The sequence below is a fragment of the Salmo salar genome, chromosome ssa14, assembly GCF_905237065.1.
Source record: "Salmo salar chromosome ssa14, Ssal_v3.1, whole genome shotgun sequence".
Taxonomy (NCBI): Eukaryota; Metazoa; Chordata; class Actinopteri; order Salmoniformes; family Salmonidae; genus Salmo; species Salmo salar.
In genome coordinates, this window is record NC_059455.1 from 37,264,496 (window position 1) to 37,390,979 (window position 126,484).

At 43.9% G+C, this 126,484-nt stretch overlaps 5 protein-coding genes across 16 annotated transcripts; 2 read left to right on the forward strand and 3 right to left on the reverse strand.

Annotated features, from left to right (window-relative positions):
* The first annotated feature begins 4,960 nt into the window (after positions 1 to 4,960).
* slc25a12 (solute carrier family 25 member 12) lies at positions 4,961 to 45,593 on the forward strand. Its single transcript, XM_014140890.2, has 18 exons — positions 4,961 to 5,207; positions 5,980 to 6,033; positions 9,314 to 9,459; positions 26,516 to 26,631; positions 27,117 to 27,256; positions 27,364 to 27,510; positions 27,610 to 27,748; positions 30,072 to 30,165; positions 30,306 to 30,390; positions 36,218 to 36,302; positions 36,954 to 37,112; positions 39,169 to 39,221; positions 39,375 to 39,455; positions 44,230 to 44,370; positions 44,472 to 44,610; positions 44,724 to 44,882; positions 44,974 to 45,064; positions 45,163 to 45,593. Exons 1-18 carry the CDS (start codon positions 5,196 to 5,198, stop codon positions 45,377 to 45,379), a joined length of 2,058 nt encoding a protein of 685 aa, XP_013996365.1. The 5' UTR covers positions 4,961 to 5,195; the 3' UTR covers positions 45,380 to 45,593.
* A 2,588-nt stretch (positions 45,594 to 48,181) lies between these two features.
* On the reverse strand, positions 48,182 to 60,842 carry LOC106569495 (dynein, cytoplasmic 1, intermediate chain 2a). 9 transcript variants are annotated; one of them, XM_014140894.2, is made up of 17 exons: positions 60,705 to 60,842; positions 57,422 to 57,542; positions 57,084 to 57,213; positions 56,498 to 56,552; positions 55,129 to 55,191; positions 53,400 to 53,524; positions 53,147 to 53,242; positions 52,874 to 53,036; positions 52,573 to 52,672; positions 51,838 to 51,963; positions 51,453 to 51,599; positions 51,062 to 51,175; positions 50,795 to 50,928; positions 50,563 to 50,707; positions 50,341 to 50,481; positions 49,985 to 50,110; positions 48,182 to 49,868 (listed from the first exon to the last, which is right to left on the reverse strand). In XM_014140894.2, the coding sequence occupies exons 2-17, from the start codon at positions 57,539 to 57,541 to the stop codon at positions 49,755 to 49,757; spliced, it is 1,899 nt and encodes a 632-aa protein (XP_013996369.2). In that variant the 5' UTR covers position 57,542; positions 60,705 to 60,842; the 3' UTR covers positions 48,182 to 49,754. The 9 variants fall into 9 exon arrangements, with proteins under 9 accessions (XP_013996369.2, XP_045550271.1, XP_013996366.2 ...); XM_045694315.1 differs by having other exon boundaries at positions 53,147 to 53,239; positions 56,498 to 56,627; XM_014140891.2 differs by having other exon boundaries at positions 56,498 to 56,627.
* Positions 60,843 to 64,161: 3,319 nt separating this feature from the next.
* On the forward strand, positions 64,162 to 95,217 carry LOC106569493 (serine/threonine-protein kinase tousled-like 1-B). 3 transcript variants are annotated; one of them, XM_045694321.1, is made up of 22 exons: positions 64,162 to 64,412; positions 67,436 to 67,551; positions 67,713 to 67,781; positions 68,127 to 68,165; positions 68,294 to 68,369; positions 71,309 to 71,352; positions 72,976 to 73,077; positions 73,174 to 73,260; positions 73,366 to 73,458; positions 73,807 to 73,917; positions 74,014 to 74,150; positions 74,404 to 74,598; positions 74,725 to 74,791; positions 74,897 to 74,994; positions 75,373 to 75,454; positions 75,564 to 75,655; positions 75,750 to 75,839; positions 88,268 to 88,437; positions 90,305 to 90,440; positions 90,546 to 90,657; positions 92,870 to 92,977; positions 93,119 to 95,217. In XM_045694321.1, exons 2-22 carry the CDS (start codon positions 67,441 to 67,443, stop codon positions 93,266 to 93,268), a joined length of 2,169 nt encoding a protein of 722 aa, XP_045550277.1. In that variant the 5' UTR covers positions 64,162 to 64,412; positions 67,436 to 67,440; the 3' UTR covers positions 93,269 to 95,217. The 3 variants fall into 3 exon arrangements, with proteins under 3 accessions (XP_045550277.1, XP_045550276.1, XP_045550275.1); XM_045694319.1 differs by having other exon boundaries at positions 64,282 to 64,739; XM_045694320.1 differs by lacking the exon at positions 68,127 to 68,165 and having other exon boundaries at positions 64,281 to 64,739.
* Positions 94,812 to 105,681, reverse strand: LOC106569505 (uncharacterized). 2 transcript variants are annotated; one of them, XM_045694322.1, is made up of 9 exons: positions 105,377 to 105,681; positions 104,898 to 105,033; positions 104,408 to 104,720; positions 104,099 to 104,324; positions 103,881 to 103,951; positions 103,606 to 103,769; positions 103,313 to 103,464; positions 97,817 to 97,908; positions 94,812 to 96,067 (listed from the first exon to the last, which is right to left on the reverse strand). In XM_045694322.1, the coding sequence occupies exons 1-9, from the start codon at positions 105,450 to 105,452 to the stop codon at positions 95,837 to 95,839; spliced, it is 1,461 nt and encodes a 486-aa protein (XP_045550278.1). In that variant the 5' UTR covers positions 105,453 to 105,681; the 3' UTR covers positions 94,812 to 95,836. The 2 variants fall into 2 exon arrangements, with proteins under 2 accessions (XP_045550278.1, XP_013996387.1); XM_014140912.2 differs by lacking the exon at positions 105,377 to 105,681 and having other exon boundaries at positions 104,898 to 105,363.
* A 120-nt stretch (positions 105,682 to 105,801) lies between these two features.
* gorasp2 (golgi reassembly stacking protein 2) lies at positions 105,802 to 113,990 on the reverse strand. Its single transcript, XM_014140915.2, has 10 exons — positions 113,734 to 113,990; positions 112,871 to 112,951; positions 112,506 to 112,709; positions 112,099 to 112,185; positions 111,839 to 111,969; positions 111,618 to 111,753; positions 110,398 to 110,521; positions 107,189 to 107,275; positions 106,980 to 107,075; positions 105,802 to 106,817 (listed from the first exon to the last, which is right to left on the reverse strand). Exons 1-10 carry the CDS (start codon positions 113,794 to 113,796, stop codon positions 106,555 to 106,557), a joined length of 1,272 nt encoding a protein of 423 aa, XP_013996390.1. The 5' UTR covers positions 113,797 to 113,990; the 3' UTR covers positions 105,802 to 106,554.
* Positions 113,991 to 126,484: the final 12,494 nt, after the last annotated feature.

A 126,484-nucleotide genomic window follows, 5' to 3' on the forward strand; every position in this document is an offset into this window, starting at 1 on the left:
GCCCTTTGTGGTTGTGAGGTCTGAGGTCTGCTCACCAACCAAGAATGAACAAAATGGGACAAACACCAAATTGAGACTCTGTATGTAGAATTCTGCAAAAATGTCCTCTGTGTACAACGTAAAACACCAAATAATGCATGCAGAGCAGAATTAGGCTGATACCCACTAATTAGCAAAATCCATTAAAGACTGTTAAATTCTACAACCACCTAAAAGGAAGCTATTCCCAAACCTTCCATAACAAAGCTATCACGTACAGAGTAAAGAACCTGGAGAATAGCCCCCTAAGAGAGCTGGTCCTGGGGTTTAAAAAAATATATATATATATTTCACCTTTATTTAACCAAGTAGGCTAGTTAGAACAAGTTCTCATTTGCAACTGCAACCTGGCTAAGATAAAGCAAAGCAGTTCGACACATACAACAACACAGAGTTACACATGGAATAAACAAACATACAATCAATAATACTGTAGAAAAATCTATATACAGCATGTGCAAATGAGGTAGGATAAGAGAGGTAAGGCAATAAATAGGCCATGGTGGCAAAGTAATTACAATATAGCAATGAAACACTGGAATGGTAGGATGTGCAGAAGATGAATGTGCAAGTAGAGATACTGGGGTGCAAAGGAGCAAGATAAATAAATAAATATATAAATAAATACAGAATGGGGATGTGGAAGATTGGATGGGCTATTTACAGATGAGCTATGAACTGGTGCAGTGATCTGTGAGCTGCTCTGACAGCTGGTGCTTAAAGCTAGTGAGGGAGGTAACAGTCTGCAGCTTCAGAGATTTTTGCAGTTCGTTACAGTTATTGGCAGCAGAGAACTGGAAGGAGAGGTGGCCAAAGGAAGAATTGGCTTTGGGGGTGACCAGTGAGATATACCTGCTGGAGCACGTGCTACGGGTGGGTGCTGCTATGGTGACCAGTGAGCTGAGATAAGGCGGGGCTTTACCTAGCAGAGACTTGTAGATGACCTGGAGCCAGTGGGTTTGGCAACGAATATGAAGTGAGGGCCAGCCAACGAGATCAGACAGGTCGCAGTCGTGGGTAGTATATGGGGCTTTGGTGACAAAACAGATGGCACTGTGATAGACTGCATGCATCCAATTTTCTGAGTAGAGTGTTGGAGGCTATTTTGTAAAAGACATCGCCGAAGTCAAGGATCGGTAGGATGGTCAGTTTTACGAGGGTATGTTTGGCAGCATGAGTGAAGAATGCTTTGTTGCGAAATAGGAAGCCGATTCTAGATTTAATGTTGGATTGGAGATGTTTAATGTGAGTCTGGAAGGAGAGTTTACAGTCTAACCAGACACCTAGGTATTTGTAGTTGTCCACATATTCTAAGTCGGAACCGTCCAGAGTAGTGATGCTGGACGGGCGGGCAGGTGTGGGCAGCGATCGGTTGAAGAGCATGCATTTAGTTTTACTTGCATTTAAGAGCAGTTGGAGGCCACGGAAGGAGAGTTGTATGGCACTGACGCTCCTCTGGAGGTTAGTTAACACAGTGTCCAATGAAGGGCCAGAGGTATACAGAATGGTATCGTCTGCATAGAGGTGGATCAAAGAATCACCAGCAGCGAGAGCGACATCATTGATATATACAGAGAAGGGAGTCGGCCAGAGAATTGAACCCTGTGGCACCCCCATAGAGACTGCCAGAGGTCCGGACAACAGGCCCTCCGATTTGACACACTGAACTCTATCGGATAAGTAGTTGGTGAACCAAGTGAGGCAATCATTTGAGAATCCAAGGCTGTTGAGTCTGCCAATAAGAATGTTGTGATTGACAGAGTCAAAAGCCTTAGCCAGGTCGATGAATATGGCTGCACAGTAATGTCTCTTATCGATGGCGGTTATGATATCATTTAGGACCTTGAGCGTGGCTGAGGTGCACCCATGACCAGCTCTGAAACCAGATTGCATTGCGGAGAAGGTACGGTGAGATACGAAATGGTCGGTAATCTGTTTGTTAACTTGGTTTTCAAAGACCCTAGAAAGGCAGGATAGAATAGATATAGGTCTGTAGCAGTTTGGGTCTAGAGTGTCTCCCCCTTCGAAGAGGAGGATGACCGCGGCAGCTTTCCAATCTATGGGAATCTCAGACGATACGAAAGAGAGGTTGAACTGGCTAGTAATAGGGGTTGCAATAATTTCGGCAGATAATTTTTGAAAGAGAGGGTCCAGATTGTCTAGCCCGGCTGATTTGTAGATGTCCAGATTTTGCAGCTCTTTCAGAACATCAGCTATCTGGATTTGGGTGAATGAGAAGTGGGGGAGGTTTGAGAGCACCTGGGGAGTAGGAGTGGAGCTAGGCACTGCAGGTCTGGATTAACCTCTACATCACCAGAGGAACAGAGGAGAAGTAGGATAAGGGTACGGCTAAAGGCTATAAGAACTGGCCGTCTAGCACGTTCGGAACAGAGAGTAAAGGGAGTAGGTTTCTGCGCACGATAGCATAGATTCAAGGCATAACGTACAGGCAAAGGTATGGTAGGAAGAGAGTACATTGCTGGTAAACCTAGGCATTGAGTAATGAAGAGAGACGTTTAAACCAGGTGATGTCATCGCATATGTTGGAGGTGGAACAACATGGTTAGTTAAGGCATATTGAGCAGGGCTATAGTTAAATAAGACAGTAATCACTAACCAGGACAGTAATGGACAAGGCATATTGATATTAGGGAGAGGCATGCGTAGCCAAGTGATCGTATGGGTCCAGTGAGTGGTTGGGCTAGCTGGGGACAAGGTGATTCAGACAGTTAGCAGGCCGGGGCTAGCAAGCTAGCAGTTAGCAGGCCGGGGCTAGCAAGCTAGCATAAGGGCCTTAGAGGGATGTCGCGATGGGGGAAAGTCTGTTTTTGCCTCCTCGTGCGGTGATGTCGATAGACCATTCGTGGAATTAGTAGGGTTCCAAGTAGCAGAGGGGTCCAAGTCCAATTGGCAAAATGGGCATAGTGGTCCAAGAAACTGGCCGGTGGATCAGATAACAGTCCAATATGCTATAGATAGCTAGCAGGCCGCGGTTAGCAGAATGGGCCTTCAGGGTACGTCGCCCCCGAGGGGCCTGTTGGGATCCTCGGGCAGATTATGTCGGTATTCCAGTCATGAAGGATCGGCAGGGTTCCGTGCCCCATACCGGCAGTAGAAGGGGTCCGGATATTGTAGCCGAGGAGTGGGCTTTAGGAGTAGCCCAGGAGCCCTAGCCGGGAGATGGGTCTAGCATGGGCTAGCCCCAGGCCTGTTGGTGCTTGCTCCGGGACAGAAACGTTAGCCATGAGTAGTCAACCCGGGTTGCGGTTAGCTAGCTGCCATGATCCAGATGAAAGGGTTCAGAGTTTGCGGTAGGAATCCGGTGATATGGACAAACACAAACAGAACCCACAGAGCCCAAGGACAGCAACACAATTAGACCCAACCAAATCATGACAAAACAAAAAGAAAATTACTTGACACATTGGAAAGAATTTACAAAAAAATAGAGCTAACTACAATGCTATTTGGCCCTAAACAGAGAGTACACGGTGGCAGAAAACCTGACCACTGTGACTGACCCAAAATTAAGGAAATCTTTGACTATGTACAGACTCAGTGAGCATAGCCTTGCTATTGAGGAAGGCTGTCGAAGGGAAGACCTTGCTCTTAAGAGAAGACAGGCTATGTGCATACTGCCAGCAGAATGAGGTGGAAACTGAGCTGCACTTCCTAACCTCCTGCCAAATGTATGACCATATTAGAGACACATATTTCCCTCAGATTACACAGACCTACAAATACATTTTGATAAACTCCCATATCTATTGGGTGAAATACCACAGTGTGCAACCACAGCAGCAAGATTGGTGACCTGTTGCCACAAGAAAAGGGCAACCAGCGAAGAACAAACACCATTATAAATACAACCTATATTTATGTTTATTTATTTTCCCTTTTGTACTTTAACTATTTATCATTTCAACACTGTATATAGACACAATGACATTTGAAATATTTTGGAACTTTTGTTAGTGTAATGTTTACTGTTTTTATTGTTAATTTGACTTTTGTTTATTATCTATTTCACTTTCTGTGCCACTGTAAACATATGTTTCCCCTCAAATTGAAATTGAATTGAGAGAGAGAAAAACAGGACAGAGCAGATAGTGTCCCAGTTGGCTATTCTCCTCTTTCCTCCTCTTTCCTCGTTACACATGAGACAGTTCCCATTAAAGCCCTCTGCACTTAACTGGATTACAGCAGAGTTATGGCACACATATCATATGGTGAATGCACCAATTTGTAAGTCGCTCTGGATAAGAGCGTCTGCTAAATGACTTAAATGTAAATGTAATACTCTGTGTTCTGGCCTGGGCTTGGCAAATGGGTGTCAGCTTTAAACTGATTTCAGATCTTCGAAAAGGGGGGAAGTTTACACACATTGCTTATAGGTTTGGTTTCCAATTTCTATTTCAACCTGGGGAACAATGGGATAGGAAAACGTACCATTTGAATTCAGGCCCTATCAATAAACTAGTCAACATAACCTTTAGTTGAAATGGTTTTCACAGTTAGGCATAACATAACATTACAAGATGTGTGTTATTGGTTTAGGCTCCTGCTTCATGGTTTTTTCTGGTCAATCAGGTTGAGTTAGTTTCAGTCTCTGAGAGACCCTACAGGTCATTCAATGGTTGAATGATGTGTAGCATATTGGTATATGCAACATAGGAAGTAGTTTGCAGGAGAATTAAAGGCTCAGTGCAAAAATCTTAATAATATTTTTTTTATAATGATTTTTCAGGGGGTGCTGCAGCACCCTCAGTACCTCTATTTCCCACGGTTATGCTATGCAATATTTGTTCTCCCACAAATAGGCAACTGTATTTTTGTGGCCAGGTTAATTATTCGATTGGTCTGAATAGCTAGCAGTCTGTTTTCACTTTTCACTCAGGCTTAGACACTGTGCAATAGAAACGTGTCTTTACATCACCCTTGGAATGCTCGAACCACGACCGCTACAGCTGAAGAGACACACACACACACACCCACCCACGTTTAGAACAGAGTCAGAAGGACACGCACGAGACTAGACTAGTGGGGTTGATGCAATCGTCTCAGATTAGACCGGACTTTGCTTTTCATTTTATTTATTTGGAATTCTGCAGTGAAAGCGCCTGCGCTAGCTAACTGTACGTGACGTCAAAACCAACATGGCGGTCAAGGTGACTTCGGCATCGCTTGCTTTACGTTTCAGAAATCGCTTTTAATGTTGTCTGCATGTTTTATCTGTTTTGTATTGGGTATATGACTATATCGTTTAAGGGATTATTTGAGTCTGTTTTTGGCGGGTGTAGGGCATTCATTGCTCCTTGCATCACTGCGGTAACGCCCGGTCTCTGGCCTTGAATGAACATCCACAAGGCGGAGTTAGCGATAAGGCTAGCGTCTACATCTGATTAACATTGCGATACTAGCTATCTACTAACTCGCAAGATTGTGCAATAATGACAACCACATCACTCAACTACCATTGTGTGTCTAAATACCCTCTTATCCGCTCTGCTCTTTGCTGTTTTAAACCTAACGAGTCATTTGAAGAAGGGTTTGTGTCTTCGTCTTTTGAGTAACGTTACTGTAGCTAACTAGCCAGTAGCTAGCTAGTTAGCAGTAGCAGGATTTCCTGGTCAACTCACCTGCAGTAACAGTTGGTGTGATACTTTGCATTAGCATTCGTTTTGACAATAATTATATGTCTTGTAGGATAGCAGTCTTTCAAGTCCTCTGTTTGCTTTTGGAATCTTTTCATTTGTAATTTCCAATTGCAAGGAGACACACTTTATCTCAGTGTCAGCTAGCTAGTATTGATTACAAAACCAAACAGCTAGTTAGTTAACAGTTTACATTATGTAAATGTCACTAGACGCTGTGTATTTGTTTTTGCTGCAGAACGGGTCATTACCTTAACATTTTTATCTTTATCATATTGCTTGGCAGGTGCAGTCCACCAAACGGGCAGACCCGAGCGAGTTGAAGGTTATCTTTCAGAAGGTAAGAACAACTCTTTGGCCTTCAACTTTAGCCAGCCTCAAATGATCACTATGCACATGCACAGTTTATATACAAAGTGACTCACATTCACAGCTTGGAATCAGCTACCCTCCCTAAATCCTAACCATCACCATCAGGAAGATGATGCGAAATGGACTATAGTTCAGTTCCTTGGGGAAACAACTGAAGTCATGATTTAGCTTGAGGGAATCTTGTGGGGAGCTGTCTCACTATGCTCTTTAAAGACCAACCCACACACTTTATGTTGTTCTGTCCTTGAGCTGTTCTTGTCTATTAATGTTCAGTATTATTAAATGTTTTGTGTGGACCTTAAGAAGAGTAGCTGCAGCTTTTGCAACAGCTAATAGGAATCCTAATAAAATACCAAAATACACACAACATACACAGTAATGGTGAATGGTGTATCTCAATAGTGTTTCCTCTTCATCTGTTCTACATGGAGAAGAGGCTATAGAGTAGAATGCACCCTATGCATTAAATCACTGAGAAGGGCAGGCTGTTTCATGTATGGGCATGGCATGGGTGCCCGGCTGGCAGCAAACGTCAGTGTCAGTTAACCTTGCCACAAGAAATCCCTCTGCCATAGCTTGAGTCATGTGACATTTGCCTGTGTTTGAATGTGGCAGGCATTCTGTGATGGAGTAAGCAAGCATCTATCGGCTGAATTACAAAGCTAAATGCCTGTGTGTTCACACTTTGTCATCGTCGGTATTGAGTCATGGGAGGGCTGTCAGTTCTGCCTGTTGTTTCCCTCCCTGGCAGGGCACCTATGCACTGTGTGTACAAAACATTAGGAACACCTTCCTAATATTGAGTTGCACCCACTTTGCCCTCAGAACAGGCTCAATTCATTGGGGCATGGACTCTACAAGGTGTCAAAAGAATTCCACAGGGATACTGGCACATCTTGACTCATTTAACATTTTTAACATTTAAGTCATTTAGCAGACGCTCTTATCCAGAGCGACTTACAAATGGTCTCCAGTGGTACCCATAGTTGTGTCAACTTGGCTGGATGTCCTTTGTGTGGTGAACCATTCTTGATACACACGGGAAACTGTTGACTGTGAAAAACCCAGTAGCATTGCAATTCTTGACACACACAAACCATTGCGCCTGGCACCTACTACCATACCCTGTTCAAAGGCACTTAAATATTTTGTCTTGCCCATTCACCTTCTGAATGGCACACATACACAATGTCTTAAGGCTTACAAATCCTTCTTTAACCTGTCTCCTCTCCTTCATCTACACTGATTGAAGTGGATTTAACAAGTGACATCAATAAGAAATCATAGCTTTCACCTGGTCAGTCAGCAGATGGTACATTAGGCTATACAAAGGGGGGTTATACACATTTTACATACTGTATGTCATGTAAGAGTTTAGAGGTCATGTATTAGTCAAAACATTGTTGAAAGATTGTACAGTATTCAGCATTTCTCAGAACCCGCTGAAGCTGTGAGTTCCATGTTGAACATAAATAAGGGCTCTTCTAAAGTGTATTCACAATTGCACACTGTTGTGCTTGATCATTCATGGCTCTGTGGATGAAACAGCAGTCAGTGCCTCGTATGGGCTAATAGAGCTACTGAAAACATAACATAAAGCCTAAGATGGCTTAGCTCACAAAGCTGGGGCAACAGCTAGTCCGAGCCAACTAGATGAAAAATTGGTCAGTGTGCCCTTGAGCTAGGTTTTAACCCTAATTGCTCCTGTAAGTCGCTCTGGATAAGAGTGTCTGCTAAATTACTAAAATGAAAGGTTAGGTAAAGAGACCTTACACAAAATACTTTCTGCAAAGTTCTTATTCCTCTAAGGAATCGGAATCCTTGTAAATAGGCTAGTTCACCTTTTAGTTGTCAGTCGGACATGTCAAGTCATATGCATAACTGCGGGTAGGTGTGCTGAGGGTGCTGAAGCACCCCCTGAAAAATCAGAATAAAAAAAATTAGCTGTATTAAAAAAGTGGTGCACTGGACCTTTACTAGTATTAGCGGACCAATATAGATATCTGTTGCGCGGCAAAAAATCATTCAATCTCCGCTTTGGCAAAAAGGTGGTTGTATAATGAAGAACAGTAACTTACAGGATTCAATAGTTGGAATTGTAAGAGTTGTTGCTATGTCCCTTTCTCTGTGATTCTGTCATTCTAATGGAATCCAGAAAACCCTGTCCTCAAACATTTATATCAAATGAAATATTCTTGATCAAATAACATGAAAAACAACCACTTTGTACAGTATTAATTTACCCTCCTTCCAAACCACTTAATGTAAATGAATATTACTGTATTGTACATAGGCAGGTCATCTAGGTTTGTACCTGTAGACTTTTCATCACCATGATGGAAAAACATTTAGTACATTGAGACATCAAGTGGTTTGTGGTGATGTGGCTCAGTTGGTTGAGCATAGCGCTTGCAATGCTAGGGTTGTGGGTTCGATTCCAATGGGGGGCCAGTATGAAAATGTATACACTCACTACTGTTATTTGCTCTGGATAAGAGCATCTACTAAAATGTAAAAGAAACTGAAATGGTCATTTTCATGTAGAAAAAGTTGCATTTGCAAAGTATTTCAAGAGACTGGAAAACATTTCAAGGAAGTATTTTTATATTCCACAAGTATTTTCATATTAACTGTTTTGTACAGATAATTATCAAACTCAAGTCACATGCTGGTAAACACTCACATTTAGTTTAAATTATTTTCACAAAAGTAGTGCACTGGGCCTTTACTAGTCCTGTGTTAGTGGTCTGATATAGACAGGGGCAAGAAAAAATCGCAGCACCCACAAACTACTTCCTGTGTCTATTGTCATACGTAGTTATATTTGGAGAGTGATGCTCATTGATTGAGCATATCTTATGTATATAGGCTTTCCAGTTGTTCACACAGTGTCTACACACAGTGCACAGGTTATACTGCAAGAGTGTGAGGCCTTAACAAAATCAATGCCCTTATCGTGTGTGTCTACCCGGGAAGAAGTAAGAGCCACATTATAGTCACATTTAGAACCACCTTAGCGTGCCAGTGTGGTGGATAAGAGTCAGGAACCCAAACTCCACCTGTATGCATCCTGTCCTAACCCCCCTCAACATGTCAGTGTTTAGCAGGAAACTCAAAATGACGTGATGTGGGATTCTGTCGTAACCCTTCTAAGCATGACAGAGGAGTTGATAATTCTCAGGGTTATGATTGTTATAACAGTACAAGGAAGGAACCCAGTGGGACTCTGTCTGTCATAACCCCTCCAGCATGCCAGTGTGGTGGATGCAGATGGCGAGAAGTTGATGACCCCGGGGGACTTTGTGCAGAAATACCTGGGCCTGCACACACAGATCCACCACAACCCCAAAACTGTCCAGCTCATCGCAGGTGTAGCTGATACCACCAAGGACGGGTAAGGAGCTGCCAACATTCACCCTCTCTCTGTTGTCCTCCTCTTTGTTATCTTCGCACACCCTCTCTTCACCAAAAGATGGGTAAAGAGCTGCCTCCCTTCTCTCTCTGTTATCTCTCTTTTTCTGTGGAACAGTTGTTCAAGCTTCCTGCCTTGTCTCCTTCCTTTTCTATTTCTCTCTCTCCTGTGTCTCATTTCAATTCAAATGGCTTTATTTGCATTTATTTACAAATGTTTACATTGCCAAAGCAAATGAAATAGATAATAAGCAATAAAAAATGTATAGTAAACATTACACTCACAGAAGTACCAAAGGTATAGAGACATTTCAAACGTCATATTATGGCTATATGCAGTGTTGTAACAATGTGCAATGTGTTAAAGTACAAAAGGGAAATGCATATGGGTTGTATTTACAATGGCATTTGTTCTTCACTGGTTGCCCTTTTCTTGTGGCAACAGGTCACGAATCTTGAATCTGTCTTGTCTTGAGAGCCAGGTCTGCCTACAGCGGCCTCTCAATAACAAAGGCTATGCTCACTGAGTCTGTACACTGAGTCTGTGTACTCTCTGTTTATGGCCAAATAGCATTGTAGTTTACGCAGGTTTTTTTGTTAATTTTTTCCCAATGTGTCAAGTAATTATTTGGCAGCGATTACAGCCTCGAGACGCTTCAAGCTTGGCACACCTGTATTTGGGGAGTTTCTCCCATTCTTCTCTGCAGATCCTCTCAAGCTCTGTCAGGTTGGATGAGGAATGTCACTGCACTGCTATTTTCAGGTCTCTCCAGAGATGTTTGATCGGGTTCAAGTACGGGCTCTGGCTGGGCCACTCAAGGACATTCAAAGACTTGTCCCAAAGCCGCTCATGTGTTGTCTTGACTGTGTGCTTAGGGTCGTTGTCCTGTTGGAAGGTGAACCTTCACCCCAGTCTGAGGTCCTGAGCGCTCTGGAGAAGGTTTTCATTAAGGATCTCAATGTACATTGCTCCATTCATCTTTCCCTCAATCCTGACTAGTCTCCCAGTCCCTGCCTCTGAAATAGATCCCCACAGCATGATGCTGCCACCATCCGTAGGGATGGCATTGAAATCTAATTTTATTTGTCACATGCGCCGAATATAACAGGTGTAGACCTTACAGTGAAATGCTGAATATAACAGGTGTAGACCTTACAGTGAAATACTTACTTACAAGCCCTTAACCAACAATGCAGTTAATAAAAACCTTTAAAAAAGCATTAAAGAGCAGCAATAAATAACAATTGCGGGGCTATATACAGGGGTACCGGTACAATGTGTCAATGTGCGGGGGCACCAGTGTCGAGGTAATTATGTACATGTAGGTAGAGTCATCAAAATGTCTAAGCATAGATAATAACAGACAGTAGTAGTAGCAGCAGCGTGGGGGAGGGGAAATGCAAATAGTCTGGGTAGCCATTTGATTAGCTGTTCAGGAGTCTTGTGGCTTGGGGGTAGAAGCTGTTTAGAAGCCTCTTAGACCTAGACTTGGCGCTCCGGTACCGCTTGCCATGCGGTTGCAGAGAGAACAGTCTGACTAGGGTGGTTGTGGTCTTTGACAATTTTTAGGGCCTTTCTCTGACACCGCCTGGTATGGAAGTCCTGGATGGCAGAAAGCTTGGTGATGTACTGGGCCGTACGCACTACCCTCTGTAGTGCCTTGCGGTCGGAGGCTGAGCAGTTGCCATTCCAGGCAGTGATGCAACCTGTCAGGATGCTCTCGATGGTGCAGCTGTTAAACCTTTTGAGGATGCCATGCCAAATCTTTTCAGTCTCCTGAGGGGGAATAGGTTTTGTCGTGCCCTCTAAACGACTGTCTTGGTGTGCTTGGACCATGTTAGTTTGATGATGTGGACGCCAAGGAACTTGAAGCTCTCAACCTGCTCCACTACAGCCCTGTCGATGAGAATGGGGGCGTACTCGTTCCTCCTTTTCCTGTAGTCCACAATCATCTCCTTTGTCTTGATCACGTTGAAGGAGAGTTTGTTTTCCTTGCACCACATGGTCAGGTCTGACCACCTCCCTATAGGCTGTCTCGTCGGTGATTAGGCCTACCACTGTTGTCATCGGCAAACTTAATGATGGTGTTGGAGTTGTGCCTGGCCGTACAGTCATGAGTGAACAGGGAGTACAGGAGGGGACTGAGCACGCACCCCTGAGGGGCCCCTGTGTTGAGGATCAGCGTGGCAGATGTGTTGTTACCTACCTTCACCACCTGGGGGCGGCCAGTCAGGAAGTCCAGGATCCAGTTGCAGAGGGAGGTGTTTAGTCCCAGGGTCCTTAGCTTAACTTCTTGGGGCTATGTGGGACGCTAGCGTGCCACCCGTGGTGCACCCTATCAACAGCAGGTGCATTTCAAGAGCGGCAAATTTGAAACCAAATAAATGTCCAAATTCAAATTTTTCAAACATACAACTATCTTACACCCTTTGAAAGATAAACATCTCCTTAATCTAACCACGTTGTCCGATTTCAAAAAGGTTTTACGGCGAAAGCATAAAGTTAGATTATGTTAGGAGAGTACATTGACAATAGCTGTGTGTAATGTTTTGTCAATTCAAAGACAGGGTCACCAAAACCATAAAACCAGCTAAAATGATGCACTAACCTTTTACAATCTCCATCAGATGACACTCCTAGGACATTATGTTAGACAATGCATTTTTAGTTCTATCAAGTTCATATTTATATCCAAAAACAGCATTTTACTATGGCATTGATGTTGAGGAAATCGTTTCCCTCCAATAACCGGCAGTCAAGTCAGCACCACAAATTAAATAATTAAAATTAGAAAACATTGGTAAAATATTATATTGTCATTTAAAGAATTATAGATTTACATCTCTTGAACGCAATCAACTTGCCAGATTTAAAAATAACCTTACTGGGAAATCACACTTTGCAATAATCTGAGCACTGCGCCCAGAAAAATACGCTTTGCTATACAGACAAACGGCCATGTTGGAGAGACTAAAATCGAAAATACTATGTAAATAATCCATTACCTTTGATTCTCTTCATCAGATGTCACTTCCCGGAGTCCCAGGTCCATAACGAATGTAGTTTTGTTCAAAAAAGCTCATCATTTATATCCAAAAAGATCCGTGTTGTTAGCACATGATCTAAGCCAGCCGGACTTTCGTCATGAACGAGGGGAAAAAATATATTTACGTTCGTTCAAACATGTCAAACGTTGTATAGCATAAATCATTAGTGCCTTTTTTAACCAGAACATGAATAATATTCAAGGTGGATGAATGCATTCTCTTTTATAACGTATTGGAACGAGGGTACCCAACATGAACTCGCGCGCCAGAGTCTAATCGGCCATCACCGTTCCATGGCTCTTGTTCGGTCAGATCTCACAGTAAAAGACTCAAAACACTTTGTAAAGGCTGGTGACATCTAGTGGAAGCAATAGGAAGTGCCAAAACATTAATCAACCCCTGTGTGTTTCAATGGTATAGGCTTAAAGGTAATTCAACACATCAGGTATCCACTTCCTGTCAGAAAATGTCTCAGGGTTTTGCCTGCCAAATGAGTTCTGTTATACTCACAGACACCATTCAAACAGTTTTAGAAACATTAGGGTGTTTTCTATCCATATATAATAAGTATATGCATATTCTAGTTACTGGGTAGGATTAGTAACCAGATTAAATCGGGTACGTTTTTTTATCCAGCCGTGAAAATACTGCCCCCTAGCCCCAACAGGTTATTGTGCTTTGAGGGCACTATGTTGTTGAACGCTCAGCTGTAGTCAATGAATATCATTCTTACATAGGTGTTCCTTTTGTCCAGGTGGGAAAGGGCAGTGTGGAGTGCAATAGAGATTGCATCATCTGGGGATTTGCGGTATGCAAATTGGAGTGGGTCTAGGGCTTCTGGGATGATGGTGTTGATGTGAGCCATGACCAGCTTTTCAAAGCACTTCATTGCTACAGACGTGAGTGCTACGGGTCGGTAGTCATTTAGGCAGGTTACCTTAGTGTTCTTGGGCACAGGGACTATGGTGGTCTGCTTGAAACGTGTTGGTATTACAGACTCGGAGAGAGGTTGAAAATGTCAGTGAAGACACTTGCCAGTTGGTCAGCGCATGCTCTGAGTACACGTCCTGGTAATCCGTCTGTGAAATTTGACCTGTTTAAAGGTCTTACATCGGCTGTGGAGAGCGTGATCACACAGTCGTCCGGAACAGCTGATGCTCTCATGCATATTTCGTTGTTACTTGTTTAGCTTGTCTGGTAGGCTCGTGTCACTGCTCTTTTGAAAGCGGCAGCTCTAACCTTTTGCTCAGTGCGGATGCTGCCTGTAATCCATGGCTTCTGTTTGGGGTGTGTACGTACAGTCATTGTGGGGATGACGTCCTTGATGCGCTCATTGATGAAGCCAGTGACTGATGTGTTTTACTCCTCAATGCCATCGGAAGCATCTCGGAGCATATTCCAGTCTGTGCTAGCAAAACAGTCCTGTAGCTTAGCATCTGCTTCATCTGACCACTTTTTTTGTTGACCGAGTCACTGGTGCTTCCTGCTTTAATTTTTGCTTATAAGCAGGAATCAGGAGGATAGAGTTATGGTCAGATTTGCCAAATGGAGGGCAAAGGAGGGCTTTCTACGTGTCTGTGTGTGGAGTAAAGGTGGTCTAGAATTGTTTTTCCTCTGGGTGTACATTTTAACATGCTGATAGAAATGAGGTGAAACTGATTTAAGTTTCCCTGCATTAAAGTCTCCATCCACTAGCAGCGCCGCCTCTGCATTAGCATTTTCCTGTTTGCTTATGGCGGAATACAGCTCATTGAGTGCAGTTTTAGCGCCAGCCTCGGTCTGTGGTGGTATGTAGACATCTACGAAAAATACCAATGAACTCTCTAGGTAGATAGTGTGGTCTTCAGCTTATCATGAGATACTCTACCTCAGGCGAGCAAAACTTTGAGACTTCCGTGCACCAGCTGTTGTTTACATAAACGCATAGGCCCCCGCCTGTGTCTTCCCGGAGGCTGCTGTTCTCTCCTGCTGATAATGTATAACCCGCCAGCTGTATGTTCTTAATGTCGTCGTTCAGCCACGACTCGGTGAAACATAAGATAATACCGTTTTAATGTACTGTTGGTAGGATATACGTGCTTTCAGTTAGTCTCATTTATTTTCCAATGATTGAAGGTTAGCTTACAGAAGGCAAGGGCAGATTAGCCACTGGTCACATGATCCGCGAAATCTGTTTCCTTTTCCAGCGAATCATGGGGATCTGGGCCTGGTCGGGGGTCCATACTATATCCCTCGCGTCTCACTCATTGACGAACTCCTCGTCCAACTTGAGGTGCGTAATCCAAGTTCTGATGTCTAGAAGTTATTTTTGGTCATAAGAGACGGTAGCAGCAACATTATGTACAAAACAAGTTACGAACAACGCGAAAAGAAAGAAAATAACATGGTTGGTTGAGAGCCGATACGACGGCAGCCCTACCCTCCGACTGCCATCTTTCAGGAGATGAGCGGTGCCTGGTTTTCTCCAGACCTGACTCTTGGAGTTCAGGCCAAAGATTTTAATCTTGGTTTCATGAGACCAGAGAATCTTGTTTTCCATAATCTGAGAGTTCTTTAGGTGCCTTTTGGCAAACTCCAAGCGGGCTGTTGTGCTTTTTACAGAGTGGTTTCCATCTGGCCTGATTTGTGAAGCACTACGGAGATGGTTGTCCTTCAAGAAAAGGTATTCCCAAACTGGGGGTACGCGCAATGCCGTCAGGGGTACACCAAATAAAAATGTGATTCACATAATAAAAAAAATCTAATCTAATTTTCAAACGGGGGTATACATTTGGGTGAGGTTTTTTTCTTGCCTGAGTAGCCTCGTTTCACTGCCAAAAATACAATTAAACCATCCTGTTCAGCGAAATAACACAATGTCAAATACAGGTAGCATGGTCAAAAAATTAAATAATCCAATCACATTAACTATTACTCTCTCGTGGGAATTCCACTAATGGTCTGTATGTAGCCAAACGTAGCTGCTGCTCATGTTGGTATCTGTACTGAAGATGCAAAAGCCATGACAGGGAGACATAGTGGAGTGGTAATGCGCGTGCAAGCAGTTGCTCCCGACGCCACTTGTGTACACTGCAGCAACCACCGAGAGGCTCTTGCTGTCAAGGGAATGCCTGACTACTTGAAAGACTTTATGGACACTTACAGTAAAAATTGTTAACTTTGTTAATCTTACGACAACGATCCCGTAACCAGGACTGAGTTTGACAACAGCCAGTGAAAAATCAGAGCGCCAGATACAAAACCACAAATCTAATCATTTCAATTTCTCAAACATAGGACTATTTCACACCATTTTATAGATACACTTCTCCTGAATCAAACCGCGTTGTCCGATTTCAAAAAGGCTTTACAGCGAAAGCAAAACATTAGATTATGTTAGGAGAGTACATAGAATCAAATAACCACACAGCCATTTCCAAGCAACTAGCATGCATCACAAATACCCAAAACACAGCTAAATGAAGCACTAACCTTTGACGATCTTTATCAGATGACACTCCTAGGACATCATGTTACACTACATGCATTTTTTGTTCGATAAAGTTCATATTTATATCTAAAAACAGCATTTTACATTGGCGCGTGACGTTCAGAAAATATTTTCCCTCAAATACTGCCGGTGAATCAGCACTACAATTTACAAAAATACTCGTCATAAACGTTGATAAAATAATATACTGTCATTCGAAGAATTATAGATGAACATCTCCTTTATGTAACCGCATTGACAGATTTCAAAATAACTTTACTGGGAAAGCACACTTTACAATAATCTGAGTACTGCGCTCAGAAAAATACACTAGGCAATACAGAGAGCCGCCATTTTGGAGTTATCTAAAATATTAAATGGCATTAGAAATATTCACTTACCTTTAATAATCTTCATCAGAAGGCACTTCCAGGAATCCCAGGTCCACAATAAATGTTGTTTTGTTTGATAAATTATGGAGTTTATGTCCAAATAGCTCCTTGTTATTCACGCGTTCAGTTCAGCTACTCCAAATGTAGGAAGCGCGCCCAAAAGTTCACGATGAAAAGTAAAAAATCTATTTAGGTTCGTTCAAACATGTCAAACGTTGTAAAGCATCAATCTTTAGGGCCTTTAGAATGTGAAAATTCAGTAATATTCCAACCGGACGGTTCCAGTGTCTTGAAAAACGTTTTGGAACACAGCTACCCCTCGCATGAATGCGCGCCAATGAACTGATGTCCTTCCCTGGGTCTACAACTTCCCAGCCGCCTTGTTCCGTCTCTGTTCATCGTAGACGCCTCAAAGAACTTTCTAAAGACTGTTGACATCTAGTGGTTGCCTTAGGAAGTGCACAATGATTACTACGTCACTTTGTGTTAGATAGGCAATGACTTGAAAAGAGCCCACGCATCAGAACTCCACTTCCTGGTAGGATTTTTCGTCAGGTTTTTGCCTGCCATATGAGTTCTGTTATACTCAGACATCATTCAAACAGTTTTAGAAACTTCAGAGTGTTTTCTATCCAAATCCACTAATAATATGCAAATATTTGACTCTGGGCCCGAGTATTAGGCAGTTTACTCTGGGCACGCTTTTCATCCGAAAATGAAAATAATAATAATAATATCCATATCCTAGCTTCTGAGTTTGAGTAGGAGGCAGTTTAATATGGGCACGTATTTTTTCCGAAAGTGACAATACTGCCCCCTATGCGATTGTTGTTTTAATGCAAGGTCCTTGAACTCTTGTGTATTTTCTGCGCTATGCAATGATATGGGCAGCGACCATGTAACGCTTTTACAACATACAGAAGTGTGCTGGTTATCAAGGGGCAGAGTATTGACTGATTTTTTTGAATTGAGAGACGAGCTAGATTTTCTTTACTGACCATAATTTTCACTTGTCTTACCGCTTGCATGATGATACGTTTCTCACACGACTGGCCTATCTGGGGGATGTTTTTTCTCTCCTGAATGATCTGAATCTAGGATTACAGGGACAGCTATATTCAATGTGTCGGACAAAATTGAGGCTATGATTAAGAAGTTGGTGCTCTTCTGTCTGCATTAACAAGGACACAGGTCTTTCCATCATTGTATGATTTCTTTTTTTGTGTGCAAATGAACTCAAGCTTACGGACAATGTCAAATGTGATATAGTGAAGCACCTGAGTGAGTTGGGTGCGCAATTACGCAGGTACTTTCCTGAAATGGATGACACAAACAACTAGATTCGTTATCCCTTTCATGCCCTGCTTCCAGTTCACTTACCGATATCTGAACAAGAGAGCCTTATCGAAATTGCAACAAGCGGTTCTGTGAATTTTATTTAATCAGAAGCCACTGACAGATTTCTGGATTGGGTTGCGCTCAGAGTATCTTGCCTTGGCAAATCTTGCTGTTAAGACACTGATGCCCTTTACAACCACGTACCTATGTGAGAGTGGATTCTTGGCCCTCACTAGCATGACAACTAAATACAGGCACAGATTGTGTGTGGAAAATTATTTAAGACTCAGACTCTCTCCAATACAACCTAACATTGCAGAGTTATGTGCATCCGTTCAAGCACACACTTCTCATTAACCCGTGGTGAGTTATTCACCATTTTTGATGAACAAATAAGGTTTTATATGTAAGATGGCTAAATAAAGAGAAATTATTGATTATTAGTATATTGTTATTTGTGCCCTGGTTCTGTAAGAGCTCTTTGTCACTTCCCATGAGCTGGGTTGTGACAACTCACACTCATTTTTATGTTTAATAAATGTATTGTATAGTGTGTGTGTGTGTGTGTGTGTGTGTGTGTGTGTGTGTGGCAGGCTTACAATGATGTCAAAAAAACATTATTTGAGAGTGCGCTGACCCTGGTGTTAGAGGGGGTACGCAGCTGGAGGTTGAATGTTTGAAGGGGTATGGGACTATAAGAAGTTTGGGAACCACTGTTCAAGAACGTTCTCCCATTTCCACAGAGGAACTCTGGAGCTCTGTCATTGACCTTTGGGTTCTTGGTCACATCCCTGACCAAGGCCCTTATCCACTGATTGCTCAGTTTGGTCGGGCAGCCAGCCACTGTTCTTGGGGACCTTCAATGCTGCAACATTTTTTGGTACCCTTCACCAGATTTGTGCCTCGACTTAATCCTATCTCGGAGCTCTACGGACAATTCCTTCGACCTCTTGGCTTAGTTTTTGCTCTGACATTCACTGTCAACTTTGGGACCTTATATAGAAAGGTGTGTACCTTTCCAAATCATGTCCAATCAATTGAATTTACCACAGTTGGACTCCCAAGTTGTAGAAACATCTCAAGGATGATCAATGGAAACAGGATGCAGCTGAGCTCAATTTGTTGTCTCATAGCAAAGGGTCTGAATACTTATGTAAATGTATTTGTTTATTTTTAATAAATGTGCAAAAATGTCAAACCGGTTTTTGCTTTGTTATAATGGAGTATTGTGTGTGTGTGTGTGTGTGTAGATTTAATCAATTTTAGAATACAGCTGTAACGTGAGAAAGAGAAGGGGCTGAATACTTTCCGAATGCACTGTAATTGTATTGCTGTTTTGGGGGTCTGTTTGTGAACAGAGCCCCAGGACCAGCTTGCTTTGGGGACTTCTCTCCAGTTTCATCTCTGTAGGGATGGCTTTGTTATGGAAGGTTAGGGAATTGCTTCCTTTTAGGTGGTTGTAGAATTTATCTACTCTTATTTTTTTTATCTGCCTAATTCTGCTCTGCATACATTATTTGGTGTTTTTATGTTGTACAAGGAGGATGTTTTTTGCAGAATTCTGTGTGCAGCCTCAATTTGGTGTTTGTCCCATTTTTGTGAATTCTTGGTTGGTGAGCGGACCCCAGATATCACAACCATTAAAGTGCAACGGGTTCTATAACTGATTCAAGTATTTTAAGCCAGATCCTATTTTAAGCCAGATCCTAATTGGTATGTCATTTTGTTGCTTTTGATGGCGTATAAGGCTCTTCTTGCCTTGTCTCTCAGATCGTCCACAGCTTTTTGTGGTCCTGGAAACTGGACCTTTTTTGGAACACCATTATTTTTCTCTTGACGTTACCCTAGGATAGGGGGCGCCACAGCGCATTTTGGAAAAAATTTGTGCCCATTTTCAACGGCCTACTAATCAAACTCAGAAGCTAGGATATGCATATAATTAATACCTGTGGATAGAAAACACCCTAAAGTTTCTAAAACGGTTTGAATGGTGTCTGTGAGTATAACAGAACTCATATGGCAGTCAAAACCCCGAGACCGATTGAAACAGGAAGTGGAATTCTGAATTGTGGACTCAACTTCACGTCGTTGCCTATTAATCACACCGTGAGCTATCGTTCATTGAGCACTTCCTATTGCTTCCACAAGGTGTCGCCAGTCTTTACAAAGTGTTTTGAGCCTTCTACTGTCAACTCAGTGAATGAGACGCGTTGGAAATTGGTCACAGGGGGAGGGCCATCACCATTATGACGCTGGCGGCCCTGTCTACCCCCACCTTTGGAAACGTTTTGAAACACAATACAATCGTCCCCCTCGAATCTTATTGGCTCTCTTGTTGAAACAGGCCCTGAAGATTTATGTTATACAACGTTTGACATGTTTGAACGAACCTAAATGGGAAAAAAAAAATATATTTCGAAACGGCTGTCCCGCGACCGGCAGAGCATTTGGATACAGCATTCAGACGCGCTAACAACAGCAAGCTAATGGAACATAAAGGATGACTTTTTCGACCGAAAATACATCTGTTGTGGACCTGGGATTCCTGGAAGTGCTTTCTGATGAAGACAACTAAAGGTAAGCGATTATTGACAATATTATACAAGATTAGATGTGATATGCGATTGTTCCAAGATGGCGCCGAGCTCGGTTTACTAGCTAATTTTCTGAGTATCGCATCCCCTTTTATCGCTAAGTGTGATTACCCAGTAAAGTTATTTTTAAATCTGGTATGACAGGTGCTTTCAAGAGATACTCATCTATAAATCTTAGAATGACAATATTACATTTTTTAAAATGTTTTCGAATAGTAATTCAGTAAATTGTAGCACTGTTTCCCTGGATGCATTTGACGGGAAAATAGTTAGTCAACGTCAGACGCCGATGTAAAATGCTGTTTTCATATATAAATATGAACTTTATTGAACAAAAGATTGCATGCATTGTGTAACATGATGTCCTAGGTGTGTCATCTGATGAAGTTTGTAAAAGGTTAGTGCTGCATTTAGCTGTTTTTTGGTTATTTGTGATGCATGTGGTTGGTCGGAAAATGGCTATGTTGCTGCTTTTACGATGGACTCCTCTAACATAATCTAATGATTTGCTTTTCCTGTAAAACCTTTTTGAAATCGGACGACGTGGGTCGATTTAGGAGAGGTGTATCTATAAAACGATATGAGACAGTCCTATATTTGAAAAAATATATATATTAAATTTCGTTATGCTAATGTCGCTAGGAGTTTTCCCTGGATTTTGATCCCGCAGACGGGACGGGACGCTGGAGAGGTTAATGAGATTTACCATCAGGGCCCAGGTCTGACAGAATATGTGCAGAAGATCTAGGTGCTGCTGTAGGCCCTCCTTGGTTGTGGACAGAAACACCAGATCATCAGTAGACATTTGACTTCAGATTCTAGTTAGGGCGATCAAGTTTTTTTTAATATATTTACATAAAAAAATAAAAATAAAAAAATCATATATTTAACCAGGTAGGCTAGTTGAGAACAAGTTCTCATTTACAACTGCAACCTGGCCAAGATAAAGCAAAGCAGTGCGACACAAACAACAACACATGGAATAAACAAACATACAGTCAATAACACAATAGAGAAACTGTCTATATATGGTGTGTGCAAATGAGGTAAGGCAATAAATAGGCCATAGTGGCGAAATAATTACAATTTAGCAATTAAACACTGGAGTGATAGATGTGCAGAAGATGAATGTGCAAGTAGAGATACTGTGGTGCAAAGGAGCAAAAAAATTATAACAATAACAGTATGGGGATGGGGTGGTTGGATGGCCTATTTACAGATGGGCTATATACAGGTGCAGTGATCTGTGAGCTGCTCTGACAGCTGGTTCTTAAAGTTGTTTTATTTTTTCAATTCGTTCCAGTCATTGCCAGCAGAGAACTGGAAGTAAAGGTGGCCAAAGGAGGAATTGGCTTTGGGGGTGACCAGTGAAATATACCTGCTGGAGCGCGTGCTACGGGTGGGTGCTGCTATGGTGACCAGTGAGCTGAGATAAGGCGGTGCTTTACCTAGCAAAGACTTATAGATGACCTGGAGCCAGTGGGTTTGGCAACGAATATGAAGCGAGGGCCAGCCAACGAGAGCATACAGGTTGCAGTGGTGGGTAGTATATGGGGCTTTGGTTACAAAACGGATGGCACTGTGATAGACTGCATCCAATTTGCTGAGTAGAGTTTTGGAGGCTATTTTGTAAATGACATAGCCAAAGTCACGGATCGGTAGGATAGTCAGACTTTCGAAGGTATTTTTGGCAACATGAGTGAAGGATGCTTTGTTGCGAAATAGGAAGCCGATTCTAGATTTAACTTTGGATTGGAGATGCTTAATGTGGGTCTGGAAGGAGAGTTTACAGTCTAACCAGACACCTAGGTATTTGTAGTTGTCCACATATTCTAAGTCGGAACCGTCCAGAGTAGTGACGCTAGACGGGCGGGCAGGTGTGGGCAGCGATCGGTTGAAGAGCATGCATTTAGTTTTACTTGCATTTAAGAGCAGTTGGAGGCCACGGAAGGAGTGTTGTATGGCATTGAAGCTCGTCTGGAGGTTAGTTAACACAGTGTCCAACGAAGGGCCAGAAGTATACAGAATGGTGTCGTCTGCGTAGAGGTGGATCAGAGAAACACCAGCAGCAAGAGCGACATCATTGATGTATACAGAGAAAAGAGTCGGCCCGAGAATTGAACCCTGTGGCACCCCCATAGAGACTGCCAGAGGTCCGGACAACAGGCCCTCTGATTTGACACGCTGAACTCTGTGAAGTATTTGATATATTCAAGTTTGTTTTAGTGCGATATGAAAAATGCCTGTATCGCATGAATCCAGGTTTTGTTGTAACGTTTTACAAATGCAGAATCTCACTCTCTTCTCTGTCAGCCCAAAGTCTAATCATGTCCCAATTGCCTGACAACATGTGCACAGAGGTTATCCACCAATCACAATCCTAGACAGCCTTTCACAAATTGTAACCACACCGGAGAAGTGTAGTGGCGGTAAGAGTTCCACCAAAATGGAAAGTGAGGAAGCCAGCTCAGCCTCTTGTGAGGATGAAATCATCCCAAGAAGGGCAGGAATGTTTTTTTCAGAAATATGGAAATGTTTCGGGTTTAAGAGGTCTGATGTTCACCAAACGAATGTCCTGTGCAAAATGTGTCAAAAGACAATTGCTACGAAAAGCAGCAGTACAACCAACCGCTTCCATCACCTGCAACTGAAGCACGCGGTGGAATGGGAGGAATGCGTGGAACTGCCGATTCCAGTCGCCCGATTCCCAAAACGTCTGCTAAAAGACAAACTACCATACCCAAATTATTTTCAAATGTAATCCCTTATGACAACAAAAGTTTGAAGGAACGGATGCAGTGACCCATTACATAGCGAAAGATATGGTTCCAATCTTTACATTAGAAAAGCCAGGCTTTAAAAAGCTGCTAGGTACAATTGACCACAAATATCAGCTACCAAGCCGCAAGTATTTCACGGAGGCCGGGTGCTGCAGACTGTTCTAGTGCCCTCGCCAATTCATTGATATGTTGAAGAGGGTGGGGCTTAAGCTGCATCCCTGTCTCACCCCACGGCCCTGTGGGAAGAAATGTGTGTTTGTGTACATGGATTTTATAATGTCATATGTTTTTCCCCCAAAACCAGTTTCCATAAATTTTGAATAGCAGATCCTCATGCCAAATTGAGTTAAAAGCATTTTTTAAATCAAAGCATGAGAAGACTTTGCCTTTGTTTTGGTTTGTTTGTCAATTAGGGTGTGCAGGGTGAATATTTGTTCTCTCGTACAGTAATTTGGTTAAAAGCCAATTTGACATTTGCTCAGGACATTGTTTTCACTGAAGAAATGTAAAAGTCTGCTGTTAATGATAATGCAGAGGATTTTCCCAAGGTTGCTGTTGACACACATCCCACGGTAGTTATTGGGGTCAAATTTGTCTCCACTTTTGTGGCTTGGGGTGATCAGTCCTTGGTTCCAAATATTGGAGAATATGCCAGAGCCGAGGATGATGTTAGAGTTTAAGTACAGCCAATTGGAATTTGGGGGGTGTATATTTTATAATTTCATTTAGGATACCATCAACACCACAGGCCCTTTGGGGTTGGAGGGTTTGTCTCTCGCTTCCCCCCCACTTCTCCACCGTGAGGCAATACAGAATATTGCAAATCCTCTGTTGATGACTGGGTTCTTTCTTGTCAATTGTTTCTATGAAGTTTTGTTTAAATTGCTCTGCCATTATTATTGTATGCGGTATTATTGGTTGGGGTACTCCTGGGCTGTGACATGTGTCTTAGCCAGTGGGGAGAGAAGATATCTGGCAAGCAGGCTACCGTCTCTTCGGCTGATGGAGTACTGCTACCAGACACACATCTATCCTATTTTTTTCCTTTCCGCAGGGTTAATACCTGCCTAATCTTTATCTTTACCCCTCTCTAACAATACCGCTACACAGACGCAAGCAGTTTCCAGGTAGCCTAGCGTCAGGTAGCCTAGCGTCAGGTAGCCTAGCGTCAGGTAGCCTAGCGTCAGGTAGCCTAGCGTCAGGTAGCCTAGCGGTTAGTGTTGGGTCAGTAACCAAAATGTTGCTGGTTCGAATACCAAAGCCAACAAGGTGAAACATCTGCCTGTGCCCTTGAGCAAAGCACTTTACCCTAATATTCTCCAGGGGGCACACTACTACGGCTGACCCTGTAAAACAACACATTTCACTGCACCTATCTGATGTAAAGTAGTTCCAGTCAAAAGTTTGGACACACCAGCTCTTTCAAGGGTTTTTCTTAATTTTTACTATTTTCTACATTGTAGAATAGAGGTTGACCGATTTTATGATTTTTCAACGCCGATACCGATTATTGGAGGACCCCAAAAAAAAGCCAATGACGATTTTTATATACGTATTTGTAATAATGACAATTACAACAATACTGAATGAACACTTGTTTTAATATAATAAATCAATAATCAATTTAGTCTCAAATAAATTCTGAAACATGTTCAATTTGGTTTAAATAATGCAAAAACAAAATGTTGGAGAAGAAAGTAAAAGTGCAATATGTGCCATGTAAAAAAGCTAACGTTTAAGTTCTTTGCTCAGAACATATGAAACCAGGTGATTCCTTTTTAACATGAGTCTTCAATATTCCCAGGTAAGAAGTTTTAGGTTCTAGTTATTATAGGACTAATTCTCTCTACCATTTTGGATTTCATATACCTTTGACTATTGGAATTTCTAATAGGTACTTTAGTATTGCCAGCCTAATCTCGGGAGTTGATAGGCTTGAAGTCATAAACAGCGCAATGCTTGAAGCACAGCGAAGAGCTGCTGGCAAATGCAGGAAAGTGCTGTTTGAATGAATGCTTACGAGCATGCTGCTGCCTACCACCATTCAGTCTGACTGCTCTATCAAATCATAGACTTAATATATTAACACACAGAAATATGAGCCTTAGGTCATTAATATGGTCGAATCCGGAAACTATCATTTCGAAAACAAACGTTTATTCTTTCAGTGAAATACGGAACCGTTCCGTATTTTATCTAACGGGTGGCATCCCTAAGTCTAAATATTGCTGTTTCATTGCACAACCTTCAATGTTATGTCATAATTATGTACATTTCTGGCAAATTAATTATGGTCTTTGTTAGGAAGAAATGGTCTTCACACAGTTCGCAACGAGCCAGGTGACCCAAACTGCTGTATATACCCTGACTCTGCTTACACAGAACGCAAGAGAAGTGCCACAATTTCCAAAGAAATTAATGTTAGCAGGCAATATTAACTAAATATGCAGGTTTAAAAATATATACTAGTGTATTGATTTTTAAGAAAGGCATTGATGTTTATGGTTAGGTACACATTGGTGCAAAGACAGTGCTTTTTTTCGCGAATGCTCTTGTTAAATCACCCGTTTGGCGAAGTAGGCTATGATTCAATGAAAACTGAACAGGCACCGCATCGATTATATGCAACGCAGGACAAGCTAGATAAACTAGTAATATCATCAACCATGTGTAGTTAACTAGTGATTGTTAAGATTGATTGTTTTTTATAAGATAAGTTTAATGCTAGCTAGCACCTTACCTTGGCTCCTTGCTGCACTCGCATAACAGGTAGTCAGCCTACCACGCAGTCTCCTCGTGGAGTGCAATGTAATCGGCCATAATCGGTGCCCAAAAATGCCGATAACCGACTGTTATGAAAACTTGAAATCGGCCCTAATTAATCGGCCATTCCGATTAATCGGTCGACCTCTATTGTAGAATAATAGTGAAGACATCAAAACTATGAAACAACACATATGGAATCATGTAACCAAAAAAGTTTTAAACATATCTAAATATATTTTTTGTATTCTTCAAAATAGCCGACCTTTGCCTTGATGACAGCTTTGCACACGCTTGGCATTCTCTTGCAGGGTGCAGAACCACACTTTTAATCAGCTCTGAATGACACAGATGTAATGACCTACAAGCAGCCAATCCCCAAGGAATCTTCTAATTTTAGTTCAGTCTAGAGAAATGAACTGAAATCATGACAATTGGTTAACAGTATTTTAAATACATGGGGTATTTTTAGAAATACTGCATGGCCTAATCTCACCCTACATCATTGTTGACATTTTTCTATTGTTTCAGCGAAAGCTGAGCCTTTCTCCTTCTGATTGGATGTTGTGTAACTGAAGCTTTGTCCTGCATGGCTTCATGTGTGTAATGTGTTTTAATGTTGCCTCTTTCTCTCTTTCCACAAAACACAACACAGGCTGATCTCGTTCCAGGAGTTCTTAGCGTTTGAGTCAGTGCTGTGTGTTCCGGATGCCCTCTTCATCGTAGCCTTCCAGCTGTTTGACAAGACTGGCACTGGAGACATCTCTTTTGGTACGTTACTGTGTGGACATGCTTTCGTCAACTGTTCCCATGGTTTCAGCCCAGAAAATGTTGCAATCATTTAATTGTTAATAGGATTACGATTTAGCACACTATTACGTTCTCTCTAAATCACTCTCACACACACGTTTTAGTGCTTGAGAGGGGGTGGGTGGGTGTGTGTGTGCTTGGCATGCCTAATAATCAAAGGGAACCAATTCTGGTTTGTTAGTATACTCACTCAGCCTAAAGGTTACTGTAATACTAAATCTGATGAATGTGGGCTATTAATGGTCTGGCATAGAATTAGAATGAGTAGAACAGATGGTCCCTGTATTCACAGAAGGAAACAGAATTCTGAGATGTGAAGACATTTTAAAATGCTACACCCAATATGGCTGCCTTTCCTCCCAACACAACATTGCAATGAATGGCCAGCCCATTCTACTCATTCCAATTCTATGGTTCTCTCTCACTTTATCCTCCCCTTTTAACAGAGAATGTGCGGGACATCTTCAGCCAGACCACAGTGCACCACCACATCCCCTTTAACTGGGACTGTGAGTTCATCCGCCTGCACTTTGGTCACGACCGCAAAAAACGCCTTAGCTACCTCGAGTTCACCCAGTTCCTACAGGTATTCACACACACCACACACACACAACATATATATATATACACACACACACACACACACACACACACACACACACACACACACGCACACACTGTCTTTGTGTACAGGAGTTACAGTTGGAACATGCGCGCCAGGCCTTTGCCCAGAAGGACAAGAACAAAAGCGGCACCATCTCTGCCATGGACTTCAGTGACATCATGGCCACCATCCGACACCACGTGCTCACACCGTTCGTGGAGGAAAACCTGGTTTCGGTAAGAGCGTGTGTGTACTGTAAATGTGATGGTGTGTTGGGGAGGAGGTCAGGGGAGGCCTGGCTGTTGTAACCCCCCTCTGTGTGATTGTTCTCCCAGGCTGCAGGGGGCAGCACCTCTCACATGGTCAGCTTCTCCTACTTCAACGCATTTAACTCTCTCCTCAACAACATGGAGCTGATCCGCAAGATCTACAGCACACTGGCCGGTACCCGCAAGGACACACTGGTCACTAAAGGTAACACACTGGTCACTAAAGGAAACGCATGTATTCCCATCCATACCTATCGTATACCCTTCCACACGCACTGTACTGTACCGACACACCAGGGTTCTCCCCAAAGAATGTAAGAGGCACTGCTCCACCTTTGTGGACTGGCTGCTCCACTATGTAATAAAACAAATTAAAATGAACTACATTTATTTAATATTTGCTTTTTTGTTGCGTTCTCAAGGCATTTTTTTGCTCTAGATTGCGGGAAATGGCAGTTACAGGTGTTAAAAAACGCCCAAATCGCTGAGTCCAAAGGGGGGCACTACCACCCTCTGGGTCTCCTCCCCGACCGTACTCAGCTAGGTGCCGCGGTACACACTATCAACAGCCAGTGAAATAGCATGGCGCGAAATACAAAACAGCAAAAATCTCATAATTTCATTTTCTCAAACAATCAACTATTTTACACCATTTTAAAAGACTTCTCGTTAATCTAACCACATTGTCCGATTTCAAAAAGGCTTTACGGCGAAAGCATAACATTTGATTATGTTAGGACATAAACTTCACAAGAAAAACCACACAGCCATTTTCCAAGCAAGGACATGCATCACAAAAACCAAAAATACAGCCAAAATATTCACTAATCTTTGATCTTCATCAGATGGCACTCATAGGACTTCATGTTGCACAATACATGTATGTTTTGCTTGATAAAGTTCATATTTATATGCAAAAAACCCATTTTACATTGGCGCGTGATGTTCAGAAAATGTATTCCCACCAAAACATCCGGTGAATGAGCACATCAATTTACAAAAATACTCATCATAAACGTTGATAAAATTTACAACAGTTATTGAAAGAATTATAGATATACTTCTCCTTAATGCAAACGCTGTGTCAGATTTTAAAATAGCTTTACGGAGAAAGCACATTTTTCAATATCAAATCAAATGTATTTATTATAGCCCTTCGTACATCAGCTGATATCTCAAAGTGCTGTACAGAAACCCAGCCTAAAACCCCAAACAGCAAGCAATGCATGTGAAAGAAGCACGGTGGCTAGGAAAAACTCCCTAGGAAAAACTCCCTAGAAAGGCCAAAAACCTAGGAAGAAACCTAGAGAGGAACCAGGCTATGAGGGGTGGCCAGTCCTCTTCTGGCTGTGCCGGGTGGATATTATAACAGAACATGGTCAAGATGTTAAAATGTTCAATAATAATAATAATTAATAATAATAATAATAATAATAGTAGTTGTCGAGGGTGCAACAAGCACGTCCGGTGAACAGGTCAGGGTTCCATAGCCGCAGGCAGAACAGTTGAAACTGGAGCAGCAGCACGGCCAGGTGGACTGGGGAGAGCAAGGAGTCATCATGCCAGGTAGTCCTGAGGCATGGTCCTAGGGCTCAGGTCCTCCGAGAGAAAGAGAGAAAGAGAGAATTAGAGAGAGCATATTTAAATTCACACAGGATTCACACACAGCTCAACCATCAAAGCAAGCTATACAGATACCCGCCAAGTTCTGGGGTCAACTAAACTCAGAATTAGTATTATAAATATTCTCTTACCTTTGCTAATCTTTGTCAGAATGCACTCCCAGGACTCCTACTTCCACAAGAAATGTTATTTTTGTTCGAAATACTCCATATTTATGTCCAAATACCTCCGTTTTGTTCGTGCGTTCAGATCACTATCCAAAGGCATAACGCGCGAGCGTAAATCCAGACACGAAAAGTCAAATAGTTCCATTACCGTTCGTAGAAACATAAAAGACGTTGTTTACAATCAATCCTTAGGGTCTTTTTAACATAAAACGTCGATAATATTCCAACCGGACAATAGCGTATTCATTACAGAGGAAAAAGGAGCGGCGCGCCAAACAACTCACTGGTCCCAGGCCGTCCACTCATTGACTGAGCTCCTATTTTCTGGCCAGTAACAGGAGAAGGATGAAACACGTTTCTAAAGGCTGTTGACATCCAATGGAAGCCTTAGGAAGTGCAACGTGACCCCACAGACACTGTAGTTTCGGTAGGGATTCAAAAGAACTACAATGCTCAGATTTCCCACTTCCTGGTTGGATTTTTCTCAAGTTTTTGCCTGCCATATGAGTTCTGTTATACTCACAGACATCATTGAAACTTCAGTGTTTTCTATCCAAATCTACTAATAATATGCAAATATTTGACTCTGGGCCCGAGTATTAGGCAGTTTACTCTGGGCACGCTTTTCATCCGAAAATGAAAATACTGCCCCCTATACCTTAAAAAGTTAACATCTCTTTTTCTTTATCACACTGTTTCTCTTCCCCTCTTCCTCCCTCTTGATCTCCCTGTCTCTAGAGGAGTTTATCTTTGCTGCTAACAAGTTTGGCCAGATCTCTCCCATGGAGATCGACATCCTGTACCAGTTATCAGGCCTTCACTCCCACTCTGGGTAAACACATGCATGAGTATTGCTCTCCAGCCTTGCACTGTATGCATAATATATGTGTTCCTTACACAAACATACCTGTTCAGAATGCTGGGGCAAGCTTATTGAATATTGTGTGGTAATGGTGCTGTGTTTTGTCTCAGACGTCTGAACGTTTCTGACATTGAGAGAATAGCCCCACTGGAGGAGGGAGCGCTGCCCTATCACCTGGCTGAGATACAGAAACAGGTAAGATACCTGTGTGCTTGTGGGTGCTAGTGGGTCTGGGTGCTAGTGGGTGTGGGTGCTAGTGGGTGCGGGTGGGTGCTAGTGGGTGCGGGTGGGTGCTAGTGGGTGCGGGTGGGTGCTAGTGGGTGCGGGTGGGTGCTAGTGGGTGCGGGTGGGTGCTAGTGGGTGCGGGTGGGTGCTAGTGGGTGCGGGTGCTAGTGGGTGCGGGTGCTAGTGGGTGCGGGTGCTAGTGGGTGCGGGTGCTAGTGGGTGCGGGTGCTAGTGGGTGCGGGTGCTAGTGGGTGCGCTGGTGTGTGCGCGTGTGCGCGCTAGTGTTTGTGCGCGCTAGTGTGTGCGTGCGCTTGTGTGTGTGTGTGCTTCTAGTTCGGACAGTGCAGAAATATCTAACAATTTCACAACTACCTTATACACACAAGTGTTAAGGAATGAATAAGAATATGTACATAAAAATATATGAATGAGCGATGGCCGAACGCCATAGGCAAAATGCAGTAGATGGTATAGAGTACAGTATATACATATGAGATGAGTAATGTGGGGTATGTAAAAATTATATAAAGTGGCATTGTTTAACCGCTTACATCTAGATGTTCCGCTAGCGAAACACCGCTCCAATATCCAATGATGGGGCGTGGCGCGAAATACAAACTCCTCGAAAATCCGAAACTTCAATTTTTCAAACATATGACTATTTTACACCATTTTAAAGACAAGACTCCTTTATCTAACCACACTGTCCGATTTCAAAAAGGCTTTACAACGAAAGCAAAACATTAGATTATGTCAGGAGAGTACCCAGCCAGAAATAATCAGACACCCATTTTTCAAGCTAGCATATAATGTCACAGCTAAATGCAGCACTAACCTTTGATCTTCATCAGGTGACACTCCTAGGACATTGTTATACAATACATGCATGTTTTGTTCAATCAAGTTCATATTTATATCAAAAACCTGCTTTTTACATTAGCATGTGACGTTCAGAACTAGCATTCCCACCGAACACTTCCGGTGAATTGACTAAATTACTCACGATAAACGTTCACAAAAAACATAATTATTTTAAGAATTATAGATACAGCACTCCTTTATGCAATCGCGGTGTCCGATTTTAAAATAGCTTTTCGGTGAAAGCACATTTAGCAATATTCTGAGTAGATAGCCCGGCCATCACAGGCTAGCTATTTTGACACCCACCAAGTTTGGTACTCACCAAACTCAGATTTACTATAAGACAAATTGGATTACCTTTGCTGTTCTTCGTCAGAATGCACTCCCAGGACTTCTACTTCAACAACAAATGTTGGTTTGGTTCCAAATAATCCATAGTTATATCCAAATATGGGTGTTTTGTTTGTGCGTTCAAGACACGTAACGAAGGGTGACAAAAAAATTCTAAATATTCCATTACCGTACTTCGAAGCATGTCAAACGCTGTTTAAAATCAATTTTTATGCGACTTTTCTCGTAAAATAGCAATAATATTCCGACCGGGAGACGTCGTTTTCGTTCAAAGACTGAAAATGTAAAATGGACTCTTCACGTGCACGCGTGCACCCGTCTCATTGTTCTCAGATCGACCACTATCCAAATGCGCTACTGTTTTTCAGCCAGAGACTGCAGAGTCATCATTCAACGTTCTGGCGCCTTCTGAGAGCCTATGGGAGCCTTAGAAAGTGTCACGTTACAGCAGAGATCCTCTGTTTTGGATAGAGATGACAAAGAAGGCCAAGAAATGGTCAGACAGGGTACTTCCTGTACAGAATCTTCTCAGGTTTTGGCCTGCCATTTGAGTTCTGTTATACTCAGAGACACCATTCAAATAGTTTTAGAAACTTTAGGGTGTTTTCTATCCAAATCAAACAATTATGTGCATATTCTAGTTTCTGGGCAGGAGTAATAAACAGATTAAATCGGGTGCGTTTTTTTATCCGGCCGTGAAAATACTGCCCCCTATCCATAACAGGTTAAAGTGACTAGTGATACATTTATTACATCCAATTTGTAATTATTAAAGTGGCTAGATATTTAAGTCCGTATGTTGGCAGCAGCCACTCATGTTAGTGATGGCTGTTTAACAGTCAGATGGCCTTGAGATGGAAGCTGTTTTTCAGTCTCTCGGTCCCAGCTTTGATGCACTTGCACTGACCTCGCCTTCTTGATGATAGCGGCGTGAACAGGCAGTGGCTCGGGTGGTTGTTATCCTTGATGATCTTTTTTGGCCTTCCTGTGACATCGGGTGGTGTAGATGTCCTGTAGGGCAGGTAGTTTTCCTCCGGTGATGCGTTGTGCAGACCTCACTACCCTCTGGAGAGCCTTACGGTTGTGGGCGGAGCAGTTGCCGTACCAGGCGGCGATACTGCCCGACAGGATGCTCTCAATTGTGCATCTGTGAAAGTTTGAGTGTTTTTCGTGACAAGCCAAATTTCTTCAGCCTCCTGAGGTTGAAGAGGCGCAGTTGAGTGTTGAGGATCAGCGGGTTGGCGATTTTGTTTCCTACCCTCACCACCTGGGGGTGTCCTGTCAGAAAGTCCAGGACCTAGTTGCGCAGAGCTTAATGGCGAGTTTGGTGTTAAATGCTGAGCTGTAGTCGATGAACAGCATTCTTACATAGGTATTCCTCTTGTCCAGATGGGTTAGGGCAGTGTGATTGCGATTGCGTCGTCTGTGGACCTATTTGGGCGGTAAGCAAATTGGAGTGGGTTTAGGGGGTAGGGTAAGGTGGAGGTGATATGATCCTTGACTGGTCTCTCAAAGCACTTCATGATGACTGAAGTGAGTGCTACGGGGCGATAGTCATTTAGCTCAGTTACCTTAGCTTTCTTGAGAACAGGAACAATGGTGGCTTGAAGCATGTTGGAACAGCAGACTGGGATATGGATTGATTATGTCCATAAACATGCCAGCCAGCTGGTCTGCGCATGCTCTGAGGACGCGGCTAGGGATGCCGTCTGGGCCGGCAGCTTTGCGAGGGTTAACTCGTTTAAATGTTTTACTCAAGTTAGCTGTGGTGAAGGAGAGCCCGCAGGTTTTGGTAGCGGGCTCTGTCAGTGGCACTGTATTGTCCTCCAAGCGAGCAAAGAAGTTGTTTAGTTTGTCTGGGAGCAAGACATCGGTGTCTGCGACGGGGCTGGTTTTATTTTTGTAGTCCGTGATTGACTGTAGACCCTGCCACATACCTCTTGTGTCTGAGCCGTTAAAATGCAACTTTGTCTCTATACTGAAGCTTAGCTTGTTTGATTGCTTTGCGGAGGGAATAGCTACACTGTTTGTATTCGGTCATGTTTCCTGTCGCCTTGCCCTGATTAAAAGCAGTGGTTTGCGCTTTCAGTTTTGTTCGGTGTGTGTGTTAGTGGGTGTGTGTGGGAGTGGGTGCTTGTGAGTGTGTGCTGGTGTGGGTGGGTGTGTGTGCTAGTGGGTGTGTGTGCTAGAGGTCGACCGATTATTATTTTTCAACGCCGATACCGATTGGAGGACCAAAAAAGCTGATACCGATTAATCATCCGATTTTTAAAAAAAACAAAAATTCTTTGTAATAATGACAATTACAACAATACTGAATGAACACTTATTTTAACTTAATATAATACATTATTAAATCTATTTAGCCTCAAATAAATAATGAAACATGTTCAATTTGGTTTAAATAATGCAAAAACAAAGTGTTGGAGAAGAAAGTAAAAGTGCAATATGTGCCATGTAAAAAAAGCTAACGTTTAAGTTCCTTGCTTAGAACACGAGAACATATGAAAGCTGGTGGTTCCTTTTAACATGAGTCTTCAATATTCCCAGGTAATAAGTTTTAGGTTGTAGTTATTATAGGAATTATAGTACTATTTCTCTCTATACGATTTGTATTTCATATACCTTTGACTATTGGATGTTCTTATAGGCACTTTAGTATTGCCAGTGTAACAGTATAGCTTCCGTCCCTCTCCTCGCTCCTACCTGGGCTCGAACCAGGAACACATCGACAACAGCCACCCTCGAAGCAGCGTTACCCATGTAGAGCAAGGGGAACAACCACTCCCAAGTCTCAGAGCGAGTGACGTTTGAAACGCTATTAGCGCGCACCCCGCTAACTAGCTAGCCATTTCACATCGGTTACACCAGCCTAATCTCAGGTGTTGATAGGCTTGAAGTCATAAACAGCGCAATGCTTGAAGAATTGCGAAGAGCTGCTGGCAAACGCACGAAGGTGCTGTTTGAATGAATGCTTACGAGCCTGCTGCTGCCTACCATCGCTCAGTCAGACTGCTCTATCAAATCATAGCATTAATTATACCATAATAACACACAGAAATACGAGCCTTTGGTCATTAATATGGTCGAATCCGGAAACTATAATTTCGAAAATGAAACGTTTATTATTTCAGTGAAATACGGAACCGTTCCGTATTTTATCTAACGGGTGGCATCCCTAAGTCTAAATATTCCTGTTACATTGCACAACCTTCAATGTTATGTCATAATTATGTACAATTCTGGCAAATTAATTATGGTCTTTGTTAGGAAGAAATGGTCTTCACACAGTTCGCAATGAGCCAGGCGGCCCAAACTGCTGTATATACCCTGACTGCTTCCACGGAACGCAAGAGAAGTGACACAACTTCCCTAGTTATAAGAAATTCATGTTAGCAGGCAATATTAACTAAATATGCAGGTTTAAAAATATATACTTGTGTATTGATTTTAAAGAAAGGCATTGATGTTTATGGTTAGGTACATTGGTGCAACGACAGTGCTTTTTTCGCAAATTCGCTTGTTAAATCATCACCCGTTTGTCGAAGTAGACTGTGATTCGATGAGAAATTAACAGGCACCGCATCGATTATATGCAACGCAGGACAAGTTAGATAACTACACATGGTTGATGATATTACTAGTTTAACTAGTGATTATGTTAAGATAGTCTTTTATAACATAAGTTTAATGCTAGCTAGCAACTTACCTTGGCTTCTTGCTGCCCTCGCGTAACAGGTAGTCAGCCTGCCACGCAGGCTCCTCGTGGAGTGCAATGTAAGACAGGTGGTTAGAGCGTTGGACTAGTAACCGGAAGGTTGCAAAAACGAATCCCCAAGGTGACAAGGTAAATATCTGTTGTTCTGCCCCTGAACAAGGCAGTTAACCCCCGTTCCTAGGCCGTCATTGAAAATAAGAATGTGTTCTTAATCTGACTTGCCTAGTTAAATAAAGGTGTAAAAAAAATCAAAGATATTCGGCAAATTGGTGTCCAAAAATACCGATTGCCGATTGTTATGAAAACTTGAAATCGGCCCTAATTAATCGGCCATTCCGATTAATCGGGCGAACTCTAGTGGGTGGGTGTGTGTGCTAGTGGGTGGGTGTGTGTGCTAGTGGGTGGGTGTGTGTGCTAGTGGGTGGGTGTGTGTGCTAGTGGGTGGGTGGGTGTGCTAGTGGGTGGGTGGGTGGGTGTGCTAGTGGGTGGGTGGGTGTGCTAGTGGGTGGGTGGGTGTGCTAGTGGGTGGGTGGGTGGGTGTGCTAGTGTGTGGGTGGGTGGGTGTGCTAGTGTGTGGGTGGGTGGGTGTGCTAGTGTGTGGGTGGGTGGGTGTGCTAGTGGGTGGGTGGGTGGGTGTGCTAGTGTGTGTGTGCTGGTGTGGGTGGGTGTGCTAGTGTGGGTGTGCTAGTGGGTGGGTGTGTGTGGGTTTGTGTGCTAGTGTGGGTGGGTGTGCTAGTGTGGGTGGGTGTGCTTGTTTGTGGGTGTGCTGGTGTGTGTGTGTGGGTGGGTGTGCTAGTGTGGGTGTGTGTGTGCGCTCAAGTAAATGAGCATGCATGTGTGACTCTGTCTCTCTCTGTCCCTCTGTAGCAGAGCCAGGGTGATGGTTCCAGGTCAGTGTTGCTGCAGGTTGCAGAGTCAGCCTACCGTTTCAGCTTGGGCTCAATTGCTGGAGGTAAGGGACTGGGGAAGGGGTGATGCGGTAAGGGACTCGGGCTGAGGTAAGGGACTGTGTGAGGTAAGGGATGGGGGTGAGGTTTATGGTAAGGGATGGTACATTTTAAATATTTCCAGTTTCAATAGCACACTTAGAAGCTCATATTGAGATGGTTCAAATCTTCTGTGTATGTCGACGGACATGTTTTACTATAGAATAATTTAACTATAGCATATTAAATGGAACAGAAGTTCTACCAACTGGGGTTTAAATTAGTGGGCCTCTCGAGTGGTGCAGTGGTCTAAGGCACTGCAAAGTAGTGCTAGGTGCGTCACTACAGACCCGTGTTCGATCACGGGCTGTATCACAACCGGACGTGATCGGGAGTCCCATAGGGCAGCATACAATTGGCCCAGCTTCATATGGGTTAGGCGAGGGTTTTGCCGGGGGGCTTTACTTGGCTCATCGCGCTCTTGTGGCAGGCCGGCAATGAGACGAGATCGAAAAAGGGGGTAAAATACAACAACCAAAAATAAAAACAATTAGGCTTGCTTGTTGAAGGTTAGGTTTAGGGTTAAGGTTAGGTTTTGGGGTTAGCGAAAATAGGATTTTGAATAGGAATCAACTGTGTCCCCACAAGGTTAGTAAAACAAGACTGTGTGTGTGTAGCTACGGGAGCCACGGCGGTGTATCCTATAGACCTGGTCAAGACCAGGATGCAGAACCAGAGGAGTACAGGCTCGTTCGTAGGAGAACTGATGTACAAGAACAGCTTTGACTGTGCCAAGAAGGTGCTGCGCTATGAAGGCTTCTTTGGCTTCTACAGAGGTACGGACAGACACCTCTTCCCCTCATGGCTGCTCTCCTGATCGCTCTTCTTCCCCTCATGGCTGCTCTCCTGATCGCTCTTCTTCCCCTCATGGCTGCTCTCCTGATCGCTCTTCTTCCCCTCATGGCTGCTCTCCTGATCGCTCTTCTTCCCCTCATGGCTGCTCTCCTGATCGCTCTTCTTCCCCTCATGGCTGCTCTCCTGATCGCTCTTCTTCCCTTCTTGGCTGCTGTTTTCCCCACTATCCATTCTGCTCTTTATCTCTATTTCCATCCCTGTCTCCTCCACTCTTTTCTCCTGGTCCACATTTTTTTCATATCCTGCTCTTCTTTTACCTAAACTCTGCAGAAAAAAAAACGTCCTCTCACTGTCAACTGCATTTATTTTCAGCAAACTTAACATGTGTAAATATTTGTATGAACACCACAAGATTCAACAACTGAGACATAAACTGAACAAGTTCCACAGACATGTGACTAACAGAAATTGAATAATGTGTCCCTGAACAAAGGGAAAAAAATCAAAATCAAAAGTAACAGTCAGTATCTGGCCACCAGCTGCATTAAGTACTGCAGTGCATCTCCTCATGGACTGCACCAGATTTGCCAGTTCTTGCTGTGAGATGCTACCCCACTCTTCCACCAAGGCACCTGCGAGTTCCCGGACATTTCTGGGGGGAATGGCCCTAGTCCTCACCCTCCGATCCAACAGGTCCCAGACGTGCTCAATGGGATTGAGATCCGGGCTCTTCGCTGGCCATGGCAGAATACTGACATTACTGTCTTGCAGGAAATCACGCACAGAACGTGCAGTATGGCTGGTGGCATTGTCATGCTGGAAGGTCATGTCAGGATGAGCCTGCAGGAAGGGTACCACATGAGGGAGGAGGATGTCTTCCCTGTAACGCACAGCATTGAGATTGCCTGCAATGACAACAAGCTTAGTCCGATGATGCTGTGACACACTGCCCCAGACCATGACGGACCCTCCACCTCCAAATTGATCCCGCTCCAGAGTATAGGCCTCGGTGTAACACTCATTACTTCGATGATAAACGCGAATCCGACCATCACCCCTGGTGAGTCAAAACTGCGACTCGTCAGTGAAGAGCACTTTTTGCCAGTCCTGTCTGGTCCAGCGACGGTGGGTTTGTGCCCATAGGCGACATTGTTTCCTGTGATGTTGTAAGGCACGTCCTGACCAGACAGGCCTACAAGCCCTCAGTCCAGCCTCTCTCAGCCTATTGCGGACAGTCTGAGCACTGATTGTGTGTTCCTGGTGTAACTCGGGCAGTTGTTGTTGCCATCCTGTACCTGTCCCGCAGGTGTGATGTTCGAATGTACCGATCCTGTGTAGGTGTTGCTACATGTAATCTGCCACTGCGAGGACGATCAGCTGTCCGTTCTGTCTCCCTGTGGCGCTGTCTTAGGCGTCTCACAGTACGGACATTGCAATTTATTGCCCAACCACATCTGCAGTCCTCATGCCTCCTTGCAGCATGCCTAAGGCACGTTCACGCAGATGAGCAGGGACCCTGGGCATATTTCTTTTGGTGTTTTTCCAGAGTCAGTAGAAAGGCCTCTTTAGTGTCCTAAGTTTTCATAACTGTGACCTCAGTGTCTTAATGACCGTTCCACAGGTGCATGTTCATTAATTGTTTATGGTTCATTGAACAAGCATGGGAAAGTGTTTAAACCCATAACAATGAAGATCTGTGAAGTTATTTGGATTTTTACAAATTATCTTTGAAAGACAGGGTCCTGAAAAAGGGACGTTTCTTTTTTTGCTGAGTTTATATTTACTGCTTTCCTCCTCCTGCTCTCTCTTCTGTTGGTGGGAAAAGGACTGAAGGCTCCCATCTAGTGTTGGCTCACCCACACTGCAACACTAAACCTGCATCCGTCCATTCACTTCTTCCTTTGTCCTTTTAATTTTCCCCTTCATTCTCATCCCTGCACTCTTCTCCTCCCTTCTCTCCTTCTACCCTGAGAAACTAGTCATCGTGAGATGTGGTTCATGTCATATGTGGACTCAGTCTCCCATGGTGCTCTCCAGGTCTTCTTCCCCAGCTCATAGGCGTGGCTCCAGAGAAGGCCATCAAACTCACAGTGAGTCAAACTCCTCCCCCTCCAGTTCACTCAGCCAATCACTATGGAGGTGAATCCTTAATTAACACTAAATTCTTTCTAAGACGTTCCTGGCTATTCCCTCTGTAGTATCTCTGCTGATTCCCGCTCTCTCTGTACCCCCTCTCCCTGTAGGTGAATGACTTTGTGAGAGATAAGTTCACCGGTAAAGGCGACACCATTCCCTTTGCTGCTGAGGTGCTGGCTGGAGCCTGTGTGAGTAAGACTGGTCAATCAATCAATCAAATGTATTTATAAAGCCCTTTTTACATCTGCCGATGTCACACAAGTGCTGTACAGAAACCCAGCCTTAAACCCCAAACAGCAAGCAATGCAGAAGCACGGTGGCTAGGGAAAATCTCCCTAGAAAGGCCAGAACCTAGAGAGGAACCAGGCTATGAGTGGTGGCCAGTCCTCTGCTGGCTGTGACGGGTGGAGATTGAACATCTTGGCCATGTTCTGTTATAAACGTTCATAGATGACCAGCAGGGTCAGATGAGATGATGATGATGATGATAATAATAATCACAGTGGCTGTAGAGGGTGCAACAGGTCAGCACCTCAGGAGTAAATGTCAGTTGGCTTTTCATAGCCGATCATTCAGAATTAGAGACAGCAGGTGCGGTAGAGAGTCCAAAACAGCAGGTCCGGGACAAGGTGGCACGTCCAGTGAACAGGTCAGGGTTCCATAGCCGCAGGCAGAACAGTTGAAACTGGAGCAGCAGTATGACCAGGTGGACTGGGGACAGCAAGGAGTCTTCAGGCCAGGTAGTCCTGAGGCATGGTCCTAGGGCTCAGGTCCTCCGAGAGGAGAGAGAGAATTAGAGGGAGCATAGTTAAATTCACACAGGACACCGGATAAGACAGGAGAAATACACCAGCTATAACAGACTGACCCTAGCCCCCCAACGCAAACTATTGCAGCATAAATACTGGAGGTTGAGACAGGAGTGGTCGGGAGACACTGTGGCCCTGTCCGACAATACCCCCCGGACAGGGCCAAACAGGCAGGATATAAACCCACTTACTTTGCCAAAGTACAGCCCCCACACCACTAGAGGGATATCTTCAACCACCAACCTACTACCCTGAGACAAGGCCGAGTATAGCCCACGAAGATCTCCCCCACATTCTAGGGACAGTAAGGAGGCCTGCATCTTGTAACCGTAGAGTACGTGTAGGTATGTACGGCAGGACCAAATCGGAGAGATAGGTAGGAGCAAGCCCATGTAATGCTTTGTAGGTTAGCAGTAAAACCTTGAAATCAGCCCTAGCCTTAACAGGAAGCCAGTGTAGAGAGGCTAGCACTGGAGTAATATGATCAAATTTGTTGGTTCTAGTCAAGATTCTAGCAGCCGTGTTTAGCACTAACTGAAGTTTATTTAGTGCTTTATCCGGGTAGCCTGAAAGTAGAGCATTGCAGTAGTCTAATCTAGAAGTGACAAAAGCATGGATACATTTTCTGCATAATTTTTGGACAGAAACTTTCAGATTTTTGCAATGTTACGAAGATGGGGAAAAAAAGCTATCCTTGAAATATTCTTGATATGTTCGTCAAAAGAGAGATCAGGGTCCAGAGTAACGCGGAGGTCCTTCAGTTTTATTTGAGATGACTGTACAACCATCAAGATTGTCAGATCCAACAGAAGATCTCTTTGTTTCTTGGGACCTAGAACTAGTATCTCTGTTTTGTCTGAGTTGAAAAGTAAACAATGTGCTGCCACCCACTTCCTTCTGTCTGAAACACAGGCTTCCAGGAGGGCAATTTTGGGGCTTCACCATGTTTCATCGAAATGTACAGCTATGTATCGTCCCCATAGCAGTGAAAGTTAACACTATGTTTCCGAATGACATCACCAAGAGGTAAAATATATAGTGAAAACAATAGCGGTCCTAAAACGGAACCTTGAGGAACACTGAAAATTACAGTTGATTTGTCAGAAGACAAACCATCCACAGAGACAAACTGATATCTTTCCAACAGATAAGATCTAACCAGGCCAGAACTTGTCCGTGTAGACCATTCTCCAAAAGAATGTGGTGATCGATGGTATCAAAAGCAGCACTAAGGTTAAGGTGCACAAGGACAGATGCAGAGCCTTGGTCTGACGCCATTAAAAGGTAATTTACCACCTTCACGAGTGCAGTCTCAGTGCTATGATGGGGTCTAAAACCAGACTGAAGTGTTTCGTATACATTGTTTGTTTTCAGGAAGGCAGTGAGTTGCTGAGCAACAGCTTCTTTTTTTTTTATTTTTTATTGAGAGGAATGGGAGATTTGATATAGGCTGATTTTTAGTTTTTTGTTTCTTCTGGGTCAAGGTTGGGCTTTTTCAAGCGGTTTTATTTCTGCCATTTTCATTTTTTGTGAGTTTGGCACACATCCGGTGGATAGGGAGCTGTTCATTATATAAAAATAGGAGGGCCAAGCACAGGAAGCAGCTCTCAGTAATTTAGGGTCCAGTATGCAGCTTTAAGGTTTAGAGGCCAAGACTATTTTCATCAATGTGTCAAGAATTACAAAACTTGAGTGTCTCCCTTGATCCTAGGTCCTGGCAGTGTTGTGCAGACTCTGGACAACTGAGCTTTGGAGAAATAAGCAAATTTAAAGAGGAGTCCGTAATTTGCTTTCTAATGATCATGATCTTTTCGTCAAAGTTCATGAATTTATTATCACTGCTGAAGTGAAAGCCATCCTCTCTTGGGGAATGCTGCTTTTTAGTTAGCTTTGCGACAGTATCAAAAATACAATTTGGATTGTTCTTATTCTCCTCAATTAAGTTGGAAAAAAGGATGATCGAGCAGCAGTGAGGGCTCTTCGATACTGCACGGTACTGTCTTTCCAAGCTAGTCGGAAGACTTCCAGTTTGGTGTAGCGCCATTTCCATTCCAATTTTCTAGGAGCTTGCTTCAGGTCTCGGGTATTTTCTGTATACCAGGGAGCTAGTTTCTTATGACAAATGTTTTTTGTTTTTAGGGGTGCGACTGCATCTAGGGTATTAAGCATGGTTCAATTTAGTTCCTCAATTAGGTGGTTAACCGATTTTTATACTCTGACGTCCTTGGGTAGGGAGAGGGAGTCTCGAAGGGCATCTAGGAATATTTTTGGTTGTCTGTGAATTTATAGCACGGCTTTTGATGATCCTTGGTTGGGGTCTAAGCAGATTATATGTTGCGGTTGCAAACGTAATAAAATAGTGGTCCGATAGTCCAGGATTATGAGGAAAAACATTAAGATCCACAATATTTATTCCACGGGACAAAACTAGGTCCAGAGTACGACTGTGGCAGTGAGTAGGTCCGGAGACATGTTGGACAAAACCCACTGAGTCAATGAAGGCTCCGAAATCCTTTTGGAGTGGGTCTGTGGACTTTTCCATGTGAATATTAAAGTCACCAAAAATGTGAATATTATCTGCCATGACTACAAGGTCCGATAGGAATTCAGGGAACTCAGTGAAGAACACTGTATGAGGCCTGTAAACAGTGGCTATAAAAAGTGATTGAGTAGGCTGCATAGATTTCATGACTAGAAGCTCAAAAGATGAAAACCCAGTCATTTTTGGGGGGGAAATTTAAATTTGCTATCGTAAATGTTATTAACACCTCTGCCTTTTGTGGGATGTGCGGTGGATATGGTCACTAGTGTAACCAGGAGGAGAGGCCTCATTTAACAGTAAATTCATCAGGCTTAAGCCATGTTTCAGTCAGGCCAATCACATCAAGATTATGATCATTGACTATTTCCTTGGAAGTTAGGGATCTAACATTAAGTAGCCCTATTTTGAGATGTGAGATATCACAAAGGTCTTTATTCCAGTGAGATTGCTAAGGCGAACACCTCCATGTTTAGTTTGGCCCAACCTAGATCACAGACACGGTCTCAGTGGGCATAGCTGAGCTGACTACACTGACTGTGCTAGTGGCAGATTCCACTAAGCTGGCAGGGTGGCTAACAACCTGCTGCCTGGCCTGCACCCTATTTCATTGTGGAGCTAGAGGAGTTAGAGCTCTCTCTATGTTCATAGATAAGATGAGAGCCCCCCCCCCCCCAGCTAGGGAGGAGTGGACTTGGTCCTGATTGTGGGTGAGTCCCAGAAAGAGGGCCAATTATCTAAAAATTCTATCTTTTGGGAGGGGCAGAAAAGTTTTCAACCAGCAATTGAGTTGAGAGACTGCTGTAGAGCTCATCACTCCCCCTAACTGGGAGGGGGCCAGAGACAATTACTCGATGCCGACACATGTTTCTAGCTGATTTACACGCTGAAGCTGTGTTGTGCTTGGTGACCTCTGACTATTTCACCCTAACATCGTTGGTGCCGACGTGGATAATAATATTCCTATACTCTCTACACTCGTCAGTTTTAGCCTTAGCCAGCACCATCTTCAGATTATCCTTGGCGTCGGTAGCCCTGCCTCCTGGTAAACAGTGTATGATCGCTGGATGATTCTTTTTAAGTCCAATACTGCGGGTAATGGAGTCACCAATGACTAGGGTTTTCAATTTGTCAGAGCTAATGGTGGGAGGCTTCGGCGTCTCAGACCCTGTAACGGATGGAGGAGAGACCAGAGAAGACTCTGACTCGTTGCTTAATGGGGAGAACCGGTTGAACGTTTCTGTTGGCTGAATGAGCGACACCGGTTGAGCATTCCTAAAGCATTTCCCTCCAGAAGCCATGAGGAAGTTGTCTGGCTGTGGGGACTGTGTGAGGGGATATATACTACTATCTGTACTTACTGGTGGCACAGACGCTGTTTCATCCTTTCCTACACTTAACTTACCCTTGTCTAACGATTGCGTCTGAAGCTGGGCTTGCAGCACCAAACGTTAGCAACAAACCGCACAGCGGCACGTTAACAAGTCTGTTCCATCTCACTCAAACTTCCCAACCCTAAACCCCACCCATTCTATTCCACCTAATCCTACTTAAATGGGAGGCTGTGGTAGCAACCCTCCCTTCCTCATGTCCCCTATGTCTCTCTCTCTGCAGGCAGGGGGTTCCCAGGTGGTCTTTACTAACCCGCTGGAGATAGTTAAGATCAGATTGCAGGTGGCAGGAGAGATCACCACAGGACCCAGAATCAGCGCCCTCAGTGTCATCCGAGACCTCGGCTTGTTCGGCCTCTACAAGGTGTGTGTTTGACCATTACGTCTGGTGGCATTGTGCTTGTATTTTGGGAAACAAGGGCCTTGTGATTGAAAATGTCTGTCACTTACCCTTTGTGTGTGTAGGGTGCTAAAGCGTGTTTCTTGAGAGACATCCCTTTCTCAGCCATCTTCTTCCCAGTGTACGCCCACACCAAGGCTCAGTTCGCCGACGAACAGGGAAGACTGGGCGCATTACAGCTGTTAGCTGCTGGAGCCATCGGCGGTACACACGCACTACACACACACCTACCCAGAGATACAATTCAATTCCATTTTATTTGACTGTCAAACACAGTCATAGCCACAGGTGATACCCTTTCTGACTCCATTTCCCAGGTATCCCTGCTGCCTCCCTGGTTACGCCTGCTGATGTCATCAAGACGCGCCTGCAGGTAGCAGCGAGGGCGGGACAGACCACCTACACTGGAGTCACGGACTGCTTCAGGAAAATCATGCATGAGGAGGGATTCAGAGCACTGTGGAAGGGAGCTGGAGGTGTGTGTGTGTGTGTGTGTGTGTGTGTGTGTGTGTGTGTGTGTGTGTGTGTAGAAATGGGAATTTGCTTACTCTCTGTCTATCTCCCCAGCTCGTATGTGTCGATCCTCTCCTCAGTTTGGGGTGACTCTGGTGACCTATGAGCTCCTACAGAGGTGGTTAAATGTGGACTTCGGAGGGCAGTAAGTACACACACACACACACACGCACACACACTCCCCACTGTTATAACGCAAGTTATTATACAATGTCTCCCATTTGTCTATCTTTCTCTCTCCAGTCGTCCGTCAGGGTCTGAGCCCACTCCTAAGTCTCGTATCTCGGAGCTTCCTCCGGTCAGTGCTGACCACGTGGGCGGTTACCGTCTGGCTACGGCCACCTTCGCTGGCGTGGAGAACAAGTTTGGCCTCCACCTGCCCAAGTTCAAGTCCTCTGGAGTGGTCTCCATTCACCATGATACCCCTTCTGCCTCCCCTCAAGAGGCTGCTGCCCCCTAAAGACTGGGCCTCTAACTACCTGCCCACTCCACTAGGGAGTATACACTTAGACACACACTCCCAGGGGCCATGCAACAGAAATACATACTAATACACGCACACTGTTTGTAAGGCCATGTAGCCAGACATACACACACACACACACTCCCAGGGTCCATGTAACCAGACATACACACACACACACTCCCAGGGTCCATGTAACCAGACATACACACAGACGTACACACTGCCCCCCACTCCTCCCAGGGACTAATTCAGTGCTCTCTCTCCCTGGTCCTGGAGAGCTGACTGTAGGTCAGTAACCTGAACACTGCACTGTGTTGTATCTCCAGTGGCTGCATGCTCCTCTTTACTTCTCTCATCCCTCTTTTCATCTGAAACATGTATTTGAAAAGGAGCCTCGTCTCTCCCCCACATTCCGGTGGCTCTCCCCCACATTCCGGTGGCTCTCCCCCACATTCCGGTGGCTCGGCTCTCCCCCACTCTCGCTCTTTCTCCCAAGCTGCGCTCTCCCTCTCTCTCTCCCACGCTCCGCTCTCGCTCTCTCCCACGCTCCCTCTCTCCCACGCTCCGCTCTCGCTCCCTCTCTCTCGCGCGCCTCTCTCTCTCTCTCGCTCTCCCGCGAGCCTCTCTCTCGCGCGCCTCTCTCTCGCTCTCCCGCGCGCCTCTCTCTCTCGCGCTCCGCTCTCTCCCGCGCTCTCTCTCGCTCTCCCGCGCTCTCTCTCGCTCTCCCGCGCTCTCTCTCGCTCTCCCGCGCTCTCTCTCGCTCTCCCGCGCTCCTCTCGCTCTCCCGCGCTCCTCTCGCTCTCCCGCGCTCCTCTCGCTCTCCCGCGCTCCTCTCGCTCTCCCGCGCTCCTCTCGCTCTCTCGCGCTCCGCTCTCTCTCTCTCCGCTCTCCCGCGCTCCGCTCTCTCTCTCGCTTCGCTCTCCTGCGCTCCGCTCTCGCTCTCCCGTGCTCCGCTCTCCCGCGCTCCGCTCTCGCTCCGCTCCCGCTCCGCTCCCCTGCGCTCCGCTCTCGCTTCCTCGCTTCCGCTCTCCTGCGCTTCCGCTCTCTCTCGCTTCCGCTTCTCTCGCTTCCGCTCTCTCTCGCTTCCGCTCTCTCTCGCTTCCGCTCTCTCGCTTCCGCTCTCTCGCTCCGCTCTCTCTCGCTCCGCTCTCTCTCGCCCCGCTCTCTCGCTCTCTCTCGCCCCGCTCTCTCGCTCTCTCTCGCCCCGCTCTCTCGCTCTCTCTCGCCCCGCTCTCTCTCTCGCTCTCTCCCACGCCCCTCTCTCGCTCTCTCCCACGCCCCGCTCTCTCCCACGCCCCGCTCTCTCTCTCCCACGCCCCGCTCTCTCTCTCCCACGCCCCGCTCTCTCTCTCCCACGCCCCGCTCTCTCTCTCCCACGCCCCGCTCTCTCTCTCCCACGCCCCGCTCTCTCTCTCCCACGCCCCGCTCTCTCTCTCCCACGCCCCGCTCTCTCTCTCCCACGCTCCGCTCTCTCTGGTGGCTCCTCTCTTCTCATTAATAACTGATTTAGATTTTCTAGTTTTTCTTTCTGATGCACATTGTGTAAGGCTACTTTGATTGGACAGTGTGTAGGGGATATTTGCTTGGACAGCGTGTGTAAGGCTTTACTCTGATTGGGCCTGGCACAGGAAGTTACTGTACATATTGTAGATCTTCTGTACAGAGACGTGACACTGCTGGAAAGGAATTGTTACTGTAAGGTTGGACAACAATTGTATGGTAACGTTAGAGCAACACCATGAGGATAATGAAACATTTTGGTTACAGAAGTGTTGCAGTAATGTTAGAAAGCAACATGACTAACGTCACTGTTATGTTAGAATGACGTTGGGACTCTGTCTCCTTGTGAATCACTGATGTACAGACCTTTTCAACATAAGTGTTTGAGGAGAATCATGAGCAAAGGATTAGATAACTTAAATCCATTTCAATTCATTGTGTATTTTATTGAAATAAAGCATATGTATGGTTTTAATTCTAGAGGTTAAAGTGTTTATTTCAAGGGGAGTAAACAGCAAAACCTTACCAGGAGTTTTGGTGTAATACTAGACTTGGTCACTTCATGTTATACTGATACAATTTTACAAAATGTTCTATCATATCAAATCCATTAAATAAGGAGCATGGAGTGCATTCTGAAAGTATTCAGACCCCTTCCCTTTTCCCACATGTTATTACGTTACAGCCTTATTCTAAAATGGATTAAACATTTTCCTTATTAATACACCATAATAACAAAGCAAAAAAAATGTTTTGTGTGCCCAAAAAATACAAAATACCTTATTTACGTTTTACGTATTCAGACTCTTTGCTATGTGACTCGAAATGGAGCTCAGGTGCATCCTGTTTCCATTGATCATCCTTAATGTTTCTACAACTAAATTGATTGGACATGATTAGGAAAGGCACACACCTGTCTAAGGTCCATCAGTTGACAGTGCATGTCGGAGCAAAAAACAAGCCATGAGGTGGAAGGAATTGTCCGTAGAGCTCTGAGACAGGATTGTGGCGGCACAGATCTGGGGAAGGGTACCAAAAAATGTCTGCAGTATTGAAGGTCCCTAGAACACAGTGGCCTCCATTCTTAAATGGAAAACGTTTTGAACCACCAAGTCTCTTCCAAGGCCGCCCAGCCAAACTGAGCAATCGGGGGAGAAAGGCCTTGGTCAGGGAAGTGACTCTGACAGAGCTCCAGAGTTCCTCTGTGGAGATGGGAGAACCTTCTAGAAGGACAACCATCTCTGCAGCACTCCACCAATCAGGCCTTTATGGTAGAGTGGCCAGACGGAAGCCACTTTTCAGGAAAAGGCGCACAAGAGCCCGCTTGGAGTTTGCCAAAAGGCACCTAAAGGACGCAGACCATGAGAAACAAGATTCTCTGGTCTGATGAAGCCAAGATTGCACTCTGGCCTGAATGCCAAGCCTCATGTCTGGAGGAAACCTGGCACCATCCCTGTGGTGACAGCATTATGTTGTGGGGATGTTTAAGCGGTAGCGACTGGGAGATTAGTCAGGATCGAGTGAAAGGTGAATGGAGCGAAGAACTGAAAGATCCTTGATGAAAACCTGCTCCAGAGCGCTCAGGACCTCAGACTGGGGTGAAGGTTCACCTTCCAACAGGACAACAACCCTAAGCACACAGACAAGACAACGCAGGAGTGGCTTCGGGATAAGTCTCAATGTCCTTGAGTGGCCCAGACAGACCCAGACTTGAACCCAGTCGAATATCCTCTGGAGACCTGAAAATAGCTGTGCAGCGACACTCCCCGTCCAACCTGACAGACCTTGAGAGGATCTGCAGAGAAGAATGGGAGAAACTCCCCAAATACAGGTGTGCCAAGCTTATAGCGTCATACCCAAGAAGACTTGAGGCTGTAATCACTGCCAAAGGGGCTTCAACAAAGTACTGAATAAAGGGTCTGAATACTTATGTAAATGTGATATTTCAGTTATGCATTTTTTATACAATTTGCTAACATTTCTAAAAACCTGTTTTTACTTTGTCATTATGGGATATTGTGTATGGGGGGGGCTATTTCATCCATTTTAGCATAAGGCTGTAACGTAACAATGTGGAAAAAGTCAAGGGGTCTGAATCCTTCATCTATACAGAGTTTGGCAAACTCCTTCCAACAGAGAATTGTGTAATGTACAATGTTCCAACAAAAGTCTAGTTGAAATGCTAATTAGAATGTGGTGCATTTGGTGCCAACATGGTGGATAGTTGGCCAAACTCTGTATGCATCTATGGCTCCACTTAGGTCCACATCTCATGAGGAAATACTTCATTAACATCCTTTCAGGAAGGAGAGACACACTGGCTTTCTATTAAGAGACCTACGGGTACAGTACATTTTTAAACGGATAAAGTAATTAACTTTGGTTTATTCAAAAACCACTAACAAACATATTCAGTCAAGGCAAGTAAAGTTAATTTAAAAAGCACTTTTTGTCTTGTAGTGGTATGAGCTTAGGTGTAGTGCTAATGTAAAGGGATATACTGGTAAAGCTATCCGCAGACATGTTTAAATATGTGCAACCGCATATGATAAATAAGAGCATGGATAAATAAAATTGAAGCTAAAATCTAAGGACATTGCTGCCCTTGTCTACAAAGGTTGGAATGGGCATGGGTCATCCTATTTCTGTTGTTCACCATTAAATCCACATGGTCAGCCTTTAGGGAATACACATACGCCTCCAATACATACAAATACAGGAGATGCAAAGTGGTAAAAAGGTACAAAGTTTTGCATATTTAGGGAAGAGCTGTGGACAGAACACTCAAATGTTCTAGAACCTGAGAGGATAAACATCACACCTGTTCCAACTGGAGGGAGGATTTGGAAGCAAGTGGTTACCATGGTGATCAGGCGACTAGGCGCTGCGCGGCCAGCTCCTCTCCTTCGTCACGGTTCTCGTTGATCTCCACCAGCGTGTGCACCAAACGGGTCCACTCATCTGCCTTGGGCACACAGATTTGCTGTGGAAACACACACAGGTTAAACAAATTGCAGGTATGACACTTGTGATTTATTTCAGTGCAGCAATATAAAGGTTTTCTAGATGAAGGAATGGGTGAAGGGACAGATCTCTCACCTCCCCTACGTCATAGACCAGCACCTGTCCGTCTGAGTCTCCTGTAGCGATCTCTCTCCCTGAGTGAGCCCAGCGCACACGATTCAGAGCAGGAGACCCATTCACACACACACTGGCACTGGGCACCTAGGACACACAGTGTTTAAGTTGCATTGTATGTCTGTTGTTGATACTATGTGTATAAATGTGTGTGGGGGAGGAGCTATAAGAGGACGGGCTCATTATAATGTCTGGAATGGAACGTTTGGAACGGAGTCAGATGAGGTTTCCATTTGTTTAATACCGTTCCATTACAGCCATTACAATGAGCCCGTCCTCCTATAGCTCCTCCCACCAGCCTCCTCTGATGTGTGTACCTCTGTGTCGTTGTTGAGGTTCCACAGGTCCAGGCGTGCAGATCCGTCCACACAGGCGAAGAGGGCGGGGTGTGTGGGAGACCACATGACATCATACACATAGTCACAGCTGTCCTCAAATGAATACAGAGGACGGGTACTCTACACAGAGAGAGAGAGGGCACTGTTAGAGAATGAGGTAGGGTTGATGTTTCTCTGTGTGTGTGTGTGTGTGCGCGTTACCTTGGTGGTCCACAGCTTGACGGTCCAGTCGAAGGAGGCAGAGATGAACAGATGGGAGAAATCCACGGGACCCCCAGCACTGTGACAGCTCAACCCAGTGACCGGACCATGATGTCCCTCAAACACATCACTGATACCTGCTTTACTGTAACACAGACCATGTGCACAAAGCAATCGTTACTCCCCATCGCTAAATAAAATCACACACACACACACACACACACTGACACACCTCCCGTGGCGGCAGGCAGTGTAGACTGATCCATCTTCACTCCCGACCACAAAGTTGTTGACGTCACCCAGAGGAAAAGCCATGGATGTCACTGCTACTGCCTTTGACTGCTTAAACACCAGCTCCAGACTGTCCTGTATACACACACACACACACACACACACACACACACACACACACACACACACACACACAGCATTAAGACTGACAAAACACTAGCTCTACGATGTCCTAGAACTCACACACACATACACGCTGCAGTAGTACCTGTGGTTGAGACAGCATGTCCAGGCTCCAGGAGCACATCTTTCCGTCAGTCGAGATGCTGATGAGGTTGTGAGCATTCTGGGTCCCCACTACGTTCACACAGTACACTGGGTGCTGAACATCACAGGACACACACACAGTTCAGTCTCTATGGGCGGCAGGTAGCCTAGTGGTTAAGAGCGTTTGGCCAGTAACCGGAAGGTTGATGGTTCGAATACCTGAGCCGCCTAGGTAAAATGATTTGCTGATGTGCCCTTGAGCAAGGCACTTAACCCTAGTGGCTCCTGTTAAGAGCGTATGACAAATGTCAGTAGCTAACAGTAGCTTGTAAGCTAATATAAGGTAAACAACTTCACAATTTGAACACTATTGAGCACTCTGCGTGTGTTACCGTGTGAGCGGATGCAGAAAGAGGAGTTCTCTGTACAGGTGTTCTCTTGTTGCTCCTGTTGTCCCATAGGACGATCTGGCCTGAGTAAGTCCCGCCCACGACCAGGTTAGGATGGAACCTGGCGAACGCTGCTGACATCACTGCAGACTGGAGAACAGGCAGAAGAAAAGGATTTTCACAGTGTTTGTGTGTGGTGGCACCTTAATTGGGGAGGATGGGTTTGTGGTAATGACTGGAGTGGAATTGTATCAAATACATCAAACACAGGGTTTCCAGGTGTTTGATGCCGTTCCATTTACTCCATTCCAGACATTATTATGAGCCGCCCTTCCCTTAGCAGCCTCCACTGGTGTGTCTGTATGCGCACGTTCATGCGTTTGTGTACCTGGCAGTGGAAGGTGTATTCGGGTGTTGTCTTCTTATACTTCATGTTCCAGACCAAAGCCACTCCGTCAGGCTCATGAGGAGCCTCCTCGTTGTTGTTGTAGGAGGCCACCAGCAGCTCAGGGTACTGAATCAAACAGGAGTCGAACACGAGATTAATATGAATTAGTTAGTTACATACAGTGTATATACACTGAGTGTACAAAACATTAGAAACACCTTCCTTTTGCCCTCAGAACAGCCTCAATTCGTCAGGGCATGGACTCTACAAGGTGTTGAAAGCGTTCCTCAGGGATGCTGGTCCATGTTGACTCCAATGCTTCCCACAGTTGGGTCAAGTTGGCTGGATGTCTTTTGGGTGGTGGACCATTCTTGATTCACACGGGAAACTGTTGAGCACGAAAAACCCAGCAGCGTTGCAGTTCTTGACACACTCAAACCGGTGAGCCAGGCACCTACTACCATACCCTGTTCAAAGGCACTTCAATCTTTTGTCTTGCCCATTCACCCTCTGAAGGGCACACATACACAATCCTTGTCTCAATTGTCTCAAGGCTTAAAAATCCTTCCTTAACCTGTCTCCTCCCCTTCATCTACACTGATTGAAGTGGATTTAACAAGTGACATCAATAAAGGATCATATCTTTCACCTGGATTCACCTGGCCAGTCCATGTCATGGAAAGAGCAGGTTTTGTACACTCAGTGTATATTTACAATCATTACGCACTGTCTTACCTGAGGAGACCAGTCCAGACAGGTGACCACTCTGTTCTTGGACCAATGTTCGTCAGAGAACACCCTGTTCAGAGACATCTTAGTCCCCGCCTGCATCTCACTGGAAAAAAAGAACGAGAGAGAGAGAAGGGAGAGGAGAGAGGAGGGGAGAGGAGGTGTTTGTTGTTATTATTGATATTAATTATTGTACTACAATGTTGAGGGAGCTAGCATACAAGCATTTCGCTACACCTTTTATACCTGCTGGGAAGTGTGTATATGACCAATAATAATAATCATTTTACAGTTTGGGGTGTCTCACCCCTCCTTGTCTTCCAGGTCTCGGCCGCTGTAGTCAAAGCAGACGTCCACTCGTTCAGACAGAGCCCGCTCCACAATCCTGCTCCCTCGATCAAAGAACGTCATGAATTCCTCAGAGTGGAGAAGCTGCATCTTCTCCTCTTCACTCAGATCTTTGGGAGGGACTACACACACACACACACCCCCCCACACACACACACACAAATATCAGCTGTGGTGTAGGCAGGGCTAGCCAACTTACAGGTCACAGGTAAGAGGGTAAAGTCAGTCTCACCTTCTTCCTGCTTCTCCTCCTGATCAGCTTTCTCCTCCTGGGACTCCTCTGCTGGCTTGGGCTCGGACATCTCCTCCTCCTCTTCCTCCTCCTCTGCTACACACACACACACACACACACACACACACACACACACACACACACACACACACACACACACACACACACACACAGGTTCAATATCATGCTCACAACAACACAACATACTTAAAAGTCTGTAAATTGCTGGTAACACATAAAACACAAGGACTACCTGGTTTGGCCTGTGTGTGTGTTTGTGTACAGGTGGGGGTCTGTGTCTCCTTGGAGTAGGACACAGACTGTTTGGGTGGGAAATCCACCTGGGTCACCTTTGCCATGCCAAGCCTCAAACCACGCCTGGAGACACATACATAGTCAGGGAGACACATACAAACCTGAAAACACAGCCACAAGATTATACAGACTCTCTCATGCACGCACACACAAGGTCAGAGACTTCCACATCCAAACACACCATCAGAAAGACAAACACTCTACGTGCGCTAGCAGACAGCAATGTGCATGAAACAAACATGTCCACCAAGGAAAAGACCAGGAGGAACAGAAGAGAGGAGCAGTACCCCAGCCAAGTAGAGAATGTGTCTTAGATAGTAAGAGAGAGAGAGGAGCAGTACCCCAGCCAAGTAGAGAATGTGTCTTAGATAGTAAGAGAGAGAGAGGAGCAGTACCCCAGCCAAGTAGAGAATGTGTCTTAGATAGAGAGAGAGGAGCAGTACCCCAGCCAAGTAGGGAATGTGTCTTAGATAGTAAGAGAGAGAGGAGCAGTACCCCAGCCAAGTAGGGAATGTGTCTTAGATAGTAAGAGAGAGAGAGGAGCAGTACCCCAGCCAAGTAGAGAATGTGTCTTAGATAGTAAGAGAGAAAGAGGAGCAGTACCCCAGCCAAGTAGAGAATGTGTCTTAGATAGTAAGAGAGAAAGAGGAGCAGTACCCCAGCCAAGTAGGGAATGTGTCTTAGATAGTAAGAGAGAGAGAGGAGCAGTACCCCAGCCAAGTAGGGAATGTGTCTTAGATAGTAAGAGAGAGAGAGGAGCAGTACCCCAGCCAAGTAGAGAATGTGTCTTAGATAGTAAGAGAGAGAGAGGAGCAGTACCCCAGCCAAGTAGAGAATGTGTCTTAGATAGTAAGAGAGAGGAGCAGTACCCCAGCCAAGTAGAGAATGTGTCTTAGATAGTAAGAGAGAGAGAGGAGCAGTACCCCAGCCAAGTAGAGAATGTGTCTTAGATAGTAAAAGAGAGAGAGGAGCAGTACCCCAGCCAAGTAGGGAATGTGTCTTAGATAGTAAGAGAGAGAGAGGAGCAGTACCCCAGCCAAGTAGAGAATGTGTCTTAGATAGTAAGAGAGAAAGAGGAGCAGTACCCCAGCCAAGTAGGGAATGTGTCTTAGATAGTAAGAGAGAGAGAGGAGCAGTACCCCAGCCAAGTAGGGAATGTGTCTTAGATAGTAAGAGAGAAAGAGGAGCAGTACCCCAGCCAAGTAGGGAATGTGTCTTAGATAGTAAGAGAGAGAGGAGCAGTACCCCAGCCAAGTAGGGAATGTGTCTTAGATAGTAAGAGAGAGAGAGGAGCAGTACTCCAGCCAAGTAGGGAATGTGTCTTAGATAGTAAGAGAGAGAGGAGCAGTACCCCAGCCAAGTAGGGAATGTGTCTTAGATAGTAAGAGAGAGAGAGGAGCAGTACTCCAGCCAAGTAGGGAATGTGTCTTAGATAGTAAGAGACAGAGGAGCAGTACCCCAGCCAAGTAGGGAATGTGTCTTAGATAGTAAGAGAGAGAGGAGCAGTACCCCAGCCAAGTAGGGAATGTGTCTTAGATAGTAAGAGAGAGAGAGGAGCAGTACCCCAGCCAAGTAGGGAATGTGTCTTAGATAGTAAGAGAGAGAGGAGCAGTACCCCAGCCAAGTAGGGAATGTGTCTTAGATAGTAAGAGAGAGAGGAGCAGTACCCCAGTAGTTGGGAGTCAGAGTGCAGCTGCAGAGTAGAGGGGTCAGGATCCCAGTGTAACGTCCTGATACAGCCACAATGCACCACCAGGGAGAAGCAGAGAGCAGGAGAGAAAAGTTAGATGAGAGAGAAGTAGACAGAGGAGAGAGAGAGGAGTTAGGAGCGGAGTGGGAGAGAGAGAGATGGAGAGAGAAAAAGAGAAAACAGGGAGTGAGAGGGGTGGAGTGGGAAGTGAAAGAGAGAAAGCAGACAAGTCAGAATTTACAGACCTGTTGTTAATAAATACTGAGCCAGGAAGTACACTGAACTAAAATATAAACGCAACATGCAACAATTTCAAAGATTTTACTGAGTTACAGTTCATATAAGGAAATCAGTCAATTGAAATAAATTCATTAGGCTCTAATCTATGGATTTCACATGACTGGGAATCCAGATATGCATCTGTTGGTCAGAGATATATTTAATAAAAGTAGGGGTGTGGATCAGAAAACCAGTCAGTATCTGGTGTGACCACCATTTGCCTCACGCAGCGCGACTCATCTCATCCACAATGTTGACATCAGCATAATGCTCGCCCACATGGAGCCATACGTGCTTTCTGCCATCTGCCCGGCACAGTTGAATCCAGGATTTATTTGTGAATAGCACACTTTTCCATTGTGCCAGTGGCCATCGAAGGTGAGCATTTGCCCACTGAAGTCGGTGACGACGCTGAACTGCAGTCAGGTCAAGACCCTGGTGAGAATGACCAGCACGCGTCCCTGACCTTTCTGACAGTTTGTGCAGAAATTCTTTGGTTGTGCAAACCAACAGTTTCATCAGCTGTCTGGGTGGCTGGTCTCAGATGATCCCGCAGGTGAAGAAGCCAGATGTGGAGGTCCTGGGCTGGCATGGTTACACGTGGTCTGTGGTTGTAAGGCTGGTTGGATGTACTGCCAAATTCTCAAAAAATGACTATGGAGGCAGCTTATGGTAGAGAAATTAACATTAAATTATCAAGCGACAGCTCTGGTGGACATTCTTGCCATCAACATGCCAACTGCATGTGTTGTGTGACAAGACTGCACATTTTTGAGTGGCCTTTTATTGTCCCCAGCACAAGGTGCACCTGTGTAATGATCATGATGTTTAATCATCTTCTTGATATGCCACACCTGTCAAGTGGAGGGATTATCTTGGCAAATGAGAAATGCTCACTAACAGGGATGTAAACACATTTTTTGCACAACATTTGAGAGAAATAAGCTTTTTGTGCATATGGAACATTTCTGGGATATTTTATTTCAGCTCATGAAACATGGGACCGACACTTTACATGTTGCGTTTATATTTTTGTTCAGTGTAGTTAATCACATAGACACACATACCTAGAGTTTCCATCTCCAGAGTCCTGGCTTCCTGTCTCGCTGCACATTGATTTGGCTGAGGGAGACATAGGGGCGGGGACTAGATAGTGAAACAAACACGTATCCTCTGTTATTACTCTCAGAGGCTGGGCTGTTGAGGGTGAGTGAGTGAGTGAGTGAGTGAGTGAGTGAGTGAGTGAGTGAGTGAGTGAGTGAGTGAGTGAGTGAGTGAGTGAGTGAGTGAGTGAGTGAGTGAGTGAGTGAGTGAGTGAGTGAGTGAGTGAGTGAGTTGGTTAGTCATAAAATAAAAAAGGGGGAAGATACAAAAAAGCAAAAGAAATAAAAGGAGAAGAGAGAGAAAAAGTAGCTGTAAGTGACATGCTGAGGCTTCATGCTGAGGCTTCATGCAGAAAGGCTTATTCAAAACCAGAAGAGAAAACAAGAATTGAAGAATTCAATTGAAGAATTGTTTAACAATTCAATTGAAGAATTCTTTAACAATTCAACAAAACCAAGACAGGACCAGGAAATTATATTGGTGTTACACTCAAATGTTAATCACAGACGATGAACGTTAAATCAGAATACAAACTGTGTGTGTCCTTACCATTGGTTATATCAGGGGCGATCCCCATGCTCTGCAATAGAGCTTCAGCCTCTCTCCTCTTCTTCTCCAGGTCAGACGAGTCTGGTGCCCCAGCTGCACCCCCCTCCCCTCCCCGCTTAGAGTCAGACCCCTACAGGTAAGAGAGGGGAAGTAGGGAGCGGGTGAGGTACAGTGAGGGGATTTGTTGAATGGCAGGGACAGGGAGACAGTAATATAATAAATACTGCATGTTGGCTATAACATGATACTGTAATAATCATATACTGATAGCCCCCACTCCTCTGCATCAAGCCTGCAGTCAGCAGGTTCAAAATCATTCTTCTATTCTCTCTACTCACATCCTTCTTCTTGTTCTTCTCCTCCTCCTTTCTCTTCTTTTCCTCTCTGATTTGGGCCAGGCGTTGTTTCTTCCTCTCCAGCTCCGCCTTCAGCTCACTCTTATCCTGTTTATCTGCCATGCTATAAGAGAGAGGGAGAGAGAGAACAAGTCAATATGTTACAGTTACAGATCCATACAGCTATTACCTTACTGTAGCAGTTACAGATCCATACAGCTACGAACCTTACTGTAGCAGTTACAGATCCATACAGCTATGTCCTTACTGTAGCAGTTACAGATCTATAAAGCTATGACCTTACTGTAGCAGTTACAGATCCATACAGCTATGTCCTTACTGTAGCAGTTACAGATCTATAAAGCTATGACCTTACTGTAGCAGTTACAGATCTATACAGCTATGACCTTACTGTAGCAGTTACAGATCCATACAGCTACGACCCTTACTGTAGCAGTTACAGATCCATACAGCTATGACCTTACTGTAGCAGTTACAGATCTATACAGCTATGACCTTACTGTAGCAGTTACAGATCCATACAGCTATGACCCTTACTGTAGCAGTTACAGATCCATACAGCTATGACCTTACTGTAGCAGTTACAGATCTATACAGCTATGACCTTACTGTAGCAGTTACAGATCCATACAGCTATGACCTTACTGTAGCAGTTACAGATCCATACAGCTATGACCTTACTGTAGCAGTTTCAGATCTATACAGCTATGACCTTACTGTAGCAGTTACAGATCCATACAGCTACAACCCTTACTGTAGCAGTTACAGATCCATACAGGTATGGGTCCTTATTGTAGCAGTTACAGATCCATACAGGAATGGGTGCCTCGTTCCGACGAAAATACACTTCCGCTACACTTCCCGAGTTATGTTTACACACAGATGTTCGCAGAAAGATAGCTAATGCGCACATATGGTCACCTCTTGTCTTTTGTCTGTTTTCCGTAAACAACAAGCGCTGTAACATGGAGATATGGCTGTGTGGAAACACTAAGCATAAACCTATCAAGGTGTATATTAATATAACCTTATCAACTAATCATCAAGCCCTCAGTGAGTTGAATCAGGTGCTTGTCCAGGGCTACAACTAAAATGTGTACTGTTGGGGGTACTGGAGGACTGGAGTTGGGGAACACTGGCCTATGGCCTCACGCTGCTAGCCCTAACTGTTTTATTATTTTTTTAAATGTAGGTACTCAGTCGGGGTCTCAACTTACTGTTGAGAGTAAAATAGTATAATACACAAGGTGCAAGTTCAAAATTTGGTTGTGTATCAGCAATTTTTCTCTTGTTATGTCAGTCAAATCATATCAAATCAAATGTTATTTGTCACATACACATGGTTAGCAGATGTTAATGCGAGTGTAGCGAAATGCTTGTGCTTCTAGTTCCGACCATGAGGTAATATCTAACAAGTAATCTAACAATTTCACAACTACCTTATACACACAAGTGTAAAGGAATGAATGAGAATATGTACATAAAAATATATGAATGAGCGATGGCCAAATGACATAGGCAAGATGCAGTAGATGGTATAGAATACAGTATATACATATGAGATGAGTAATGTAGGGTATGCAAACATTATATAAAGTGGCATTGTTTAAAGTGGCTAGTGATACATTTAATACATCAATTTTTCATTGTTAAAGTGGCTAGAGATTTAAGTCAGTATGTTGGCAGCAGCCACTCCATGTTAGTGATGGCTGTTTAACAGTCTGATGGCCTTGAGATAGAAGCTGTTTTTCAGTCTCTCGGTCCGAGCTTTGATGCCCTGGATGATAGCGGATGATAGCGGGGTGAACAGGCAGTGGCTCGGGTGGTTGTTGTCCTTGATGATCTGACTCAATTAGCCAGGTCAGCTAACAATTTATAGATTGGTAAATTAGTCTAGCCAGCTATCTAAACTTGTAGTTATCATGGCCGAATGCCGACTGGTCACACAGGGCACGTGCCCAGGGGACCCCCTTTGATTTTGTTAGTCACTCTCACTCAGATATCATTAACATGGCATAAGTCATGGCAAAATGGGTAGAATTGCAGGAAATTAGTTGTAAAACAGGGGGGAAATTATCTCGGCCCTATGGCAAAATTAGTAGAACTGCATGAAATGTGTTAAAAATGTTATTTCCCATATGGCAAAATGTGTAGAATTGCAGAAAATGTGCTTTAAAACTGCAACATTTTTATCACGTTTTACAGCCTCAGGCTGCTAGGGGGACCCCAAACCTAACTGTTTTATTATTTTTTAAATGTAGGTACTCAGTCAGGGTCTCAATTTACTGTTGAGAGTTAGAATAGTAGAATACACAAGGTGCAAGTTCGAAATTTGGTTGCATATCAGCAATTTTTCGATTGTTATGTCAGTCACTGACAGTCACTGAATTAGCCATTGTCATCTGACAATTTATAGATTGGTAAATTAGCCAAATCTCACTTTGGGCCTCTGTTCAGACCGAGTGTCAGGGATTTTAACAAAATTCCCACTACAGAAGACACCGTTGTCCAATGACTTACGTGTAATGTAATGGAACTGAGTCATGATCAAGGTCTATGTTAATATATTTTGATCAAAACGAATTCGGGTCAGATCTTATTATGGGCGGGCGAGATAGAAAATGTAGGCCTATTTCTTGTCTGTTGATTCATGACGTAGATACAATCATGAGATTACAACATTAACCAAAAATGTTGTTATTAATACCAAATTAATTTGATGGTTGATTGGAAAGGTCAAACGGGTTAAGTGGGACATGGCTGATTGGCCACATCCCAGTTTCATCTGATTCTGTGATGGAGCAGTAGCTCGCTCGCCCGCTGGCCAACAGTCTACGCCATCTGTGTGCTGGCAGTCAACGTCATCGGTGTTGGCAGTCAACGTCATCGGTGTCCCGGGAGTCAACGTCATCCGTGTCCTGCTCGATCTTTTTTTTAGAGTCTATGTGCTCGATGCCAAGCTAGCCAGCTAACGGAGCACACATTGACTGAAGAGAAGTCCGCAACCCTTCATTTAAACTCGCTTAATTGTACAATGGTAATCTGATTATCCACATGTAGATTTACTTTTGACAATAATCTCCTAGCCATTCTTGCAAGACAAGGACGTTAGCTAGCTAGCTAGCCGGCGATAAGCCTGACAGTGACAGCTAAATTAGCTAATTTAACTATCCTGCTACACGGTGACCGACTCGGACATGATCAAATCCCGTATCACGGTTTTAAAATACTAAAACATGAAAGTAGCTAGTATATTTGCACTTACTTGATATAATGCTTTAAATGAAATCCAATTTGTATGGAGTTACAGTAGTTAACGTTACAGTACTAGGTCGGTGATGGAACTGACAGCACCACAAACAATGATGAGTGGATGATGTCATACCGAGTAAGGAATCATTTCCCCCAGACGCTGATCTAAGGTCAGTTGAGTGTTTATTCCCTCCTGGTTAAGGTTGGAATTCGGGGTGGATAATCTGATCCTAGGTCTGTGAATACGAGCAATTTCCAGACATATTTTCTACATGGATGGGACCTGAGGAAGGACAAAATTGTTAACGTGCATTTCAATCGTGTTCCTTCAAGTCCTTGCGAGCATTTGGCGCTAGATGGCGCCAACGGTTCATTCAAAGATATCAGCTTGACCCTGGCTCAATCTCTTGCACTCATCAAGGAGTTAGGCTAGAGAGTCATCCCTTGTAAACCCTTGTAAAGCTCTCATCAACATTAAAGTCTGGGCTAGACATGATATTTCAAGGTAGATCAGGTTTCAGGCATCTGTACTTTGGGGTCATTATGTCCCCTTTCTGATGTAACATGTCTTTAAGTTTGTAAACCTGTGTCCATAACACATGATTAATAGCTATATGAAATAAGAGATTAGTGGATTCACATAAGACCTTCAACTGTTGCTCAGTTTATTGCATTGTACATCTACTAAAAAGGATAAACTATTATATCAACAGAACTATTGAGCAAGTATATTTGTTAAGGGTCATGGGTTGGGGTAAAAGTTAATGGTTTAAATTATGTTGGTTTGAAAGCATTGTACTTTGATCTTCCTCTTGAGCATGGCCAGATACTGATGACCCCATGTTCCTTATCCACTGGCTCATTGCAACTGCTTTTCAAAATGGCTGCCACCTTTCCCTATCTGCCTTTCTTATAGACCGGCAGACATGTAAAGCTCTTGGAATGCCCTGGCTCTGGTTCTTATTACATGGCAGTATGCAGTAGTCTATTCTCTCTCTCCCCCTCTCTCTCCATTAATTAACTACATTTCTATAGGGAATGGGTTATTTAAGAAATAAGGCCTGAGGGGATGTGGTATATGGCCAATATACCCCGACTACTGTTTTATATTTTGTTTTATGTGTGATATAAGTGCCTTATTGCGTTTGGAACCCAGGAATAGTAGCTGCTGCTTTGGCAAAAGCCCCCGAGGTGACTTATTGCTATTATAAACTGGTTACCAACGTAATTAGAAGACTAAAAAGAAATGTAATAAATCAAATGTAATAAGTCACCTCTGGGGTTTGTGGTCTATTGTCAATACAACATGGCTAAGGGCTGTATCCAGGCAATCTGCATTGCGTCATGCACAAGAACAGCCCTTAGCCGTGGTATATTGGCCATATACCACAAACCCTTGAGGTGAGTTATTGCTATTATAAACTGGTTACCAACGTAATTAGAAGAGAAAAAATAAATGTTTTGTCATACCCGTGGTATACGGTCCGATATATCACTGCTGTCAGCCAATCAGCATTCAGGGCTTGAACCACCCAGTTTATAATCCTGTTTACACAACATGAACTGTAATTTTATTTTGGGCTCTTTGTGTGTGGATGGGAAGAGAATAGGATTGTGTGCGTTTCTGTTCACTCTACTGTACTTATTAAATATTCCTCTTCCTCTATAACAATGCCTGTAAAGGGCTATCACTCTGTAACAATGCCTGTAAAGGGCTATTGCTCCGTAATAATGCCTGTAAAGGGCTATCACTCTGTAACAATGCCTGTAAAGGGCTATCGCTCTGTGACAATGCCTGTAAAGGTATATCACTCTGTAACAATGCCTGTAAAGGTATATCACTCTGTAACAATGCCTGTAAAGGTATATCACTCTGTGTAATAATGCCTGTAAAGGGCTATCACTCTGTAACAATGCCTGTAAAGGGCTATCACTCTGTAACAATGCCTGTAAAGGGGTATCACTCTGTAACAGTTACCATGGAAACTCATCTCATGACTTAAAAATCAGGTTACCAGGAGCAGGTACATATCGTGTGTGTGTGTGTGTGTGTATATGTGTACCTCACTTGCTTTCTCATCCAAATACAACATATTTCCTGATGTAACTTACCTGGAACAAACACAGACTCTCCATCAAATATATCAAACCTTCCAACAAACAAGCTCCCGTTCAGAGAAAAAAATATTAAATATGAAATATCCACACATTGTTTCATTCAAGCCTGCTGATATAATGTATTCATTGTCATAAAACAGTGGGTTTAGTGATTGTAAATCATCTCATGCTTATCCTCCACCCTCAGACCTACTGTAGGTGCAAGAGTCAAAACAAATCACATTTATTCGTCACATGCTTCGTAAACAACAGGTATAGACTAACAGTGAAATGCTTACGGGCCCTTCCCAACAATGCAGAGAGAAAGAAAATAGAGAAATAATAGATAAGTAATAATAGAAGTAATAATAAATACACAATAGTGAGTGTGTGTGTGATGATCATCTTAACCATTCTCTATGATAACTTTGTGCTGTCAGAATCATATAGACTAATCTGTTACAGGGAGAGCTCGTCAGTGGAACCCACAGTGAGTCTGTTGTTATGTTATTTAACCTTTATTTCATCAGGGAGTCATACTGAGACCAAGTTCGCTTTTACAGATGAGCCCCGAATATCAGAAATGATAGAAAATACACACATCAGTCTGCCATTAACCTGCCTTCGCCTGTCGGCTCCATTTGGGTATAAAGAGTTAAGTCACCCAATGACCAACACAAACACATCCAAATAAAGGTGTGTGTGTGTGTGTGTGTGTGTGTGTGTGTGTGTGTGTGTGTGTGTGTGTGTGTGTGTGTGTGTGTGTGTGTGTGTGTGTGTGTGTGAATTCCACAGTGACGTCACAAAAGCTTCACCACAACAACATAACATATAGACCTAGCTGGCTGATGCATTGCACCAGATTTGGAACAAAGCATTTTCTCCATCTGTAGATCATAACATTGTCCTCCTTCATCAATCATGTTCACTTCTTTTTTTACAAGATTCATTTTTAATATAGGCCAATACAACAATACGCATGTTTTCAACTTGCCAGTGTGTAGGGGAATTCAACCATGCACACAGCCCACACACACTAAGTGAACAGTCTTTGCAAACAAATCCTGACATCTGAAAATGCCTGTTGTCAGAAGCCGTTTTTCAATGGATGTGTAGACCTAAAGGCATTCATATATTTATACGAACAAAATTGTAAAGAAAATAAATTGTAGTTATGTAATTTTTCCTTTACGATTTCATTTAATATTTTGTTCGTGTGAGGAGAAATGAACTTGTGTGACTTACGGCCATTTTTGGGGTGTCGCTTCATTGTTTTCGCATCATCTCATCCACAGCACGAGCGAGGTGCGCGCCAATCATAGATATAGGCTTAGTAGATATTTTGACCCATGCATTTTTTAGGTGGTACATTTCTGGTAGCTGATCTGTAAATTGGTACATCATCCAACATGGCTGAACAATAGAAATTGTCATTTAAATACACGTTATTGAAATGTGGCACAGAATTTTGAGATGATAATGATTGACCATACATTCTTCGAACCGTCTAATTGGATATCGGTTCTACTGATATATTGCTATGGCGCTAACCTCGCGATAGCCTATTCCAGGATTGGAGCGCTGTTCGCGAACTGATGCTGACAGCCGCTCGATCGATGCAAAGGTTAGATTTTATCCTAGCATGCTACTTCAAGACGCATACGCACTGCAGAGCTTACTGAAATATAAATGTTTACAAAAAATGGTAAAAATTAGATTGATTTCCGTGACTATGTAGCAGTTGCCTGATGGTGGATGCACTTTTGGGATTTCGGATTTGCACGGACGCCCGTGTGTCTGCTCTCTCACTAGTAAAGTGGCTTCATGAGTGTCCAAAGTAACAGTGGAAGTGGTGGTGGAAGTTTGGAGGCGACGCCATCTTGGTCGCAGCTATCCTCGTCCCTAACGATTTCTCATCAACACATAACGGCGACCACCAAGACCAAGGAAGGTAAATTCAGCAACGATGTCATTCGTTGAAGTCTGTTCGATGGGAAATGGATACTGTTTCCAGTTATATCGCCCCAATTCGACGGAAATATGGATGTCAATGGATGCCGCGAATTGATGGCCGAACCTTGTCAGTTACAGTCAGTACAGTAGCTAGCTAACGTTACCTCGCTATAAAGGTGTCAGCACTCAGCTACAGTAGAACAATAGCGATGGAATATTCAGACAGGAGCAGGCCGATTGAGTGGAAAACAAGTAGGACTGAGAGCAGTCTAGACCGCTGGACCGACAGATGGCCAAGGCATTGTTGTTTATGTAGTTAGCTAGCGGTGTTGCCGAGACCTCTGATAAACAGCTGTGGGTAGCTAGTTGCCTTTAGTCTTCCGTCGAACAGCAATGCTACTGCAGGTCCATGCGAATCCACTGAGTTATGATGAATTCAAATGCCTTGTTCTTTGCCAAACAAAGAAGTTTAGGCCTATATTCTGATCACTTCAACATCAGAACAAGAATGTTGCTGTAATGCAACAGAACTAAAGCCTGTGACTCTGATGCCATCGGAACGGAAGTTTGTCACAGAGGCTCACGTTACTTTAGTATATTAGTGTGTCACAATTGTTACTGTTGCAAAATATTCCAATTGGGATTGTAATAATAGTGTAACTATGGCTTCCTGCTGGACTGGGGTCAAGATGAGGCCTGGGTGTGGTATTCCTGTGGACATATTTAGTGCTTGTCAGTTGTCAATGCTTTATTACTGTTGTCTGGTGTGTGTGTCAGTGTCAGACATTCCATGTTGTGTGTTTTGGTGATTCAGGAAGGCAAAGTTAACTATTTGAGTTGAAGTTCAGGCCCACAGCTCAGCTGTTGAATCGGAGCTAATGTGCTTGTCTAGTCCAGTACCCAATACTGACTGCTAGGTCGTATTGGTCATACAGTCTAACATACTGTTGACACCTGATACATACATACAGTACCAGTCAAAAGTTTGGACACCTACTCATTCAAGGATTTTTCTTTATTTTGACTATTTTCTACATTGTAGAATAATAGTGAAGACATCAAAACTATGAAATGACACATGGAATCATGTAGTAACCAAGAAAGTGTTAAACAAATCAAAATATATTTGAGATTCTTCAAAGTAGCAACCCTTTGCTTTGATGACAGCTTTGCACACTTTTGGCATTCTCTCAACCAGCTTCACCTGGAATGCTTTTCCAACAGTCTTGAAGGAGTTCCCATATGCTGAACACTTGTTGGCTGCTTTTCCTTCACTCTGCGCTCCAACTCATCCCAAACCATCTCAATTGGGATGAGGTTGGGTGAATGTGGAGGCCAGGTCATCTGATGCAGCACTCCATCACTCTCCTTCTTGGTTACATAGCCCTTACAGCCTGGAGGTGTGTTGGGTCATTGTCCTTTTGAAAAACAAATGATAGTCCCACTAAGCGCAAACCAGATGTGATGGCGTACCGCTACAGAATGCTGTGGTAGCCATGCTGGTTAAGTGTGCCTTGAATTCTAAATAAATCACTGACAGTGTCACCAGCAAAGCACCATCAATCCTCCTCCTCCATGCTTCACTTTGGGAACCACACATGCGGAGATCCTTTCTCCTACTCTGCCTCTCACAAAGACATGGCGGTTGGAACCAAAAATCTATGGACAGATTTCCACCGGTCTAATGTCCATTGCTCACGTTTCTTGGCCCAAGCAAGTCTTATTGGTGTTCTTTAGTAGTTTCTTTGCAGGAATTTGACCATGAAGGCCTGATTCACACAGTCTCCTCTGAACAGTTGCTGTTGAGATGTGTCTGTTACTTGAACTCTGAAGTATTTATTTGGGCTGCATTTTCTGAGGCTGGTAACTCTAATAAACTTATCCTCTGCAGCAGAGGTAACTCTGGGTCGTCCTTTCCTGTGGCGGTCCTCATGAGAGCCAGTTTCATCATAGCGCTTGCAACTGCACTTGAAGAAACTTTCAAAGTTCTTGAAATGTTCCGGATTGACTGACCTTCATGTCTTAAAGTAATGATGGGCTGTCGTTTCTCTACTTATTTGAGCTGTTTTTGCCATAATATAGACTTGGTCTTTTACCAAATAGGGCTATTTTCTGTATACCAACTCTACCTTGTCACAACACAACTGATTGGCTCAAACGCATTAAGAAGGAAAGAAATTCCACAAATTAACTTTTAACAAGGGACACCTGTTCATTGAAATGCATTCCAGGTGACTACCTCATGAAGCTGGTTGAGAGAATGCCAAGAGTGTGCAAAACTCATCAAGGCAAAGGGTGGCTACTTTGAAGAATCTCAAATATGAAATATATTATGATTTGTTTGATGCTTTTTTTGGTTACTACATGATTCCATATGTGTTATTTCATAGTTTTCTTGTCTTCACTATTATTCTACAATGTAGAAAATTGTAAAAAATAAATAAAAACCCTTGAATGAATAGGTGTGCCCTTTTGACTGGTACTGTAAGTGCTATAGCTTGGTGCTGTCCATAATGTGTTCACTAAATGCAGATAGGCTAAGTTGATGTGGGACTGGTGAAGTGCACTGCACTCAAACCGTTTGCACTTATCTGATGTGCACATATTTGAAGTGGATAGTAGTGCGAGACAGTCGGATACAGTTTGCTGTATTCTTACATAGCCATATGTAGCCTTGTCTTATGTTGTGTTTAGGCCCCATGGAGGAGCTGCACAGCCTGGACCCTCGCAGGCAGGAGCTTCTGGAGGCCAGGTTCATGGGTGCGGTAAGCGGCAACACCGTAGGAAGCAGTGCCAGCGGCGGGGCCAAGGTGACAGACACACCCGTTATTACGCAATTACTATCTCACACATAAATACTATAACGCACACGTGCAAGTTTTTACTCAAAGCTTTTTAAAAGGCAAGCACATGAAAATCACACATTACACACACTCTTAAACATTTATGTCTGACTTGTCTGTATGTCCAGGGTCTGGCCAACGAGTGCTCCAACCACAGCTATGGCAGTCTCGGCTCTTCCAGCGACAAAGAGTCAGAGGTGAGACACACACACTATGCAGAGACGATGTCAGTGAGGGACGGTGCTGGCCTAGTTTCAGTGATTAGATGTCACACCATATCACCGACACACAGGTGGCTTACTCGCTGTTTAAAGAAAAGCCGCCATTTTGTATGAGTGGAGACAAGGAAGGCAGGCATTTTGTCTATGTAGCCATTTACATTTTTGGAACCATGGACAGTTAATCAGGAGACTGAATGATATCTTTGTTTGTCCTTGCATGACCCACCTCAATCTTTCTCTTTCAACTGTCCTCGCTCTCTTTCCTCCACCCCTGTCTCACCCTCTCCTCACTCTCTTTTTAATGTATCTTTCTCTCCCTAGAACTCTGATATGAAGAGGGGGAGTTCTCCTGCATATTCTGTACGTACTCTTCCTTCCTACTGTCCTACCCCCCCCCCCCACACACACACACTCACACATTCATACACTCTCTTCCTAAGGGGACACGCGAATGTCAGAAAAGTGATTTACTATTTGTTTATTCTCAGACCCCTGAGAAGAAGCACTCTGAGTCGCCCAGAGGAAGGAAGCGGAAAGCTGACATCCAATCGGAGAACAGCCAGGGTATGACACATACATACAGTGCTTTCAGAAAGTATGCACACCCCTTGCAACAAGGCATTAAAATTTGAAGAAATTTGGCAAAGAAACAAACTTTGTCATGAATTCAAAGCATTATATTTAAGGCAAATCCAAAACAACTCTGAATAGCCTAGTTACACTTTTGACTAAATATGCTTTAAAATCTATGGCAAGACTTGAAAATGGCTGTCTAGCAATGATCAATAACCAACTTGACAAGAGCTTGACTGTTAAAAAGAATAATATGCAAATATTGTACAATCCAGGTGTGCAAAGCTCTTAGACTTACCCAGAAAGACTCACAGCTGTAGTCGCTGCCAAAGATGATTCTAGCGTGTATTGACTCAGGGTTGTGAATACTTATGTAAATAAGATATTTCTGTATTTCATTTATATTTTCATTTAACTAGGCAAGTCAGTTAAGAACACGTTCTTATTTTCAATGACAGCCTAGGAACAGTGGGTTAACTGCCTTGTTCAGGGGCAGAATGACAGATTTTTACCTTGTCAGCTCTGGGATTCGATCTTGCAACCTTTTGGGTACTAGTCCAACGCTCTAACCACTAGGCTACCTGCCACCCTATTTTCAATACATTCGCTGAAGTTTCTAAACATGTTTTCACTTTGTCATTATGGGGTCTAGATGGGTGAGGAGAAAAATCTATTTAATCCATTTTGTATTCAGGCACAACAAAATGTGAAATAAATCAAAGGGTATGAATACTTTCTTAAGGCACTGTACCTGTTTTCTATGATTGTGTTTTGTAATCCTGTCTTGCATTTTATATTTGTATGTGATGTGTGTGTCTTTGTAATTACAGGGCTCATTTGTAAAAGAGACCTTGGTCTCAACCTGACTCCCTGTCAAAAATAAATACATGTTTCAATAAAATAAAACTAAAAACAACAGTCATTATAAACAGGGGTGAAATGATCTGGTCAGGACCTGAAGGGATTTTGGATTCTCCTTGGTACTTGATTTATTTTCATTTCAAAGTCACTCACTCGAAAGCTCCCTGTCTGTGGTGGGCCGTTCCATTAGACAATGTATATTCTGAATATCACATGGTTTCACTCTGTTAAACAAGGTATATTGAATATCACATGGTTTCACTCTGTTAAACAAGGTATATTGAATATCACATGGTTTCACTCTGTTAAACAAGGTATATTGAATATCACATGGTTTCACTCTGTTAAACAATGTATATTGAATATCACATGGTATCACTCTGTTAAACAAGGTATATTGAATATCACATGGTATCACTCTGTTAAACAAGGTATATTGAATATCACATGGTTTCACTCTGTTAAACAAGGTATATTGAATATCACATGGTATCACTCTGTTAAACAAGGTATATTGAATATCACATGGTTTCACTCTGTTAAACAAGGTATATTGAATATCACATGGTATCACTCTGTTAAACAAGGTATATTGAATATCACATGGTATCACTCTGTTAAACAAGGTATATTGAATATCACATGGTATCACTCTGTTAAACAAGGTATATTGAATATCACATGGTATCACTCAGTTAAACAACTGAGTGGACACCTCTTCAAAATTAGTGGATTAGGCTATTTCAGCCACACCTGTTGCTGAAAGGTGTTTAAAATCGAACACACAGCCATGCAATCTCCATAGACAAACATTGGCAGTAGAATGGCCTTACTGAAGAGCTCAGTGACTTTCAACGTGGCACCATCATAGGATGCCACCTTTCCAACAAGTCTGTCCGTTAAATTTCTGCCCTGCTAGAGCTGCCCCGGTCAACTCTTAAGTGCTGTTATTCTGAAGTGGAAACATCTAGATGCAACAAGGGTTCAGCCGCGAAGTGGTAGGCCACACAAGCTCACAGAACGGGACCGCTGAAGCTCATAGCGTGTAAAAATTGTCTGTCGTTGGTTGCAACCCTCACTACCGAGTTCCAAACTGCCTCTGGAAGCAACGTCAGCACAAGAACTGTTCGTCGGGAGCTTCATGAAATGGGTTTCTATGGCCTAGCAGCTGCACACACACACAAGCCTAAGATTACCATATGCAATGCCAAGCGTCAGCTGGAGTGGCGTAAAGCTCTCCGCCATTGGACTCTGGAGCAGTGGAAACGTGTTCTCTGGCGTGATGAATCATACTTAACCATCTGGCTGTCCGATGGACTAATCATGGTTTGGCGGATGCTAGGAGAAAGCTAACTGCCCCAATGCATAGTGCCAACTGTAAAGTTTGGTGGAGTAGGAATAATGGTCTGGGGGCTATTTTTCATGATTCGGGCTAGACCCCTTAGTTCCAGTGAAGGGAAATCTTAACGCTACAGCATACAACGACATTCTAGACGGTTCTGTCCTTCCAACTTTGTGGCAACAGTTTGAAGAAGGCCCTTTCCTGTTTCAGCATGACAATGCCCTCATGCACAAAGCGAGGTCCATACAGAAATTGTTTGTCGAGATCGGTGTGGAAGAACTTGAGTGGCCTGCACAGAGCCCTGACCTCAACCCCATCGGACTCCTTTGGCATCAATTGGAACATTGACTGCGAGCCAGGCCTAATTACCCAACATCATTGCCCGACCTCACTAATGCTCTTGTGGCTGAATGGAAGCAAGTCTCCGCAGAAATGTTCCAACATCTAGTGGAAAACCTTCCCAGAAAACTGGAGGCTGTTTTAGCATCAAAGGGGGAACCAACTCCATATTAATGCCCATGATTTTGGAATGAGATGTTCGACAAGCAGGTGTCCACATACCTTTGGTCATGTAGTGTATATTCTGAATGTCACTCTCCGTTAAACAAGGTGACACAGTGTCGTTGTTACATTCTGTTGTAAGGTCCCTGGGCTGTGCTAACCTCCTGTATCTGTGCTAATGCGTTGCTAACCCACGGTATCTGCTCTGTGTTCTCCTCTACCACAGGGAAGACTTCCACACGGGGGCCCAAGATCAGTGACTACTTTGATGTGAGTGTCGTATTATGTAGTTGTTCCAGACTCGTTATTTATATGCACTTTGTGTTCTCTCTGTGTAAGTTATACTAAATGTAAGCCTTCCATGGGCCAAGCTGGTTGGTCTTGACTCGCAGGCTGCATCTCACTAGACATCTTATGTGGAGTTGCCAGAAAACGCTAACATGCTGTTTTCAGGGATACAGTATTTTCAATCTAACTTCCATTTCCCCTGAAAAATGGAAGTAGGGACTCGGCTCAGGCATCTTTCTACGCCTGCTATGTTAGGTTAAGTGAGATGATTGGTGATTGGGTCGTGGTGTGATGCTTGTGATTGGTTGACATTGTGAATTTCCCAACTTGAGGCATTCTTCTATACGCTATGAAAGTCCCATCTACTTCCTGGATCATGTCCCTTTCTGTTTTAAGAATGGGATTCCACAAATTTATCCTCAAATTTATGTATGTCCTCAAATATTTGAGAAAGCAGTCATTTAAGATGCATGTAAAATTATATTCCTATTAGTGGATTATTTACTTCTACCCAATGCCTTTAAGGTTTTCCATAATGAAAAATAAAACGTAATGGTAACCCTTTATTATTATTATAATTATATATATTTCTATTTCTCGTTTTATTTTGAGATTTTTGTATTATATATGTATGTGTTGTATATGTATATAAAAAATATATATTTAAAAATGTTGTTACTTTTTACCCCTTTTTCTCCCCAATTTTGTGATATCCAATTGGTAGTTAGTCTTGTCCCATCGCTGCAACTCCCGTATGGACTCGGGAGAGGCGAAGGTCGAGTGCGTCCTCCGAAACACAATCCAACCAAGCCGCACTGCTTCTTGACACACTACCCGCTTAACCCGTAAGCCAGCTGCACCAATTGGTTGGAGGAAACACAGTACAACTAGCGACTTAGGTCAGCTTGCATTGCGCCCGGCCCGCCACAGGAGTCACTAGAGCGCGATGGGCAAGGACATCCCGGCCAGCCAAACCCTGCCCTAACCCGGACGACGCTTGGCCAATTGTGCGCTGCCTCATGGGTCTCCTGGTCACGGCCAGCTGCAAGACAGCCTGGGATCGAACCCGGGTCTGTAGTGGCGGCTCTAGCGCCTTACACTTCGAACACACCAACAGCGTCATTGCATTTTGGTACACCAGAATTACATTCATTTCCAATGAAACGCTGCGTTTGCCTTGCAGCGTTGCAGAGGTAGTCGCAGTGCGTTCGTTGTGGTGCAAACGTTGGATTTATCGAATGTATGCGTCAAACTGTATGTGTAGATGGCTTGACAGAAATGGTAGAAGAAGGTGAATCTTGAACTTTTGTTGCATACTTATCCAGATGATGCTGCGTACTATTTTGCGCAACGACGCTGTCAGTGTGTTGGAAGCATTAGACCGCTGCGTCACTTGGGAGAATGGAAAACTTTAATGAAAGCCATTAGGTAGAACAAAATTAATCCACAAATACAAATATATTTGTACATATATCTTAAATGAACGCATTCAAAAACAGTATGGGGCATGATCCAAGAAGTAGGTGGGACTTTCATAGTGTATTGCTGGGCAATATGTATGTGATGTCACTTCCTGTTCCTCACCCTGCTGTTTCCTGTGTGTAGTTCCAGGGGGGGAGTGGCTCCAGTCCGGTGAGGGCTCTACCCCAGTTTCTCCGTTCACCACAGAACTCCCACCACGGTGCTCACTCTGCACCGGGCTCTAACGTGCGTATACACACGTGGTAGGACCTTTTTTGGGCTTTGGTGTGTGTTTCATCACCTTGTTTATAACAGTGTTGTATGTGTGTTGTCTCTCTGTAGATCAGACAGAACAGCTCCTCTCCTACCAGTCTGTGTTTCGGAGATCACCTGATGAACCACAAAGCCTCCTCCAGCAAGTGTGTTCAGGTAAGACTTGCACACTCTCTTTCCTCAAACTCTTATCGCATCTCTTTACGCTCCTCACACCTGTCACACTTTCTTCTCACCTTCTCCTCTCATGTCTCTCTCCAGACAGAGTTGACAGGTCTGAAACTGGCTGCTCTGGAGAGCAACAAGAGTCTGGACCTGGAGAAGAAAGAGGGACGCATAGATGACCTGCTTAGGGTGAGTTTAGGTGCTAGTTAGGGTACTACAGGTGATGGGTAGAGTTTGTACTAGTGAGGGTACTACAGGTGATGGGTAGAGGTTGTACTAGTGAGGGTACTACAGGTGATGGGTAGAAGTTGTACTAGTGAGGGTACTACAGGTGATGGGTAGAGGTTGTACTAGTGAGGGTACTACAGGTGATGGGTAGAGGTTGTACTAGTGAGGGTACTATAGGTGATGGGTAGAGGTTGTACTAGTGAGGGTACTATAGGTGATGGGTAGAGGTTGTACTAGTGAGGGTACTACAGGTGATGGGTAGAGGTTGTGTTCTGTTGTGCGTTGATACATGTATTGTTTTCCCTCCAGGCCAACTGTGACCTGAGGAGACAGATTGATGAACAGCAGAAACTCCTGGAGAAATACAAGGAGAGACTGAACAAATGCATCACAATGAGCAAGAAACTACTCATAGAGAAGGTATTGTTTTGTTCGTGTCGATGTCTGTTACTGACAGAAGCCCATGTGCGATTGATTGTGTGTGTGTGTAACTGGCGTCTATGTGTGTGTATGTAGAGCACCCAGGAGAAGCAGTCGTGCAGAGAGAAGAGCATGCAGGACCGTCTCAGACTGGGTCACTTCACCACTGTACGACATGGAGCCTCCTACACTGAACAGTGGACCGACGGATATGCATTCCAGAACCTTGTCAAGTGAGAATACACACACTTCACAAACCCACATATAATAGGGTCTGCTCTCCAGAGCATAATGAAACGATAACATTTCCTATGACCTGTTATGTGTGATATGACTTTCCTATGACCTGTTATGTGTGATTACTTTCTTATGACCTGCTATAACACTTTATAACCCCCCCCACACACACTCTCTCTCTCTCTCTCTCTCTCTCTCTCTCTCTCTCTCTCTCTCTCTCTGTCTCTCTCTCTGTGTGTGTGTGTGTAGGCAGCAGGAGGGTATCAACCAGCAGAGAGAGGAGATCGAGCGTCAGAGGAAGCTGCTAGCCAAAAGGAAGCCTCCCAACCCCTCCTCCTCCCCCTCCCTCTCCTTAGCAACCACCTCCGAACCCAAACAACGCAAAGCCAAGGTTGTAAACGGCAATGACCCCGACCCCTTCCTCAAACCCTCCCTGCCTCAGATGTGAGTACACACACACACACTGAGGGACACACACACTTGTACATACAGGCATGCATGTGCACGGGCAGATGGATACACACACTTTTTTGTTGGTCCAGTGACGTTTATAACCGTTCTTTTGTTTAGGTTGACTCTGGCTGAGTATCATGAGCAGGAGGAGATCTTCAAGCTTCGCCTGGGACACCTGAAGAAGGTTGGTTTCACTTTGAACACAAACATGTTTGTTAAAAGTACTATTGTCCGAATCCCAAAATGAATACGATTGACTGTCTGAGTGATGTGGTTGACTGTCTCTCAGGAGGAGGCTGAGATCCAGGCAGAGCTGGAGAGGTTGGAGAGGGTGAGGAACCTCCATATCCGAGAGCTGAAGAGGATCAACAATGAGGACAGCTCATCGTAAGTACCGGACAGGAAGACGGAATCATATAGAAGTCCTGACCCCAGCACTGTCTCCTGGTTCAAAACCCATCCCTAGTGCCTAGCTATCCGTAGGCCAGTAGCTGTAGTGTGGCTGACTGCCCAGTTCATACTTTCTAGGTATTCATAAGATAATAATATATGCCATTTAGCAGACACATTTATCCAAAGCAACTTAGTCATGTGTGTATACATTTTATATATGGATGGCCCAAGCGGGAATCGAACCCACGGCCCTTGGCATTGCAAGTGCCATGCTCCACCGACTGAGCCACAGCTCTTCTAGGTGTTATGTGGGTAAACTATCCCTTTATGCTATAGGAAGCAGCCTGTTCAGTCTATCTGTCTGTCTGTCAGGTTTAAAGACCACCCCACTCTGAATGAGAGGTACCTGCTGCTGTATCTGCTAGGCAGAGGAGGCTTCAGTGAAGTCTATAAGGTATGGATTGACTACTGGTATGTGCTTGTGAATGATTATTAAGAGATTCTAGATCCATACTGTACCTGTGCTTGTGAGTGTTTGTCTGATGTGTGTTCTGTGTTTTCAGGCCTTTGACCTGTTTGAGCAGCGCTACGCAGCCGTTAAAATCCACCAACTCAACAAGAACTGGAGAGAGGAGAAGAAGGAGAACTACCATAAGTATGAGACACAGAATTTACAACCAAGTTTACATCCAAGTTTTAAACGTTATTTGACCACACTTGCTTACACACAATATTGTTTCCTGTCCCAGGCATGCCTGTAGAGAATACCGGATACACAAACAGCTGGACCATCCCAGAATAGTCAAACTCTACGACTACTTCTCCCTGGATACAGACACGTAAGTGACGTTTTACCCCAAACCTAGTACAGTTCTTTCACATCAGTGCCGATGAAGGAGAGGAAGCCATTTTAGACTGTTGAGATGCCTCTTAGGTTATAGTTAATGAAGTCCATTGTCTTCTCTGTTTCTCTCTGTTTCTCTTGCTCACGCTCTTTCTGTTTTTCTCGTGTGGTGGAATTATTGTAATCAAAAGGAGAGACTTTTAGATTTCTTCAAAACAATCAAACGTAATTATTTAATTAGTGCAGTAATGGAGCTGGTCGGTAATCACCCCTGGAGGTGATCACTGAGAACTCAACAAGCTGGTTTGAGCCACAGCATTTTATAGCAAAGTCCATCCTCCTTCAGTCTACATGACAAACAAAATATGTATGGAATGGGTCACAAGGTTAAGATTTGTATGAAAGATAGTTATAATTCACAGCAGACAGTATCTTTCCTCATTGTGTAGAGACCAGGGTCTGGCCCCCCAACTCCATACATGAGCCATCTCCCCCTGGTACCCGAGTACAGAAACATTAACTAATGCTCTGGAATGCGGTATCACCCAACGAAATCGTAAATCTCCTGTCAGTGTTGAATCTCCCAGAGGCCCACTTTCAGTTCACACAGACACAATAGAGTTATAAGAACCCTCTATTCTATAAAACAACCATTTGATGCAATTACAGCATTATAACATGATCTTGCAATTTTGCTCTCACATGCCCCCATTTTGAGAGTCCTCTCAACTTAAAAGAAAATTACAAGATTTAAAAACATTCATTCACATGTAGAAAATGCATACATTCTTCAAAAACCAAGAAGCATGAAAGCAATAACTCATTGTATGGGTTCCTGCACGTGACCAGCTGACCAGAGATGGCGCCGACAGAGATGGTCGCCTCACTTCGCGTTCTTAGGAAACTATGCAGTATTTTGTTTTTTTATGTATTATTTCTTACATTGTTACCCCAGGAAATCTAAAGTTGTATTACATACAGCCGGGAAGAACTATTGGATATAAGAGCAAAGTTGTGGTGTGATCGTGGTGTGATCTTAACAACATACAGGAACTCAAATCCTGTTGTTCATCTGATCTAGAATTCCTTACAATCAAATGCCGACCGCATTATCTACCAAGAGAATTCTCTTCGATTATAATCACAGCCTTGTACACCCCCCAAACAGACACCTCGTCGGCCCTGAAAGAACTGCATTGGACTCTATGTAAACTGGAAACGATATATCCTGAGGCTGCATTTATTGTAGCTGGGGTTTTTTCACAAAACTAATCTGAAAACAAGGCTCCCTAAATTTGATCAGTATATCGATTGCACGACCCGGGCTGGAAGCATTCTGGATCATTGCTACTCTAACTTCCGCGATGCATACAAAGCCCTCCTTTTGGCAAATCTGACCACGGCTCCATTTTGTTGCTCCCAGCATATAGACAGAAACTTAAACATGATAAGCTCGTGCTCGTGTCTGGTCGACGCTGGTCCGACCAATCGGATTCCACGCTTCAAGATTTCTTCGATCACGTGGCCTGGGATATGTTCCGGATAGCCTCAGACAACAACATTGATGTATACGCTGATTCAGTGAGCGAGTTTATTAGCTAGTGCATCAGTGATGTTGTACCCACGGTGACTATTAAAACCTTCCCCAACCAGAAACCGTGGATTGATGGCAGCATTCGCGCAAAACAGAAAGCGTTAACCACTGCTTTTAATCATGGCAAGGTGACCAGAAACATGACCGAATACAAACAGTGTAGCTATTCCCTCCGCAAGGCAATCAAACAAGCTAAGCGTCAGTATAGAGACAAAGCAGTCGCAATTCAACGGCTCAGACACGAGGTATGTGGTAGGGTCTACAGTCAATCACGGATTACAAAAGGAAAACAAGCCCCATTGCGGACACCGACGTCTTGCTCCTAGACAAATTAAACATCTTCTTTGCTCGCTTTGAGGACAATACAGTGCCACTGACACGGCCCGCTAACAAAAACTGCAGGCTCTCCGTCACCGCGGCCAACGTGAGTAAAACATTTAAACGCGTTAACCCTCGCAAGGCTGCCAGCCCAGACGGCATCCCTAGCCGCATCCTCAGAGCATGCGCAGACCAGCTGGCTGGCGTGTTTACGGACATATTCAATCAATCCCTATCCCAGTCTGCTGTGCCCACATGCTTCAAGAGGGCCACTATTGTTCCTGTTCCCAAGAAAGCTAAGGTAACTGAGCTAAATGACTATCGCCCCGTAGCACTCACTTCCGTAATCATGAAGTGCTTTGAGAGACCAGTCAAGAATCATATCACCTCCACCTTACCCTACCCCCTAAACCCACTCCAATTTGCTTACCGCCCCAATAGGTCCACAGACAACGCAATTGCAATCACACTGCACACTGCCCTAACCCATCTGGACAAGAGGAATACCTATGTAAGAATGCTGTTCATTGATTACAGCTCAGCGTTTAACATCATAGTACCCTCCAAACTCGTCATTAAGCTTGAGACCCTGGGTCTCAACCCCGCCCTGTGCAACGGGGTCTTGGATTTTCTGACGGGCCGCCCCAGGTGGTGAGGGTAGGAAACAACATCTCCACCCCGCTGATCCTCAACACTGGGGCCCCACAAGGGTGCGTTCTCAGCCCTCTCCTGTACTCCCCGTTCACCCATGACTGCGTGGCCATGCACGCCTGGAAAGTTTTAAGTTCCTCGGCGTACACATCACGGACAAACTGAAATGGTCCACCATACAGACAGCGTGGTGAAGAAGGCGCAACAGCGCCTCTTCAACCTCAGGAGGCTGAAGAAATTTGGCTTGTCACCGAAAACACTCACAAACCTTTACAGATGCACAATCGAGAGCATCCTGTCGGGCTGTATCCCCGCCTGGTACGGCAACTGCTCCGCCCACAACCGTAAGGCTCTCCAGAGGGTAGTGAGGTCTGCACAACGTATTACCGGGGGAAAACTACCTGCCCTCCAGGACACTTACACCACCCGATGTCACAGGAAGGCCAAAAAGATAATCAAGGACAACAACCACCCGAGCCACTGCCTGTTCACCCCGCTATCATCCAGAAGGCGAGGTCAGTACAGGTGCATCAAAGCTCGGACCGAGAGACTGAAAAACAGCTTCTATCTCAAGGCCATCAGACTGTTAAACAGCCATCACTAATATCAGTGGCTGCTGCCAACATACTGACTTAAATCTCTAGCCACTTTAATAATTAAAAATTGGATGTAAAAAATGTATCACTAGCCACTTTAACCTGTTATGGCTAGGGGGCAGTATTTTCACGGCTGGATAAAATACATACCCGATTTAATCTGGTTACCACTCCTACCCAGTAACTAGAATATGCATATACTTATTACATATGGATAGAAAACACTCCAAAGTTTCTAAAACTGTTTGAATGGTGTCTGTGAGTATAACAGAACTCATTTGGCAGGCAAAAACCTGACAAGGTTTCAGGCAGGAAGTGGCCTGTCTGACAAGGTGTCGTTCTTCTTGTCTCTGTTTATTGAAGAGTGAGGATCTTAGCTGTCCCGTGACACTTCCTACGGCTGCCATAGGGTCTCAGAAGGCGGTAAAAAGCTGAATCGTGGCTTTGCAGGCTCTGGCTGAAACAAAGTAGCGCGTTTGGGTAGTGGCTGGTTACAGTACTGTGAGACTCAGGCTCGTGCCCGCATCGACCGAAAGCTTTGTTTACTTTCCTCAGTTTAGCTAAAAGGAGATTCCTGGTCGGAATATTATCGCTTTTTACGAGAAAAATTGCATAAAAATGGATTTTAAACAGCGGTTGACATGCTTCGAAGTACGGTAATGGAATATTTAGATTTTTTTTGTCACGAATTGTGCCATGCGCGCGACCCTGATTTACCATTTCAGATAGTGTCTGGGACGCACGAACAAAACGCCGCTATTCGGATATAACGATGGATTATTTTGGACCAAACCAACATTTGTTATTGAAGTAGCAGTCCTGGGAGTGCATTCTGACGAAGACAACAAAAGGTAATTAAACTTTTATAATAGTAAAGCTGATATTGGTGAGTGCTAAACTTGCCGGGTGTCTAAATAGCTAGCCCATGATGCCTGGGCTATGTACTTAGAATATTGCAAAATGTGCTTTCACCAAAAAGCTATTTTAAAATCGGACATATCGAGTGCATAGAGGAGGTCTGTATCTATAATTCTTAAAATAATTGTTATGCTTTTTGTGAACGTTTATCGTGAGTAATTTAGTAAAATGTTAGCGAATTCCCCGGAAGTTTGCGGGGGGTATGCTAGTTCTGAACGTCACATGCTAATGTAAAAAGCTGGTTTTTGATATAAATATGAACTTGATTGAACAAAACATGCATGTATTGTATAACATAATGTCCTAGGGTTGTCATCTGATGAAGATCATCAAAGTTTAGTGCTGCATTTAGCTGTCTTCTGGGTTTTTGTGACATATGCTAGCTTGAAAAATGGGTGTCTGATTATTTCTGGCTTGGTACTCTGCTGACATAATCTAATGTTTTGCTTTCGCTGTAAAGCCTTTTTGAATTCGGACAGTGTGGTTAGATAAAGGAGAGTCTTGTCTTTAAAATGCTGTGAAATAGTCATATGTTTGAAAAATTGAAGTTTTTGTATTTTTGAGGAATTTGTAATTCGCGCCACGCCTATCATTGGATATTGGAGCAGGTGTTCCGCTAGCGGAACGTCTAGATGTAAGAGGTTAACAAGAAATTTGTGGAGTGGTTGAAAAACAAGTTTTAATGACTCCAACCTAAGTATATGTAAACTTCCGACTTCAACTGTATTTTATAAATTTGGCACATTACATGTTACTTGTAAAGTCTTGGACATTTCATAAGTGTGAAGCCTAAAGAGGAGAGAAAGTTGTCAAGTTTGTTTTTAACCTTACGATAGAGTTAAGCGCAGAACGTTGTTTGAGAATGGGTTATATTTTTTTCCTACTGGTAAGAATAGAAGAGTTAGTCGTGCTCGCTGGGCTATATCGGGCTGTAAGGAATGCAGTGGGACATTTGCAGTAGAGGTCTGAATAGTTGAACCGGAAACGTTCTTTGATAATTTCTGATTACTGTTGCTACCACAGGAAGTTAATGTATTCTAACATTTAGAATCTATTTCCATTACGTGGAACAGTGTCCAGTCATTAAAGTGGATTGCAGGTTAGTTTTGACTATTGCGCTGATGAGACAGCACCAACTTTTTGAAGGTTCTAGATTTGTTAAACAACCGGTTAATATTTTTACTAAATGAATGCAAACAGGTTGAAATGATTAGATTACCGGAAAAGATCACTGATTCCTTACGCTGAGACATTGACTACATTTGCAACAGAAAAAAGTATTACATTTAGAGAGGTTAACAGGAAACATCTATGGCGAAACAGCTACTACATATGTTGTTGGTCATTTTATTTTACCTTTATTTAACTAGGCAAGTCAGTTAAGAACAAATTCTTATTTTCAATGACGGCCTAGGAACAGTGGGTTAACAGATTTGTACCTTGTCAGCTCGGGGATTCGAACTTGCAACCTTGCAAAGACTGTGCCTTTAACCTCTCTGGGGTATGTGGGATGCTAGCGTCCCACCTGCGGGACACACTATTCAACAGCCAGTGAAATAGCAGGGCGGCAAATTAAAAACAACAGAAATCTCATAATTCAAATTTCTCAAACATACAACTATTATATCCCATTTTAAAGATACACTTCTCGTTAATCCAACCACATTGTCCGATTTCAAAAAGGCTTTACGGCGAAAGCATAACATTAGATTGTTAGGACAGCGCCTAGACAAGAAAAACCACACAGCCATTTTCCAAGCAAGGAGAGGCGTCACAAAAAACGGAAATACAGCTAAAATGAATCACTAACCTTTGATGATCAGATGGCACTCATAGGACTTCATGATACACAATACATGTATGTTTTGCTCGATAAAGTTCATATTTATATCCAAAACCCCATTTTACATTGGCGTGTAATGTTCAGAAATGTTTTGCCTCCCAAAACTTCCGGTGAATGAACACATCAATTTACAGAAATACTCATCATAAACGTTGATAAAATATTCAACTATTATTCAAGAATTATAGATACACTTCTCCTTAATGCAACCGCTGTCGGATTTCAAAAAAGCTTTACGGCTAAAGCAAATTTTGCAATAATCTGAGTACAGCGCTCACATAACAAAACAAGCCATACAGATACCCGCCATTTTGGAGTCAACAGAAATTACATTACAAATATTCACTTACCTTTAACCTCTCTAGGGTAGGTGGCACCAAATCGTCCCACCTACGTAACAGCCAGTGTAATCCCGTGGCGCGTTATTCAAAAACCTCAAAAATGCAAAAACTTCAATTTTTCAAACATATGACTATTTTACACCATTTTAAAGACAAGACTCTCGTTAATCTAACCACACTGTCCGATTTCAAAAAGGCTTTACAACGAAAGCAAAACATTAGATTATGTCAGCAGAGTACCAAGTACCATATAATGTCGCAAAAACCCAGAAGACAGCTAAATGCAGCACTCACCTTTGATGATCTTCATCAGATGACAACCCTAGGACATTATGTTATACAATACATGCATGTTTTGTTCAATCAAGTTCATATTTATATAAAAAACCAGCTTTTTACATTAGCATGTGACGTTCAGAACTAGCATACCCCCCGCAAACTTCCGGGGAATTCGCTAACATTTTACTAAATTACTCACGATAAACGTTCACAAAAAGCATAACAATTATTTTAAGAATTATAGATACAGACCTCCTCTATGCACTCGATATGTCCGATTTTAAAATAGCTTTTTGGTGAAAGCACATTTTGCAATATTCTAAGTACATAGCCCAGGTATCACGGGCTAGCTATTTAGACACCCGGCAAGTTTAGCACTCACCATAATCATATTTACTATTATAAAAGTTTGATTACCTTTTGTTGTCTTCGTCCGAATGCACTCCCAGGACTGCTACTTCAATAACAAATGTTGGTTTGGTCCAAAATAATCCATCGTTATATCCAAATAGCGGCGTTTTGTTCGTGCGTTCCAGACACTATCCGAAATGGTAAAGAAGGGTCGCGCGCATGGCGCAATTCGTGACAAAAAAATTCTAAATATTCCATTACCGTACTTCGAAGCATGTCAACCGCTGTTTAAAATCAATTTTTACGCCATTTTTCTCATAGAAAAGCGATAATATTCCGACAGGGAATCTCCTTTTCGGCAAACAGAGGAAAAAATCCCAAAGGCGGGGGTGGTCGGGTCACGCGCCTAAGCCCAGATTCCCTTGATCGGCCACTTGAGAAAGGCGATAATGTGTTTCAGCCTGGGGCTGGGATGACGACATTCAGGTTTTTCCCGGGCTCTGAGCGCCTATGGACGACGTAGGAAGTGTCACGTTAGAGCAGAGATCCTTAGTAAAAGATAGAGATGGAAAAGAAGTTCAAGAAATGGTCAGACAGGCCACTTCCTGTAAAGAAATCTCTCAGGTTTTGACCTGCCATTTGAGTTCTGTTATACTCACAGACACCATTCAAACAGTTTTAGAAACTTTAGGGTGTTTTCTATCCATATGTAATAAGTATATGCATATTCTAGTTACTGGGTAGGAGTGGTAACCATATTAAATCGGGTATGTTTTTTATCCAGCCGTGTCAATACTGCCCCCTAGCCCTAACAGGTTAAAGATCTTCATCGGAATGCACTCCCAGAAATCCCAGTTCCAGAATAAATGTTTGTTTTGTTCGATAAAGTTCATCTTTATGTCCAAATACCTCCATTTTGTCCGCACGTTAGGTTCACTATTCAAAATGCAAGGCACGCGCTTACTAAGTCCAGACGAAAAGTCAAAAAAGTTATACTACAGTTTGTAGAAACATGTCAAACGATGTATAGAATCAATCTTTAGGATGTTTTTATCATAAATCTTCCATAATATTCCAACCGAACAATTCCTTTGTCTTCAAAAAAGAAAAGGAACACAGTTAACTCTCACGTGAGTGAGCGCGATTGAGCTCATGTCATTTTCTGATTCCTGGTGGGTCTTATTCTCTCCCCAGTCACAGTAGAAGCATGAAACAACGTTCTAAGACTGTTGACATCTAGTGGAATCCTTAGGAAGTGCAAAATGACCACATTGACACTGTATACTGGATAGGGAATCACTTGAAAACTACAAACCTCAGATTTCCACACTTCCTGGTTGGATTTTTTTCTCAGGTTTTTGCCTGCCATATGAGTTCTGTTATACTCACAGACATCATTCAAACAGTTTTAGAAACTTCAGAGTGTTTTCTGAAGTAAAACATTAGATTATGTTAGGAGAGTACATTGACAAAAATAACCACACAGCCATTTTCCAAGCAACTAGCATGCATCACAAATACCCAAAACATAGCTAAATGTAGCACTAACCTTTGATGATCTTCATCAGATGACAACCCTAGGACATTATGTTATACAATACATGCATGTTTTGTTCAATCAAGTTCATATTTATATCAAAAACCAGCTTTTTACATTAGCATGTGACTAGCATGTGACTAGCATTCCCACCGAACACTGCCGGTGAATTTACTAAATTACTCACGATAAACGTTCACAAAAAGCATAACAATTATTTTAAGAATTATAGATAAAGAACTCCTCTATGCACTCGATATGTCAGATTTTAAAATAGCTTTTTGGTGAAAGCACATTTTGCAATATTCTCAGTAGATAGCCCGGCATCACAGGGCTAGCTATTTAGAAACCCAGCAAGTTTAGCACTCATCAAAGTCAGATTTACTATAAGAAAAATGTTATTACCTTTGCTGTCTTCGTCAGAATGCACTCCCAGGACTTCTACTTCAATAACAAATGTTGGTTTGGTTCAAAATAATCCATAGTTATATCCAAACAGCGGCGTTTTGTTCGTGCGTTCAAGACACTATCCGAAAGGGTAAATAAGGGTGACGAGCATGGCGCAATTCGTGACAACAAAATTCTAAATATTCCATTACCGTACTTCGAAGCATGTCAACCGCTGTTTAAAATCAATTTTTATGCCATTTTTCTCATAAAAAAGCGATAATATTCCGACCGGGAATCTGCGTTTAGGTAAACAGACGAAAGAAAATAAAGCATTCGGTCGACTCGGGCACGCGCCTAAGCCCATAGTACTCTGATCGGCCACTTGCCAAAAGCGATAAAGTGTCCTATCCTAAACAGTTTTAGAAACTTTGGAGTGTTTTCTATCCAAAGCCAATAATTATATGCATATTCTAGTTACTGGGCAGGAGTAGTAACCAGATTAAATCGGGTACGTTTTTTATCCAGCCGTGTCAATACTGCCCCCTAGCCCTAACAGGTTAACTTATCTACTAATTATTATTTATCTCAGGCTCACACAGAGCCTTCATGATCACCCATACAGGATTGATCAAATGCTCACACAGAACATGACTAAATAACCATCCACACAGGATTGGTAAGCTGTTCACACAGAACATCATTGAAAGGTTACCCACAGACTCAACCTATCGCGCCCACACAGAACGCTTCTACAAAGATTACCCGCACAGGATTTCAAACCCTGTCTATATGAACAGGGAAACCCATACCATTATCAAAATATTGCCTAATTAGTGGTCCCACAACGGGGTGTTGTATCCACACTGGGATTATCGCCTACTGTGATTACTATGGTATACATTATCTTCCATCTATCCAAATGTGCAAAACTACCTACAGGGTACCCATGTCTCCTCTCTAACTTTGTAACACGGTCCCAAAAATCCTATCTTACCTCATATTTTCTACCAATAGTAACCCAGGGCATACCTGTTTACCTCATTTAACAATTTTTTTAATCAATTACATACACGTTAAAATGTTAACTTCACTAAAGTCAGATGCCACGCAAAGCGTCACCTGCACTCTCATTCTTCATTCAATACGTTAACCTCAGCAATCCTACTGTGATCAAGCCAGTACCACGGATCTGGACTTTTGGTTGCCCACAACTGGCTAATTAACAATCATGTCCAAGGATTCCTCACTTAAGAACACTCTCATCAACGCAACTCAGTCCTGCTAGTCACCCCAGCTGTGGCCCTCTTAACCTGTTGGGTCTAGGGGCAGCATTTGCACGTCTGGATTAAAAAAAATGTACCCGATTTAATCTGGTTACTAATCCTACCCAGTAACTAGAATATGCATATACTTATTATATATGGATAGAAAACACTCTAAAGTTTCCAAAACTGTTTGAATGGTGTCTGTGAGTATAACAGAACTCATTTGGCAGGCAAAACCCTGAGACATTTTCTGACAGGAAGTGGATACCTGATGTGTTGTATTGACTTTAAAGCTATCCCATTGAAAAACACAGGGGTTTAGGAATATTTTGGCACTTCCTATTGCTTCCACTAGATGTCACCAGCCTTTACAAAGTGTTTTGAGTCTTCTGGAGGGAGATCTGACCGAACAAGAGCCATGGAACGGTGATGTCCCATTAGACACCTGGGCGCGCTACTTCATGTTGGGTACCCTCGTTCCAATACGTTATAAAAGGCTGCGCATTCGTCCACCTTGAATATTATTCATGTTCTGGTTAAAAAAGGCCCTAATGATTTATGCTATACAACGTTTGACATGTTTGAACGAACGGAAATATATTTTTTCCCCTCGTTCATGACGAGAAGTCCGGCTGGCTTACATCATGTGCTAACGAGACGGAGATTTTTGGACATAAATGATGAGCTTTTTTGAACAAAACTACATTCGTTATGGACCTGTGATACCTGGAAGTGACATCTGATGAAGAGAATCAAAGGTAATGGATTATTTACATAGTATTTTCGATTTTAGATCTCCCCAACATGACGTCTAGTCTGTATCGCAACGCGTATTTTTCTGGGCACAGTGCTCAGATTATTGCAAAGTGTGATTTCCCAGTAAGGTTATTTTTAAATCTGGCAAGTTGATTGCGTTCAAAAGATGTAAATCTATAATTCTTTAAATGACAATATAATATTTTACCAATGTTTTCTAATTTTAATTATTTAATTTGTGACGCTGACTTGACTGCCGGTTATTGGAGGGAAACGATTTCCTCAACATCAATGCCATAGTAAAACGCTGTTTTTGTATATAAATATGAACTTGATAGAACTAAAAATGCATGCATTGTCTAACATAATGTCCTAGGAGTGTCATCTGATGGAGATTGTAAAAGGTTAGTGTATCATTTTAGCTGGTTTTATGGTTTTGGTGACCCTGTCTTTGACTTGACAAAACATTACACACAACTCTTGTAAATGTACTGTCCTAACATACTCTAAATTTATGCTTTCGCCGTAAAACCTTTTTGAAATCGTAAAACGTGGTTAGATTAAGGAGATGTTTATCTTTCAAATGGTGTAACATAGTTGTATTTTTGAAAAATTTGAATTTTGACATTTATTTGGATTCAAATTTGCCGCTCTTGAAATGCACCTGCTGTTGATGGAGTGCACCACAGGTGGCACGCTAGCGTCCCACCTAGCCCCAAGAGGTTAAGGAAGACCTCACTCTGAGTGTACCCTCAACAGGGGATTTTGTTATTTTTTATGTTTTTATTTTTTATCTTTTCATCACTTAAATGTTCCGTTAATGTCTAATTAGTACTATTAATTCTGTGCACGTTCAAGTCTAACCCTTAATCCAATTTTGTTCGAAATGATGTATCCATTCAGCTGACGCTCTCAGCCAGGTGGGGATCCGATCTGCTCCAAATAGTGGAGAGTGGCTTTCCCCTGGTTGCATCTAATGCAACTACCCGTGCACGGTTAACCTGAGTTTAACTGAGAACAATCAGAAAAATTGAAGTTTATCATCCCATCCTCGTCGCCAAAATTGTGGTGGAATTATTGTAATCAAAAGGAGAGACTTTTAGATTTCTTCAAAACAATCTAACTTTATTATTTCATTACTGCAGTAAGGGAGCTGGTCGGTAATCACCCCTAGAGGTGACCACTGAGAACTCAACAAGCTGGTTTGAGCCAAAGCTTTTTATAGCAAAGTCCATCCTCCTTCAATCTACATGACAAACAACAGATGTATGGAATGGGTCACAAGGTTAAGATTTGTATGAAAGATCCTTATAATTCACAGCAGACAGTATCGTCTGTAAAAATTGTTCTCATTGTGTAGAGACCAGGGTCTGGCCCCGAGACATCTCCCTGGTATCACCCAAAGACATCGTCAGTGTTGAATCTCCCTGAGGCCCACTTTCAGTTCACACAGACACAATAGAGTTATAAGAACCCTCTATTCTGTTGTAAAAACAACCATTTGATGCAGTTACAGCATTATAACATAATCTTGCAATTTTGCTCTCACGCTCTCTCTTTCTGTCTCTTTCTCTCTGCCTTTAGGTTCTGTACGGTTCTAGAGTTCTGCGAGGGGAATGACTTGGACTTCTATCTGAAACAGAACAAGCTGATGTCAGAGAAAGAGGCGCGGTCTATCGTCATGCAGATAGTCAACGCCCTGCGATACCTCAACGAGATCAAACCCCCCATCATACACTACGACCTCAAACCAGGTACACACACACACCCGCTACGACCTCAAAGCAGTTACACACACACCACAGGAGGCTGCTGAGGGGAGGACAGCTCATAATAATGTCTGGAACGGAGTAAATGGAATGGCATCAAACACATGCTGATTCCACTCCACACATGGTGATTCCACATGGTGAAACCCATCCTCCCCAATTAAGGTGCCACCAACCAACCAGGCACACACACACACACACACACACACACACACACACACACACACACACACACACACACACACTCGTTCACACAGTGACTCATGTTTGTGTAGGTGACTGTCGTGACGTTGTATTAGTTAATGTGACGACTGTTGCTCATCGAATGATTAACGGTTTATAATTGCGTGATTAAATGAATTAAGCAATGAATCAAGCAATTATTAACTTATTAGCCTGGGGCACCATGGGAACATTATTTTGATTGAGTTTCTATTTCCCAAATTAACTCAAAGGATATCAGAATATCGATTTTACAACAGTCGCTAAATTAATCAACCTCTTGTCTCATGTCTGAACGTCGCATAATCCGGGAATCTGCACGAACCCGGGCTACACCAATAAGTTTACCACACCAATCTTAGTTGATTATTTATTTACTAGCAAGCTAAAATGATGATAAAAATACACATACACAAAACACAGTCTAGCTATTGATTAGGACTTAGTATAACGGGCCAACACACTATGGCACGTGTTACCCAAAATGGGGATTTAAAAGAGAGAGAAACCAAGAAAGTACACGAGAGAAATATACATTTGGTTCATTTGTCAGCCATGCGTATTTAAACCTAGCCTTGCCCCGAACTGCCGCTCTTATGGGTCAGAATATAATGATGTAATTACGTGTTGGAGGTCTCAGGTGGGAAGCTCCGCGTGTGTCGTTTAGGCTTCTCAATGACGCACTTCTCCGGCGCAACTCTCTGGTTGTCCTCACGATGTCAGTGTCCTTCTTGGCTTAGGGGTCTGATCCCTCGCCCTTGATCTGAAAGGGGTCTTCTGAGGACAGACAGCTCTGTAGCTCAGAGCTCACAGCTTCGGACTCGAACGGTGTAGATACCACGATTCAATGGAGAGTGGAGGCTGGGTGGTTCGGCTTGAATTCACCCACTTAGATACAGCTACTCGTCCGTAGCTCGTGTAGAAAAAGATTTCTTTGTCTTCAACCTTGTGTTTCGTTTTGGGGTTCGTTGACTTTGTTAGACCTTCGCTGCAGCTTGGGGTCAATTAGTCTCCATGTTAATTCTTCACTCTCCTGTCTTATACCCTCGGGTCAGAAGTGCGCGTAACCGCCTTTAGGGCAATTCTCTGGGCGGACCAAGTTAAGGGGCAAGGCCTAGATTTGACTAAAATCCTATTTTAGACACTACCTTCACATCTCATCTTTACCAAAACATTCTCTTTGATTTGGGTATTTTCCACACAACGTACAATGTATAAACATCAGGCATATACTGGGAAAACTCTTAAAGGTACAATGTTTTCATAATAACGTCATCTCTTAACCTTTAATAACAATACAAAAGTTACATACATTTTCATATTCCACCTCTCGTCATGACCACCATTGTGGCTGACGGAAACCATTGTTCCAAAGTCCCTTTATTGCATGTTTAATGTTCTGAGGCCAGTTCTCCATTGTGAGGACAAAGGAATTTCTCTGTGGCCTAAGGTTTATTATGGGCTTGAGGGGTCATAAAACCCCCACATCTTCAGACCCCTAGATCTCTCCTCCTCTGTTGGGGGTTTAGGAGATAATCTGTAGGGTGGTGGTCTCCTGAACCCTGACCTGATCAGGACAGTCATGACATGACATACATACATACTCAACTCACGCCTCTTGTCTGTGCAGGTAATATCTTGCTGGTGGATGGGACTGCATGTGGCGAGATAAAGATCACAGACTTTGGGCTATCTAAGATCATGGATGATGACAACTATGGCGTGGACGGCATGGACCTCACCTCACAGGGAGCTGGCACATACTGGTGAGACACGGACACACACACGACACACAACACATGACACACAAATAGTTGTATTAGGTTTTTTTCAATTGTATATTGCTTTCTTCATGTTTTCCTCTTGTCCAGGTACCTTCCCCCTGAGTGTTTTGTGGTGGGCAAGGAGCCTCCTAAGATCTCTAACAAGGTGGACGTCTGGTCGGTCGGGGTCATCTTCTTCCAGTGCCTCTATGGACGGAAGGTAAGCACTCACACTCATTAGGGCACCTCTGAAGTGTACTCATTTTATTCGCATTTGTGAATAAAAAAATGTTAATTATGATCAAATTTATAGTGAAATAAATGCTGCAGTAGCTGTTTTCAAAGTATTTCTGCCATTTTGTTTCATAGCTGGTAATTTAACCTCTTACATCTAGATGTTCCGCTAGCGGAACGCCTCGCCAATATCCAATGATAGGGCGTGGCGCGAATTACAAAGTCCTCAAAAATCAAAAAACTTCAATTTTTCAAACATATGACTATTTTACACCATTTTAAAGACAAGACTCTCCTTTATCTAACGACATTGTCCGATTTCAAAAAGGCTTTACAACGAAAGCAAAACATTAGATTATGTCAGGAGAGTACCCAGCCAGAAATAATCAGACACCCATTTTTCAAGCTAGCATATAATGTCACAAAAACCAAAACCACAGCTAAATGCAGCACTAACCTTTGATGATCTTCATCAGATGACACTCCTAGGACATTATGTTATACAATGCATGCATGTTTTGTTCAATCAAGTTCATATTTAAAAAAACTGCTTTTTACATTAGCATGTGACGTTCAGAACTAGCATACCCACCGAAAACTTCCGGTGAATTTACTAAATTACTCACGATAAACGTTCACAAAAAACAAAATTATTTTAAGAATTATAGATACAGAACTCCTTTATGCAATCGCGGTGTTCGATTTTAAAATAGCTTTTCGGTGAAAGCACATTTTGCAATATTCTGAGTAGATAGCCCGGCCATCACAGGCTTAGCTATTTTGACACCCACCAAGTTTGGCACTCACCAAACTCAGATTTACTATAAGAAAAATTGGTTTACTTTTGCTGTTCTTCGTCAGAATGCACTCCCAGGACTTCTACTTCAACACCCAATGTTGTTTTGGTTCCAAATAATCCATAGTTATATCCAAATAGCTGCGTTTTGTTCTTGCGTTCAAGACACTATCCGAAGGGTGACGCGCCGGTGCGTATCGTGACTAAAAATGTCAAAATATTCTATTACCGTACTTCGAAGCATGTCAAACGCTGTTTAAAATCAATTTTTATGCGATATTTCTCGTAAAATAGCGATAATATTCCGACCGGGAGACGTTGTTTTCGTTCAAAGACTGAAAGAAGAAAATGGTGTCTTCACATGCACGCGCGCCTCCGTGTCATTGTTCTCAGATCGACCACTATCCAAATCCCCTACTGTTTTTCGCCCAGGGACTGCAGAGTCATCATTCCCCGTTCTGGCGCCTTCTGAGAGCCTATGGGAGCCTTAGAAAATGTCACGTTACAGCAGAGATCCTCTGTTTTCGATAAAGAGGCTATAGAAGGCCAAGAAATGGTCAGAGAGGGTACTTCCTGTATAGAATCTTCTCAGGTTTTGGCCTGCCATATGAGTTCTGTTATACTCACAGACACCATTCAAACAGTTTTAGAAACTTTAGGGCATTTTCTATCCAAATCAAACAATTATATGCATATTCTAGTTTCTAGGCAGGAGTAATAACCAGATTAAATCGGGTATGTTTTTTATCCGGCCGTGAAAATACTGCCCCCTATCCTAAACAGGTTAATCGCACAAAGTCAAAGAACTTGGAATCCTATATAGCCTATCCCACATTGCGGTACAACAATTCCTGGCTGGGGGCACGTGAAGAGTTTGGTGAAAGATTCATTTTTAGAAGCATGAAAGCTGGTCTAATTTACTTAAAGCAAAAAGTCTACTGAAATTAGACTTTGTCCTTATGTTTCTTGGCTATTTCCATTGTTTTGTTCACAAGCTAGGTTGTTTTTCTATGTTTGAGTTTCTACTGCTAGGGAGAGGAGACAATGCTTCTACTAACTAGTCAGACTCAATCTCACAGGAACAAACATGACAGGAACAAACATGACTGGAGGTTACCGCATTACCACGGTAACCTCCCGCCCTTAAAGGGGCAGGTGAACATTTTTGTCTCATCTGTGACATTTTGGTTAAAAGACTCAGGTCACAAAAAATGAAATTAAACAATACACCACATCACTTCTTATTAGTAATGCATTTATTGTTTTAGAAAGATTGCAAAGCATGCTCATCTGTAATTTTTTGTAAAATAATTTACCACAGTGGTTGGTGGACCAAAAGGTGAATTTTAGGCCCAGTCAGTGATACCTCAGTTTTGTTTTAACTGTGTGTGTGTTCATGCAGCCATTTGGCCATAACCAGTCTCAGCAGGACATCCTTCAGGAGAACACCATCCTCAAAGCCACCGAGGTCCAGTTTCCTGCCAAGCCCCAGGCCAGCACAGAGGCCAAGGTGACTTATACTCACTATGAATTGTAGACTCGTCAGGACATGTCTGAATGTGACTAGGACAGACAAAGCATGAGAAGCTGATCCATATTCTATAGATTAACATCTCTCGCTCCATCTTCCTTCTCTATCTCTCCCTGTCAGGCGTTTATCCGGCGCTGTCTGGCCTACCGTAAGGAGGCTCGTTTCGACGTTCACCAGCTGGGCACTGACACGTATCTCCTCCCTCACATGAGACGCACCAACTCCTCAGGCTCCCTTCAGCCCGCCTCCTCCTCAATCTCCTCCTACTGACTGGCTGATGGACATGACTGACAGGCCCACCAGCCAATCCTATAGCAGAACTGATCCTAATATGGGAAATGGAGTGGTGTTGGGTATTCAGAATCCCCCAGCCACTGTGAAAGGGACGTGAATGTGTTTGGCTGAATAGAATGGGTGACACGTGAGACGGGGAAAGAGAAAGACAGAGTGGAGGTGGAGACACTTTGCTAATGTTTCCAAGTAGCTTTGCAGAAACGTTGCACTGTGTTCTGATCTTGAAGGTGTACAGAGAGAGAGGAAGGAAGAGAAGCTCTACCCCTTGTGCATGCCATTGGACATGCTGTGTCTGTTGCCATGGGGACTTAAGTGGGGCTAGGCCACACCCCTTGCTAGTGATGAACTGGGCTCTTATTGGTGGAGAGGTAAACATAAACAAAAAGCAACACGTTTTGTTGTTTATTGGAATCCCCATCAGAAGTCCATTCCTAAATAGACGGCACTTCCTGTAGATCTGAAGGGATTGGATAGTTTAATGCCTATCTCCACCTTGTGCCTGGATAGGCCAAGTGGAATGTTCTCCATATTGCTTAGACCTCTGCAGTCAGTTCAGATCTACACCATTATGTTGGTGCTAGAGGTCGATTTGGGATGTGGCTTGAATCCCCAGAATATATCAGTTGGTTTGCCAGACTCACAGTAAACCTTGGACTAAATTGCACTTATAATCAAGATGATTTGGTTTCATGGACATGACTTCTTGAAATAGTCCTGGACTAAGGCTAAGCTTCAGTCCCAGACTGTCGGACAGAAGCTCATAAAGTCACGTTTTTAGATCTTGAATCAATATAATCTGGCTGTGTGAAAGAAGTTGGTTTTAGGCAGTTTAGGTCCTCCGTGGATCCATCCCTCTACAATGTGCTGTGTGCTAGGCCTGTTCAGGCAATGAAGTTTGTTTAGCAGAACACAATGAAACCATATAAGGATCAGCTTTATTGTAAAGACTAAGGTTTTAATACTCAAATCATCTGGAGGAAATTCAATGTACATTTCATGTGTAGGAGTGACATATCTGCAATCTGTCTGTACAGAGGGTCAAACACTCAATTTACTGAACTCTCACTAGGCAGTGCCCCGTTTGCACCTGTTTTCTCAAATAAATAAAAGACAAAACGCCTAGAAACATAATTCTCTTCTTTCCCACTTTGCTTTGAAATTGTACCCTTCCCTTACTGTTTTATCATCTATTCTACCTTCACGTTTTACATTCTAGATGGGAAATAACAGGTGAAACGTTGAGCACATGCAAAGGTTTAGCAAGTCAGACCCTTGGTTTCTCATGTATCCTTGTTCATTTGTGCTCCGAAAGGCATTTTTATTTTGCTGCTTTGTAGATGTGGCTTTTAGTTAAGATCTATCTGTATGAGCTACCTCAGGTACAGATAGTGCGAACAGGAACACTCTAGGGCCCTGAAGTGTATAGCCTACTCTTTAGGGGCCCTTTGAAGTGTAAACTCCACTGTGGTGAGAAGAATAATGCTTCTGTATGGCAGGAGTTCCAATAACGTCAAACTGTTTTATCACAGCAATGTTTATTAGTAGTCTGGAAACCATGTGTCATATATATATAGTTGTATAAAACTGTTCATGACATATATGAAGGAAAAGCGCAGTTTGATGAAGGCTCTCTGTTCACTAACACTTTACTTGAAGTCTGTCATAAGGCCTGCATAACACTGACATAACAGGTGTCATAAGGAGTTATTAGAGCATATTGGTAGTGTACCGAATGTAAAGTGTTTATATTGGAAGACTGTGGAGCGTTAAACAGACACTTGTGTTTCAGAGTGAACATTATGGCAGACCATAAAGCAGGAGCCACAGCAGTTCAACACTGTCTGATACATACAGATACGAGAATGAATGGGAGGCAATGTCAGGTCCTGTCATTCATATGCAATAAAGATTCCCCTACCAAGGTCGCCACCTTTGGTTTGTGCGCATAATGTCTCCCACAGACAACACACGTTTTTCCTGATCCAAGACTTGGATCGGTCAGATGCAGTAGGGGATAGTTACACCTGATGAAAGCATGGCAGACAGATGCCATTTGTCAAAAGGCTGGGAGGTCAGTTACAACCATAGACTTGGATATCATTCTATCTGTTCCATTATGGCGTCTGTGAGCATCTCCATTTTGAACTTTCTTCTACGAGATGGCAAACAGGGTGCATACTGCCACCTAGAGTGTGTTTGAACAGGTAAAAATCCAAGGTTGGAGATTTACTGCCACCTGGAGTTATGGAATGTTTCCTCACAAGTCTAATTCATTGGCTGATCCCTCCTGATGACCTGGATGGAATTATGTCATCCTTCCTTAACCCATAAGAAATCCCACCCATTTGAAGTCCTCAATGGCGCTGCCCATACTAAAACAAGTCCTCTCTATAGTTACACGCTGGAAGATTGAAGAAGGCTTCTTCAGCATGTTGTCTAGTGAGTATACACTCGTCAGGAGAGAAAGGAGAAAATGTAAGGCTGTGGATTGAGGGATTAGGAGAGGAGTGTCAGGCCAGTCCAGGGGTATGTGATGGCATAATGTCAGTCCAGTCCAGGGTTCTCCACTGTAGTCTTGTCTCTGGGTCCTCCTGGCTCTGAATGGACCTGAGCTCTAATGTCCATCTGGTTCCAGGTCCTTCTGAGCCCGTTCCTGCTCCTACTCACAACGTTCCAGCTGCTCCTCCCCATTGCCACTGCAGAGCTCCCCGGCCCAGAGTCACCCTCCTCTGGAGGTTTGGAGCTTCTAGACTTGGAGTGGGATGATCGAGAGAGCTGTAGTGGGGAGAAATTATATTGCATAATATCACTATTACTGTAGTGACAGTTACATTATTACTATCACTTTTACTATTAATGTAGGCCTGCTAGTAGTTTAATTAGTTGATTAATGAATCAATGACTAACTACATACATAAAACTAATTAACTACATACGGTGGGGGAAAAAAGTATTTGATCCCCTGCTGATTTTGTACGTTTGCCCACTGACAAAGAAAGGATCAGTCTATAATTTTAATGGTAGGTTTATTTGAACAGAGAGACAGAATAACAAAAATATCCAGAAAAACGCATGTCAAAAATGTTATAAATTGATTTGCATTTTAATGAGGGAAATAAGTATTTGACCCCTCTCAATCAGAAAGATTTCTGGCTCCCAGGTGTCTTTTATACAGGTAACGAGCTGAGATTAGGAGCACACTCTTAAAGGGAGTGCTAACCACAGCTTGTTACCTGTAAAAAAGACACCTGTCCACAGAAGCAATCAATCAGATTCCAAACTCTCCACCATGGTCAAAGAGCTCTCCAAGGATGTCAGGGACAAGATTGTAGACCTACACAAGGCTGGAATGGGCTACAAGACCATCGCCAAGCAGCTTGGTGCGAAGGTGACAACATTTGGTGTGATTATTCGCAAATGGAAGAAACACAAAAGAACTGTCAATATCCCTCGGCCTGGGGTTCCATGCAAGATCTCACCTCGTGGAGTTGCAATGATCATGAGAACGGTGAGGAATCAGCCCAGAACTACACGGAAGGATCTTGTCAATGATCTCAAGGCAGCTGGGACCATAGTCACCAAGAAAACAATTGGTAACACAACGCCGTGAAGGACTGAAATCCTGCAGCGCCCGCAAGGTCCCCCTGCTCAAGAATACATATACAGGCCCGTCTGAAGTCTGCCAATGAACATCTGAATGACTCAGGACAACTGGTGAAAGTGTTGTGGTCAGATGAGACCAAAATGGAGCTCTTTGACATCAACTCGCCGTGTTTGGAGGAGGAGGAATGCTGCCTATGACCCCAAGAACACCATCTCCACCGTCAAACATGGAGGTGGAAACATTATGCTTTGGGGGTGTTTTTCTGCTAAGGGGACAGGACAACTTCACCGCATCAAAGGGACGATGGACGGGGCCATGTACCGTCAAATCTTGGGTGAAAACCTCCTTCCCTCAGCCAGGGCATTGAAAATGGGTTGTGGATGGGTATTCCAGCATGACAATGACCCAAGGCAACAAAGGAGTGGCTCAAGAAGAAGCACATTAAGGTCCTGGAGTGGCCTAGCCAGTCTCCAGACCTTAATCCCATAGAAAATCTGTGGAGGGAGCTGAAGGTTCGAGTTTCCAAACGTCAGCCTCGAAACCTTAATGACTTGGAGAAGAGCTGCAAAGAGGAGTGGGACAAAATCCCTCCTGAGATGTGTGCAAACCTGGTGGCCAACTACAAGAAACGTCTGACCTCTTATTGCCAACAAGGGTTTTGCCACCAAGTACTAAGTCATGTTTTGCAGAGGGGTCAAATACTTATTTCCCTCATTAAAATGCAAATCATTTTATAACATTTTTTACATGGATTTTTTTGTTGTTCTGTCTCTCACTGTTCAAATAAACCTACTATTAAAATTATAGACTGATCATCACTTTGTAAGTGGGCAAACGTACAAAATCAGCAGGGGATCAAATACTTTTTTCCCCCACTGTACATATTAACTACATACTGTGTGTGTTTGGTGAACGCTCACCTTTCTGATCCCCGTGATGGTGGTGAATGTTCCATGGTTGGGCTTACACCTGAAGTACCTGTTACCATGGAGACTGCCTTCATTTTCTCCACCTAAAGTTGAATAGGAACAGGTGTTACCAGGGCTGGCTCCAGGAATAAGCAACATAAGCGGTTGCTTAGGGCCCCGGGCAGCTAGGGGGCCCCCCAAATTAATAAATGTATAAGTATTATTAAAAAAATTAGAAGCTCAGTCGAGGTCTCAACATACTGTTGAGAGTTAAAATAGTAGAATACACAAGGTGCAAGTTCAATATGTGTTTGTGCATCAGCAATCTTTCTCTTATGTCAGTCACAAAGTCACTCACTTGCCATGTCAGCTAACAATTTTTAGATTAATTTACCAATCTAGCCAGCTATCTAAACTTGTAATCATAGCCGAATACCGACCAGGCACGCAGGGCATGTGCCCGGGGGCCCTGAACTCCAAAGGACCCCCATTGAATTTGTTAGTCACTCATACACTACATGACCAAAAGCATGTGGACACCTGCTCATCGAACATCTCATTCCAAAATAATGTGCATTAATATGGAGTTGGTTCCACTTTTGTTGCTATAACAGCCTCCACTCTTCTGGGAAGGTTTTCCACTAGATGTTGGAACATTGCTGCGGGGACTTGCTTCCATTCAGTCACAAGAGCATTAGTGAGGTTGGGCGATTAGGCCTGGCTTCCAGTCGGCGTTCCAATTAATCCCAAAGCTGTTCGATGGGGTTGAGGTCAGGGCTCTGTGCAGGCCACTTAAGTTCTTCCACACCGATCGACAAACCATTTCTGTATGGACCTCACTTTGTGCACATGGGCATTGTCATGCTGAAACAGGAAAGGGCCTTCCCGAACTGTTGCCACAGAATCATCTAGAATGTTATTGCTTGCTGTAGCGTTAAGATTTCCCTTCACTGCAACTAAGGGGCCTAGTCCGAACCATGAAAAACAGCCCCCAGACCATTATTACTCCACCATTCATTTTATTTATTTGTCACATGCGCTGAGCATGTAGACCTTATAGTGAAATGCTTACTTACAAGCCCTTAACCAACAATGCAGCTTTAAGAAAAATAAGTAGAAAATAAAAGTAGCAAATAATTAAACAGCAGCAGTAAAACAATTGTGAGGCTATATACAGGGGGTACCGGTACAGATCAATGTGATGAGCTTTGAGGGCACGATGGTGTTAAACGCTGAGCTGTAGTCAATGAATAGCATTCTCACATAGGTGTTCCTTTTGTCCAGGTGGGAAAGGGCAGTGTTGAGTGCAATAGAGATTGCATCATCTGTGGATCTGTTGGGTCTGTATGCAAATTGGGTGGGTCTAGGTTTTCTGGGATAATGGTGTTGATGTGAGCCATGACCAGCTTTTCAAAGCACTTCATGGCTACAGACGTGAGTGCTATGGGTCGGTAGTTATTTAGGCAGGTTACCTTAGTGTTCTTGGGCACAGGCACTATGGTGGTCTGCTTAAAACATGTTGGCATTACAGACTCAGTCAGGGACAGGTTGAAAATGTCAGTGAAGACACTTGCCAGTTGGTTAGCGCATGCTCGGAGTACACGTCCTGGTAATCCATCTGGCCTTATGAATGTTGACCTGTTTAAAGGTCTTACTCACATCGGCTGTGGAGAGCCTGATCACCCAGTCGTCCGGAACAGCTGATTCTCTCATGCATGTTTTAGTGTTACTTGCTTCGAAGCAAACACAGAAGTAATTTAGCTCTTCTGGCAGGCTTGTGTCACCGGGCAGCTTGCGGCTGTGCTTCTATTTGTAGTCTGTAGTAGTTCGCAAGCCCTGCCACATCCGACGATCATCAGAGCCGGTGTAGTACGATTCAATTTTAGTCCTGTATTGACGCTTTGCCCGTTTGATGGTTCGTCGGAGGGCATAGCGGAATATCATATAAGCTTCTGGGTTGGAGTCACGCTCCTTGAAAGCGACAGCTTTACCCTCTAGCTCAGTGCGGATGTTGCCTGTAATCCATGGCTTCTGGTATGTACGTACGGTCACTGTGGGGACGACGTCATCGATGCACTTATTGATGAAGCCAGTGACTGATGTGTACTCCTCAATGCCATTGGAAGAATCCCGGAACTTATTCCAGTCTGTGCTAGCAAAACAGTTCTGTAGCTTAGCATCTGCTTTATCTGACCACTTTTTTATTGACCGAGTCACTGGTGCTTCCTGCTTTCATTTTTGCTTGTAAGCAGGAATCAGGAGGATAGAATTATGGTCAGATTTGCCAAATGGAGGGCGAGGGAGGTCTTTGTAAGCGTTTCTGTGTGTGGAGTATAGGTGGTCTAGAGTGGTTTCCCTCTGGTTGCACATTTAACATGCCGGTAGAAATTAGGTAAAACGGTTTTCCTCAATGAGTGCGGTCTTAGTGCAAGCATCGGGTTGTGGTAGTAAATAGACAGCTACGAAGAATATAGATAAACTCTCTTGGTAAATAGTGTCGTCTACAGCTTATCATGAGATACTCTACCTCAGGTGAGCAAAACCTCGAGACTTCCTTATATTTTGTGCACCAGCTGTTGTTTACTAATATACATACACCATCACCGTCTTACCAGTGGTCGCTGTTCTATCCTGCTGAAAAAGCGTAAAACCCACCAGCTGTATGTTATTCATGTCGTCGTTCAGCCACGACTCGGTGAAACATAAGATATTACAGTTTTTTAATGTCCTATTGGTAGGATATACGTGATCGTAGTTAGTCTATTTTATTATCCATTGATTGTACGTTGGCTAATCAGACCGATGTTAAAGGGAGATTACCCACTCGCTGTCGGATCCTTACAAGACACCCAGACCTTCGTCCCCAATTTCTCAGTCCCTTTCTCTTGTGAATGATGGGCATGAGGGCCTTGTCGGGCGTCTTAAGTAAATCCTTCGCGTCCGACTTGTTAAAGAAAACGTATTCCTCCAGTACGGGGTGAGTAATCGCTGGCCTGATATCTAGAAGCTCTTTTCGGCCACAAAACACAGTGGCAGAAACATAATGTACAAAATAAGTTACAAACAACGCAAAAAAACACATTAGCACAATTGGTTAGGGGAGCGTAAAACAGCAGCCATCTCCTCAAGTGCCATTCACTATGCATTGGGGCAGGTAGTGTTCTCATGGCATCCGCCAAACCCAGATTTGTCCGTCGGACAGCCAGATGGTGAAGCGTGATTGATCACTCCAGTGAACGAGTCCAATGGCGGTGAGTTTTACACCACTCCAGCCGACGCTTGGCATTGTGCATGGTGATCTCAGGCGTGTGTGCAGCTGCTCGGCCATGGAAACCTATTTTAGGATGGTGCTGACGTTGCTTCCAGAGGCAGTTTGTAACTCGGTAGTGAGTGTTGCAGCCGAGAACAGACACTTTACACACTTCAGCACTCTGCGGTCCCGTTCTGTTAGCTTGTGTGTCCTAATACTTTGCGGCTGAGCCGTTGTTGCTCCTAGATGTTTCCACTTCACAATAACAGCACTTATAGTTGACCGGGGCAGCTCTAGCAGGGCAGAACATTTGACGAACTGACTTGTTTTGCCCGCGTGGTGGTGGGGGGCCCACAAAAGGCTAGAGCCAGCCCTGGGTGCTACCACAGACAAAAGGGGGAACGCAGACACATCACAAGGCGTATAAATCTGAAGCATCTGTTTAGAACCCCCACTCACCACCAAATATTGTGATGAGAGGAAGTCCATTGGCGGGAAGTGGGAGGAGATGGAGCTAGATGAAACTTGACCGATATTGTGCTAATTTTATCATCGTTGAAACATTCAATCTCAATACAGTTTTCTGTTTACAAAACGAAAATCTGTTATGAACTGAGAGCAAAGTTTTATAGACTTGACCCTTTGCCAAAGTTTAAAAAAATTGCATTGTTTAGGAGTGCAAGGTTGAATTTAGTTATTGCACACCCACACTTCAGAGTAGGCGTTCCCTAATGGAAATATGCACCAATATGCACCTAATGTTAAAATGCACCAATAGGATCTCACTCGTGCTTGGCTCTGCCCACCTCCTTGCTTGTTCTGCCCACTATGCTTAATTTGCTCCCATTGGAAACAACCCCAATGATCAATCTTGGGTTAGGGCTAGGTTCAATCAGATTTACAATTTTTACATCCACATAGCGTTGTTTTGGCTGTGTGTGGTGGTAGAACTGCGTTAGAGCTGTCAAACCCACTAGCGGCTCGTTGCGTTACCTTATCACAGATACTGCTGTTGGAATGCCACGAAACCACTTGCTGCTATAATCTGATAAATCCCAAACAGCTGCATTAGAAGTTCATGCAGCCTCATTACAAGTTCAATCACTCCAACTTGACTGATAAATCCCCCCCATCCAAATGAACATCAAATCAAATGCTATTGGTCGTATAAACATATTTAGCAGATGTTATTGCGAGTGTAACGAATTGCTTGTGTTCCTAGCTCCAACAGTGCAGTAGTATCTAACAATACACATCAATACTCACAAATCTAAAAATAAAAGGTAATTAAGAAATATAGGACGAACGATGTCGGAGTGTGTGTGTGTGTGTGTATGTATATACAGTTGAAGTCGGAAGTTTACATACACTTAGGTTGGAGTCATTAAAACTCCTTTTTCAACCACTCCACAAATTTCTTGTTAACAAACTATAGTTTTGGCAAGTCGGTTAGGACATGTACTTCGTGCATGACACAAGTAATATTTCCAACAATTGTTTACAGACAGATTATTTCACTTCTAATTCACTGTATCGCAATTCCAGTGGGTCAGAAGTTTACATACACTAAGTTGACTGTGCCTTTAAACAGCTTGAAAAATTCCAGAAAATTATGTCATGGCTTTAGGAGCTTCTGATAGGCTAATTGATATAATTTACTGGAGGTGTTGTTGCATACCCGTCAGGAAGTCCAGGACCCAGTTGCACAGGGCGGGCTTCAGACCCAGGGCCCGAGCTTAATAATGAGCTTGGAGGGAACTATGGTGTAGAATGCTGAGCTACAGTCAATGAACAGCATTCTTACATAGGTATTCCTCTTGTCCAGATGGGAAAGGGCAGTGTGCAGTGCGATGGCGATTGCATCGTCTGTGGATCTATTGAGGCGGTATGCAAATTGCAGTGGGTCTAGGGTGCATGAAAACATGCATTAGCCTAACATCAATGGTTTGATATTTGAGATTAATTATTTCTAACATCGATAGATCCTAAACTTTCTAGCACTGTTTTGAACTAACGCAGTAGGGATAATAAGGGAGTGATGTGTGACAGACAAGAGCAGCCGCTCACCTATATGTCAGCTCATACCACAGTTACACCTCCAAAACATCTGCTATGCGGATGTCGACCAATGCTGGTTAATGCTCGATCTGATTGAATCCAGGCCTTATTTACCAGTATCTTTGGTGTTACTGTCACAGTTGTCATGGTGATGTCACACCATAAACACACACACCGCGCGCACACACACACAAACTCACTGGCTGTGTCCAATTCCACTCCGATATAGATGTCTCTAGACTCAGTGTTTTCCAGTGGTCCGATAAACCGCACAGCTCCTCTTCTCCTCTCCTCTCCTCTCGTCCTTCTCTCCAGCACTACACGGTCATTCACACACAGACGGTGCTTCCTCCTGATATGCACATGCACGAACGGGCATACGCACCACACACAGTTAAGTTCTTTAAAATCACAATTATTGTGAAATGAGTCATTAATACAGTACAATACGATAATAAACAGAAGAGAAACTAAAGCCAGACTAGAAGTGTACCTGGTGGTTAATGCCCTGGTGTCCAGCCCTCCTGCTGCTTGGACTGTGGACGAGGAGTCAGGACAGTCTGGGGCCAGACACCACCTCTCCTCCTCTTTTGTCTCCTCCATCTCTCCCCTCAGAGGTCCACAAGAGGCACTTCTCCTTAGGACTTTCTCTCTTTTCTGCTCACAAACAACAACAATGACCAAAAACAAACCACCACAAAAACAGCTCATCATAAAGGCTGTGACATCCTCATGTGTCCATTGTGAAGTATGATAATGAGGTCCAACCTTCAGCATGTGTTTTCGGTCCGATGTCTGTCCACCCTGCTCAGACGACAGGTTGCCCTTCTCCCTCCTGACTGGGACACAAAACACACACAATGTCCTGACATGGTGAGCACACAGCAAAGACAGACTGAAGCTTCACATTCTCCTTGGTCATAATTCCCATGAATAAAAGACATTCCAATTCAAAGCACTGCTTCATTATGTAAAACGATTGACACCTCTTTCTCTGGCTATGCTGTCACTATGGGAGGAGTGAGGCATGATGGGTAGGGGTTGTGATCCCAGAGCTTCTTCTACAGAGGGTAGAATAAGACTGTTGTCTTCTTGTCTCCGTTCTCCCCCTCTCTTCTTCCCCCTCTCATCTCCTCTCCTGCCTTCCTCTCCTCTCCTCTCATCTCCTGGATCCTCCTTCTCATACTCTTTCACAGAGGGCAGAACTGCTGCCTGACACACAGAGAGAGAGGGTGGGGTTGTTTGTGTGTCTACGTTTACGTGTTGACTTGTGAGAAAGAGTGTGTCATACATACCTGTCTCCTCTGAGGGGTAAGGTTGTGAAGGGGGACCAGAGGAGGGAGGCAAGGGGGTGTGGTGTTAGAGCACAGGCTGCCCCTCCCAGAGCTGTATAAGGAGGACACACTGGGTGAGACACTGGCTGGGGGAGAGAGGAGGTAGGGGGAGGAGGTAGCGAGAGAGATGGAGGGGAGGCAGGAGAAGGGAGAGGTGGAGCTGGTCTGGGATCTGTTGGAATCTGAAAGACCCACGGGAGCAGCCGGAGCAGTGGACAGAGAGCACATCAGCTCCTCTATTCGGACCCTCTGGATCTCTACGGTCCTGTGCAGACTAAGATATGAGAGGAGGCGCACACACACACACACAGCAGAGTTAAGCAAAGGTCAGACAAACTCAACCGAAACAGTAAATGGTTAACTTTCTCATAGAGGAGGCAGCTGAAAACTGGTGTGAATCAGGCATGTGACAGTGGGAATTTGTTTGATACAACAGGCCTATGGTTCTCACCGTTGATTCTCGCGCAGTATCTCGGCTATACTCGAGCACAGGTGCACTGCACCTCTCCTCGAACCGTTGATGAAGAACAGGACAGCTTGCGAGGCGACCTCCTTGTCCTCCTCAAGACCCCCTGCCGAACTGCCCACTTGGTATAGGAAGGCAGAAATACTACAGTAGTAGAAAACTATGTCTATCACTTTATTACCTTTATTCAGTGGTTTTGTGGCAGTTATTTCAGCACAGCAAACGTGTGGGACAACACACAAATAGCTTACACAAATTGTCCCCATCACGGGTGTCCCTATTAAAAAAAAAAATGACTAGCAATATCGAATGTAGGCTACTTTACCAGTTTGACATGGTTTTAGTGACGTTAACTAATCAAAGCTTTCTTATTTTTTTAAAATGTATAATTTCCAAAGCGGTAGCCTAGGTACCGGTGCGAGTCCCACCACGACTGAGTGTGCTCCAAATCAATGTTTTCATACCTGTCTGGGACGCACGCGAGTCAAGGTCCGAATCCAACGTCCAGGTTCGGTTTCTACTGCGCTCGCGACCACTCATATCCCAGTTCTCTCAATAACAAATGTCTGTTGATTTGTTATTGTACTACTCTACTGTAAGCCATGTGTTGCGCTTTTTCACTAACCCTTGCCGACGTAACACCCAATGGAACGCACAGGTGCTCGGTTGGTTCGCAATAGTACAGATAGCTTCATGCTTTCTCGGTGAGGGTTTTAGGCTATAATTATTGTAATACGCTTGCTCTGTCTGGTCATTCTAGGCAGGATAATGAAATATGCAAGGTTAAAGCTTAAAACAAGTAGGCTAATTTATTGACAACCTATACATTTTTGAAAGCAACAAAAGTGCATATTTTGAAATAATAGAAGAACACGCACAAATAAAAAAGTATTTTAAAATTCCATTGGCTTTATTGCTCGAGTATGTATACAGGCTGTTTTCATAAAGTTGTAACACAGCGCCCTCGTGTAGTTGAAAAGCCTCACTGCGCCTTGATTTCCTACCTCTTCAACCCACCATGACAGAGGACGGCACAGGCAGCGCCGTCTAACCCCAATACGATATTTACCACAAACCCTAGCCCAGCCACAAATAGTTCATAGTTCTGACGATATCCCTGCCCATTTCGGTCCCCTCTGGCATGGCCATCTAGTGACTACCACCCTCACACAACGTTTAAGGGTAGACTATAGAGTTCTGTTATAAACTAAAGGTGCATGGAGAGAAGATTACAGGACAAACATGCCTAATATTTTTCAAAACATGTGGTGCAAAATAATGCAGATTTCATTCTTTAACAGAAACAATCAAAGCAATTTAACAAAACAATTTAGATATAAAGGAATATCTAGCTAATAGATGTCTGTGTTTACTTAAGGGTACTGAAGAGAATTGGAATTTTGAATGAAACTAAGGCAGTGTGGGTCAGACAACAAGCAGGGTAGCCCTGCCTGCCTGCCACTCAGCCATCCTTTATTCCTCTGCTCCATGTTTCCAACTGACTGCACCAGCCTCACCGTGGCAAATTATTCTGTCCCTCCTGACTAAATAAATATGAGAGAGAGAGAGAGAGAGAGAGTGAGAAAGAACGAGACAGAGAGAAACCGGCAGGTTCGATTCTGGGTATGAGACTTTTCCTGTGTTACGACGATGTCTCCGTGGCAGCCTTTGATTCCATGGTCTCCGAGGCGACGGCTGGTTCTGTGGCGCCAGGGAAGGTCTGCTGCTCTGGGGAGGGGGTGACTGTGGAAAGGGTGAGTGGGGTGAAGGAGGAGACGTCGACAGGGGAAAGGGATGTTACCCCCTGTGGCAGGAGGGGGAGCTGGGACAGCATGGCAGGCAGGGGGGGGAGGGGGGCTAGACCGGGCAGGTTCAGAGGAGGGAAGGGTGCGAGTGGAGGGAATCCTGAAATGGAGGGGGGAGGAAGGGGCAGGTGAGAGAGAAGAGAGAGATCTGTAGTTGAACACAGGAATAATCACATAATACATTAATGCCTGGGGCTGGAAACCCACTGTTAGCATTAGCTGTATAAACCTGCTGTTCCAGGTGGCAGTAGCCCGCTAATACCTGCTAGCGATACAGCGCTGAGGTCTGGTAGTGCGGTAAGGTTGAGGTTGGGGAGGTTTGGGAATGGGGGCAGGCCGCCCGGGAGAGGCAACAGACCTACAATTGCACACAAATAAACATACTTAATAATGTAGAAAAAGGTATTGTGTGTAAGATTAGATCATCTCAATTTGATCTGGAAATATATTTCTGAAGAGGCGTGTACTGACCTGGTAGCGTGGTGGCGGGGTTGAAGGTCGTGGAGGCTGGGTTTAGGGGGCTAAGGGAGGTGGGCAGCAGGGGAACGGTGGGGAGACCTGGAAAAGAAAGAGTGAGAGTATGAGCAGTTAGCACACAGTTGTATCGGAGAGAGAGGACCTTTTAGACCAGGGGTGGGCAAACTACATCCCGCAGGCGCCAGCAGGAAGTTTGAGTAGAAAATGTCATAAATAAGTAATTATTTTGGGTAAAAAATATATATATTTTTAAATACTCCAGGCCCCACTAACATTTAAAACTAAATAGAACTTAATAAATTATAAAGGACCTACAGTGCATTCAGAAAGTATTCAGACCCCTTGACTTTTTCCACTTTGTTACGTTAAAGCCTTATTATTTTCCCTTATCTACACATAATAGCCCATAATGACAAAGCATAAACAGGTTGAGATATTGCAAATGTATTAATAATAAAAACAGAAATGCCTTATTTACATAAGTATTCAGACCCTTTGCTATGAGACTCGAAATTGAGTTCAGGTGCATCCTGTTTCCATTGATCATCCTTGAGATACAACTTGATTGGAGTCCACCAGTGGTAAATTCAATTGATTGGACATGATTAGGAAAGGCACACACCTGTCTCTATAAGGTCCCACAGTTGACAGTGCATGTCAGAGCAAAAACCAAGCCATGAGGATGAAGGAATTGTCTGTAGAGCTCTGAGACAGGATTGTGTTGAGGCACAGATCTGGGGGAAGAGTACCAAAACATTTCTGTAGCATTGAAGGTCCCCAAGAACAGAGGCCTCCATCATTCTTAAATGGAAAAAGTTTGGAACCACCAAGACTCTTCCTAAAGCTGGCCGTCCAGCCAAACTGAGCAATCGGGGGAGAAAGGCCTTGGTCAGGGAGGTCACCAAGAACCCGATGGTCACTCTGATAGAGCTCCAGAGTTCCTCTGTGGAGATGGGAGAACCTTCCAGAAGGACAACCATCTCTGCAGCAATCCTCCAATCAGCCCTTTAAGTTAGAGTTGCCAGACGGAAGCCACTCTTCAGTAAAAGGCACATGACAGCCCGCTTGGAGTTTGCCAAAAGACACCTAAAGGACTCTCAGACCATGACAAACAAGATTCTCTGGTCTGATGAAACCAAGATTGAACTCTTTGGCCTGAATGCCAAGCGTCATGTCTGGAGGACACCTCCCCTACGGTGAAGCATGGTGGTGGCAGCTTCATGCAGTGAGGATGTTTTTCAACAGCAGGGATTGGGATTAGTCAGGATCGAGGGAAAGATGAACGGAGCAAAGTACAACGGAGCAAAGTACAGAGAGCTCCTTGATGAAAACCTGCTCCAGGTTGCTCAGTACCTCAGACTGGGGCGAAGGTTCACCTTCCAACAGGACAACGACCCTAAGCACACAGCCAAGATGACGTAGGAGTGGCTTCAGGACAAATCTCTGAATGTCCTCGAGTGGCCCAGCCACAGCCCGGACTTGAACACGATCGAAAATCTCTGGAGAGACCTGAAAATAGTTGTGCAACAACACTTCCCATCCAACCTGACAGAGCTTGAGAGGATCTGCAGAGAAGAATGGGAGAAACTCCCCAAATTGCTTCCTGGCTGATGTTTTGGTCACTTTTGAATGCTGGCGGTGCTTTCAATCTAGTGGTAGCATGAGACGGAGTCTACAACCCACACAAGTGGCTCAGGTAGTGCAGCTCATCCAGGATGGCACATCAATGCGAGCTGTGGCAAGAAGGTTTTCTGTGTCTGTCAGCGTAGTGTCCAGAGCATGGAGGCGCTACCAGGAGACAGGCCAGTACATCAGGAGACGTGGAGGAGGACGTAGGAGGGCAACAACCCAGCAGCAGGACCGCTACCTCCGCCTTTGTGCAAGGAGGAGCAGGAGGAGCACTGCCAGAGCCCTGCAAAATGACCTCCAGCAGGCCACAAATGTGCATGTGTCTGCTCAAACAGTCAGAAACAGACTCCATGAGGGTGATATGAGGGCCCGACGTCCACAGGTGGGGGTTGTGCTTACAACCCAACACCGTGCAGGACGTTTGGCATTTGCCAGAGAACACCAAGATTGGCAAATTCGCCACTGGCGCCCTATGCTCTTCACAGATGAAAGCAGGTTCACACTGAGCACGTGACAGACGTGACAGAGTCTGGAGACACCATGGAGAACGTTCTGCTGCCTGCAACATCCTCCAGCATGACCGGTTTGGCGGTGGGTCAGTGATGGTGTGGGGGGGCATTTCTTTGGGGGGCCGCATGTGCTCGCCAGAGGTAGCCTGACTGCCATTAGGTACCGAGATGAGATCCTCAGACCCCTTGTGAGACCATATGCTGGTGCGGTTGGCCCTGGGTTCCTGGACTGGCCCGCCCGTTCCCCAGACCTGAATCCAATTGAGCACATCTGGGACATCATGTCTCGCTCCATCCACCAACGCCACGTTGCACCACAGACTGTCCAGGAGTTGGCGGATGCTTTAGCCCAGGTCTGGGAGGAGATCCCTCAGGAGACCATCCGCCACCTCATCAGGAGCATGCCCAGGCGTTGTAGGGAGGTCATACAGGCACGTGGAGGCCACACACACACACACACACTACTGAGCCTCATTTTGGCTTGTTTTACGGACATTACATCAAAGTTGGATCAGCCTGTAGTGTGGTTTTCCACTTTAACTTTGAGTGTGACTCCAAATCCAGACCTCCATGGGTTAATAAATTGGATTTCCATTGATTATTTTTGTGTGATTTTGTTGTCAGCACATTCAACTATGTAAAGAAAAAAGTATTTAATAAGATTATTTCATTCATTCAAATCTAGGATGTGTTATTTTAGTGTTCCCTTTATTTTTTTGAGCAGTGTATTTTCAAATAACTGCCTGTTTTCTGGCCGCAAATTGATATTGACCAAGAAAAATCGTAAAAAAAAATAAAAAAAGTGCGACCCTACGTTTTGCATTTCAAAATCCCGATGTGACCCTCAAGAGAAAAAAAATAAAGTTTCCCCAACCCTCTTAGACCACCTGTAGCATTTCCACTGCAAATATTCATTTCCAGTGGGAGTTTGAAGGGGTTGGGGAGGCCATCTGAACCCATATTAAAAATGATTGGTCTAACCCTGGTGCCACATTCCATTCCAGACATTTCCTAACACTTTGATACCATATTATGTTGAGAGAGAGAGCAAGAGAGATTAAGTACCTGTCTGAAGCTCACTTGGAATGGTGGGTGGAGCCGAGTTGATTGACAGGCTGGACAGCGAATCTTCTAACCCCGTGGGGACAGAGGGCACAGCAGGGGGTGGGGTTACAGCAGAGAGCTGAACCTGAGTGGGAGGGAGAAATAAGGCAAAAGCAGAGAGAAAGATAGATGAGAGAGGAATAGAGAAAGATGTGAGGGGTGGCTGATGAACAGGGAAGGTCAAGTGCATTTAAAACAAGTAATTCATAATTCTAATGAAATCCTTTCCTCTCGGTCTCGCCTGTCTGCACTGGGAGGGACAGTCATACATACAGTACCAGTCAAAAGTTTGGACACCTACTCATTCAAGGGTTTATTTTTATTTTTTATATTGTAGAATAATAGTGAAGACATCAAAACTATGAAATAACACATATGGAATCATGTAACCAAAAATGTGTTAAAAAAATCAAAAATATATTTTACGAGTTTCTTCAAAGGAGCGACCGTTTGGGCGCCCAGCGGTCTGCAGTGCCTTAGACCACTGGGCCGCTACTTTGAAGAAACTCGTAAAATATATTTTGATTTCTTTAACACTTTTTTGGTTACTACATGATTCCATGTGTTATTTCATAGTTTGATGTCTTCACTATTATTCTATAATGTAGAAAATAGTAAAAATAAAGGAAAACCCTTGATAGAGTAGGTGTGTGTGGGGGGGGGGGGGGGTTCCCTCAGAACAGCCTCAATTCGTCAGGGCATGGACTCTACAAGGTGTCAAAAGCGTTCTACAGGGATGCTGGCCCATGTTGACTCCAATGCTTCCCACAGTTGTGTCAAGTTTGTGTGAAATCCAGCAGCGTTGCAGTTCTTGACACAAACTGGCGTGCCTTGCATCCTCTACCATACCCCTTTCAAAGGCACTTACATGTTTTGTCTTGCCCATTCATCCTCTGAATGGCACACATACGCAATCCTTCTTTAACCCATCTCCCCCCTTCATCTACACTGATTTAAGTGGATTTAACAAGTGACATCAATAAGGGATCATAGCTTCCACCTGGATTCACCTGGTCAGTCTATGTCATTGAAATAGTTCTTAATATTTTGTACACTCAGTGTATGTCCTAGTAGAAGGATGACAAAAGAGCATAAAGTGACAGTGTCCACTGACCATCCAGGTAGTTATAGCTGTTCTGATTCTGGGCTCTGTTTTGGTCGAGTTCTGGGTCAATACTAACCTCAGTGAATCCGTCCTTGAGTGCGCTGATGGGCTCACCACTGGGAATGTGACCCGGAAAACTAATCTTCTTCCCTTCTTCAAATGGCCGGGTGGGAATTCTGTGCAGGTAACCGTATCCGATCCCACATCCCAGACTGTAACAGGGGAACAGGAGATAGCATTAGTGTGATGTCACTTGTCAGACTGAAGTGTGTAGCGTGTGTATTGTATGTTGGTTACCTGCCCTCGCCTCCCCAGGAACTGTTGGGGGTGATGACCACCTCTCTGCAGTTGTCTGTGTCTGTGTTATAGACATATAGCTTCAACCCCTTCCCCTCATGGGTCTCAATCAGAGAAAACAGGTCCTCCGACTGAGGAGGGAGAGAGGTGGGAGGGAGGGAGATAGAGATCAACTTCAATGACTTGTACCCAAATGCTGATTGGCTAGTCTTAAATCCTAGTGTAGAATGCATGGAATAGTAGTGTCAGTGTGCGCGCACCTCGTTCATAACGGTGTCGGCTCCTATGATGTAATCAGTGTGGGGCCGCAAGCCAGCCAGGGCTGCCGGAGAGTTAGGCTCCACCTCCTGAGAAAGAGAGAGACCCTTGGTTAATTGTATTTTATATAACAAAGCAAGTCAGTTAAGAACAAATTCGTATTTACAATGACGGCCAAACCCTAACGACGCGGGGCCAATTGGGCTCCACCCCATGGGACTCCCAATCACGGACAGTTGTGATACAGCCTGGAATTGAACCAGGGTCTGTAGTGACGCCTCTAGCACTGAGATGCAGTGCCTTAGACTGCTGCGCCACTCGGGAATCCCACCTTATATCAAGAGTTACACCTGCCCGGTACACTGGGGCGAGCTAAATTTGGCACACCCATTTGCTACTGGCTACTCACCAGCACATGCCAGATGTTCTCATTGGCTCCCTCGAAGCTACAGAAGCGTATGGAGACACCCAGCAGGCCCTGGCCACCCCAGAGGTTGCTTGGGGTGACGGTGGACTCCCTGAGCTCCAGGGTCTTAGAGGAGTAAACCAGCATTCTAACTGGCTTCTCCACACTGGCCTTCAACAGGTCCTTCAGAGTGTCATTGTCCTTGTTCTGAAACACAGACAGGGTAAATTATAGAATTACAATAAGTAGAATGGACAATCAGAGCTATACAGTACAAGACAGTATCCTCATTGTCAGTGGGGGTTTGTGTATGTGCATGTAGTTAGTGTGTGTTGAACATACCGATTCAACAGCATGTCTTTGCTTACCAGTCTTTCGTTGTTGATGGAGACGATGAAGTCAAAGAAAGGCTCCAGTCCTGCACGGTGTCCTGGAGAATTCTCCTGAACCTGAGGAGAAGAGAGAGGAAATATGACTTGTAACAACTGTATTTTGTGATTGAAGGGGAGCACCTGGAGCAAGGACCATGGAAGTTACAGGGTATTCACACTACCGCCTGTGACATGAGATCCAGCCAAGGCCCTGTCTTCTTGGCAAATGTTAGGGCGTTGCACATCATCTTTGAACTTTTAGCAGTAGCCTTAGAATGAAATAGGTATTACAAGCTAAACCTGTAATACCAAAAGGTTGGCTACCTGTCTGTCTCAAGATCAAATGGATTCTTGTCACATCAACATATTGAAGATGGAGGTCTATACATTTAGGGAGTAACGAGACATTCAGGTGGTCTGACATGTGTAGATCAAAGACATGACTGATGTTGAGTATGCTGTCAGCAACGCGGCAGCACCTACAAAAGTTGACATTATGACAGCTAACTAACATTGAGCTGGCTAGCTCATTTAAACACCATTCATAGCTGCCTGGTTGTTGTGACAGCTAACCTTGTTTACCAAACAATACATGCAACCAATAACACGCATATACCTTTCAAAGCTGCATGTAAAATGATACATGCAAATATTTAACTTGGACAATTCCACAATGCAACTGTAGCAAATGCTGGGGAAAATAGCGTTAACAATGTATATTAGCATTAGCTGCATGTAGGCCGGAATGTGATCCCCGGCCTCTATCTGTCGGTGAGGCCACAATTAGATCCTGCTGTGGGACCATTCTTACGGATGCTAACATTATTTTGCAGACGTCAAAAAGAAAAACAAACACATACCCGAAGAACATGGTAGCCTTCGGATCCTCCTCCCGGTATCTCGACACTCTGCGACCCCCCCATGACACGGCTGGTTTATATCGTAATTAGGATTTAATGCTTGATATTTTCTGCTCAGGTAATATTGCTAACTGGCTAGCTTCAACTCTACTACGGCGGCCTGCCAGCTGAGCACTTGTGTTGTTACGTGGCAGTCCACCGGGAAATAGGGATGATGGGAGTTTTCCCATAGCCGCAGATCTCGAATCAGTTTATCCACCCAAATCCTGTAATTATTAATTAGTGGGAAAATTGCAAAACTGACCAAAGACCAGTGTCTATGGCCAAGTGTAGGCTGGTGACATGCGCAAATCTAGGGCTTCAGGTGCTACTTTTGAATTGTGATATGCAGTATACTCAGAGCAGTACTAGTATTGCCATATTGTACCATTATATCACAATTGACTAAAACCTAGCAGCTGTTTTTCACCCCCCAGAAAAGTGGGTAACAGATTGAACACAGGTAACATTCGGCAAGCGCTACCGGAGTACCAAGTCTAGGGCCAAAAGGCTTCTTAGCAGTTTCTACACCCAATCCATAAGACTGCTGAACAATTAATCAAATGCTGCCCCCAAAGATGGCGCCGGAGAAGAAGGCAGACGTTTTACGTGCCCCCAACCTATTGTGTTATTTTGTTCGTTTATTTGCGTTGTTTGTAACTTATTTTCTTACTTATTTTGTACATAATGTTGCCACTAACATCTCTTATGACAGAAAATAACTTCTAGACATCAGGACTGCGATTACTCACCACGGACTAGCAGAATCCTTTTTTTCCTTTCACGACTCTGACCCGACGCGAAGGATATACTGCTTCCTCGGGAACAGGCCCCGATCCCTGTGATCTGCATGAAGAGGAGGCGGAGAAAGAGGCGCCGAAGGTCGGGCTACCATCTGAGAATTCGTCAGCGATCGAATAAACCCCCACTTCCCTCCATTCTGCTAGCAAACGTGCAATCTTTGGAGAATAAAATCGATGAGTTAAGAGGAAGATTAAACTACCAACGGGACATTAAAAACTGTAACATCTTATGTTTCAAGGAGTCGTGGCTGAACGACGACAATATCAACATACAGCTGGCTGGTTATACGATGTACTGGCAGGATAGAACAGCGGCGTCTGGTAAGACAAAGGGCAGGGGTCTATGTATTTTTGTAAACAATAGTTGGTGCACGATATCTAAGGAAGTCTCGAGATATTGCTCGCCTGAGGTAGAGTATCTCTTGATAAGCTGTAGACCACACTACCTACCGAGAGAGTTTTCACCTGTATTCTTTGTAGCTCTTTACATACCACCACAGTCAGAGGCTGGCCCTAAGACAGCATTGAATGAGCTGTGTTCCGCCATAAGAAAACAAGAAAACGCTCACCTAGAGGCTGCGCTCCGAGTAGCCGGGGACTTTAATGCAGGGAAACTTAAATCCGTTTTTACCAAATTTCTATCAGCATGTTAAATGTGCAACCAGAGGAAATAGAACTCTGGACCACCTTTTCTCCACAAACAGAGACGCTTACAAAGCTCTCCCTCACCCTCCATTTGGCAAATATGACCATAACTCTATCCTCCTGATTCCTGCTTACAAGCAAAAATTAAAGCAGGAAGCACCAGTGACTTGATCAATAAAAAAAGTGGTCAGAGGAAGCAGATGCTAAGTTACAGGACTGCTTTGCTAGCACACTGGAATATGTTCTGGGATTCCTCCAATTGCATTGAGGAGTACACCACATAAGTCATTGGCTTCATCAATAAGTGCATCGATGACTTCATCCCCACAGTGACCGTACGTACATACCCCAACCAGAAGCCATGGATTACAGGCAGCATCCGCACTGAGCTAAAGGCTTGAGCTGCCGCTTTCAAGGAGCGGGACCCGAAAGCTTATAAGAAATCCCGCTATACCCTCTGACGAACCATCAAACAGGCAAAGCATCAATACAGGACTAAGATCGAATTGTACTACACCGGCTCTGATGCTCGTCGGATGTGGCAGGGCTTGCAAACCATTACAGACTACAAAGGGAAGCACAGCCGAGAGCTGCCCAGTGACACAAGCCTACCATGAGCTAAACTACTTCTATGCTCGCTTCGAGGCAAATAACACTGAAACATGCATGAGAGCACCAGCTGTTCCGGAAGACTGTGTGATCACGCTCTCCGCAGCTGATGTGAATAAGACCTTTAAACAGGTCAACATTCCCAAGGCCCAGGGCCAGATGGATTACCAGGATGTGTACTGTGAGCACACGCTTACGAACTGGCAAGTGTCTTCACTGACATTTTCAACCTCTCCCTGTCCGAGTCTGTAATACCAACATGTTTTAAGCAGACCACCATAGTCCCTGTGCACAAGAACACTAAGGTAACCTGCCTAAATGACTACCAACCCGTAGCACTCACATCTGTAGCCATGAAATGCTTTGAAAGGCTGGTCATGACTCACATCAACAACATCATCCCAACAGATCCACAGATGATGCAATCTCTATTGCACTCCACACTGCCCTTTCCCACCTGGACAAAAAGAACACCTATGTAGGAATGATATTCATTGACTACAGCTCAGCGTTCAACACCATAGTGCCCTCAAAGCTCATCACCAAGCTAAGGGTAGGTAACAACACATCCACCACGCTGATCCTCAACACGGGGTCCCCTCAGGGGTGCGTGCTCAGTCCCCTCCTGTACTCCCTGTTCACTCATGACTGCACGGCCAGGCACGACTCCAACACCATCATTCAATTTGCTGATGACACAACAGTGGTACGCCTGATCACCGACAACGACGAGACAGCCTATAGGTAGGAGGTCAGAGACCTGGCTGTGTGGTGCCAAGACAACAACCTCTCCCTCAACGTGATCAAGACAAAGGAGATGTTTGTGGACTACAGGAAAAAGAGGACTGAGCACGGCCCCATTCTCATCGACGGGGCTGCAGTGGAGCAGGTTGAGAGCTTCAAGTGCCTTGGTGTCCACATCACCAACAAACTAATATGGTCCAAGCACACCAAGACAGTTGTAAAGAGGGCACGGAAAAGCCTATTCCCCCTCAGGAGACTGAAAAGATTTGGCATGGGTTCTCAGATCCTCAAAAGTTTCTACAGCTGCACCATCGAGTGCATCCCGACTGGTTGCATTACTGCCTGGTATGGCAACTGCTCTGGCTCCGACCGCAAGGTACTACAGAGGGTAGTGTGAACAGCCCAGTACATCACTGGGGCCAAGCTTCCTGCCATCCAGGACCTCTATACCATGCGGTGTCAGAGGAAGGCCTGAAAAATTGTCAAAGACCCCAGCCACCCTAGTCATAGACTGTTCTCTCTGCTACCGCGCAGCAAGCGGTACCGGAGCACCAAGTCTTGGACTACTCCCTAGTCAAATGGCTACCTAGACTATTTGCAGTGCCCCCCCTCCCCTCTCAGCCCCTATTTACAGCACTGCTACTCTTTACACCACTCGCACTGCATTACTTTATCTTGGCCAGGTCGCAGTTGTAAATGAGAACTTGTTCTCAACTGGCCTACCTGGTTAAATAAAGGTGAAATAAACTCTCTGTTGTCATCTATGCATAGGCACTTTAAAAGCTCTACCTACATGTACGTACTACCTCAACTAACCGGGGCCCCTGCACATTGACTCTGTACCGGTACCCCCCTGTATATAGTCTTACTATTGTTATTTTACTGTTGTTCTTTAAAACCTGTTGGGGCTAGGGGGCAGTATTTGCACGGCCGGATAAAAAACGTACCCGATTTAAACTGGTTACTACTCTTGCCCAGAAACGAGAATATGCATATAATTAGTAGATTTGGATAGAAAACACTCCAAAGTTTCTAAAACTGTTTGAATGGTGTCTGTGAGTATAACAGAACTCATACGGCAGGTCAAAACCTGAGAAGATTCCATACAGGAAGTGCCCTGTCTGACAATTTGTTCTCCTTCTGTGGCATCTCTATCAAAAATACAGCATATCTGCTGTAACGTGACATTTTCTAAGGCTTCCATTGGCTCTCAGAAGGCGCCAGAAAGTGGAATGACGTCTCTGGGCGAATAACAGCAGGAATTTCTGTGAGTGGTCAGGCAGGGAACAATGACACTGGAGATGCGCGTTCATTTGAATTCTCCATGTTTTTCTTTCTCTCTTTGAATGAATACAACGTCGCCCGGTTGGAATATTATCGCTATTTTATGAGAAAAATCGCATAAAAATTTATTTTAAACAGCGTTTGACATGCTTCGAAGTACGGTAATGGAATATTTGGAATTCTTTTGTCACGAAATGCGCTCGCGCGTCACCCTTCAGATACTGACCTGAACACACAAACAAAAACGGAGCTATTTCAATATAACTATGGATTATTTGGAACCAAAACAACATTTGTTGTTGAAGTAGAAGTCCTGGGAGTGCATTCTGACGAAGAACAGCAAAGGTAATCCAATTTTTCTTATAGTAAATCTGAGTTTGGTGAGGGCCAAACTTGGTGGGTGTCAAATTAGCTAGCCATGATGGCCAGGCTACCTACTCAGAATATTGCAAAATGTGCTTTCGCCGAAAAGCTATTTTAAAATCTGACACCGCGATTGCATAAAGGAGTTCTGTATCTATAATTCTTAAAATAATTGTTATGTATTTTGTGAACGTTAATCATGAGTAATTTAGTAAATTCACCGGAAGTTTGCGGTGGGTATGCTAGTTCTGAACATCACATGCTAATGTAAAAAGCTGTTTTTTGATATAAATATGAACTTGATTGACCAAAACATGCATGTATTGTATAACATAATGTCCTAGGAGTGTCATCTGATGAAGATCATCAACGGTTAGTGCTGCATTTAGCTGTGGTTTTGGTTTTTGTGACATATATGCTTGCTTTGAAAATGGCTGTGTGATTATTTTTGGCAGGGTACTCTCCTGACATAATCTAATGTTTTGCTTTCGTTGTAAAGCCTTTTTGAAATCGGACAATGTGGTTAGATTAACGAGAGTCTTGTCTTTAAAATGGTGTAAAATAGTCATATATTTGAGAAATTGAAGTTATAGCATTTATGAGGTATTTGTATTTCGCTGGCTGTTGACTAGGTGGAACGCAAACATCCCACCTTGCCCAGGGAGGTTAATTATTTGTTACTTTTATCTCTTATTCTTATCCATATTGTTTTTTAACTATATTTTTGGTTAGGGGCTCGTAAGTAAGCATTTCACTATAAGGTCTACACCTGTTGTATTCGGGGCATGTGACTATTAACATTTGATTTGATTTGAAATACCCTCCTGTTTTTTACACTGCTGCTATTCGCTGTTTATGATGCATAGTCCCTTTACAAATTATCTTGACTAACCTTGTACCCTCGCAGATTGACTCGGTAGCGGTACCCCCTGTATATAGTAAATATTTTCTTATCTCTTTTTCTTGAACTGAATTGTTGGTTAAGGTCTTGTAAGTAAGCATTTCACGGTAAGTATTTGTATTTGGCGCATGTGACAAATAACATCTGATTTGATTTGATAAGGGAATATGAATCTAAACTCTCACTGAAAATATACACAGTTTAAACCTTTGGAAACCTGTGGAAACCTTTCAATCATAAGGTATTTAAATCAAATCAAATCAAATTTATTTATATAGCCCTTCTTACATCAGCTGATATCACAAAGTGCTGTACAGAAACCCAGCCTAAAACCCCAAACAGCAAGCAATGCAGGTGTAGAAGCACGGTGGCTAGGAAAAACTCCCTAGAAAGGCCAAAACCTAGGAAGAAACCTAGAGAGGAACCAGGCTATGAGGGGTGGCCAGTCCTCTTCTGGCTGTGCCGGGTGGAGATTATAACAGCACATGGGCTAGATGTTCAAATGTTCATAAATGACATTCATTATTTAATAATGTATGTTTTTATGGTTCTACTACTACCACTAGCCTACCAGTGTAATCTTTCACCTAGCCGGCTTCTGGGATGTTAAAAACTAACTAGATGTTAATATTCTATAAGAGAAACAGGAGCTCAAGCAGTAGAACATTTGAGGTACCGGTACTCTCAAGTCAAGGACTGGTGTACGCGACCAATAAACTTTGATTTGATATGTGTGTTATCAGGGTCAGATAATGACAGCTTTCCTCTTGACACATACAAGTTGAGTGTATTAATTTGTGTTACCTAAATTTAAAACTATACGAATGAGTAACTATGGGCAATGCATTGTTTCAATCTCTGGGAATAGAAAAGAAAGTGAGTTTAACTAATGGATTCAAAGAGGAAAAGGTCCTCTTCTGAGACCAACATTTTTAATTTGGTTTACTAATATACAGTCTTACTAGTATATGGTCTCAAATAAAATCTAACTTTATTTGTCACATGAGCTGAATACAACAGCTGTAGACCTTACCGTGAAATGCTGAATATAACAGCTGTAGACCTTACTGTGAAATGCTGAATATAACAGCTGTAGACCTTACTGTGAAATGCTGAATATAACAGCTGTAGACCTTACTGTGAAATGTTGAATATAACAGCTGTAGACCTTACTGTGAAATGCTTACTTACAAGCCCTTAACCAACAATGCAGTTCAAGAAAGAGTTAAGAAAATATTTACCAAATAAACTAAAGTAAAAAATAATAAAAAGTAACACAATAAAATAACAATAACGAGGCTATATACAGGGGTTCCCTGTACCTAGTCAATGTGTGACGTTACAGGTTAGTCGAGGTAATTTGTTAATGTAGGTAGAGGTAAAGTGACTATGCATAGATGTCAGGAAGCTTGGCCCCAGTGATGTACTGGGCCGTATGCACTACCCTTTGTAGCGCTTTGCGGTCGGATGCCGAGCAGTTGCCATACCAGGCTGTGATGCAACCGGTCAGGATGCTCTCGATGGTGCAGCTATATAACTTTTTGAGGACCTGGGGACCATGCCAAATCTTTTCAGTCTCATCAGCAAAAGTATGTAAAGATTAACTGTTCATGTGGACTAGGCCCACATCACGATCACATTAGACCAAAAAGCCCCCCCTTCCAAAATAATAACAATAATGTCACGTCCTGACCATAGTAAGATGTTATTTTCTATGGTAGAGTAGGTCAGGGCGTGACAGGGGGTGTTTTTCTATGTTTTGTATTTCTATGTTCATGTTCTAGTTTTGTATTTCTATGTTGGTTTTGTTTGGGATGATCTCCAATTAGAGGCAGCTGGTACTCGTTGTCTCTAATTGGAGATCATACTTAAGTAGGGTTTTTTTCCACCTGGGTTTGTGGGAGATTAATTTTGAGTAGTGTATGTTTCACTTCTGCGTCACGGTTTGTTGTTTTTTGTCATTCAGTTTATTTATGTATTGCGTAGTTTCACAGTATAAATAAAATGTGGAACGACATGCACGCTGCACTTTGGTCCGCTCATTCCTACGACAGCCTTGACAAATAATAACATTTGCACATCTACAACAACAACATACAATATAGATTAGGGTAAATAAATTAATAGAAACAAATAAGAAAGAGAAAAATAAACCTGTCTGTTATTAATCTAGGTAGTTGAAGCATTACTGTGTTTGTTTTATAAGTACTGTAGTTTCCATACTAGTCTCTGACTGATGGTCATCAGCCCCAACAGAATAAGACCTAAATACAAAAATAAAAATTGACTTCAAATGGATGACACTCTTCAAATAAACAACAAGGAAAGTATGATAATTACAATACATAGAGAATAAGAATTATGTGGAACAATTCTACATCTCCGACACAAATTGTGTTTATCACTGTTTATTACCAAAATAAGAAAAACTAGTAAATTAATAGTAACTATGCATTCATTCGATCTATGTGCATTGAATACTAAATAAACAAAAATCACTTTAGTCAGACAAAAATGAATGACAGCAATATAGCTCCAAGTACTAGATTATTTCTGATGAGTTTTCAAACCGATTCTCATATTGGACTTTTGAGTAAAACCCTTCCCACAAGCAATGATAGGGCTTCTCATCAGTATGAACAAACCTGTGTCTCTTAAGGCCAGTTCCGTAGTCCAACCGCATTGGGCACACAGACCAGGCGAACGGGCACTCACCTGTGTGCCATTGCTCATGCGCTTTGACAGCCAGGAACGTCATGAAGGTTTTTCCACAGTGTGTACAAATGAAAGGTCATTCTCCTGTCTGATAATGCTTGTGCAGCTCCCCGGACACTAGAAAAGCCTTCCCACATACGCTACACAGGAACGACTTCTCCCCTTTGTGCATCGTGAGATGTCAAACCAATGGATTCTTATGAATGAACCTCTTCCCACAGACAGAGCACCTGTAAGGCCGTCCTCCACTGTGAATGTGCAGGGTTATTTTAAGACCTGTGCAGCAGTGTAACCCTTGCCACACTGTGGACATACAGGTGGCCTTTTCCCCGCATGATGTCATTGCAATCTTAGACCGTCTTTTAATTTAAATCTATTATCACACTATTCACAGTGGAAGGGCTGCACAACTGTGTGAACGCTCTGAAGTCGCTTCAGGTGTGCTGGGCTCTTGAAAGCCTTTCCACGTACGCTACACAGAAACGACTGCCCCACGTGATGTCATTGGTGAACTCTTAGACCCGCCTTTTGATTGAAATGTTTTATCACACTGGTCACAGTAGAACTGTGTGAACGCTCTGATGTTGCTTCATGTGTGCTGGGCCTTTAAACGCCTTCTCACATTTAAAGCAGGTGTACTTCTTGGCTGAGGAGCTCTTCTTCTCTGGGTGTTTCTTCCAGATCTGCTGGATGAGCTACACCATGTCTCCATGGGGAATGGGCACTGGGGTCAGGAGAAGACCTGAGAGGACAATATACGAGTCTGTCCTCCTGAGTCCTCATGTTCACTCAGAGAGGAGGTCACTGACAGTGAGGAGGTCACTCTTTGTTCCTGTTGACCCACGTTTGCTGCGTCACCTTCATTCTTCAGTCCTCTCTCACCTCCTCCTGTCTCACCTCCTCCTGTCTCACCTCCCCCTGTCTCACCTTCCCCTGTCTCACCTCCCCTGTCTCACCTCCCCCTGTCTCACCACCTCCTATTTCACCTTCCCCTGTCTCACCACCTCCTGTCTCACCACCTCCTGTCTCACCTCCCCCTGTCTTACCTCTCCCTGTCGCACCACCTCCTGTCTCACCTCCCCTGTCTCACCTCTCCCTGTCTCACCTACCCCTGTCTCACCTTCCCCTGTCTCACCTCCCCCTGTCTCACCACCTCCTATTTCACCTCCCCCTGTCTTACCTCTCCCTGTCTCACCACCTCCTGTCTCACCACCTCCTGTCTCACCTCTCCCTGTCTTACCTCTCCCTGTCTCACCTCCCCCTGTCTCACCTCCCCCGTCTCACCTCCCCCTGTCTCACCACCTCCTGTCTCACCTCCCCTGTCTCACCACCTCCTGTCTCACCACCTCCTGTCTCACCTCCCCCTGTCTCACCTTCCCCCTGTTTCACCACCTCATGTCTCACCTCCCCCTGTCTCACCTCCCCCTGTCTCACCACCTCCTGTCTCACCACCTCCTGTCTCACCTTCCCCTGTCTTACCTCCTGTTGCACCTCCCCCTGTCTCACCACCTCCTGTCTCACCACCTCCTGTCTCACCTCCTCCTGTCTCATCTCCCCCTGTCTCACCACTGTCAATGTCATCTTCCAAGTTATTTTCACAATTCAACTCTCCTCCTTTGTCTTGGCCTTCCTCATCATTATGCAACAGTCCCTATCCCTTTTCTTCCCACCACAACCTGCTGTTTTCCTTCTGTACTCACTTCCAATCCTTCATGTCCCTCTAAACTTGACTTGGGGTGGTGGGTTTGATGCAGTGACAATGTAGACAAGATGGTGTCTGCCACGCTGTTGTTGGAGACAACAACGGTATCTTTACTCAGGTGTCCCAGTTGTCTGTGATGCTGCAGCAGGGTCTTCAGCTACTCAGGGTCAGCATGGGACATCCAGAGGTCATCCAGGTCAGAGGGGCAGCTGTAGAGATAGGAGGCTGTCTGATGGAGGTCTGGTAAGGCAGCAGCTCCTCCAGTCTGCTGTGTAATACAGAGGAAAGTCGTGCACTGGGAACACCTCCTGAGAAAACAGATCATCCAGCACACAATAAGTGTAACATAATAAATCATTTAATTAATAAATAAGACATCGGATGTGATCGCTATGCCAGGTAACACCTGTGGATGTGTATACATATGCACATGAAAGTCATTGGTATTTTGTGAGAAACATTTCTGTTCCCTCTCAGAAGAGTTTTCCAGCAGGGTTTGGACCAGCTCCACAAAGTTAGACTCTGCAGCCTCCAACTCCAACTCATTTCTACACTGTGGACTGTTATTTGTGGCGGTGGAGGAATACTGTTACTGTATAAATTTTGATTCTATCGAAATGAGGCTGGATGGTCTAGGGACCCGGTGGGTTTTCAAAGCGAAATGTATTTAAAGCCATCCTGGCTCTCAATCCCAGGATGAGTTGGGTCCTCTGCCTGGAAGTCAGCAGCCCTAGAACCATTTCTGTCACAATAGTCACAATCTCCTCCAGCTTCCCATAATGCATCACTTCACTTTGCTGAGCCAAATTCCACATGAAGGCAGACGTTAGGCGAAGAGGTGGAGCCAGGAGGTGGAGCCAGGAGGTGGAGCCAGGAGGTGGAGCCAGGAGGTGGAGCCAGCAGGTGGAGCCAGGAGGTGGAGCCAGGAGGTGGAGCCAGGAGGTGGAGCCAGGAGGTGGAGCGAGAATAATGACAGATGTGAACCTGCCTGGTCTGAAAGTACAGGAGAAACAGGACAGACACTCATCTGAACCTCACTGTAACATGACGTCTGGGAGTCTTCTACTGCCTCCACCAGAGACTCTGGCTTTATCACGCAAGGTCCATGGATCGAGCACCCGTTGCAGCTTACCCTCTCTCCGCATTGCACTGTTAAGTTGATGGCAGCAGTGGGGTAGTCTTTGTAGGAGAGTATTGATTGGCATGCAGGGCTTTGTGTGTGGGTGAGGATGCTTTCAGAGGAAGGGGATACTATAACATGGTGTATGTAAGTGTTTTCTGTCTCATCCTGAGGCTCATGCTTTAACGTTAGTGATGCACAGACTAAGTTTTGTAGACTTTACCCTTTGCAAAAGTTTTAAAAAATCGCGTTGTTTAGAAGGAGTGCAAAGTCACTTCACAGAGTAGGTGTTCCATAACGGAAATATGCGGATGATGCTAGAACCCGCCAATAGGACCGTGCTAGCTTGTGCTTGGCTCTGCCCACCTCTTTCCTTTTTCTGCCCACTATGACAAATGTTTTCCCATTGGAAACGACAGGCTGTGGTCTATCCTTGTTTAGTTCTAAACATCTTTGGTAATATGGTGCGCTTCAAATGAAAATACTTCCGGCATCTTGTGACATCGGTAATTGTCCATAGCAATACGTGGTTGACGTCAGCGCTATCGCTGTCTCCTGGCTTTAACGTCTATGCCATGGACAGATCCAGTGTACACAATAACGTTTTTCTTTGTTCTTCTATTTTCTACTTTACAAAGACAAAAACAGACCAAAAAAACCCCGAAACAAACAGCAACATAAAATACAGAATACAAGAATAGAGACGAATAACCTACAGAAAAATAAACTTTTCTGTGCTTAGTTTACAAAGCTAAAGATATGGTATATATATATGTAGGCTACCTGCCAGGGGGGGCAGGTAGCCTAGTGGTTAGAGTTTTGGGCCAGTAACCGAAAGGTTGCAAGATTGAATCCCCGAGCTGACAAGGTAAAAATCTGTCGTTCTGCCCCTAAACGAGGCAATTAACCCACTGTTCCTAGGCCGTCATTGTAAATAAGAATTTGTTCTTAACTGACAAATTTTATTGGTCACATGCACAATATAAATAATTATTGCTTGCATGCACAGGTGTAGACTTTACTTACGAGCCCATTCCCAACAACACAGAGATAAAGTAAAACAAATATTTGCTAAATAAAAAAAGAAATAGTAACTCAATAAAACATTAATGAGGCTATATACAAGGAGTACCAGTACCGAGTCAATGTGCAGGGGTAGGAGGTAGTTGAGGTAATTGAGATAATACAGTATGTATATATAGGGGTAAAAGTGACTAGGCAATTAGGTTATATAATAAACAGAGTAGCTGTAGACTATGTGAAGAGTGTGAAAGTGTGTTTACTTGTAAGGCTTGGGTGTCGTGCTGGCGAGGAATTAAATGCAGGTAGCAGCAATTCAGGGTAGTGGCTTTAATGAGCACAACGGCTAAAACACAAGCCACCCCAAACAGCGAAATGAGCGCACACAAAACAAAGTGCCCCAAACACAGGGGACAAAACACTGTTGGCGCAAACACAAGCACTAAGGCAAAATACAAGATCAGCGTGTCACCAAGCACAGCATACAGAGAAACAATCCCGCACAAAGAGCAGGCGGGTCTACTGGCTAATATAGCCCCGCTAATCACCCCAACACAGAACAGGTGCAAACAATAACGGAAAAGGGGGAAAACAAAAGGGAATCAGTGGCAGCTAGTAGGCCGGTGACGACGACCGCCGAGCACCACCCGAGCAGGAGGGGGCGCCACCTTCTGTAGGAGCAGGAGGGGGAGCCACCTTCTGTAGGAGCAGGATGGGGAGCCACCTTCTGTAGGAGTAGGAGGGGGAGCTACCTTCTGTAGGAGCAGGAGGGGGAGCCACCTTCTGTAGGAGCAGCAGGGGGAGCC

Bases quoted from the DNA above. Each gene is read 5' to 3' on its own strand.
- slc25a12 (XM_014140890.2), top strand. The intron at 39,456-44,229 runs GTGAGTAAGACT...CTCTCTCTGCAG, and splicing joins AGGTGCTGGCTGGAGCCTGT to GCAGGGGGTTCCCAGGTGGT. The intron at 44,371-44,471 runs GTGTGTGTTTGA...TTGTGTGTGTAG, and splicing joins GCTTGTTCGGCCTCTACAAG to GGTGCTAAAGCGTGTTTCTT.
- LOC106569495 (XM_014140891.2), bottom strand. From the start codon at position 57,541: ATGGCAGATAAACAGGATAAGAGTGAGCTGAAGGCGGAGCTGGAGAGG. The intron at 51,176-51,452 runs GTAACACACGCA...TGTGATGTTCAG, and splicing joins TTTCTGCATCCGCTCACACG to CACCCAGTGTACTGTGTGAA. The intron at 50,929-51,061 runs GTACTACTGCAG...GTGTGTATACAG, and splicing joins ACATGCTGTCTCAACCACAG to GACAGTCTGGAGCTGGTGTT.
- LOC106569493 (XM_045694319.1), top strand. From the start codon at position 64,613: ATGAGTGTCCAAAGTAACAGTGGAAGTGGTGGTGGAAGTTTGGAGGCG. The intron at 73,459-73,806 runs GTGAGTTTAGGT...TTTTCCCTCCAG, and splicing joins GCATAGATGACCTGCTTAGG to GCCAACTGTGACCTGAGGAG. The intron at 90,658-92,869 runs GTAAGCACTCAC...GTGTTCATGCAG, and splicing joins AGTGCCTCTATGGACGGAAG to CCATTTGGCCATAACCAGTC.
- LOC106569505 (XM_014140912.2), bottom strand. From the start codon at position 105,178: ATGGGGACAATTTGTGTAAGCTATTTGTGTGTTGTCCCACACGTTTGC. The intron at 104,721-104,897 runs GTGAGAACCATA...CTCATATCTTAG, and splicing joins ATACTGCGCGAGAATCAACG to TCTGCACAGGACCGTAGAGA. The intron at 97,909-103,312 runs GTGAGTTTGTGT...ATTCAACTTTAG, and splicing joins AGTGGAATTGGACACAGCCA to GTGGAGAAAATGAAGGCAGT.
- gorasp2 (XM_014140915.2), bottom strand. From the start codon at position 113,796: ATGGGGGGGTCGCAGAGTGTCGAGATACCGGGAGGAGGATCCGAAGGC. The intron at 112,952-113,733 runs GTATGTGTTTGT...TCTTCTCCTCAG, and splicing joins AAGGCTACCATGTTCTTCGG to GTTCAGGAGAATTCTCCAGG. The intron at 111,754-111,838 runs GTAACCAACATA...CCCCTGTTACAG, and splicing joins TCCTGGGGAGGCGAGGGCAG to TCTGGGATGTGGGATCGGAT.